The sequence below is a fragment of the Fundulus heteroclitus genome, chromosome 21 (genome assembly GCF_011125445.2).
Source record: "Fundulus heteroclitus isolate FHET01 chromosome 21, MU-UCD_Fhet_4.1, whole genome shotgun sequence".
Classification (NCBI taxonomy): domain Eukaryota; kingdom Metazoa; phylum Chordata; class Actinopteri; order Cyprinodontiformes; family Fundulidae; genus Fundulus; species Fundulus heteroclitus.
The window spans coordinates 101,168-245,346 of record NC_046381.1 but is presented as its reverse complement, the minus strand read 5'-3'; the positions used below and the strand labels follow the sequence as shown (position 1 = coordinate 245,346).

At 40.3% G+C, this 144,179-nt stretch overlaps 1 protein-coding gene across 1 annotated transcript; it reads right to left on the bottom strand.

Moving 5' to 3' along the window:
* Positions 1–44,155: 44,155 nt before the first annotated feature.
* Positions 44,156–110,105, bottom strand: rnf152 (ring finger protein 152). Its single transcript, XM_012882583.3, has 3 exons — positions 109,769–110,105; positions 62,154–62,238; positions 44,156–45,673 (listed from the first exon to the last, which is right to left on the bottom strand). Exon 3 carries the CDS (start codon positions 45,530–45,532, stop codon positions 44,882–44,884), a length of 651 nt encoding a protein of 216 aa, XP_012738037.2. The 5' UTR covers positions 45,533–45,673; positions 62,154–62,238; positions 109,769–110,105; the 3' UTR covers positions 44,156–44,881.
* Positions 110,106–144,179: the final 34,074 nt, after the last annotated feature.

Genomic DNA, 144,179 nt, shown 5'->3' with positions numbered 1-144,179 from the left:
ATAAGAAGCCTTGCAGCTCTAATCCTACTGAGGGTAAACCGCGGCAAACCCACTGAATCATCCCCTAATGCCGAGTAGGAAAAACACACTTTGCTCTGCTGGAAATTACAGAGCGGAAAGAAAAGAAAAGTCGCGGGCTCTGGAGGGGAGAGCAGGTCGAAGCCATCTGATATGCAGAGGTAGAGAGTGAAACAGAGAAATGGAGACACGTTTCCTCCAGGTTCCTCTGTTCCACTAGATTATTTTATTCATTTTTCCTCTTCTGGAGCTTTGTCATGTCCTGCTGATCCTCTTCTTTCCAGCAGCACATCGTCACGAACACCTGAAGCTGTGCAGCACGGTGGTGGACGGCTGATGACGTGGGCCTGTCTCGTAGGCAAAGGACCAGAGTTGAAAAATAGGAGCAAATAAAGTGGACAACATCCTCAGTTATGTGCTCAAAGTTCATTTTGACCATTTTGTAACTAATTTATTCCACAGTTCACCTTTGTCACAGTTGTAGGTGCAAATCTGTGGTGTATTTTTTCGGAATTTAAACCGCACCGAATTGTAAATATTCTAAATATTCTTCCCATGTGTGTAGCTGGACTACACTGCCCTGTTTCTAACATAAGGCCAAAATAAACGTAACTTTTATATTTAATTTACTTAATAGGTTTATTGTTGCTAGCGCGTACTCCAGGCTGCCTTACATGAATGCACTTCTAGTTTAGACATTACAGTCAGGCAGTCTGGTAGACAGCTCAGGGGTCCTATCAGGTAGTGACAGTTTACCGTAATGCTCAGAATATCCACTGAGCAGAGCGGCTTCATTGCTAACCAAAGTCGTACTTACACATTTTAACAGACTTTTGAGCGTATTGTACCGCCGTAAGCACAACGGTGATCATATATGACTTAGACTTAGACAGGGGCGGTTCTAGACAGGGGCCAACAGGGGCTCATGCCCCAGTAGAAATGGGCCTGGCCCCTGTTATGGCCCCTGTACTAAAGACATAACATTAAATACACTTCTTCTAATTATTTGCAATGGCAAAGAAACCATAACTGATTGGTCACTTTGACCAATTTTATTTTTTACCTATACAGTTTTACTCCAAGAAGAATTTAAAAATTAAGATGTTTCACGTTTAGCTTTATACACTGCAAAAAGGGAACTTAAAGTAAACACAATTTTCTTGAAACGAGTGTATTTTTCCTTGATTTGAATAGCTAAACAAGACTATTTGCCAATGGAATGTGTATTTTTACCCCTGGTATAAGATAATTAGATATGCTGCACTTAAAATAAGATGATGGAGATGAATTATTTTAAGATTTTAAGTGCAAAAATCTTGTTCCATTGGCAAATAGTCTTATTTACCTGCTCAAATCAAGGAAAATACACAAACTTTAAAATTTTTTACTTACTTTGTGTTCCCTTTTTGCAGTGTAGCCGTATTGAGCTGGGGGCAAAGTTTTCATCCGCTTGATCAGGGCTCTGAAAACTGCAGTTCCAGAGCCACAAGTGGCTCACTTAATATTATTACACAGTTAAATATTGCCATTTTATTGTTTAATTTTTTTGTTCTGTGCCCCTGTGAAAAAACACTGGCCCCACCTTGGCCCCCCTGGTAAATTTGGTCTAGAACCGCCACTGGACTTAGACTTAGACTTTCTTTATTATCATTTTGTATGCACAGAGTGCATACAGAACGAAATTTCGTTTTCATACAGCTCAGAAAAATTGCAGTAACTCTACAGGATACCTTGCTGTGAATTTACAGTACAGGATTAAATTGCAGTAATTTACAGGATAAATTCCAATTGATTTCGGGATAAAGTGCAGCCGTGATATTGGAGACAAAGACTGCTTCAGGTCTTGTCTCCAATATCTGTAGAGCAATGCAACCTCAGCATTGCTCTACAGTATACTGTCATATAAGTACCACGCGCTAACTGATTGCGCTCCTCTATAAGGAGCTCCAGTGGCGCTATAAGGGGCACCATACATTTTTGAGAAAATGTAAGGATTTTAAGTGAGCCTTATAGTCCGAAAAATATTAATTGACACACTATATATATATATATATATATATACAAGAGACGTGTCAGTAATCAACAATATTTTACTGGTAGAGACGACATAACAGGAGTGCTTGTGTTTATTTTACATAAAGTCTGTAAAATATTTAAAAAATCAGCACAAGCAGCATTTTTATTTTTGTACGTCATTCTGCTATAATAGCAATAAAATTTATTCTGATCCTATATAAAACGTAATAATTTTCGCCTTGTAATTTAACTAATCAAACCCCGGCCCAGTTACTAACATTTAAAAAAGAGCTGAACAACATGAAGCAGGCAGAAGAATCCCAAAATTAAGCTGATTTCTGTGATCTGTGCGTCTCCACGCTCTGCAAACATCCGCCATGTTTATGTGAACAAACATGGTAAAAAAAATGCTCTGCAGCCTCGCTGTCAAATCAAACAGGCTATGAACGTTTTAGGTTTTCAAACAGCAGAAACCCGGCGGCTTGGAGGCTTTGTAAGGTTTCTGATGTGAGCTGCCGTAGATAAAGAGATGAGGCCAGCAGCTTCTGATGAGCTGGCAGAAAACGTAAAGTTCTCTGTGAACTTCCTGTTCCACGGGGGAAAAAATTATTCAGGAACCCTTTTAGAACCACTGTTGGTTGAATAACTAACCCTACAGCTGTTAATTTGTTTGATTTGTGAAGCCAAACCAATGTGTTTAACTCCATTCTGTTTCAGTGCTGTGAATAATGTCAAAATCTAAATTAACCTTAAACTGAACATAGACAGTTGTGTTCTAGAGAGATGTTACGGTCTACAATAATTACTTTTAGATACATTTATAAATACAAGCCAAATGTCCAGCTATTTTCAAATTTATAGGTAGGTAAACATGGTAAACATGTACAAAGTATGCATATTTGTACTAGGGCTGGATAATTAACCGCATTGGCAATATAATTGCAATTTCAAAAAAACATAACCTGCAAATCGCAGAGGTCTGCGATTTTTGGCTACGTCACAATTAATGGATCAATCGCGTCCTTTAGGCGTTGATAAAATGTTCAAAGTGGGTTTTCTCCACATGGAATGGAAGAGTGATGCAGCAGTTAGATAATCTAATTGTATTACTTCTTTTGGAGTTGATATACTTATATATAAGTATATACTGTAAGTACTAAGATAATTATATACTTTTTTAGCAGAAACTTTCAGGAATCTCACTTGTTTGTTGGTTCCATGTTCAACAAGGATTGATGTTCAACTGAACAAGCAATTCTGCTGAATAATAATATTCTGATTAATAAAAAAAAAGTTCAAAAAAAAATTTGTGTCGCCAAACCAATGTGTTTAACTCCATTCTGTTTCAGTGCTGTGAATAATGTCAAAATCTAAATTAACCTTAAACTGAACATAGACAGTTGTGTTCTAGAGAGATGTTACAGTCTACAATAATTACTTTTAGATACATTTATAATTACAAGCCAAATGTCCAGCTATTTTCAAATTTATAGGTAGGTAAACATGGTAATCATGTACAAAGTATGGATATTTGTATCCATACATAAGCAGACTATTGTTTTAAATAGTCTGCTTGTGGTTAATGCAGAGAAAAGTCCAAATTAAATCGCAATTATGATTGAAATAAATCGCAATTTGGATTTTTGTCAAAATCCAACACATCCCTAATTTGTGATGTATAACATCTTTGTTTACATTTTATTTTTGGCGATATGCAATAAATGCAACAACTTATACAGAGAAAAAAAAACATCAGGATTGTGTTGATTATCAGCAAAAAGCTAGTTACTTAGTTAGCTAATTTAAAAACATTAATATTGATTGTTAGTGGAAGCCATCACTATAAACATAATGCTACTGCTATTTTTCATTTTCTATCCTCTGACTGGTCTTGTCAGTAGATAAACAGATATAGATTTCCTTCACACGGCTCCGTCCTTCACATTTCCTCGCTATCGTCCGTCCAATCTGAGCAACACGCCGAGACAGAAATAACCGTCTGACCAGGAGAACCTTAACTCGTGTGTTTTAAGTTTGTAAAAATAGGTTTATACGATTCTGGCGAGGCAGCGCCCTTCGGCTATTTCACAGAAATTAAAATCCCATTTCCTGTCATTACATGAGCGCTTGATTCTATTAGTTCCATGGGAAAAACATTTCCCCCGCCAGCAGAGGACAGATCTGAGGAGGATTTAGGGGGCGAGAAGTGACGAGGAAGCGCTTCGCAGGTCAGTCCTCCTCCTCGGTTGAAGGAGAGGGCACTGAAAGGTGAACGGAGGATTTGCCTGAGGCTACGCCGTCAAATAGGAGGATGGAGAGCAGGACCTGTCATCATCAGTCTGGGATTACAGGATTTCACGCGGGAACTGCCTCTGCATCCTCCAAACACTTCACTGGAGTCCAGCTCTGCCAGTCAGCTGATTCTGGGTTTCTCTGCTCAGACACTAGACCACAAGCATCTCTGTTCCGCTGCAAATGCCTTCCATTATAGACATTTATCGTGTCATTCAGGTTTATACTTCTGTTTCATAAAGTCTGTGTTTTACCTGGTTTTCATTACAGTTTCAAGAGGAGCACAAAATCTCCTGCATGCTGGGACCCAACTTGTCTCTAATGTAGGAGTTTATTCTCATTTCCTGCAACGTGGGGCACTAGTCTGCCTCTCTATCTAACTACAACTCAAATTTACTGTCCCCTATTTCTTATTTAGTCTTTTTTTTTTTGTTATTTCTTTGACTTGTTCCATGTTACCTGTTCAGGTAGAGTTAGGGTAGACCAGCGAGGAATAAACTTTGGCTTCAGCCTGTTTCAAACCGCATGGCTGAGAAATCCTCAGCCGTTTACCAGTGACACAAACTCAGGTTCGTCAGTCAGAAACTAAGAAAAAAAATAATGTAGTTGTGTATTCAAAACTATCAACTACAGCCCTGATGAGGTAGAAAGAAAAATAACTAAGACTCAGGTTAAATGATGTGCTGCTAGTCTACTTGTTAGCACAAGGTGGCTGTTTGCTGCATGTTAACTTTATGCTTTTCTTACATTAAGCTGTCGGTGTTGTGTTTCAATGTGAAATTTGTTGAACATGCTCTAAATTAGAGAAACAGGCTCACAGTAACTAAATCTAAGTCTGCTGACAGCAAATATTAGTTGAATATTTAGAAACAACGCTGAAAGCAGCTTTGGACGGCTGTTTCATGAAAGCTTTGTCAATCATTTTGGTTTTTTTTGTTTAGTTTTTTGTCACATTCCTGTTAAACATTTTATAATCAGAGGCATTATTTAATAGAAGCCTAGAAAATCCAATATTTAAAAGTTTTAACCTTTCTTTCTTGTGTTTTTTGTATTTATACAGTAAGTAGTCGCTACCACTTTACTGAATGAGGGTTTGAATCCTTTATTTCAGCAAACCCTACTTTAAACTAATCCTATATTGTGACACAAATAGTAAAGATATTGTTCCTCTACACTGTTCATTGTAAGCATTAACTAAAGTAAAACTATTATCCCAGGACTGAAGATTTATCACGTCTGCTGCTTGGATTAAACAGATCATCTTTTACTTAAACAGCGGTAAATGGATCATCCATTGTCTATTGCTCATTGTGCAGCCATATATGTGGAAATTAACTTTCCAGGCTTCTTGGAAGCAAGAAAATTGCCGTTTCTGATGTTTTATATTGTCCGAACAGAGCAGAGCTCCGTGGCTGGATGAACTGGACCGTCTGCTCTGGAGAACCATGCAAGCCACTGAAGTCTGGATAAAAGTGCATTTAGGGGGTGAGAAAGTGCTTGTCTAAGGAGAGCTGCATGACACCTACTCTCAGGATCACAGTTTTGTTTTGAGCTGAGCGTTGACTCCTATTTCATCTGTCCGGCCTCCATGGTGCAGAGAGGCGCGAACAGATCGATGGCTCGAGGAGAGGCTCAGACGGTGTCAGAAGACGTTGCTTCACAAATGGGAATCAGATGCTGCTGACATTGCTGAGACACTTCGGCACAAACAGGAACTATTGACAACATTAGGTACATCTGTCTTAGACGTGGAACGATGCAGCCGGCTCACAAGTCGATGCGACATAACTGGGTTCACGAGATCGAGAAAAGCTGAGATTTTACATATATTTGGGGGAATTTTAAGAATAATACCACAATAATTTTGTTTTGACTGGTCCATATAATTTAGGTTTTAAACTAAAGAGGATCAAATCTAGTTGTCCATGAGAAAAACAGCAATCATCCCTTTAATGTACTGTTTTCATCCTTTGACATTAACTTCAGCCTCATTGTCATCTGTTGCTTGCATTTTCTCTCAGGAAACTTTGTACCTTCTCTGACACTTCATCCCAATTTCTTTTTTCTACCGAGTGCCTAAAATGTTACCAGTCCAACAACCAAAGGGTGGTGGGGGCTTTCTAAACACTTTTGCAACCGTGCAAGAAGACTGTGTGAACAATACTTTGCAGCAAAGCAGGAAGAACGCATTAAACACATGATTACGGAAAAGAAAGGTATCATGGGAGCCTAAAGCACACATGTATGGTATGCTGTGAAAAACAGTACAAATCAGGAGTAGATTTTACAATTTTTAGATAATCAGACAGGATGTTTTAAGAATTATTTGCAATTTCAGGGTTTCCCCGGCTGTATTATAAGTAGGGCTGGACAATATAGAAAAAAACATAGATAAAATAAAAATCATATTGATCAATATCGATAATTGTCAACAAATTTAAAACATATATTTTAAGTGCAGCTCTGGCCATTCTATGTTGTTGATTAGCGACTTATTTTTAGATAAAGAACACAAACACTGAATTCAAACTCAACCCTTTATTCAACCAACTTTTTACCAAAACAAGTTTTTAAAAAAGCAAAAAAGAACGCTGGCTCTCTGAACTCTTTGAAGGGGGCGGAGCTTGGTGACAGAAATTTCCTGGGTCTGCGCTGTGATTGGTTGTGAGGATGTAATGATTGTAAAATGAACCTACATGGCTAAAATGTATAATTAAGGAAAATTGTTTTTCTATTGTACTTTTCATTGACCCTTTTTTTCTAGCAGTAAAGTGTCTGTATCTGAGACAGTTTAGCAGAAACCTCCTGGACAAAGTAAGCTAACGCTAGCTGTTATTAGCTTGACTGCTACTACTGCTAGGATTAGCCAGTCTTCTGGGGGAAACACTAACTAAGAACAGCATATTTATATTTCCATGTCCACATATTCCACTGATAGTGTTTACATGTGTCTACAAACACAAACTAGGAAACCTTTGTCACATTTTTATGAAAATCTGCTTTTGCAGCAGCAGATTTGAGTGAATCAACACAATCTGCTTTCCAAGAGACCAAAGCTTCACCTAGACGAGGCGATAAAACCAGAGCTGAGTAAATGTTGGCGGGACACTTGATGACGTCTTTGACGGCAGGGGATTTAGTGGAAACGCCTGGCCCAGCGTTAATTACCCCGTCTGATGAAAAATTAGCTAACGGTCGGATTTCAGCGTAACTTCGACAACGTTCAGCGTAAAGCTGAAATGCACCGCCAAGAACCTTGGGGTTGTCAAAATCATTGATGTTTGAGAGCAACAAAAAAAGTCAGTAAAGTGTCTGTATCTGCGGCAGTTTAGCAGAAACCTCCTGGACAACATAAGCTAACGCTAGCTGTTATTAGCTTCACTGCTACTACTGCTAAGATTAGCCAGTTTTCTGGGGGAAACACTGACTAAGTACAGCATATTTATATGTCCATGTCCACATTTTACACTGATAGTGTCTACATGTGTCTACAAACACAAACTAGCAAACCTTTGTCACATTTTTAGGAAAATCTGCAGATTTGAGTGAATCAACATAATCTTCTTTCCAAGAGACCAAAGCTTCACCAATATTACAAGGTGATAAAACCAGAGCTGAGTAAATGTTGGCGGGACACCTGATGACGTCTTTGACGGCAGGGAATTTAGTGGAAACGGCTGGTCCAGCGTTTCTTACCCCGTCTGATGGAAAATGAGCTAACGATCGGATTTTAGCGTAACTTTGACATTGTTCAGAGTAAAGCTGAAATGCACCACCAAGAATCCTGGGGTTGTCGAAATCATTGATGTTTGATGTTTGAGAGCAACAAAAAAAGTCAGTAAAGTGTCTGTATCTGCGGCAGTTTAGCAGAAACCGCCTGGACAACATAAGCTAACGCTAGCTGTTATTAGCTTGACTGCTACTACAGCTTGGATTAGCCACTTTTCTGGGGGAAACACTGACTAAGTACAGCATATTTATATTTCCATGTCCACATTTTACACTGATAGACTCTACATGTGTCTGCAAACACAAACTAGGAAACCTTTGTCACATCTTTAGGAAAATCTGCTTTTGCAGCGGCAGATTTGAGTGAATCAACACAATCTGCTTTCCAAGAGACCAAAGCATCACCTATACGAGGCGATAAAACCAGAGCTGAGTAAATGTTGGCGGGACACCTGATGACGTCTTTGACGGCAGGGGATTTAGTGGAAACGGCTGGCCCAGCGTTTCTTACCCCGTCTGATGGATTAGACGAGCCGGAGGGGGGGCTGTGTGCGTTAAAGCAGCCCGTCTCTCACAGAGCCAGCCTGACTCCACTCGACGCTTCATTTCAACAGGAAGGAAACAAGTGTGCCGTGTGAATCTGAGGGGTGGTGGTATGCAGGTGTGTGTGTTGGTGCATAATTCTGCTTGTCTGCTTTTATGATTGTGAGCATAAAATATGCAGCGCTTGCAGAAAACGGCTTGCAGGCCTGTGTGATGATAGCACAATAAAGGTTTCTACAGTCGATATTCCAGTGCGGGCCAATCATTTGTCTGCGGCCACGCATCGCTGGGAACCATCGGAATCAATATGGGCGTAAATAAATTGGGAGAGCTGGGGGTAAAAAAAGCATCGCCTAACGCTTAAAAGTGTCAGAGATACTGAGAAAGAGGGCACTTTGCTTCTCCACTGGAGCGGTGGAATTAATTTCTGTTTATGCTTTCTTTAAATTATTTAAACACTTTAGGCTGTTAAAACAACATGTGTGGCGGCGTTCCATGGGATAAAAATATGAATTTCTATCCAATCCTATCACGGCCGCATTAACTCTGCTTGTGTCACAGATAACAGCCAAAACATCGGATCTGACTGAGGCTTAACTTGATTAATAATGAAGCATTTTTGCATTAAGATCTGAGGCTCAATACTGTTTAGAGTCTGAGTCCAGCTCTAACTCTGACTGCAGAGAAATATGGTTGGATGGATAAAATCTGAAGAGAAAGAAATCAATAAGTGATGTCAGGTGTTGTTGTGAGAGGCTAAAAGTTTAAACTCAATACACATCAAGAAAAATAATCAATATTCAACACCATCTTCAATACCACAGCAACATTTTTTGAAGGCACAAGGTTCTTACTTAATTGAGAGTAGAACATATTATTTACATTATGACAACAATTTAATTGCATTAATTAGGGGAAAGGAAATAAATAGAAATTCAGTAACCATTTAAAAAGGATATAGAATTTTAAAGGGTTGTTTCTTTGGATTGCAAAACAGTAAATAACATCTTCTAAAGACTTTTTTCTGGTTAAAAGTTAAAGATATCATTAATTACAATATGACAAAACATTTTAACTTTCTTAAGTAGGCCAAAAGTATTAAGTAGCGGACATTTCTGCCCTCGTTAATTATAATTTCAGGGTCACTTCCCTCATGGCCACAACATGAGTACCAAGAGGTTTTACTCATGTGGAGCAAAACCAGTGGCAAAATGAATAAATAAAAATAAGCTTCACTCACCACTGACATTCTGCTGGGGTTGAGATTTCTCCACAACTTGTCCGTGCATCTTTACTTTCACCGCCGTCGTCTATAAAATGCTTACTGTGTTTTGGTATTTCAGTATTGCCTAAATTAAAAAGACAAAGAGTCATGGTTCTCTGGTCAGAGGCAAATCACTGTGTGTTAGATTATATTTCCAGCGTGACCCATTTAAAATTATTTCTTCCCAATCCAGACTGTCAAATAAAGACACTGGTATACAAAAACTGTACAGAAAATACACACAACTGCTGTATTAACTGTCTGACCCTGTTATTGTCATCATTCCAAGTTAGCTAGCAACATAAACACCTACTGCACGTGTCAAACTCAAGGCCTGCGGGCCGAATCCGGCCCATCAAGTCAATTTTTCTAGCCCTCAAGAGCCAAAAAAGGCATATCATGTCATAAAGTAGAGGCATAAATCCTTTTAATTTGTATAAAGTGTCTAAAATTTTGCCTCCCGTAGCAAATATTGATTTTTTTAAGTGTGTAGTTACAGCATCCTGCCACTAGATGTCTAGATGTTTTCCTACAACACATTAAAACAACCCAGAAATGCCCAAGTTTAAAGTGTACCTCACCCCAATATCAACTTATTTTACGGATAAACTGCATAAACTGGGCCTAAGGGTGCTACTTTTATGTTACCATGCATTGTGTTAGATTTCTATGTGAACTGAAATTATGAAATTAAAAGTATCATCTATTCTATACACATGCAAATGGCCCTTTTAATGACTTCATGATGCCGAAGTAGCCCCATATACAGTAGAAATGAGTTTGACACCCCGGTCCAATTGGGTTTGCCTCTTTAAACACTGACCTTCTTTTTTTTTAATCAAACATCGGTCCCAAAAGTCCACCGATAGTATCTCCACAAAGATATTTAATCCACCTGTTGATATTTTTTCATATTACTGAAAGTCACTATCAGTTAGCTTCGCCTCGTTGACCACGGCGCTAATGGAATATTGTAGAATCCTCTGAGAGGCAGGAGAATTTAAGGCCACGCCCATCAGCTGCAAATCCAGACGTGATTGATTAATCAAACTGCCTGCTCAGGAAAACCTCTATAATAATGTTTATTAATCTACATCAGTTCTCAGCCTTCTTGGGCCCAGTTGTCAGTTCAATAAATAGCAACACTTCCATGTAGCACTATACTGACAGACGTCTTCAATGAGTTTCAATACAGACTGGGTTTTTTCCACAAAGTAGGAACATTTTGTATTTACTGGGGGTATGTTTGTCTGATACTAAACGTTTAATGATCTGAAACATTTAAGTGCGACAAAAAAAGCAACAACAGAAAAAATCCATGTTGTTACATGTTTGATTTCAGCATCTCAAAGCAAAGATCCACTACAATCAGTGTTTGAGTTAAGTGAGACAGAATAACAACATCTTCACTGTTTAAACTGCTAATTCACATTTCTCCCTGTGAATTTGATAAGTATTGTTGACATCCCTTGTCTTCTTAATGAGGCAAAGATACGCATACACAAAAAACATCAAATTCTTTGCTATAAATATGGTCAGAGTCTGAAGTCAGTTGAATATTTTGGAAAAAACAGAGTTTAGAGGGTCCAGATGTATGGTTTAGATCTCCAGGAGTAAAGTAGGAGGAGGCTGGAAGGAGGGAAATGTCTTTGGGCTCCACTTTAACTGAGAACTGTGCTGAAGAGGCGAGGATTTGCCCCTGATGTACTGAACCATCTGTTGTTTACACCCCAGCGTTACCTCATGGGCATCCTCTGTGAAGAAAATGAGACAAAAAGCACAGGAGCCGACGAGGGCTTCAAATTAAAAGCATTGTTTTTCATTCATCTAACATCCCCTGATGAGTGCCTGAACTGTCCTCCCCATGAGGTCTTCAGGAACTTAGCAGAAGTCACAGTTTTGGGCAAAAGTTGCGTGCTGAAATAGAGAAAATCAAAGCTCACGATCTGAAGAGCATCCGTGGCAAACATTACCGCACAAAAGCATATTGAACCCATTGTGTAGCAACGGTTGTGTTTCGGATTTATTTCCTCAATAGGCAGAGGAAAAGGAACAGGGAAGAAGTTTAGATTGCTTCCTGAGCTGCATGGGTTTTCTGACAAACAGCAAAGTTCATATTGACAATTTTCCTTTTATGTTAGCTTGAGTTCTATGGACTAAGACAGATTAGCATGTAAAGAGTTTTAAACTGGTTTGCATGTCACCGAGTGGACTAGATGTTTGACCCTCAATCAAAACATGACTTAGATCTTGGTGGAGAAACTTAAATTACCTACCAAGCACAGCAGCAAGCTGTTTCTTGGAGCTGTTTGCACCAATCTTTGCAGGGATTCTATTAAAAATAAAGAAATCTAAATCTTTTAGGGTTCCTGGCAGTCTCTTGGCGAATCAAAGTGCCGTAGAAGATTTAAATCTCACAGGTCTATGCTGTAGAACACACATCTAAGGTTTTATCTTGATTTTGCCAGTAAACCACTACATGATTCAGAGAAGGTTGAGGTAAACATGCTGTTGTTGGATAAAACCAACATTTAGCTCTGTGACATCAACTTGACCGTCCATGTTTGGAGAGAAGAAGAGCTGAGATTGACTTGAAGGATATTATATACCCACAGTTTAGCACAGAGGTGGAACTGTTTCTAATAAGGGTACAGGATGACTTCATCACATTAAGTTACATTAATTCACCATAAAATCTTGGACGGGTGCCTTTTTTCCAGCTTATTGAGTTGTGGACGGATCTTCTTTCAGATTTACTGCTAAACCAACAAGAAAGTAGCTAAGCGTCGCATCAAGCTGTGGACGAAGCTGAGCGTTACCAATCACCTTTTTGAAGGTTGCTCCAACAACAACCTCTTCATCCCACCGAACAAGATCTTGATTCAGACTGATGGTGAGAGGCGGCCATTTTATTTATCATTTTCAGCAAGCTTTTATGCTTTTATGCGTTCGGGAGCTCTTTCAACCGTTTGCAGACCTGTATTCTGGTCCCTGACTTGTGACCATTTACGTGTTCTGGGTGGAAAGCAGTGCAGAAACAAGAGGAAGAGTAGCTGGACTGGTAAAATTGAAACCTCATGTCAAGAATCAGTCATGTAGCTCCCAATTAGAGTTAAAATAGCTTGAATGTTGGGAAAATGCTGCAGGTTTCATTAGCAGTGGGGATTTTAAACATCCTCAGTGACAAGAGTTGTTAAAAAAAACACATAAAAATTGTTGGCAGATCATCCGGGCAGGTGTTGGAAGGACTTGTTGTTTTCCTGCTACTGCTTGGGCCAGAGTTCAGTCATTTCCACCCACTCTGTTCTTATTGAAACATTTTAACATGTAAACTACTCCAGAAAGAGAAATAAAAATAAAACTCATGAGCAGAGATGCTGTCAACATGGAAATGAGGGTCGCATGTGAGCAAATACAAGAAGCTCACACCCTTTGAGACTACCTAAAGTCATTATAACCACACCTGACGCACTGAAATTGCTTTTTCACACGATCCCCCACATTTATCAGCTGTAGATATTGAAGGTTGTTTTTCAGTTTGTTTGATTGTGTCGCAGGAACGGCTGTGCGGGTGTAGTAGTAAAGTTGTTTATGGGGCGACACAGAGCTATCACGGCACAGTTTCTGCTATTTTGGCATTTTTGTACTTTCTCCTCGTCTAGGTCCTGATTGTTGGTTTGCTCCTCCCCGATACAATACTGGAGAACAAACCAAAAAACGTCAGAATGTGTTGCTTGATGAGAAACGGTGCTTTGTAGCTTTTGGCAGCGATCCACTGAATTGTTTATGAAATTTGAAGAAAAAAAAATCACAGGGATTTTTGAAGTGGAGAACTTTTGAGTGGAAACACCACTCAAAGTTTAAATTGGTTATACAAAGTAGGACCTAACATAGACATTACATACGTAGACCAATCTGTATAATATGATTGAACTTGATATTGTAAAGTGCCTTGAGATGACATGTTTCAGGATTTGGCGCTATATAAATAAAATTGAATTGAATTGAATTGAGTAGACGCGTCATTGGGCGGGTTCTGCCTATGCTGCGATGCGTCAGAGTGTCCGCCATCTTTAATGTGGCAAATCTGCAGTCACTTAAACAGTATCAGAGGGACTTTAATCTCTGAATATACTTCGTAGTATTTTTATTTTTGTAATATTACAAGTTTATTTTCGTATCCCTTTAGCTTCATTCTCCTGAATTTATTCTCCTAAAGCAGAGGTCACGGATTAGCGGACCGCGGTCCGGATCCGGACCCAGCTGCTACCTAATCCGGACCCAACCTGATTTAAAACATTTATATATTACTGCATGTTGTCCGACGACAGTGTCTAACTCAGGGGTTAAAGTTCTCCGTCGCTGCGACGGATTTCCGTCATTTGGAAACTGAGCGCAAATAGTCCCGTCTAGACTTTTTATTCAAGGTTTTAAACACAAACTGCTCTCAACCAATCAAACCTGGCCGAGCCGGGACATTAGCCAATCAGAATGAGAGCAGGGCGGGTCTTTCCAAAGCGGACATGGCCAGTCTGAGGTTTATCGGTGTTCATCATTTTAACCTTTGGGAGAGATTTTTAAACTGGCCACAGATGGTATGAATGAAAGTAGCGGTGGTCAAAGGTTTTCTTTGGATTTATGCAAACCAGCAGGTCAGAAAGTTCAGCAGCTGACAACAACTTCCCTCGGTAAGCGTCAATCTGCTCCGGCAGTTAATTAATGAATTATTTCCACCTGTGGCCTGTCAGCGTGTATTCCCTCGCTGATAAACGCGGCGACCAACCAGGGATCTCCTCATGATTCGCTGTTATGTTTTATTTAAACACAAAGAAGAGTAACGCGCTAGCGTGACCCTTGAAGAACAAGAGTCGGAAAGTGAAACGATGTCCCGCATTTGACTGGTTCCGATTCGGAAAAAGTAAAAAAAAAAAAAAAAAAAAAAAAAAAAACAACCCTGCGCTGTTCTGAAACAAAGAAGGCAGAGCTGTATCTGCTGTCAGTATGCAGCAGTGATCACCTGATGAGCAGCTGCGCTCCAGGACACTAAATAAAATGACAAGGATTTTGATGCTTACAGATTGTTAAGAAAACTACATCAAAAAGATAAAACAAATAAACTGCAGCTACAACATGGACTGGAGAACGGGTTCTAACTGGGTGAGGCCAGAGAAAGGAAATTCTCAGAGAGTTTTTTTTATGAAGTTAAAGTGGAGCGCGGACACAGGGTTCATCCTGGACAGGTCTCCAGTCACTGGGCTAAAATATAACCATTTTATTAAACTTCAAAAAAGGTAAATCATGCCTTTTTATAAACTGTAATGATTAATTGGTGAACAATAACGGCCAAAACAGAGACTGAATTATTGGTATGTGCAATCTGTGTCAAATTAAAATGTATTATGTCATGATAGTGTTGGTGATGTGTCCTGCATTTCCAAGGCTGTGTTTCCCTTGTATGATCATAAAATTGGTTTATATTGAATGTGACAGGGAGCCAGTGGAGTTGATGTACAGATGTGAAGTAGATGATGTAATAATGAAGCTGCTGTCTTTGTACTAGCTGGAGTTGATGGAGGGTTTCTGGAGGACAGGGAGCTGGGATTGTAAAGTGGACTGTGGACCAGTTTGTCAACAGTGTGAAGGAAGAACTTGATGCTGCAGAGATGAAAGTAACCCAGATGATGATGTGGATGTGGAAAGTGATGGAGAGGCTGTCCAGGATGACGCAAAGGCTCTAAAGCTGAAAGGTGGCCGAGATACAGGAATTTTCAATGGATATTTTAAAAGTACCAGATTTAGTTGACTTTGCACACTAAGTAAGTGAGCCAACTAATGCGGCATGATGTCCACGGCCCCAGGAATATATGGGCTGGCGAGAAAATGTTTTCAGTCAAACATTATTTTTGCTTCAACCCCTGTGCTAACTTCACTTGTTAATATGGCAAAGCCCTCCGGAGCGTCAGGCACGAGGATGCACGTGATGCAAATTAGCCAATGAGCTGTGTCAGTCAGGGTTGCTGCTGCTGGCTACTTTTTAGAAAAAAAAAAAAATCAAAAGCAAAAAGCACTTTGGATTTTAAAATAGAAAAACGTTCTATTTTTATGTTATTTTTTTGTTTAAAAAGTCAATGTAAAAGGTGGATGCATAAACATTTTATTTCAGTGTTAAATACTGTTTGAAGTAACGGATTGTAATTAAAAATGTGTCCGGACCTTTACTGGTTGTTGATTTTTGTTATTCGGACCCCACTGATTTTTAATTAGTGACCCCTGTCCTAAAGAATAAAAATATTTAAAATAATCTAACCTGGCCCTATTACTCCAGGAGTGAAATTATTCTGCAAACTGTGACTATTCTGGAAATGTTCCCTCTTAATTCTCATAATATGACATTTTTCTCATAACATTATCACTTTTCTGTTTGTTTGTTTGTTTTTTTGTTTATTTTTACTTTATTGACCTAGGACTTTTTTTCTCATATTATTCATTTTACCTCTATAATACTCTCCTAAAAAGTCTGTTCCTAAAGGTTCACATGTGACACGATTTTATGAAATAATGAAGACCACAATGTTTAGATTTAACAAATTGATCCTTATATTCATAACACATACACACACACACACACGACATTATATACACGTCTACGTATATGTCTATGGAACCTAGTGTTTAGGAACCTTTGATGTTTTTACATAATCAGTTATTTTTCTCGTTCAGGTTTTGATGAGTGTTTCTTTGAGGCTTTAATTATTGTCTGTGATTCGGTTTGCTCTTCTCAGAATAGTAGTGCTGTGGGCTCTCCCTCCCAATCACCATCACAACCTGTGGTAGCATTTTCTGATTGGCTCCATTCTAATACCCCCTAACAATAGCTCCTAGCTCCTATTCCTAGCTCCTGTTCCTTCACCTTTCACAGGGTCAACAGTAAGAACTCTATCGCAAGGAGGAAAGGAGCTTCGGACTGCTGTGCTGAATTTGGACGGCCTTTAACTCCGACGTTGTTACGTGACGGAAACAAACACGGATGATGCAAAGCAAATCCGGGCCTACAGCCTTCTGAGAATGAGCTGCAAAGCGCGCAATCTCTTCTCTCTGGACATTTTCGTTGCTTTCCATGAGGTGGATGTGCTGATATGACATGTCAAGCAACGACTGTGGGATACCTTCAGGCTCCTTAGCGCCTGTAAGGGACGTTGCAATGTTCCTAGGCTAAACTAGCCGTGGGCTCCTTTTCCTACCTCCTTCCTTACTGACTGCACTATTCAGACAGCACTTATCATGGCGACCGCTGAGGCACTTCTGCTTTGGCTATAGAGTCTAAAGCAGGGGTGTCAAACATATGGACACTACAACGGGAAAGTAGGAGAGGAAAGAAAGAATAAGAAAAAAAAGGAAAGGTGAAAGAAAGAGGAGATAAATGGAAGAGAATGATAAAAACAATTATTGACAAAAAACATGTACTTCGTTTAATTGAAAATCTGCAGTTCCTATATTGTCCACGAGGGGCGCTGTGTTTTAATCAGCAGAGCTTCAGATATGGAAAATTGATTTTAAATAATTTCTTAATTTTTATCTGTTTGATGTATTTTGTCATGCAGGACAGTGCTTTTAAGTTCCAAAAAATGTGAATAAATGTTTTTCAACATTGTTACAATCACTATGATCAGTTCTTATGCATAATGCACTTAAGTAAATGTTTAACTGAGTAAAAGTATTGTTGAAATTGCACATACTTTTCTTAAAAACGCTGAGGTTATTCATAATATATTGTGTAAAAGTGAAATTCATTTAATATAAAAATCAACAAGTCCACTTTTATTAGTTCTATTTAATCTTGCAATGAGTTTACTCGTGTGGCCCTCTTGAGATCAGATTAAGCTGAATGCGGCCCCTAAAACAAAATGAGTTTGACACCCCTGGTCTAAAGAGTCCTCGTTCTATAAGTGTATTCAGACTGAGCCAAAGTGTTTCTTATATTATTGAGTATATTCCTTTTTCTTATATCATTCTTCATGGCTGCCATGATAAGCACAGGCTCCAGGTAATTTCACAGATTATCCCATCTTTGATCAGAAAGTAATACACTGAGAATTAAGAGATAATTAAAACACACCAGGAATAACTTTCTGTTTGAACTTTCAAAATAAGGTTCTAAAGATACTCTTTCAAACAAGAGTCTTGCTCATTTGAACTATTTGAAAAGTTGGGTGCACACTCCTGTGGCAGAATTGACAGAAGCCCTGTTTGAACTCCAGCCTGAACCTAAAATCTCACCTTTAATAAACACGTTTTTGCTGCTAAAGTCGGTAACGGCGGTGACTCGAGCAGCTTAAGTCACAAGTTCACATTCCCTGCTGTCATGAAGATGGCTTCCTGCCCCAGCACGTCACAGTTTGAGCTCACATACAACGTTTCCCTCTAATCCCTTCAAATATTTAAGTTTTCAGTTGTCTGAAATACTGTGGGACTGTTCACTGAAAAATTGATATACCTTTTTATTCACTCTATTGCACCCTCCACCCTCCACTGCCTCCTACAAATAGGAACCATCACTGTTTTTAACTTTTTTCCCCCCCGGCTTCCACAGCACGAGGAAACAGTCTGATCTTCTGCCGGGCTTAACAGGATGACAACCTCTGCTCAGCTTATGTCGAAAATCCAGGATACATCCTCAACAGCGCCCATATAACACAGTGACAGAGGAAAACAGCTCCTCTGAAAAGCCTTTACAGTAATGCTGCGTGTCAGAGATATGGTGGGGAGAAAAAAACTGAATTTTACTGCTCTAATACAGAAGAAATGCAAATGATCTGCAGTGAAAGTGAGGGCTGGGGAGACTGCAGTGAATTACATTTAACTGTGAGGACGGGGCGGTGGAAAATAAATCAGAATAGTTGAAGGTAATATTACCTCCTCAGATTCTTTCAGCCTTTGTGTGGCAGTGCTTCTGATCTCAATTCAAGCTGATTTTTTTCAAGAGAAACGTTTAAAACTCAGCCACAGCTTATGTGAATCGCTAACAATGGATCGTTAATTGAGTATTCAATTCAGTTTATTTACACGGTGGCAAACAAAACTCAGCCAAGTTCAGTTTGTCAATGAAATTGCATCTGTATCAGACGATCTGACCCCCCCCAGGATGTTATCACAGCAAAACAGAACGCCAGGCCAGATGTAGCTACTATGAAGAGAGAAAAAAAAGAGAGAACAGGAAGTTAAAAGTGTAAATTATGCAAAATTGGAGAATAGTCTTGCTCAGGGAGCCATAGTGGCAGCTTTTAGGATTCAAATCGGGAGCCTTGCACCCTATTCTATAACCATTAAGCCACGACTCCCCCATTGTTGCTTTATTTATTTTTTTATATCATGAATGTGAAAATGTTTTTGAGTTTGCCAAACTCTAATCGGACTTTAACTGGAATAGCATCCGTTAGACAGACGAGTCTACAGTTAAGCTTTTAACAGGAGACTCCCTTTAGCTCTGTTTATAAATGGAGATATACATATTTTAAAGTTAAACATGGTAAACGACTACATTATCAAAGGATTGTGAAATCAATCAGGAAGTTACAGAAGAAGTAATTTTGTAAATAGTTTTTCTTTATTTATTTGTTCAGTTTTTATGTGTTTTTCCTTTCAGATTTCTCCTTCAGTTTGGGTGGGATGAGGTTTTATACACTGCAAAAATGGATCTAAAAATATGTAAAATGTTCTTAAAGATAGTGTATTTATCCTTGATTTGAGCAGGTAAATAAGATTATCTGCCAATGGGATGAGTATTTTGACCCCTAAAATAAGATAATTAGACATCCTGCACTTGAAATAAGATGATGGAGATGAATTGTTCCTATTTTAAGTACAAAAATCTCATTCCATTGGCAAATAGTGTTATTTACCTGCTCAAATCAAGGACAAATACACAAATTTTAAGAACATTTTACTTATTTCTAGTTCTATTTTTGCAGTCTATTTGTCTAAAACAAAGAACACAAAAACAAAAAAAAAAACAGTAAATATATTTTCAAAAACGATGTAAAATAGCACATTAACCCACAACAAATCAAAACCAAAGTTTTGCATCCTTTTAATTTTAAGGGACTATAAATATTAATCTGCAAGCAAATGACTAAAACAATTAAAACCCAAGATAACGAGGAGTTTTAAGAAATGTTGTTCTGCCTTCACGCTCTTAGGGACAAACCTGAGACTTCAATGACAATTAAAGTAAAAAAAATAAACACAGAGCGAGTGGAGCTTTTTTATTTACAGCTGCTGCGGCTGCTGCCTGTGGCTAAAGCTGGCTGCAATTGGCCCCTGGAGAACGTTAATTACCTCTGCGACGGCAAATCCATAAAGATTTGAGGGATAAAGTGATTCCTGAGGGCAGGCAAAGCAAGGCTGCGAGCCAGCGAGTTCAGTTAAATGCCAGCAATTGGATTTCTTTTTAAATAAAAACAAGAAACAACTGATTGACACTCATTAAGGTCCAGAATATCAGAGTATAGGGAGAGTTCCTAAAGAAATTAGAATCTCACCTGGAATATTATCTGATTGAAAACATCAAAGTGAATCAATAGAGGAAGTTTTAATATTTGATCAGGATGCCTCCATGGCGCCTTTCCTTGCTGAAGACATTATGTAGAGCAGATGTGCTTTACTTTGCCGCCATGTCCCACTTCCTGTCTGATTCAGAACTTTTTTCCTGTCAAATTGATACCTAGGGCCAACAAAAATAGGCCCCTGGTATGTCAGACAGTAGTGAGGAGTTTCAAGCGGTCTGTGTTGCCCCGTCCAGTACAACGCGTTCTAATTACTAGGGATTTCATACAAAGTCTGGATGTGTTTGAAGTGTTCTGCCCCCTCCTAATTAATAAACAATTTTATTTATTTATTTATTTATTTCCTGAGTGCTGTGGAGCTGGCAGCTTGTGACAGTGGCTCTTACTTTATCTTAATAAAGTCAATGTTTGGAGCAGACATCACAAAGTCGTGAACTCAGTCACATAGAAGATTTGTGGGTCTACAAACCCGACCCAGTTACATCAGTTCTGTTGGTTCTGTAGTATCATAAGAGTGATAGGAAGCACTATAAAAGGCAAGTCTGCCAAACAATAAGGGCATATGCTATGTAAACTTATTAATCTGAACAAATCAAAATCCTCCAGATATGACTGAATAAATATTGAGAGAGAAAAACTTTCATTTTCTGCAAAACCCAACTGACTATCAAAATCTATAACGACGTTTCACACATTGCATTCTTTTCTATTTTAAACTCCAAATTAAATCAAAGCATCCGAATTTATAAAATAACTGGGTGATTCTCTTTTTATGAATGATCTGTTTTGTACATCTGTCTTTCTTTAAAAAAAATTTGGAACATAAATTAAGAATAAGCCCTTTTAAAGTCACAGCAAATCCCATCGAGGGGACTTTAAGCACAACATGTTGCCCTTGTATGTCGGAAAATCAGCATGTTTTTAATAAAGTTACATGTAAATTAAACTAAAGCAGAAGTAAGCATAATAATAAACTTTTTCTACATGTTGGAGCCTGCATAAAATACTAAAGTATCATTTATCATCTCAAAATATGGCTGCAGTAGCTATGTAAAACTTTTTAGTTCATTTATATTGTATTATATTCCCATATTTATTTAAATTGTTTGGTAATTTGAGGAAATCAAATTGAAACAAACTGTTACTTATCTAAATGTTTTAAATACAAATAATATAAAATGTTTCCATGAGAAAACATTTAGGACAATGAAGTTTTGACTACCATAATAGCTATTATTGAATATAGGTTTATTAGGACAAAGTAGAAAAATATTATTTCTTCAAATTCTGTATTTTATTTGTCATTTCTTAATTATTTACTGACTTTAAAATAAAAATTTACAAAGTCAGTTGTTTTATTTTATGTACTATACTTATTTTATGATCACGATCAAATATGAATACTTCGTCATCATTACTTATTAAATAAAATAATAATAACAATGATAATAATACATATATGTAAAATGCATTTTCAGGGGGTTAAATGCACACATCCACAGTAAATGAAATAATATCTTGTTACCTATTTTACACAATTAGCATCCTCTGGTTTTCTTAATGTATTTCTAAAGTCTAACTCCTTCCTCTGTGTATTGTCTGTGTAATTACACTAAACTAGCATTAAGGTTATTGTTCAAAATGTTATTTAAATTGATAAATAAAAACATTTATTAAACAGATAAAATAAATCCAGAGTGTTAAGAAGACTTTAAACGCTCAGAAAAGTTCAGAATAGTGAGTTTAAAGCATGGATCTCCAAAAGGACAACCTACCATGTTTAACAGCATAAACGTTTTTCTAGAAGACAGACGCAGCAAAATCTCCTGAATTTTATAGAAAATGAGAAATTTATTAGAAATATCATGATGAAAAGAGGTCAATCTCTGTTACACCCAAGCAAAGATGAAAGACTTGTCGTCATTTTGGGAGCAAAATTTCTCATTAGAACTTGGCAAACCATGGTAGAATAAGGTATAATTTGTTTACAGAAATTTGGAAACGTCTTAACATGTTAAAGAGGCAAAACAATGAAAACAAAAGCGTCCATCTCTGCAGAAACACATAATTCAAACGCAGATGAGCAGCAGCCCAGTCCTGATCTGTCTACTGACCCATTACTCTCACAGTTGCTCAGTCGAGCCCCCCACAGCCAACAGTTTCTGTGTTAGGACGAGGAATCGATAACACGTGGGCTGCTGTGGGTCAAAGTGAGGCTAGAAGGTGAAGTAGATGTGAGGACCGCGGGTGAAAAGCAGAGCAAACTGTTATCTGTGGGGAAAACACCATTGATGCACAAAGTGTTATGAAAGCTCAACCGCACCTTTCTAGATGAATATCTGAGCACTTGATCATTGGCTTTCTGTGGAAAGTGAACACTTTTGATCAAAATCCCTCACATTTTCATGCCTTTACTTAAAAAAAAATAGAAACATGACTACAGTTAGCTCAGGATAACAGTTAGCTTTGGTCTTTAGACCAAAAACGTAGCAGAACTGTTTCTCTGTTTAGCTCCAACCATCCAAAATGTTTAATTACAATAGATTTTAGATTGATTTATGCTAAGATGGAGAAAAATAGAGATGTAAAAACACAATGTTTTTATTTAGCAAAACATGACATACACAATAAATCACAAAAAAACAGTAACAATCGAAAAAGCAGTAACTGACCAAAATATTACAATTGTCAGATTTTAAACCTGGTAAATGAATCTTACCCTTACAATATCTTATTTCTAACGAATGTGTATTTGTTAGGTTAGAAAAACATGAGAACATTAGCTTGCTAGCATAGCTAATAGCAAGCTAATGTATGCTAGCAAACTGTGGGCTAAATGATTGGAGCTACACAACAGGTTCTTTGAAATTTCATAAATTGAAAAAATGCATCCCACCTCAAACTAATACAGTAGATATAATGTAGTTTTTTTATATCTTGTTAAAAATTAAAAATGAATCAAATTTGTGATAACAGGGACTGGTGTACTTTGTAATACATAAAGCATAAACCAGTGGTGAATTAAACAAGACAAACACATTAATTTGTTGCTTTTAATATGTCTTCTGGTTTGCAAGCTGTGTATTTTGAGCAACACCAACCAGTGAGAAATCAGGGAGACATCTTTCTGTTTTGCCTTTCACTTTTTCACTTTGCCTAGCCCACATTTTAGAATAAGGTTGCCAGCTTTCAGAAAATTAAACAAGGAATGTTTTCTCTGTATTTTCTTCCTCATAATAACAGTCAGTGGCGAGAAACCAACATTAATACTTCATTTGGGGTAACAGAATGAAGAAATAAAAATATTCGCCAGACAGGAGAACCAGCCAAAACAGATTCATATTTTGAGGTGACAGGAATGTGCATTTGGATTATTTGTTTGATTTCTGGCTATGGAAAAATCCCTAGCAGGCCTGATTACTGTCAGAGCTATAGAAAAGAAAATCTATAGCAAATCACTTAAACTCAACCTGTCTGACATTATGAAATATGTTAAAAGATCTCAGAAAGCAACACACAATGCCTCGATCCATAGAAATTCAATAAAGGTCACTGAACTTGGCCCTTTGAAAAAGATTACAAAGAAATTCGTTAGGATTGGGAACGACAATAAATCACATTGAAAGACCATTTTAACCCAAAAAGAGAAGCTATGAGACTAAGCTAAACCTTTCCAGGAGTGGCAGACCTTCAGACTCAACCAGGAGGTCACAAACATACCCAGAATAAGTTGGCACAAAAAATAAAGGAAATTTGTGTTTGCTTATTTGCTTCTTGGCAATATTTCAATTCAATTCAATTCAATTCAATTTTATTTATATAGCGCCAAATCATGAAACATGTCATCTCAAGGCACTTTACAAAGTCAAGTTCAATCATATTATACAGATTGGGTCAGATTATACAGATTGGTCAAAAATGTCCTATATAAGGAAACCAGTTGATTGCATCAAAGTCCCGACAAGCAGCTTTCACTCCTGGGGAACCGTAGAGCCACAGGAAGAGTCATCTGCATTGTACATGGCTTTGCTGCAATCCCTCATACTGAGCAAGCATGAAGCGACAGTGGGAAGAAAAACCACCCATTAACGGGAAAAAAAACCTCCGGCAGAACCGGGCTCAGTATGAACGGTCATCTGCCTCGACCGACTGGGGTTACAGAAGACAGAACAGAGACACAACAAGAGAAACAAAAAGCACAGAAGCACACATTGATCTAGTAATCTGTTCTACATTAGATGGTAGTAGCGGGTGAGCCGTCTTCTCTGGATGATGTCACAGTTAACAGAACGCCAGACCAGGTGTACCTACTATGAAGAGAAAAGAGAGAGAACAGAAAGTTAAAGCAGAAATGACAACACATAATGCATAATTGAAGAACAGTAGAACTCAATATAGTGAGAAAATTAGATCCTGATATACTCCAGTAACCTAAGCCTATAGCAGTAAAACTATAAAGGTAGCTGAGAGTAACATGAGTCACTAGTTATAATTTTTGTCAAAAAGAAAAGTTTTAAGCCTAGTCTTAAAAGTAGACAGGGTGTCTGCCTCACGGACCAAAACTGGGAGTTGGTTCCACAGGAGAGGAGCCTGATAGCTAAAGGATCTGCCTCCCATTCTACTTTTAGAGACTCTAGGAACCACCAGCAGACCTGCAGTCTGAGAGCGAAGTGCTCTGTTAGGAACATACGGGGTAATCAGAGCTCTGATATATGATGGAGCTTGATTATGAAGGGCTTTATACGTTAGAAGAAGAATTTTAAATTCTATTCTTGATTTAACAGGAAGCCAATGAAGGGAAGCTAAAATTGGAGAAATATGATCCCTCTTGTTGATTTTCATCAGAACTCTTGCTGCAGCATTTTGGATCAGCTGAAGGCTTTGAACTGCATTTTGTGGAATTCCTGATAGTAAAGAATTACAATAGTCCAGCCTTGAAGTAACAAATGCATGGACCAGTTTTTCAGCATCACTCCTGGACAGAATGTTTCTAATTTTGGCGATATTCCGGAGGTGAAAAAAGGAAACTCTGGAAACCTGTTTAATATGGGATTTAAATGACATGTCTTGGTCAAAAATAACACCAAGATTTTTTACTTTATTACCAGAGGCCAGTTTAATGCCACCCAGATTAAGTGATTGGTTAAGAAGTTTATTTTTTGAGGACTCTGGCCCAAAGATTAAAACTTCGGTCTTGTCAGAATTTAGATGCAGGAAATTTAAAGTCATCCAGCTTTTGATGTCATCAAGACATGACTGCAGTCGAAGTAATTGATTGGATTCATCAGGATTTATGGATAAATATAACTGAGTATCATCAGCATAACAGTGGAAATTAATCCCATGCTGTCTGATAATTTTGCCTATCGGAAGCATATATATAGTAAAGAGAATTGGTCCAAGGACTGAACCCTGTGGTACTCCACAGGTGACCCTAGAGTTTGAGGAAGATTTATTATTAACATGAACAAATTGGAATCTGTCTGACAGATAAGATTTAAACCAGCCTAATGCTTTCCCCTTAATCCCTACAGTATGTTCAAGTCTTTGTAGGAGAATATTGTGATCAACTGTATCAAACGCAGCACTGAGATCTAACAGGACAAGTATAGACACAAGTCCATTATCTGAGGCCATGAGAATATCATTAGTGACCTTCACCAGAGCTGTTTCAGTGCTATGATGAGCTCTGAAGCCTGACTGAAACTCCTCAAGTAGGTCATTACTTTGTAAATGTTCACAAAGTTGATTAGCAACTACTTTCTCAAGAATTTTAGATAAGAAAAGAAGATTAGATATAGGTCTGTAATTTACTAACTCATCTTGATCAAGAGAAGGTTTCTTAAGTAAAGGTTTAATAACAGCTACTTTCAAAACCTGTGGTACATATCCATTTACTAAGGATAGATTAATCATGTCTAAAATAGTGCCACTGATCAAAGGGAATATGTCCTTAAACAACTTGGTTGGGATTGGGTCTAACATACAGGTAGAAGGTTTAGATGAAGCTAAAATTTTAGATAGCTCAGAAAGCTCTACTGCTTCTAAACAGTTCAAACACTGCGCAGATTCTAAAGATTCCTCCAATGCTGCCTCACTTACTGAGGACGAGGTAATCATGTTTGGGAGGATGCCAATTATTTTATTTTTAATGGCATCAATTTTATTTATGAAGAATCCCATAAAATCATTACTACTGAGAGCTAAGGGAATGGATGGATCAACAGAGCTGTGGCTCTGGGTAAGTTTGGCAACTGTACTAAAGAGAAATCTAGGATTACTTTTATTCTCTTCAATTAATGATGAAAAATATGCTGCTCTAACTCTGCGGAGGGTCTTGTTATACAACAATAGTCTGTCCCTCCAGATTAAGTAGGATTCCTCTTGGTGTGTAGAGCGCCATTTTCTCTCCAATTTCCTAACATTGTGCTTCAAGGAACGCAGCTCTGAATTAAACCAAGGAGCCAGCTTCCTGTGAATAATCACCTTCTTTTTCAAGGGAGCTACATTGTCTAATGCAGAACGCAATGAGGAAGTCACATTGTTAGCAAAGGTATCGATTTGTGAATGGGAAGAAACAGCAATGCTGCCATCTACAGGGCATTTCTGCAATACTGAGGATATTAAGAAGGGGACAGACTCTTTAAGTTTTGATACAGCATTATCCGATAAAAATCTACTATAATGGAACCCTCTTTTGGGGGTGGAGAATTCAGTTAGATTAAACTCAAATGTTATTAAAAAATGATCAGACAGGACAGGGTTGTGAGGAAATACTGTTAATTCTTCACAATCAATGCCATATGTCAGCACAAGGTCTAAAGTATGGAGCCGAGAGTGCGTCGGTTCATGCACATTTTGAGCAAAACCAATTGAATCTAGGATAGTTTTAAAGGCTACACTAAGGTTATCACATTCTGTGTCAACATGGATGTTAAAATCACCCACTATAATAACCTTATCAGTATTTAACACCAAATCAGATAAGAAATCTGACAACTCATCCAAAAACTGAGTGTAAGGGCCTGGTGGACGATACAAAACAACAAACAGAAGAGGTTTTATTGCTTTGCAGTTTGGATGAGGGAAACTGAGGGTTAAATGTTCAAAAGAACTGTAATTATTAGTTGGCCTGGGACTAATTAATAAATCAGACTGAAAGATAGTTGCCACTCCTCCTCCTCTTCCCACAGATCTGGGAATGTGGAAATTTGAATAACTGGAGGGGGTTGACTCATTTATACTAACGTAGTCCTCTTGTAGCCAGGTTTCTGTGAGACAAAACAAATCAATCTGATTATCAGAAATTAATTCATTAACTAACAAAGTCTTTGGAGGGAGAGACCTTATATTTAATAGACCACATTTTATTATTTTATTTTTAGGTTCAAGGTGAACCATATTGATTTTTATTAGGTTTTTATGATTTGTTCCTTTTAGATCAGTTTTTGATCTGTTAAGTTTTGGCCGTGGGAAAGACACCGTCTCAATAGGATAATGGGTGGGTAACAGTACAGAAGCTGCAGAGAGGTGTGTTAAACTACGGCTCTGCTTCCTGGTCTGGACCCTGGGTTGTCAGCATTTAGGAGAACTAATAAATCCGGCCAGATTCCTAGAAAGAAGAGCTGCACCATCCAAAGTAGGATGGATGCCGTCTCTCCGGATCAGACCAGGTTTTCCCCAGAAAGTTCTCCAGTTATCAATGTAGCCCACGTCGTTTTCTGGACACCACCTAGACAACCAGCGGTTGAATGATGACATGCGGCTAAACATGTCATCACTGGTCAGATCAGGCAGGGGACCAGAGAAAATTACGGAGTCCGACATAGTTTTAGCAAACTCACAAACCGAAGCAACACCAACTTTGGTGACCTCTGATCGGCGTGACCGGGTGTCATTACCGCCAGCGTGAATAACAATTTTGCGGTATTTACGCTTATCCTTAGCCAGTAGTTTTAGGTAGGATTCTATGTCGCCTGTTCTGGCCCCTGGTAGGCATTTAACTATGGTCCCTGGTTTCTTTAGTGCCACATTTCTTATTATGGAGCTGCCAATAATTAAGGTCGGCTCCTCGGCGAGATTGTCGCTCAGAGGGGAAAATTTATTAGAAACGCAGATGGGTTGGTGGTGATCTGGGGTCTGTAATCTAGAGCTATGCTTCCTACGAACCGTCACCCAGCCAGCCTGGTTACCAGGCTGCTCGGGTGCTACTGCTTTAGGTTCGCTACGTGAAGTTACTCTATGCGGCTCCGCGCTAGCAAAAGAGCGGCTATCAGCTGGTTTTTCAACAGCACGGAGCCGGGTCTCCAATTCTACGGTGGCCGACAGGTGCAAACGCCCTGCAACTTCAGCAAACGCGCTGCATATACTAAACGCGATTCAAAAAGAAAACCAACTTCATCAATTTGACAACACCTGTGCGGCATTCAGCAAACGCGCTGCATATACATAAACGCGATTCAAAAAGAAAACCAACTTCATCAATTTGACAACACCTGTGCGGCATTCAGCAAACGCGCTGCATATACATAAACGCGATTCAAAAAGAAAACCAACTTCATCAATTTGACAACACCTGTGCGGCATTCAGCAAACGCGCGGCATTCAGCAAACGCGCTGCATGTACATAAACTGGATTCAAAAAGAAAACCAACTCCACAACGGAAGTGCTCCAGGCCTCTAGGGGGAGCACTAAGTGGAACAGTTGATTTTCGACCCCACTGACGACAGAGAGAGAGAGAGCACATGGGAGGTTTGTTTTGAAACGGGACCAAAAGTGGAGATAGAGACGACATAACAAGGTTAGTATTCATTTTAACATTTGGCCCTCCACTTTTACAATATTTTAACAGAGCAACAGGTTTATGTAGTTTGCTTCTGTGTTGAGACTGACTTCTACAATAGTTTGCTAGTGACAACACTGTGTGCCTGATCTGTCATACAATTTAACTAACTACTTAACTGGGCACCTGAGTGTTTTGATTGCATTAACGTACGTGTCCTCTTCTCTGAATCGTATCTACAAATTATGGAATACTGTCTTGATCAGCGAGGTAACTTTGCATAAGAGGAAAGTGGAGAGAGTACAACTGGAAGTGAAGAAGGGGGACAAGGAGAGTATAGAAGGTATGTAAAAATAAATGTAAATTAATGTTGGTTTATGGGGCAAAAAGAGAACCAGAGAGTACTATAATTATCAGAGAGAGCGCAGGGATATGGGGATGAGAGAGAAGGGTTGAAGAAAACGGATAAAATGTGAAGCTGAAGGACGAAAGGAAGCAGAGAAAGGACATTAAGAAATAAATAGAAGGTAAATGTGACAAGGAAAGAAAGAGAGGTGACAGATTTAAACTGAACACAGGACAAGCATTCATATACAGAAGATCAGCAGACACTTTTTTGTATTAACAAATTTCTGATATTAACTTGCTGCACTTGCAAGCTTTTGTCTTTTTTTGCTGTTTTTTTTATCTCCCACAGATGTACTGTCCATATTGTGGATCTGCCTTGACAGCTTCCCCTGGGTTTTGTTGTGCGTGTGGCAAAAACATCAGATTTCTTAAAGATGTGGCAAACAAAGTCCCTGAGGACATGCCTAGTACAAGTGCACATGCTAATGCACAGCCTAGTGATGGTAAAGAGATTTTTATTTGTATTACTGAAATATCAGTAGTTAAAAGACTTAGGTTGAAATTTTAAATTTTGTTCTATTATTGAAATACTGCACACCTCTGCACTATGTGGCTTATCTTCTTTAACAACTAGCATATTAAATGTGTTCTGAAAAGCTCTGCAGGAAAGATTAATGATGAGAATCCATGTGAACATAATAATAAAAGCAATTAACATATTTGGTTGTAGGAGGAAGCTCAGGTGTAGAGTCCTTTATGAAATTTAGGGCAATAAAAGAGAGGGAAAGAAAGAGATTCTTTTCAAAGACACGTCCGAAGGAACAGAAGCAGAAATTAGCAAAGGTATGCAATGTTTAACATTGTTTCTATTATAATTAACTATACACACATCTAGTGACATTTTCCATTTCCTTTATTTTCTGCAGATTTCTGTAGGAGTTATGAAGATGAAAGGTGATTCCCTTAAACCTGTGAGAGGGAAGTCACTTCCCCTTGAAATTCAACCTCAATGGTCATCTGATCAACTGTTGGCTGCTGCTGTAAAGAAGCTGAAAGATTTTAACCAGGACATGGAAGATGGTGCACATGTTTTATTGTACCCTGATGCTCAGGAAGTTCGAAACATCCCAGGAACAGACACTCCTTTCACTGTGCAGAAATACAAGGAGGCAATTGGAAAGGCCTACCAAAAAATAACGATGTACATTTGCACTGTTGAAGACTTTGAAAACAGCTGTAAGTGCTTCTGACATATTTCCCACCTTATTCAAAGCTTCACTCTATATTATATTTTAATTTTAAATATCACTGTTTCTTCATCTACCTCTGGTGTTCTGTACAAGATAAATTCCACTTCCACTACACTTCCTGGTTTGAATTGTGTCATCAAATTGTCTAGTATAGTGGCAGATTTATATATCAAAAAGAGCATCCACTTTCTTTCTTTATAACTAAAATAGGAATTATGCCTTAGTCTTGTATTTCCAAAGCAATAACAATAATTGTTTTTCATAGGTTACAGTGGACAGCCTTCAAGTGAAGATGACAGTGAGGTCCAAGTTAATTTGCCATCTGGAGGCAGTCCACTTTCTGACACCGTGGTCAGTTTGCATCTGTCAACTCAATTCTTTTTAACCCTTTTGTTGTCTTTCCTTTTTTTTCACAGTTTGTTTTTGCTTTTTCCAACGTTTTTAATTGTAAAATTTTTCTGCTACACATTTTCAGCACTTATTTCTACATGTAATATTTTCTGATAGAACAATTGAAAATGGGTCAGTTTGGCTCAAAGTCAACACAAGGGTTTTAAGTCAAGTGAATTGATAATATATAGCTGCTTGTCTTCTGACTGGTACAAAGAAATGTGATGATATAACTCCACTACTCCTCTCTTTGTTGGCTTCCTGTCCGCTTTTGGGTTGCTTTTAAGATTATTTTATTTGTTTTTAAGACTTTAATGGGTTGGCCCCAACTTATTTATCTGAACTGCTTAATATTCACCATCCTTCAAAATCTCAGAGATCATACACACTGTCCACCTACAATTGAATATTTTATATCTTAGGTCAAGACCCTCCTTTTCTTGTTGCGGTTTAGCTTAGCATAGACACGTTAATTCATTATCTATTTTGTGCTGATTTGTTAATGTTGAAACCTATTTCTGTAGCATTTTGTTCAACTGAGGTTCTTTTAAATGTGCTATATAAATACATTTAACATTGACAATATATGCAGTTTTGGGACGGTCCAGATGAAGTGAGCACTCCAAGAATGGATAACATTTTGCATGGGTAAAATACCACATTATCAGTTTTGTTGCACAAGCACAATGCATCCACAGTACAGCAGTTGTATTAATTATTTTTTTTGGCATTTCCAGACACCCAAAACCAGCAGCTGATCAAGTAAGAGTTGAAAATGTATAATATGTAATATTTAATGTGTGGAAATTAAGTATCTGTAATTATTTTCATTAATGATGAAATGGTGATGTGTGTTGTCTTAGTTGCTAACTGCAGTAATTTCTTAAAAACTAGGATAGAAGAAAAAACGCAGTCCAGGAAGAGGTCAAATCAGCCCAAGGTCAGACAAACTTCTATAGGTAAGCGGCATTGGAATTTCTGGCTGAACACTGAATGCCTCTTTCATTATCTTTATTTTAAACTTGTTTTTTGGATTGTCTACCTTACTTTTCACATTTGTTTATATGTACACCCCCAATCACAATGGGAAACAACTTACACAAGGAAACACTCCTGCATTTTTGGATATTTAATCATTTTTAATCATGTTAGTCATTTGTTTATGAACAAATGAATATGCCAAACATGGTGGTATTGTCTGTTATATACTAAATGTTTTTCAAAAAAACAAAGATGATTGACATCCTTTGGTAGATATGAATTTAAACTGTATATTATGTTTTTAATTTTATTTACTTAACCATCCCCTCACTGCAGAAACTACACAAATGTGTATGCACCAATTGTTATTGATAGCGAGTCTGAGCCAGAAGAACACATGGAGCACACTGCAGAAGAACGGTATGAATTAATATTGTCTAGCATCTTCTCAAATGTTCTTTGTGGATTTATTATTTGAAATAATAATACACTACATCTTTTGCAGCACAGAGGATTTGACTGCTGCAGACATTGTATCAGAACTCTCAGCAAAGATAATAAAAACATCTTGCAGCAGGTTCAATATAAATAGAGCCAATGTGTGGGATGGAGCGGTCCGCGGCTTCAAACGTGCTTCATTTGACCCATCTTATGAGTTATTAGTGAAATTTACTGATGATGAGGGGCAAACTGAGGATGCATTGGACACTGGTGGTCCCAAGCGAGAGTTCCTGACCCTCCTAATGAACTGCCTGAGAACTCGAAGAATCTTTGATGGCCCAGAGGACAGCAAATATCTCATATTTGACAGTGCAGGTAATGTTATTTAGAGAGATGTTTCTGAATTTTAACTTCTGTTTTTCTTACTAGTCCACAATAAGTATATTAAGTTTATGCAAGCCCATCTTATACATATTGGAAATGCATTATCAGCTTATGGCTTCTGCAGCTTTATTTGAAAATGTAATGAGCTTCTTGTACATCTTCATGAGAACAATGGATAATGTGGTACTAATTGGACAACAATATTGACAGCTGCAAGAGATGATGAGTACTTTCTTGCTGGGAGGATGATAGCAACATCAATAGTTCATGGTGGTCCAGGTCCTCGCTTCCTGTCCGAGATTTTCTACCAGCACCTCACAGGAGGAACCATCACTGACATTGAAGCCAAGATTGAAGATGTTAGGGATGACACCATGAGAGCTGCCCTGCTTGAGGTAGGTTGGCATGTGCAGCTAACTTGTCACATTATATTGATATTTTTTCTTCTATTAGATTACTCCTCTCACCCTCTCTCCATAGACATCTTTTTCACACTTGATAACTATTATGATCAAATCAGGTTAAATCCCTTTCCTTCTCTCCTATTAGACACTATATATGAAAACTACAACCCACAACCTAGTGGGCGCCTGTGAAACCCTTTGGACTTGTAGGTCACTGTATTCTCATTATTAACAACTGTCTATCCCCAGCTACCGTTACATCCTGTCTAAACATCCAGTAATTAATCCACGTTAAAAAAAACTCAACCATGACCCCACAGTTCCACACCATTTTAAACCAATTTCTAAACTCACATTTATATCCAAAGTCCAAAGTTATTCTCTCTTAGCTGCTGTCCCATTTGAACCTTAACATGTATTCAATTTTCAAGTCTGGTTTTAGACCTATGCATAGCAAAGAATCGGCCCAACTGGAGAAAAGTATTCACGCTTTTATTTCCTGCTTTGTTTCATTATTTAATTTCCTTATACTCAGGTACCAGTCAGTCCTCTTTGTCCCGTCTGGAATAGTTCCATAATTCTTACTGGAAAAAGAAAGATAACCAATTTCACTTGGCCTCTCTTCAATGGTTTCCATTGCAATAGCAAATTGAGTTTTTATAGCTGTTCTGTTTGTTTTCAAGGTACTTAATAGGTTTGCACCCTCATTATCTCTAACATTATGTACAGTATAGTGTTGTCTCTTTAGATACAGACACAGTTTGCAGCATATTACTTTGTTTATGATGGTTGTTGTCTACCCTAGATATCCAACGCAGCTACATTGGATGAACTACATGCGTCAGTTGACAGACATTCCAGCTTGTTGCAAACTGCCGGTTGCTTTCAGTACCCTGATGGTGTGGATGAGAAAGACAAGATCATAAAGGATTTCATGCAGTGGTACATCATTTACCGCAACCATTTCTCAATACAAAGGTAATGTTTCTGCCTAATGTAACCTAAGTTTAAAATGTTATTTTAAATTCAAATGCATTAGAATTGACATGATAAAGCAATGTTAGTACAAAGAAAGAGCTGGTGTTTCTCTAAGGGTTCAGAAAATAACCTCATAAGGCCCGTTTACACTACACTTTTTTAACCGAGCCGAGACCAGTCCGAGCTCGGTAACCGAGATAACTGTAGTGTGTAAACGGTCAGCAGACTGAACTGAACCGCGCTAAACATAATCGGACCGCGCTAACTGCAGACCAGTTCCTGAGTAGGTCTCGGCCTGTTTTTTTTTTTTTTTTTTTTTCTGGCCCGGTTATCTGATAAAGAGCGCATGAGCAGACCGCGTCATGCCCTTACAGTCAGCTGACTGTCCGCGTTTTTTCCGGCGTGTCTGGCTGCACGTCCCGATTCACACTCCATTCAGAAAAATTTCAGACATTCATAAGGAAGCTAGTATTTTTATGAATGTCTGAAATTTGTCTGAATGGAGTGTGAATCGGGACGTGCAGCCAGACACGCCGGAAAAAACGCGGACAGTCAGCTGACTGTAAGGGCATGACGCGGTCTGCTCATGCGCTCTTTATCAGATAACCGGGATAAAAAAAAAAACAGTCCGAGACCTACCCAAGAACTGTCTGCATTTAGCGCGGTCCGGTTATGTTTAGCGCGGTCCAGTTAAGTCTGCTGACCATTTACACACAAGAGTTATCTCGGTTACCGAGCTCGGACTGGTCTCGGCTCGGTTAAAGGCATACAATGCAACATTTTTCAGTTAATTAATGTGTTCCATACCGTTTTGGATGATTAAATGAGTCATTTCAGGTCGAACAAAGGTTTTCTCGGCCGCCCTGGGGGTCTGTGGGGGAAATACCGTACTTGCAATTGCAAGAGCTCACGGCCCGCACACACAGAAGTCTCGCTTTACGGCGAGAACTTCATCTGTTTTTGCCCTGCCGTGGCTGCCGCCTCGCCAAGATAGCGCTGCGGGAAGCTTGATGTTCATACCTTCACTGTGTTAGTCATTGTACTGCCGTTTTTTCGACTTTTCGTTGCGTTCGCCTGTCTGCTAAGCTCAAAACAACCGCGCCTGGCTTGACGGAGAACCCAAAAGTGTAGTGTAAACGGGCCTTAGGCAAGCTTATTTGATGTAAAATGGGATTGGTAATTAAAAGATTGAAATTGTTGGATTGTCAATTTTGACATTTTACACTGATTGGATTAACAACTTAGACTCATGTGTGATTTGTGAGCTGCTTCAATATGCTGTCGTTAGCATCTTAGAGGTAATGATTGATCTAAATGTTTTTTAGATTCAAAGATGGGCTTTCCACACTAGATGTCAATCATGCTTTGGAGCAGCATGCATCTATATTTAGGGCCTTTATGTGCTCAAGTGTGGAACAGCTGACATCTACAACATTGGAGGAACTCTTTGAGGTTCAATTCAGTGAAAAAGGCAGCACAAGACGTCAGGAAGAAACCAGAGTAGTAGGATTCTGGAGAGACTATCTTCTGGAGACAGAAGGTTTATTTTTAATTACAACAATTGTTCTCTTCTTCATATCCCTTTCAAGGCAGTTCTATTGAAATATGATATTTTTTATTTTTTCAGATAAACGAACAGGACTCTTCCTCCATGATATCCTGATGTTTGCCACAGGATTAAACACATTGCCTCCCTCTGGAATTCAGCCACGACCCAAACTGATTTTTCAGTCGACTTCTCGCTTCCCAGTCAGCAGAACCTGTGCAAACACAATCGAAATTCCGATGTCCAAGACTTACGACCAGTTTCAAAATGACATGGATTTTGGAATACAAAACTCTCCTGGTTTTGGACTCCAGTAATTATTCATTTGAAAAATGGTATCAGAAAACACTTATGTGAAAGTTGGACTCACATTCCATTACATATCAGCCATGTTCTTGAGGCTGATATAATTTTCCACACAGGACTCCCAAGTCAAGGGATGCAGCAGACCACTCCGTCTCTGCAGATCTTCAAAGTGTGCCTGAAGATGGTCATCTCCACATTGACTGTAGGTTGACTCAAATGCAAACTGGCCCAATTCCTCCTGTGTGACTGGGAACCCACAGTTAGTTCCACCAAACCTGGAAGTAAAATATGCATATCAGTTCAGGTTTAGCATTTATGTTTTCAGTTTTCCAGCGGATTGTACTGGCATGTGGGCAGCAAAAGTTTTTTGTAGTTCATGAATAAGCATAAAGTTCTGCAAAAGTTATGTTTATCCTGTATGATGTACTTGTGGGAAGTGTTAGGAGGATCAACAAGCTCTAATGCAGAGATCTTCAACAAGGGGTCTGTGACCCTAAGGGGATCTTAAGAGTTTGTGCAGGTGGCCGCTAAATTATTTTAAACATATTTTATTAATATTAAAATGTCTGAAAAAATACATTACAGTAATTTGAATCCAACATATCAAAAGCAAAGATAAATTGGTCTATTTTTGAAAAAAAAAAAATAAAAGTTTACATATTGAAGATAGGCTTACTATCTAAAAGTAACCACTATGGTAGCAATAAAGTTAAGCTTAAAGATTCCCTGTGCCTTCCACATGTACATTTAACTTTAACAAATGATGTATAAATAATATCCATTTATGTATACAATATATGCTATAGGGGTCCCTACTCAGTCTCTTTTTCAGCTAAGGGGTCCCTGGACTAAAAAACGTTCAAGGTGACTGCTCTAATAGCATTATTGTACTTTAAGTTTTGTTTAGCAAATTTTGGAACAAATCTTTGAAAATAAAGTAACTTTTTGTCAAACCAAAAAAAAGATTATTATGATTATTATTATATGACAGATTAATTTTTAGAATCTTCATTTTTAGGGAAAATTATTTGTACTAAAAGCTATTCAATGTGCAACTGAATGTACTTGCTTTTCAGACAGTAACTAGAAGAAAATGTGATTAAAAAGGAAGAATCTGTTTTGATTGAAGAAAAAACAACAACCTGTGAGGCAGGTTGTACATGACATCCGGTTTACCAGATGGACAGCGAGACTGGTTAACAGGTCTGATGGAATGCGTGTTCCACTTTTCCCTGCATTCATCAAGGTCCCTCTGTAGCACACCTAGGAACACGAACCGGATAAGACATGTGTCCTCCCGACTGCCACTGAAGAGATGTCTCTCCCTCAAGTCATTCATGAGGTCAATCCAGAATTGAGACCTGAACACAGACATTAGAGATGTAGTTTAAGGTGATGCAGATCCATGTTATGGATTTAAAATTTCACATTTCAATGATCATTATAAAACTGTAAACCTGAAGTGCCATAGAAATAGTAAGTAAATGGGGTCTCTTAGTTTTAAGTGGTGAGAAAAAAAAGGAAAGTCTAAAGTTATACTTCTATGATGTATGCGTGAGAAGTGTTTAGAGTAACAACATGCATCACTTAAGATTTACAGAATTTTACATTTTGTTTTTGTTGAGTCCAGTCACAAGCAATTAGTTTCAGAAGTAATCAGAAATATTTAAATTCAATGACTACATAATATGTTCATTACTAGTGCTGTAAATACATTCAAAATGTTAAGGACCACACCTTTGTTTTCGGAAGTATGACCACCAGCTTTCGATCCGTTGGTTTGCGGTTGAGGAGCCATACATATGACTGGCAGCCCCAGCAAAACCATCAGTGTGTTTTGATCTTAAGGCACACTGGATTGCCACCATTGTTCCATTTTCTGTACCACAATCTGTGCGAAGCTGCATTGGTATGATACCACATTCTGAGACACAATGCAGATAGTTTTGTGCAATGACCCCAGGATCATTGTTGCTTGCTCCACACACCAACCACAGTACTTTGCGGGAGTAGCCATCTATACAGCCACTAATGGCCAAACCATATGGTTTTAATTTGTCATAACCATCAACATGCCAGACATGGTTTGGTCCACGGGAGCTGTAAACTCTTCTCACAAATCTTCGTCTTGCACGAAGTTGAACTCCTGAGGGATCAAGCTCTCTCGTCAATGCCATGACATCATCCCTTCTCACTGTGAGAGAGTACTTCTGGCGCAATGTCTGCCACATGGATCGGTAGCCATAATGCTGGCCTGGACCCTTGAGCTCTTCTTGTATGGCAGCACGGACAGTATTAAGAGGAGAGAAATGTATTTTCCTGGACAATGAAAAACTTTTCAATTTACTCTTTAGAGAGCGAAGGCTCATTTTAACATTATGAATTGTTGCCAGGAAATCCAAAATTTCATCGTAGCTGTAGCCATCATAGAAATACTTTCTAATCAGATCCTCTTCTGTGGGGCTGTCTGACGCTGACCCTGACAAACATAAAGGGAGAAAAAGATTAAAAAGTAAAATTCTCTATAAGGACAGTCTCCATAACATCATCTGGTTTACAGTGAAGATATTCAGATGCAGTCTGCCATCTCCTCGGGACTACAAATTCCAAAACCAGGAGTGCAGGAAAATTAGGGCAGATCCCTACCACCCTGGTCATCTGTTTTAAGCCCTTTCCTCTGGTAAAAGGTCGAGGTCTGCCATCAACCAAAACCTCATGCTATAAGAACTATTTCTTGCCCATGGCAGTGAGACTCAAACTCTCCTTGCCCCTAATTGGCACAAAATCTTATTCAGATTTAATTCTATGTACCAAGAACTACTACATTATTATCGAAGCTCTTAAAATGTTAAAATAAATCAGTCAAATATAATCATGACCTCTACATATTTTCAAACAAAATATGTATGAGCTATTGTATGTAGCTACTAATTAGTATTGAAAACAGTGTGGTGTGTTGAACCACAGGGTTCAGTCCTTGGACCAATTCTCTTTACTATATATATGCTTCCGATAGGCAAAATTATCAGACAGCATGGGATTAATTTCCACTGTTATGCTGATGATACTCAGCTATATTTATCCATAAATCCTGATGAATCCAATCAATTACTTCGACTGCAGTCATGTCTTGATGACATCAAAAGCTGGATGACTTTAAATTTCCTGCATCTAAATTCTGACAAGACCGAAGTTTTAATCTTTGGGCCAGAGTCCTCAAAAAATAAACTTCTTAACCAATCACTTAATCTGGGTGGCATTAAACTGGCCTCTGGTAATAAAGTAAAAAATCTTGGTGTTATTTTTGACCAAGACATGTCATTTAAATCCCATATTAAACAGGTTTCCAGAGTTTCCTTTTTTCACCTCCGGAATATCGCCAAAATTAGAAACATTCTGTCCAGGAGTGATGCTGAAAAACTGGTCCATGCATTTGTTACTTCAAGGCTGGACTATTGTAATTCTTTACTATCAGGAAGTCCACAACATGCAGTTCAAAGCCTTCAGCTGATCCAAAATGCTGCAGCAAGAGTTCTGATGAAAATCAACAAGAGGGATCATATTTCTCCAATTTTAGCTTCCCTTCATTGGCTTCCTGTTAAATCAAGAATAGAATTTAAAATTCTTCTTCTAACGTATAAAGCCCTTCATAATCAAACTCCATCATATATCAGAGCTCTGATTACCCCGTATGTTCCTAACAGAGCACTTCGCTCTCAGACCGCAGGTCTGCTGGTGGTTCCTAGAGTCTCTAAAAGTAGAATGGGAGGCAGATCCTTTAGCTATCAGGCTCCTCTCCTGTGGAACCAACTCCCAGTTTTGGTCCGTGAGGCAGACACCGTGTCTACTTTTAAGACTAGGCTTAAAACTTTTCTTTTTGACAAAAATTATAACTAGTGGCTCATGTTACTCTCAGCTACCTTTATAGTTTTACTGCTATAGGCTTAGGTTACTGGAGTATATCAGGATCTAATTTTCTCACTATATTGAGTTCTACTGTTCCTCAATTATGCATTATGTGTTGTCATTTCTGCTTTAACTTTCTGTTCTCTCTCTTTTCTCTTCATAGTAGGTACACCTGGTCTGGCGTTCTGTTAACTGTGACATCATCCAGAGAAGACGGCTCACCCGCTATTACCATCTAATGTAGAACAGATTACTAGATCAATGTGTGCTTCTGTGCTTTTTTGTTTCTCTTGTTGTGTCTCTGTTCTGTCTTCTGTAACCCCAGTCGGTCGAGGCAGATGACCGTTCATACTGAGCCCGGTTCTGCCGGAGGTTTTTTTTCCCGTTAATGGGTGGTTTTTCTTCCCACTGTCGCTTCATGCTTGCTCAGTATGAGGGATTGCAGCAAAGCCATGTACAATGCAGATGACTCTTCCTGTGGCTCTACGGTTCCCCAGGAGTGAATGCTGCTTGTCGGGACTTTGATGCAATCAACTGGTTTCCTTATATAGGACATTTTTGACCAATCTGTATAATCTGACCCAATCTGTATAATATGATTGAACTTGACTTTGTAAAGTGCCTTGAGATGACATGTTTCATGATTTGGCGCTATATAAATAAAATAGAATTGAATTGAATTGAATTGTTTTGCGAACAAAAATACATATAATCAATCTACTTACTGTTGTCTTCAGCTTGGGACAAAAACTGTACATTTTTGCCACATGAGCCACAAAACACTTGAACAGTGCTCTGGTGTTGGCCACAGAAGGGACAAAACATGGAAGTCTGAAATATTGACATTGATATGGTGAATTAAATTGGTCAACTAAATAACAAACAAATATTACATATAGCGATCATGACTAAATAAAGAGAAAGGTTACATCAGAGGAATGTGAAATGTTGTTTATTGTCTGCTGATCTTATATCTCTGTATATTAATGTTTACCCACTGTTTTGTTTAATTATTTCACCTCTCTCTCTTTCTTTCCTTGTCACCAGCTTCCCCTGAGCTTTATTTCTTCTTGAGCATATCTAATACTCCTTTCTCTTATGCAAAGTTACCTCGCTGATCAATACAGTATTCCATAATTTGTAGATACGATTCAGAGAAGAGGACACGTACGTTAATGCAATCAAAACACTCAGGTGCCCAGTTAAGTAGTTAGTTAAATTGTATGAAAGATCAGGCACACAGTGTTGTCACTAGCAAACTATTGTAGAAGTCAGTCTCAACACAGAAGCAAACTACATAAACCTGTTGCTCTGTTAAAATACTGTAAAAGTGGAGGGCCAAATATTAAAATGAATACTAACCTTGTTATGTCGTCTCTATCTCCACTTTTGGTCCCGTTTCAAAACAAACCTCCCATGTGCTCTCTCTCTCTCTGTCGTCAGTGGGGTCGAAAATCAACTGTTCCACTTAGTGCTCCCCCTAGAGGCCTGGAGCACTTCCGTTGTGGAGTTGGTTTTCTTTTTGAATCCAGTTTATGTACATGCAGCGCGTTTGCTGAATGCCGCGCGTTTGCTGAATGCCGCACAGGTGTTGTCAAATTGATGAAGTTGGTTTTCTTTTTGAATCGCGTTTATGTATATGCAGCGCGTTTGCTGAATGCCGCACAGGTGTTGTCAAATTGATGAAGTTGGTTTTCTTTTTGCATCGCGTTTATGTATATGCAGCGCGTTTGCTGAATGCCGCACAGGTGTTGTCAAATTGATGAAGTTGGTTTTCTTTTTGAATCGCGTTTATGTATATGCAGCGCGTTTGCTGAATGCCGCACAGGTGTTGTCAAATTGATGAAGTTGGTTTTCTTTTTGAATCGCGTTTTCTTTTTGAATCGCGTTTATGTATATGCAGCGCGTTTGCTGAAGTTGCAGGGCGTTTGCACCTGTCGGCCACCGTACAATTCTGACACCCTTGCCTCCAAAGCTACAAAAACACTACATTTATTACATGTACCATCATCACTAAAGGAGGCAGAGGAATAACTGAACATCTGACACAGAGAGCAGCAGATAGGAGACTTAGTCAGACACGGAGAAGCCATTATGAGGCTAAGGCTTGGCTAGCGCTAGGCTAACGCTAGGCTAAAGCTAGGCTAACGCCCTATTATCACGCCAAAGAACAAACCGTGTGAAACACGAGGAGTTCCCAAACGTGATGAGCAGCCACAGACAATGTTTTAAAAGTGCTTATGTTTGGAAACAGATGTTACAGCAAAGAGGTTTAAAGATAAAAAGCGAGAGAGCCTGGAGCAAAGCTCCGTCGTTCACACAGCAACAACAGGAAGTGACAGAATACGCCTTACCGCAAACAGGAAGTCCGTAACTTTCCTCATCAACGTTGCGACACTTGTTGAGAACATGCTTTTACATGTTGGGTAGCAGAGTGGACTGTGGGGTGTACCAGGTAAAAACTTGCAAGATGCTCTCTACCAGCTTTGGTTGGAGGCAGTGGGATGGTGTGGGACATCATCTCCCTCACTAGAAAATCGTTGGAGACAGTGTCAGTGCAGAGATACCAAAACTAAATTCTCTTCAACATTAGTTTGGGAATCCCCCCCCCCCCCCCCCCCAATCTCCACTTTAAGGGACCAAGCAGTCATCAAAGACGACAATTCTCGCACCCACAGAACAGGCCAGGGTTTATCAGAGACTCCAGATAGGATGCAATGGTCAAACAAGTTATGCTGTTCCTACCAGAGTGACCCACCCCCCCCCCCCCCCCCCCCCCCCCCCACACACACACACACACACACTGGCTGACTTGTGAAGAACGGGATGTCATTACACAGCGGTGTGACCAGGACGAAGAGGAGGAGGTGACAGGGTCTGTGTACCGTTCTCCCACACGCTACCTATCTCTTTGTAAAAATAATAAATTGTTAAATTGCCTAAAATGTCTAACTTCTTCCAACTTTAATCACTGAATCTAATGAACGCTAAGAACATGAGGCAATAGCAGGATAGGCTCTTTGGCATTGGTTATAGAGGATTTAGTTTTTATGGGCACAAGCCACATCCTCTACTTTGCTGCTCAAGACATTTCACTTATAGACGTGGTACCATTAAAGGAGGAATGGACGCTTTCCTACAGTATAAGATTTATGGCCAGGAGGCATTCTTACAACAGAACATTTTGTAGACACAATACACATTTTCTTCTTGCTCTGACTTTTGGTTTACCATGGCATCAGTGATGAGCTTTGTTTCTCATTGATAGTAAGCCATCGTAGCTTTGGTTAGAGTGAGGAGTGAGAGACGGATTCTCTTTTAGGAGTGATGTGAAATCTAACACACACTGACGGAGAGCAGGATTAATAATTTGAGTTGCCATTTTTATCATTTATCTACTTTAGAAATTTAAGAAAGTTAAGCTAGTACTAATGTTCTCTCTTGTGGTTCAGGGCAAGGTCTTTACAGACAAATTGAACACTTAAAATTGAAAAATGTTAAGTGCAACACAAATTATTTTGCTTTTATTAACTTTGCTTTTTGCTTGCACTTTAAGGTGAATTATAAATAGTACTACAACTGGGAACCACTATTCGCTAAATGAGGCGAAATACAGAAAGCTTGTCTAAGGAAGCTGTGTGTGACCCATGTCTAGTTCATGTTACTCAGTTATGAGATTTCATCCCCAAAAATTAGAATGTCTTTCAATATAATAAGTCATTTGAGCGAAACAAATATGAGAAAAAACTGTTTTTTTCCAGATCAAAAATAATTTAGAGATCCAATTTCCTCATTAAGACTAATTTTTCTTTATTGAAATACTGCATGTTTAGTTTTTTTGTAGGTGAAACAAACAAACTAACAAAGAAACATCATGTCCAAACTTCTGGCAAACATCGCAAAAAGGTTTGGACACCTCTGTTTCACCTGGAGGTAAAAAAAATGACTGCTCGCTTTGTCCAACCTAAAAGGCCAAAACTCACAAAACACACAAAATAGAAACAAAGAGATATGTGAGGCTTGAACAAACAAATGTTTTTACTTAAAATATAACTCAAACAACGAAGAATTTCCATCGGCTGATTCAAACAACAATATAAATTCACACTTTTACGATCCTAAAGCATCTCATGGCTGGCTGTGTGTATTTCAGCTGTACAATACACCGTTCATTATTTCAATTAAAACAGGGGTGAAAAAAAGGAAAATCAAGATGGAAAGACGCTTCGTTAATTCCCACAGAGTCCAGGTTCTGGATCTTTAGAACCAACAGGGGAGACGGCGCTTAAAGCCTAATTAAAAACACCAACAACTGAGAAACTTCTACAAACCACAGAGCTAACAGGCGGTCCAGTCACCTCAAGTGTGTCTACGGGACGCTAAGAAAAACACAATCAGTTGTCTAAAAACGATCCACAGTGACGTCCAGAACGTTCTTTAAGAGAACATGACCAAAACAGAAAGAGGTGGCAGTTTTTACAACCAACAGAGAGCTGGCGGAAAAAGTATATCCACTTTGAGTTTCCGTCATTGAAGAACAAAAACACACAGACAGACCAGTTTATGGATCTCCTTCTTGCCCTCTTTGTTCATCGGCATTACTCCCCTTTGCTCTGCTGTCGTCTGATTCGCCCGGGATGTTACGTTTAGTCTCCCCTCCTCAGACGTCTCCGTCCCTGAGGAGGAGCGGGGCCAGCGAGGACGGGGGAGGGGGGGAGGAGGAGGTCCGAGCGGCCTCCCTCAGCCGCAGGAGATAACAGTGAAGCGTTTGGAGATGCAGGACATATTGTGCAGGACGATTCCCAACAGGAACAGCAGCACACATGCCACCAAAATGACCGTGCAAACGCCGGACCACGTGGAACCCTTTCCTCCCCCCACGGGGCCGGGGCCCCTCCTCTCGCCTTCGCTCCCGTCTAGCCCAATGGCCTCCAGACCCACAGCCAGGCCCAGAGGCTGCTGCTCGGGCACCGTCACTACCGTCACCCCCTTCTGCTGGCCGCCGGGCAGGAAGCGGCACCCCAGGTCCCCCGGCAGGCCAAGGGCCCGCTCCTTGGTGACGGGCAGCGGCAGCATGTAGCAGCCGTTGCTGGGCAGGCGGATGAAGACGGGCGTGTGCTCCGAGGCGTGAGGGATGGCGATGACGGTAATGATGTCCGGGTCGTCCGGGAGCTGAGAGACGGACAGGCCGGGGGGCAGTTTGGTGACTCCCCGGCACCACGGGCAGCGGATCTCCTTCTGGGTGCTGCGCATCTGGGTCAGACACACCGAGCAGCAGGTGTGTCTGCAGTCCAGGAGTTTGGGCCGCCGCCGGGGGCTGTAGTAGTTAAAGCAGATCTGGCACTCCAGGATCGAGTCCTGGGAAAGAGTCTCCATTTTGGAAAGGTCCATTCAGGTACCGACAGCGCAGGAAAATGGAATTAGCCTTAAGAGAACAGAAACGACGTGGAGCAGGTTCTGATGCTCAGCAATCCACCGTGGTCCACAGCTCTAACGGGATGTCAACGCTTTTCAATTGGCTGTATGGCCCATCTGCAACAGAAGAACAACAAACACTGGTCTTGAGAAACTGGAAACTACTAAAGATCCACTTTTCACACTGAAGTAGTGGTTGACGACAGATAAAACTTGGACATTTTAGACACTGTTGGGATTAATGTTTATACTTCATTAACCGATTTATCTTGTTATGATGTAGTAATGTAAGTTTCTGATATAATCATATTACTCACATGATAGCTTAATCATGTCTGTGCAAAGAAACAGAAGATGCTCTGTTTCTTCCCTTCCTGAAACAAGAAGACTCCGCTACAAGATTATGTGCTGACTGAACGTGATTACTCAGCTGTGTATCTTTGTTGACAACTGAGTCATGTAACTAGGGAAACGCCCCAAACTTAATAAAACCGAGGAGAACGCTGAGACCGGCAGAGTGGGTTGGAGATTGTAACTGTACGGTCTCTTCCTACTCTCCTCGCGAACCAAAACAAACTAATTGTCTTTGTGTCTTTCTTTCCCTGTGTAGTATAATGTTCTAGGTGCTTAGACCTGACAGACACATTGAACCAAAAGACACAGTAAACCTTACTTTGGAAAGGATAATGCAGGCTGACATTCCGCTTCTAGATTAACCGGTCCATAAACCAGACCTAAACTCTACTGAACATATACTATACTTAAAGGTGACTTTGTCCCAGGTTTGTTTGACTATTTTGTTTCCTTGTAGAAAAATATTGATCCATTGACCACAGTGACAAGAATTATGCTCGGAGGAATCAAGGTGGGGCTTTCAAACCTAAAAACACTATACTGTGAATTCCAACAAAAGGTTAAAAAACAAAACAACTGGACTTTTTTCCGAAGTTTGAAGACGTTTCGCTTCCCATCCAGAAAGCTTTCTCAATTCAAACGACTCCCCGGTGCAAAGGGGGGGGACCAGTTTCGGTTTATTTGTATGTTACCTAAGCCATAACAAGGCCTTTCTGGGCAATAATATAAAGCTTGGAGCTCCACATTACTCAGACATTTTAATTGAGAAAGCTTTCTGGATGGGAATTGAAACGTCTTCTAACTCTAATGGAAAAAAGTCCAGTTGTTCATGACCTGGATGACAGATCCTTCACCAGCGCTATACTGTGAATTATGGTAACGGCAGTTTTAATGGTACACTGGGCAAAGTGGATGGTTCAACGAAGGAAACCTGCCCCCAAAATTATTCTGCTTCACCTGAAATGAAGAGCTAGACAGTTAAAACATAGATATTTACTTGGTTGATCACCCAGGTGGCAAGCAACAGCCAGCATTAAGTGTCTCAAAGCACCCTTTACAACAGCTGTGTACATGGAAGCAAAACAACAAATTTAAATTAACCCTGCTAAGAGATTAGGTCAAATATTCAGGCAGTTATACCAAAACTGGAGTGTTTCTCTGCAATTTTCTAATAGATTATTTAACCACAACATGAGTGGGGCTGTATGGACATATTTAAGCTGTTTTAATTTTGACCAATTTATTTTTACATAGCATCAAAGTTTCTGTGCTGTTATTTACTGTTGCAGGAAAATGACATTAAATGGTTCATTTTGGGCAGCACAGTAATGCAGGTGCTAGCACTGCTGCCTTGCAGCAAGAAGGTCCTGGGTTTGAATCCTTGGGTCTTTCTGTGTAGACTTTGCGTGTTCTCCCTGTACACAAGGAGGCTGTCTCTGGGTACTCTGGCTTCTTCTACCAGTTTAAAAACATGATTGTTGGGTTAGTTGGTCTCTCTAGATTGGCTTTAAGTTGTGCAGACACTGAACGCGAACCAGACGTTTGGAGCAAGGGATTTACATTTTAGGTATGTAAAGGAGCGTTCAGGAGCGAATTAACGATTCGCAAGCGATGCAAAAGGCACAAAATCGGTGCAGCAGATGCACAGACAGAGGGCAACGAGTTAAAAAATCTGAACTTTTCTGTCAACATGCGTCTATTTAAGGGGCTCCTCGTCCATTTATTGAAGCACAAAAGTTACATATTTAGGCAGTACAATTAGGCTTTATTTCTATTGAGAAGTAATTGATTTACTGACTGAAGACGCCTGTAGTTTGTGTTCAGGAGGGCGATGAGTCCCTCTGGCCCCGACGCACCGAACCGGGCGTGTCTCTGGAGGATCTGGTGGACCCACGGGACCTTCTCTGCCACGGTGAGTTGAACAGACAGGACCAGCAAGAGGATAGACGCTTCTCCTACTTGATGCAGTGGTGACTAGGGGGGTGAAATGGCTGCGTTGTCAGCGCTGATTGTTTGCAAGGGAGAGGTAAAATGTTTTTTTTGTTGCAAGAGGCAAATTGTTTGCGAGAGAGATGTGGAATGTGTCTGGTAGGTTGTCTGCCTGGTTCTGGTTCTGCTGGAGGTTTTCCTCTCTGTTAAAGGGGAGTTTTCCTCTCCACTGTCGCTTCATGCATGCTCAGTATGAGGGATTGCTGCAAAGCCATCAACAATGCAGACGACTGTCCACTGTGGCTCTACGCTCTTTCAGGAGGAGTGAATGCTGCTTGGAGAGACTTGATGCAACCTGCTGGGTTTCCTTAGAGAGGAAACTGGAGGATTTGACTGAATTTGCCTTTGTAAAGTGCCTTGAGATGACGTGTGTTATGAATTGGTGGTATATAAATGAAATGATTATTATTTGTTTCAGAGAGCCTGGCTAATAATTAAGGATGGTAAAAGAAGACTGAAGGAAATTATAAAAATGTTCATGATGAACACATTTTGTGCCAAGAGCAAAACTAAATCTGTCGTGTGTTGCCCCGTTATGGACTGGGGATTTGTCCAGGGGGCAGCCTGCCTTTTGGCTAATGACTGCTAGGGATTCACACCAGTCCCCAAACTACCCATAATCCTGCAGGGACAAGCAGGTACGGATGGTGTCTGGTTCATATTCTGCTCTGGAGCTCGAACCGCCTGAAAACCTTCTTTGAGATCTGTAACAAGGTGTCGCTCTCCAGAGCTTCCACCTGAGAAACAATTGGCTTCCTGGTGAACGATGAGGCGTAATTATCATGCATAGCAGACGATATATTTATCATCCAGCAGGTGACTGCAGCAGTGTTTTCATGAGATCCTATGCCTGCGTGTTTGTGTTGAGTACGGCTGATTCTTCTTTCTCCTTCAGGCTACAGACTCCATGAGCTCCTTCCACCTCCTCCTCCTCCTCTTCTTCTTGCATAATCACGTCCTTTCATGCGGAAGCGGTGATAGTTTGCTTTTACAGATGATTAAGCCCTGTCAAAATACCACCATGGAAACAATGAATACCAAATAGGGCCAAGCCGCCTTTACATTTTAGTTTTTTTTGCCCAAATTGTCAAGTGTGAAAACTGCTGAGGAGTTTTTCCTCCTCTCTCACTTTCTCCACGCGGCCGTCACGACTGAGACGCCGTCCCCTCAGGGGTAAAAAGCGGCTGAGGACGGAGAACGGTGGAGAGAAGAGGGGGATGATGACAGAGATAGAAAAAAAAAAAAAGGTGACCAATGATTGTCCTGCAAGCCGAGAATCTCTGTTCCTTATCAAAAAAACAAGATCTCAGGTAATTACAGCTCTCACGGCGCCCCGCGGGGAGACTGATGTGGCAGAGGAAAGATAAGAAGAGATTTCACATCAAACATGCTCACAGCGGCTCTTTCAGTCCTGCTGCTGCGTTTCATTTAAGCGCAGATCAAGCTCGACCTTGGATGGAAAAACATCACAAGGCCAGAGAAAGAAAAAACATCAGATATTTCCTCAAATTATCTTCCAATAAAGCCGTACTAGAATTAAATTTCTGCAAAATAAGAAAAAACACCCGGTTCCATTTCACAATAATTAGACAAAGATAAAAGAAAAGAAGCAGAAAAAATAAACACACCCCGTGATGCGGCGGCGGCTTCAGCAGCAAAAACCTCTCAGTAACAGTTTTCTGCTGTCTCTCATTGCTGTGGAGGAATTACAGCCCACTTTTCTTTCCAGCACTCCCCCAGCAGATCAAGAAGGTTTCAGCAAGGATCTCTGAAGGCCTGGACTTTGACTGGGACATTTCACCAGCTTAATTCTTCACTTCCTCCCCCATTCTGCAGCAAAGTGGCTGCTGTGTTTGATGTAGGGCTGGGCGATATGGATTAAAAAATAAATCTCCGATTTTACCATACCAAATCCGATGAATCGATTTTTTTTCCTCCTTTTTGTTTCATAAAAAGAAATTAAAGAAATTATTTTAAAACCTTGCTTTTATATCAAGCATTTCGTCAGGGAGTTGACCTGAATTCAAAGTGCAACTAAAAACAAGCTGTGAAACATGCTTGTAAAACAAGATGGCAGCCGTGCCATTATAAACAATGAAAATATAATAAAACATTTGCTGCTAGTGGTTTTACACATTGAGCTAAGAACAGGCTTCACTGCACTTGTGAACTTCAAACTAAGTTAAAAAAAAAAGTAAATAAGTAAATGAAGTACCTCGTATTATGGTAAAAAAAAAGTTTCCACTTAACAATATTTTGACAATACATTTGCCTAAACATATATTCAGCATCACATGCTGTTCTCTTCATGGAAACCCAATGAGTGTATTGGCAAAATAAAATCCAGATTTCCCAAAAATGAAATCTTAAAGAATAGTAAATTTGAATTAATCGATTAAATCGATTTATCGCCCAGCCCTAGTTTGATGATCCAGTTTGGGCCAAGATTGAAGTATTTGTGCTGATACGCGGTGCATTTTGGTCAACAATCTCTGCGTTTGGTATCCGTTCTCTCTAAGCAACATTGTTCTCCAAGGTTCCCGTTGTTTTTGAATTCAGATGCAGCTTTGCTAACTTGTTTTAGAGAAAAGAGGCTTTCTCCTTTGCCTGTAGAGTCTGTGATGAAGCTCCTGTGTGTGTTTTTTTTTTTTTTTTTGTCGTTGCTCTGAGCTCGGCACGCTGTGACCTCGGGAAGAGGTTTCTGGGTCATCCACTCTCAGGAGGATTTACAGCAATCTTAAAAGTTTTCCTCTTGCGAATCATCTTTTTCTCTGGAATGACAGAGAGCTGCACAGTTGGGAGCACAGTTGCATTGAGGATCCGTAATGACAGCTTGGGCTCGTTCTGCATGCAGTTCTGCTGCAGAAGCACCTCTGCAGGCTCTCCCAGCGTATGCAAGGATTCTCTCTGGGTACTCCAGCTTCCTCCCACAGTCCAAAAGCATGCATGTGAGCTTAACTGGTCTGTAAAAACAGCCCTTAGATGTGACTGCATGTTTCTATGTTGCCCTGTGATGCACTGGTGAACCGTGCAGGGTGGAAATAGGCATCAGCCTATCAGGAAGGTTTTATCAGATGCTTTTCCCAGGTTCCTGGATTAACTTTGATCTGCATAAACACTTTGTGGCCCAGTTTTTACCCTATGCTCTCTTCTTTTTCTTTTCTTTTTTTCCATTTTGACTGAGAATCCTTTCTTCCTCTACATCAATTTTTCATGCTTTCCATTTTTCAAGTGACTCATTTCCCTTTTCCACCCTCAGCCTTTTCCCTTCCACACATCTTCTCAAAGCTAAAATACCTGATTTCTGAACATCAGTTCCAGCGACACAAGATAAAATTACGTTACCATGAATCAAGATGCTCTAAAAACAGAAGATTCCATGTTCTTGCTCGTTTTTGTTAGAAAATAATAAATGCTACCATTGCAAATGGCTTATATTGTCACAATAACAAGTAAACCGAATTTAATCATGAACTGAGTTAGGACAAAGTCATTACACTGCTACAGCCAATAGAGCAGCTTCTGCAGCTTAGCTTTCTCCATCCAGTGAAATACTTTACAGACAATGAGAGGAGGTGTAGTCCCAACACATCAGGCTTTCATGATTTAAAGTTTCCAACTACTGACATGTCCTTTTGTGCAAAATTTTCTGTGTCTCTGCTCTGTCTTCTCTAAGCCCCAGTGGGTGGAGGCAGATGAGCGTTCACACTGAGCCTGGTTCTGGTTCTGCTGGAGGTTTTTCCTTCCCGTTAAAGGGGAGTTTTCCTCTCCACTGTCGCTTCATGCATGCTCAGTATGAGGGATTGCTGCAAAGCCATCAACAATGCAGACGACTGTCCACTGTGGCTCTACGCTCTTTCAGGAGGAGTGAATGCTGCTTGGAGAGACTTGATGCAACCTGCTGGGTTTCCTTAGAGAGGAAACTGTCTCACCAACCTGGATGATCTGATGGAGTCTGACTTTGGAAAGAGACTTGAAATGACGTGTTGTTAATTTGGCGCTATATAAATGAAATTATTATTATTTGTTTCAGAGAGCCTGGCTAATAATTAAGGATTATAAAAGAAAACTGAAGGAAATTATTACAATTTTCATGATCAAAACTGAATCTACAGCAGTAAAATGATCAGCTAGATCTGTTTAACAACTCCTTTACTTTTCAGTATGAAAGGTTTGACGATCATTACATCATTTATAGGACGTAAACATGTTTTTGTTGCACTGATTTTAGTGGATTTGAAAAAAGTTAGTGGATAAAAATGAAATTGGAAGAGCTCCACACCAAAGCAATGCAGAAACAGCTGTAATGAAGGCTTCTAGAGGCGGAGGACTCCCATCCATCCATCCATTTGCTGAGTATTACCCTATGAAAGCTTCTATATCCATCATATCCTCTAGGCTTTACATAATTATCTAAATGTATAGTACACTTAGTGCATTGGTGTCCAAACTGTGGCCATGAAGCCATTTGTGGCCCTAGAAATTATTATTAGTGGCCTTCGATCACGATTTAAAGAATTCCCTAAATGTGGTTTGCCCACTCAGGAGCTTGATGCACATGTAAAAAAATTTATTGTGCAATTTTTACTGGTTTTCAGGCTTTTCCAAAAACCCTTTTCAGTTAATCAAAAAGTACAACCGCAAACATCCAGTGACTTTTTGTTGCTGAAAAGACACAAAGAAATCTAAAAAACCAATGATAACAAATTAATTCATGTTTTTTGCCTTTATTTTAAACCCAACAAACCTACATGACCCTTTTATGTTTCAAATCTACAAGGATTTTCAGATGCGTTTCCTAAAGAAATCAGACTCCTTTGCTTATTTCGTTCAAATATTGTGTTTAGTGTACTTTTGAGCGAGTAAATATGAAAAAGTAAAGTAGTTTCTGCAATTAGAAAGAAAATATTTAAAAAAAGAAATGTTGCCATTTTTGCCCCCAATGGCAAAAAGTTTGAACACCACTGTCTTAGTGTCTTAGTGTATGCAAAGTTCAGAAGTAATACAAAACTCTCTCATTATGTTTACTTTAATAAGGTTATTAATCGTACCTGACCTGAAACAGGAAAGCTTTAGTCCCATATCATGTCAGGCAGTACGGACATATTGTGTCTTTTTATCCAGCGTGTGTACATATGATGCTTTACCTGTATTTGTTCATTTTGACAACACCATTTATTTACTGAGAACAGAATGTAGCCGCACATGATAAAAATGTTGGAGAAGAACCTCTTTCCTCTGCGTTTTTAGAAATAAATCTCAACGTTTCCGAGGTGGTGAAACAACAGAGAGGACCGACTATGTCTGCAGCGTAATGATATGATTTATCGGTTCAACTGAGCAGGAACCAGGGCGAGCCGGCTGACCCACTTTCTCTCAAACCCTCAAACTGTAGACGCAAAAAATAAAACCATCCGGAGGACGGCTCAGGAGAAACCAGACGGTTGTTGATGCGACTGAAACGAACGTCTGAGGGAAAGTTTTTTTTGCTGCAGTTTGTTTGAAAGGTGGTTGTTTTTGTAGTTAGAGGACGAAGAGTGACCGAGCTGCAGCCTCAACATGCCTGTGATCCTCCGGGGAACAGCCGCACACACCTGAGGACACGGATGGGAGTTAAAAATACCCACACAGTCTGACATAATAAAATAGCTGGAAGCAGCACGAAGCGGAGGATTGTTTTCATGTGGAAACCCTCAGGTGGTTTGGAGCGGTGAAATGTCAGCGCGGCGGTGACGCACAGCGGGATCCGGCTTCGCACTTCAAACACGCAGCTTCATTATGGATGTGTGTCTCCTAGAGCAGGTGTGAAGGAGCCGCACGAGCACATCCAAGAACATGTAGAATCATACTATTAAAGAGTCAGAATCAATGATAAACGTGTTGAGCTTGTAAGTTTTTATGTTTGCATAAAGATACCGGGTAGGACATGTTTTGCTTCCTTTTTGTGGTCAGGACAGGCATGAGTCGGTATGAGCTTCTCAAGGTCTGAAAACACCATCAAAAAAACATTTAAGGGCGTCTCTAATGCTAGAAAAATGATATGATACGCTGATTATCTCGGTTATAACGTTTATCTCTAGCAGGGGTCTGCAACCTGCGGCTCTTTGGACCTTCCACGATGGATCTTAATGAGTTTGGATAAATATTTTCAGAGAATAATTGCATTGAATTCCCAGAACAGAATAACCCTAAAAGTCCCAGTACCGTTTTTACATGGATTTTTATTCCATGTAACAAGTAACAAGAGTTAAATTTTTGTAATTTGTAACAAGAGTTACATTTTATTTAGCTGGACTAAGCGCTCTGTATTGATAAGGTTGCAGACCCCTGACCTATAACATGTATTTTATGGCTATTTTGATGGCTACATTTACACGGTTCTGGTCTTCTCAAACTAAAATCATTGGTGTAAAAAAGTATTTCCCCCTTTACAGATTTTGTTAGTTTTTTTGCTTTTTTCTTTAAACGTTTCATCTTAAACTAACTATAATATCAAATAAGGACAACTTTAATAAATAAATAAAATTAAAAAATTTAATTTTTCAAGGTTCCAAAAGCTAACCAAACCAGCCTGGCTTGATGCAAAAAACGAACCACATATCTGTTCGATCAGGAATTAACTGGGATTAATTACAGTTAATTAGTTCAGTTTAACTCACCAAACCCAGGCATTACTGCCTGAACCGAGAAATCTCCTGAATAGGACCTGTATGACAACATGAAGTAGGATCAATGATCTTAAAAAGCAGCACATCACATCCCGATATACAGAAATTCAAGACCTGGTCAATAACAAAGCAATGGAGGTAATTCATTCTGGAAAGGATTTTAAAGCCATTTTTAAGGCTTTGGGTCTCCAGAACCACACTGAGACCCATTATCCACAAATGGAGAAAACACAGAGCAGAAGTGAACCAAAAATATTACCAGAGCTCATTCATGATTCATCCAGGAGGTCCAAGAAGAACCCAGAACAACATCTACAGATAGATAGACAGAGTTCATGATTCAACAGTAAGACAGAGAGACTGGAACCACTGATGACCTAAAATAACCCCAAGAATGTTACTGAATATTATCCCAAACATCGAGATGTTTTGGTTCTTGCAGTATGTACCGGGCATATAAGATTAGGGGTATGTTGGGTTTAGGTTGGTCCCCCCCCCTATCCTGATGATGGGGTTCACCCCCCTAGCCTCGTGAGACCATCCTGATCTCGCGAGCTTTCAAGGTTTCACTCGCAGATCAGTCTGGCTACTCTCCGTTAAAGAAAATTTGGAGCCGTTCACCAAACGAACGTCCAATCAGCGTTGGCTTTAAGGCGGGTTGAGGTGTGACGCAACGAGAAGCGCGACAGTTCAGTCTAAAGAACATGGCGGCTTCAGCCGATGAAACTAGCGTTAGCGTGGCTATCGAGCAAGTTTTATCGGAATTACAGAGTATTTCTTTGCTGAGCTAACGAGCCTTTACCTGCAGCAGCAAGAGGAGCTTGGCTTGTAGTTGTGTTTTCGTCGTCGCTGTTAGTACGTCATATGCTTCGTGGGTCTGATTGGTTTATTTGGCCCGTCTATCACCAACATAGGCCAATCAGCTAACCAGTATTTTCGCCCCTTCCCAAAGTTACTTCAACGGAAGGTTTCCAGATAGATATGCGGAGCAAATCTATCTGGCGGAGTCAGGTAATCACCCCCCTGCTCCCGGGGGCTTCGCCACTGTGGCTGTTTGAGGGGTTTCCTGGTTTTCTTTTTATATCTCTCTTTGCAGGTATAGAAGCAGACTCCCAGGATGTTATTTTGTTTTTTTCTTTTTCCTCTCTTGTATTTTTGTAAACTTTTCTTCCTTTCTTTCACTTTTACCTTTCCTTTTATGTGTCCATTGAACTTAACATAATCCCAAAAATAAAATCTAATAGAACTTTGTGCATATATATCAAGCGGAGCACTGTAGCGAAAGCGGTAATACTCCACTTGTGAAGGTAAAATCTGTTGAGCTCTCTTTGCCATTAAGACAATTCTTATGCTACACTGCCAGACAGGACACATTAAGAAAAAAAAAAAAAAGGATGGAACTATGAAGGCGAATGTCCAGCCATTATTCACAATGTTTAGCTTAAGTTCTGCAGAGCAGCAGGACGGCGATGTGAAGCATACCAGCATGTCTATCTCTGAATGGCCCAAAAACACCTCTGGTCTTAGATCCGACGGAGATGTTTACAGGCTGTTCATGCTGGAAAACACTTCAGTGTGGCTGAATTAAAACTATTCTTCAAAGAAGAATGGGCCAAAACTCCTCGACAGCACTCAATGCACAGCAAACGATATCGGTGACCGGCCCATGCGTCAAAAGCAAGAAGCTCTCTACATATCCAGCAGTGGTAAAAGTCTTTTCTGTCCTACCGTCACAGATGTAAGCATACTGAGTTTTCTGAGTGTTACTGGGACGGTGAGCCAAAAGTCTCATTCATAAAACATTTCTGCTACACACCTAGATACGGCGATATCCCACCTGAGCCGTTACAATAAGAGCCAGCAGTGCAGGAAAGGTGATTTAAGAGCGGCACTCACATCAGTGCTGCGTATCAAATCTGGGGTTGTTAGTCTCCCAACATCATTCTTTTCAAAACAATGACAGCTGACTAAATCAGTGGCTGATCAAAGGGTTCAAATTTAAATTATAGGTCGCTCCTTCTCCCGCTTCTCATCAAATCATATCTCTCTTGTTTTCCCTTTTAAATCCCGCAGCTGGGTGAATGCACGGATCATCCCTATATCACTGCCTCGACCCGGGATGCTGCAGCAGGCCTGTGAATACCTCAACAGGCCGGCTGAATGCAGCGACTCTCAACGCATCATCCTTCCACAAAACACACCAAGACGGCAAAAGATGCCTTAATCCTGCATGGAAGGGTTTTGTGAGAGAGAGTGTAAGATTTAGTTTTTCAGCAACAATCGATTCAAATCAGTTTATTTATATATAGTATCAATTCACAACAAATATCGTCCCAAGGCAGTTTAATAAAAAGATCAAATCATTCGACTTCCACTTATTATGCAAATTCGTAAAAGGAAATATTGAGCTCCTGAAAGAGTGTAGAGCCACAGTGGACAGTCGTCTGCATTGTTGACAGTCGTCTTCATTGTTATTGTTTTTATCCGGGTTTTTCGCGCATGCGCGCCGGACTGGTAGGCAAAAGGCGAACACAATGGCGGACGCAAACAGAGAAACCGACGAGTTCTCCACGTATTTTTCTTCTTTAGATAACGTATCACAAGATCGTTTTAAGAGTAAGTTGATGGTTGATGGTATCAGATTGCCAGATCCACACAGCAAAAGCCTGAAGGGACGGAGCGAGTCTGTGAAATGCTGGCCAAGTGTTCCGTACCGCGACATACAGCTGCCTTATAAACACGGCAGGCCAGTACAGATGAGAGAGCATGAAAGACATGAAATCACTGGACGGCTACAATTATTTCATATCGGGAAAAAGGCTCCAGCAACGCCATGAGGGATTAAGCGGTCAGAAAATGGATGGATGGATGTTCAGACATGTTTGTTTAACAGCAGAAAGCGACGTCGGACACCGACCGCGTCTCAGCAGAGAGGAAGACTCGCCAGGTAGGTTAAAAAAAACATCATTCACTACGGATTATTTAGGTGTTTTTGTCTTGTTAAAATGGGTGGGGGTGTTGGCGACATTGCAGCGTAAACACAGAAGTACAAGCGCCCGTGAACCGGGGCGTAATGGAGCCGCCGGAGAAGCGGCTGCTACAGCAGCAGCAGCCGCTTCCCTGGCCCGTGTAGCGATCGCTACCTCCCCTCCGCCGCTATTTAAGTAGAACAATGACTAGAGCAGAATTAAGTTGTATTTACCGGAGATGAAGTGTAGACTGCAAATTCTGTCGTAATATGATCGCTCCCCCAGTCCATTGGGAGGGTCTGCCTGCGCTCTTTTCATTGAAAATATCCATTTCTTTCTTCGTCCTTCCTCCTTCGGTAAACGACAGAAACGTACATCCAACGATTTGGAATGCCTCTCCGTGCAACCGGGAGCACAACAAGTCGTAGGCATTGCTTAGATTCCAAAAATAAACGAAGTAAAAGTACGCTTTAAATCACCCGTTTTGTCATGTTGTAGACGAGAGCAGCTCTGTTTTTTGCCAACCACAGTGCCCGGATGTAGCGCTGACGTCACGCGTGAACTACCCTATACTGAGCATGCATGAAGCGACAGTGGAGAGGAAAACTCCCCTTTAACAGGGAGGAAAAACCTCCAGCAGAACCAGAACCAGGCTCAGTGTGAACGCTCATCTGCCTCGACCCACTGGGGCTTAGAGAAGACAGAGCAGAGACACAGAAAGCACAGAAGCTCACATTGACCCAGGAGTACTTTCTATTTTAGAACCCCTCCAGCTGGGTTTTAAACATAGGATATGTGGAAAATAACGCCATGCCCACTTTTGCCCAAGGTGGAGGATCTGTGATGCTGAGGATCTATTTCTCTTTCAAACTCTCCAGGAACGTTGTTTGGTCCCTTGGATCATGAACTTATTTTTATTTATTTTTTAAATCTGGAGTCCTTAACCAGAATACTGCAAATGGTTCATCTTTGGGTCTTTCATGTTCCAAACCATAAGGTCAGATCAACACAGAAATGGATCAAGGCTGCACAATATAACGTAAACTTATCGTCATCACAATATCATGAATTGCAATATGCATATTGCAAAGAATTGCCCAGAGTGTTAGCTAATTATTTAAGCACACTGGAGTCAGGCTCTAACATGTTTGGTGACATTAGTTGTTCAATGCAACATAAGAAGGTTGAGAAGATAAAGTTGATCAGAAATACAACAAAGGTGTTTTATTGCCAAAACATCACAAATCGGAACCTTTTTATTAAAACCGTGTGTTTAAGACGGAAATGATGAATGTGTTTCTCTTTTAGTAGCTGAATAGACTGCTGGTTAACTGGGGTCTGTGTTTGGTGTGATAATAAAACAGAAAGTCATTTAACACTTACATTTCTTCTGTAATTATCGCAACCCATATTGTTATTGCAACAATTACTAATAATATCGTGTATCGCAACATTTTCTAATATCGTGCAGCCCGAAAATGGATCATCAGACCCAAAATCAACCATTTCGACCATTTCAGTTTTCCCACCAAGATCCTGTGGAAAACCTGTGGAGACCTTGTGAAACATTGCAAAAGAAGACTAAGAGCTGTTTTACTGGTTGTCCAACAGCAGTAATGACAACAAGTGTCCCAGCAGTGAATTTAAACCAATACGTGAATAAAAATCACAATGAATGGCAGAATTTTCCAACATTTTCTAGTGAGAGATTATTTTTACAGGATTTAAGATGCAATTATTTCAAAGCCTTTGTACGCATCTCCACAGGGTTACCAATAAACATGGCTGCCTATGTATAAAGAAGCACACGTTTTACAGTGAATGGTTGAACGGTTCACACATGGAGGACTCTGCAGACCCCCTGCATAAACAATCACCCCAGAGTTTTCATGGTGGATGGATGGGTGGCAGAAGCTGGGAGGATAAAATATATTTTCTCTTCTCTCTGAGAAAATGGCATATGTGTCGCCACTGCCAACATAAATATTGATAAATGCCAGCCGCGATAAGCCGATTTCATCCACTTCTACATTATCTGACCAGCTGATTTATCGGCTCTGAGTCCGGATTTGCATTCACAAACAGAAGCTGGGATGGAGCGAGCAGCCAAACTCATTTCTTTCCTCACCTCAGTCGTCCTTTGGAGCCCGAGATTCTCACCTGAACGCCAGCGGAGGAAACACACTATTTCACCAAATGAAATCATAAACCACAACAGCTGAGAGTGATTTACAGCGGCTCAAGCACACATGACAGCTGGATGGATCTTTACTGCCGTGTGAGTGGATTTTAGTGCCTAATTAATCTTTGCGTGCTTTTACATCCTTTTTATTTTGCCCATCTCCTGCTGATGTGGTGGAACTTGTGGGATTTCTGCAGGAGGATAAACGGGTCAGAGAGGAAGCAAACATGTTTTCCTCCGCTGTCTGAGGAGTCTGTGGGTACGGTGCTGAGGCAGCATTGGCACTAAGCTGGCGTGGAGACCTGTTCACCCACACATACCCAAGTTTGGACCGCAGATAAAACTCCTTCAGAGCGCGTCTAACAGCGGAAACAAGCAGTTGCTGCTGGGTTAAGAGAAGGCAACCAAACAGGATGTCCTTCTGCAAGGACAAGTGTCCTCTGCAAAAACAGACTAAACTAAACTAAAAATAAGTTAAAATTTTCTTGAAATGAGTGTATTTGTACTTTATTTAAGTGGGTAAATAAGATAATCTTGCCAATTGAATAAGATTTTTCCACTTAAAATAGGAAGAACTCATCTCCATCAACTTATTTCAAGTGCATTATATCTAATTATCTTATTGTAGGGGTAAAATTACTCATTCCATTGGCAGATAATCTTATTTACCTACTCAAATCAAGGACAAATACACACATTTCAAGACGATTTTACATATTTTTAGTTCTGTTTTTGCAGTGCTACAACCTGATCAATTAACTCCCACTGGAGCCAGGCAAATTAACGAGGTGCCTTTTTCTTATATGCATTTAAAAATATACAACTTTATGCTGTTCAAAGTTATTTTTCAGCAGAAAGTGACAATTAAGAGCGGCAAAGTCAAAGAGTCTGTGGTTTGTTTGGTTCTCGCCAGAACTAAAGCTAACCTGTGGATAATAGATTTCAAAGGAGATAATTGTTTTTCAAAGCAAGTGACGCTAAAGTCTAAAAACATCTGAGCAGAACCGAGGTTTCCTCAGCTGTTACCCTGAGAGTCTGCAGTTAAAAAACGCTGTGGGTCCTTCAGCCAGAGGCTCCATCTCTATCTCCAGGTCCTAAAGTGGCCCTCAGCCATCAAGCTCGACTGAGACTCGACGGATAACAGTGGAGATTAGGATCACTGAAACGCTCAGGAAGTGACACTTTCAACAATTCAGCACCTCAAGCTAGAGAATGAAACTCTTCAATCAAACCCAAATGCTATCGCAGCCTCTCTTCCGGTGATATCAGAACATTTCTACACCAGCAAGCTGCCCAGCAGGACAACCAGAGCACTGCAGAACTCAGCAGGTAACCCTTCCAGGCTGGGGTGAATAAATAAAGCACAACCTGTTGGATGCATTGGCTTCTGTTTAACCTCCACCTTGAAGGACGCGTACGTCACGCTCCTGATGGAGTATCAGACGCCCTGCAGGGGGGGGGGGCACATCACCGCTGGTTTGTCAAAGCTTCGAGGCGAGGTTGTTGGGGAAAAAAACCTGAGGTGGTGATGAGGTGATGACACGTTTTAAGAGCCGCCTTCAAAACGTTTCTTCCAGGTTCCCATTAGCACCTTGAAGTCTTCGCCGACAGTTTGACACGAAGCATGCATGAGGAATATCTTTCAATTTAAAAAGCAATTTTATACTATTTTATGATTTCCTTCAACCTGATTTGGTTTACAGAGATGCTTTTTCAACCAAGGACATAGAAACATGAGTTACTGCTGTAGAGTTTCAGTTTATCACAGGATGATGAACTCAAAGTAACAGAAAAAACACTAGTTTCTTTATTTGAACTAACATTTTTTGGTCTTAATAAGTTGTTATCAAGGGGAAAAACTTTGTTTTCTTTATATCAAGCGTTCACTATGTTGCATCACCAAATAAAAATGAACAGTTATGGAGAATTTTTTGTACGGAAGTTAGTTTTAGAAACGCTAAATTGTACCACAATTCTGATGGTTATTGCTTTAAGAAATAGAAAACCCAAAAATATTACATAGGATCATTAAAAAACAATATTTTAAACATAAATGCCAGGCTTCAATTGAATTGAATTCAGTTTATTTATACACTATCAATTCACAACACACGTCTCCTGAGATTTTGTGAAAAGTAAGTTAAATTTTTATTCACCAAATACTGGGTTGGGCCTCCTTTTTCATAAATTAATCAATGCACCTATAAACTCTTGAATGGGTCTGGCTTGACAATCATCTCAAGGCTGCTGGAGCACTTTTTCCTGCTAAATGTTTTCCTTCCAATCAACTTTCCATGAATGCACTGTAACTTCCATCTGAGCCGTTCTTGTATACTTTCTGATTTTACGTCATAAAATCATCATCAAGACGCAAACTGCTGAGATATTTTTATTTGACAAAGTATGTTTATTCAACATAATCCAAAGTAACTCACCAAGACCGTAAAGATGTCGCTCCGGTTTCCTCAGAGATGATGATCCAGTCGTAAACACAATCAATCCCAAAAGGAGGGAAACTTTCTGTTAAGAGAGGAAAACAACAACAGAGACCCAGTTAAGTTATTTTTGACGTCAACGCATTCAATTGTTTGATTTATACATGATAAATGCTGTGAAATGATCCTATTTTTGTTTGAATTGTTAGTTTCTGATTCCTGAGTTATTTCCACAAATGATGTTTTGTTTAACTCAGGATTTGCATTATGAATGGGTTATAATAAATAAAATGTCGTTCTAAATTATCAATGCTAGTTTGATCTTATTCCACATTCTTTAAGATGAACTTTGGTTCTCTAACTTGGATCTGCAGTGAACCAGGATTCACTGAATCATTCTGATTATAGTTTTCAACCATTTTATTTGTCCTTTTTCTTTCTTTTGCATGTACACTGCAAAAAGGGAACTCAAAGTAAGTAAAATTCTCTTGAAATGTGTGTATTTTTGAGAAGGTAAATAAGACTATTTGTCAATGAAATAAGATTTTTGCACTTAAAATAAGAACAACTCATCTCCATCATCTTATTTCAGGTGCAGTATGTCTAATTATCTTATTTTAGGGGTAAAAATGCTCATACCATTGGCAAATGATCTTATTTAACTGCTCAAATCAAGAAAAAAAATACACTAATTTCAAGAAAACTGTACTTACTTGTAGTTCCCTTTTTGCATGTAAATAGTTCCTTAGCTTCTTTTTATCTTCATTTTGCTTAGTAGTTTAGTTAAGCTTCACTAGCCTAGTAGAGAGGATTTATTGATTGAAATATAGTGTTAATTCAGATAAACAGCATTATATTATCATGTTCTCTGGATGTTCATTTTATTTCTGTTAATAAATTCTTGAACTTGAAGAGAAGTTGTCACTCCTTTATTCTACACTGCAAAAACGGATCTAAAAATAAGTAAAATGTTCTTAAACATAGTGTATTTGTCCTTGATTTGAGCAGGTAAATAAGATTGTCTGCCAATGGAATGAGTATTTTGACCCCTAAAATAAGATAATTAGATATACTGCACTTGAAATAAGATAATGGAGGTGAGTTGTTCCTATTTTAAGTGCAAAAATATTATTCCATTGGCAAATCATCTTATTTACCTGCTCTAATCAAGGACAAATACACTCATTTTAAAGAACATTTTACTTATTTCTAGTTCCGTTTTTGCAGCGTATATGTGTGTGCAGAGTTTGTTAGTGCTCAAATTCATTCCTTTCAACTATTGTCCTGATTTTCAGCTGTTTGGGCTGATATTCATCAGACAATACCCAACAGACAGAGAGTTATTTATTAAACATTAAATAACTTTCGTAATGGCACAACAACATCAAGACAAGGAAAATTTACTTGAGCAGAAATGTTTGGGAGGAACCTAAACAAAATCCATTGGGTCCAAAAGAATAACATAAAAATGTGACACAAAGAGAGTGTTGGACCTCATAAACAGCTGAATAAATGGAAAGCTGCTTCAGGAAAACACGTCAACATCAACCACGTACAAGAACAAATTGACATTTTCAGAGAACACGGCTCTAAAAGACAAAAAACCTGCATGCAAGATAATCTTTACACATGTCCAGGATATGCATCTCATAATGTAATCCCAACCCTACAGCGCGTAAGAAGCCCTTGACAGCTTCTGTATAATTCAGCAACCACTTTAACCTTCATGCATTCATTTCCTCTCAGCTGTGAGTTACATTTAAATAATGTGGGACAGCTTTCTGCTGACGTTCCAGCCGTTAACCGCCATCCTGCTGAAGTCCTGCTAAACCTAATGGAGAACAGCTATTTTCTAGTTAATGCAATCACGACCTAAAACGCCAATTAAAGGAGAAGCACAGTGCTCTGACTGACATGAACGTATTCAAGGAGGGTCAAGTACCACCGAACGAGTGTGTGCTGTTGCCTGGTGATATTAAGAGTCCAGACACTAAACATTTAAACGGGATCTTAGAGATCTAAGCAGTGGCACACTACATTCTGCATTAGGGACAGGATCAGTAATCCATACTGAGCAAACAGTCCGCCTCCTGTTGGTGAAACCAACGGGGAAGACGGCAAACAGCTGGAGCAGAAAACACACATCAGGTTAGGAAGACGAGTGAAGAGATGGAGAAACGAAGGTTTGAAGGATGGATAAATGGATAAATGTTGATCCTACATCTCAAGATTTACAGTTGGTGAACTTTTTATTGTTGGAATATATTTTCTTCACTTTTTTTCTTTGTTTTAAATAAAAACTAATTTGTGTTTTCTTTTATCTCACTGACGGTTCTACTTGCACTTTGAGGTCTCGTTGAATAATCTTGCTCTACTTTATGGAACTCATTGATTGATTTCGTGATTATTTAGGATCACTGTGATATTCCGCCATCTCTGAAGTTCCGTTCGATCTTTACTGTCGTTTCTTCAAAAGGTTGTCTTTTGTGGGTTTTTTTTTTTTTGTAATTTTCCTCCGTGTCCTTGCTTCCCCCTTGTGACTGCCATTAATTTCCATTCCCCATCTTCCTTTTTAAATCAATGGCAATTTCACAGAGAAGCTGCGGCTGTTTCAGAGAGTCACGTGCAAAGGAAATGGATTAAAAGAAATCTATAGGAATAAACTAACATTCCTCTGACACCTGGAAACACAGTGATTATTAAACTGAGACTTCGGCCTGAGAATTCAAGAGTTTAGAACAACAAACAATTAAAATTATACATATTAAAGGGTCCGTTTACATTTAGTATGCCAGTGGATTAAATTAGCTTCTTCTCTTTGTTCTCCATCAGAGCATTTGCTCCTTTGCCTCCTAAGGAGTTCAAGTCAAAGAGGCTTCATGCAACTGATCAGGATTCTCCAGTACAGCTCACTTTAAAGGTTTTGACACTTCAGGGACTATATATATATATATATATATATATATATATATATATATATATATATATATATATATATATATATATATATATATATATATATATATATATATATATATATATATATATATATATATATATATGTTTTGGCCTGGAATCACCTTGGGACACACCTAAAGGAGTTAGAGAGTCTCCCTGAGGGAAAAGGGTGTTTGTTTTCCTCCTGAAACCATTCCTGAGACCTGATTGATTGATTGATTGATTGATTGATTGATTGATTGATTGATTGGCAAGATGGATGTGAATGGATTGATGGTTGGTTAGGTTGGTGGATGAAGAGATGAATGGATGGATTGTGTGACCATACAAAATGGTAACTACCCTCTACTTGTATAGCGGCTTAAAACAACATTCACCCATTCACACACTGATAGTGGTGAGCGTGTGAATCATCTATACCCTGGCCTACCAGGGCACGGATGATTGGATAGGTGAAAATGGTGGATCATGGATGGATGGGGAGGGTTACGGCTGTAGGTTTCTCACCCAGTGGTGCAGACTGGACTCTATATCAATCATGCAAAACTGGCTGTGGCAGCAAGTGCCTATGATTGGCTGTAAGGACGTTAGACCCGCCTCCAGCATGCTGGGCTTCTGATTGGACCATCTCCAGAAGCTGTGGACCAATTCAGACCTTTAGACTCTCAAAGCACTGTTGTGTTGAGAACCTTGTGATTGCTCTACCCTCTGCTATTTTGTCTGCTTGTTAGTTTACGGCTCGTTAAATTTGAAAAGACCCAACTTAGAGAACTACTTGTTTGTGTTTCTTGTTGGGTTTGTTTAGCTTAGAAACTGTTTTATTTAATTGCCGTTTATTTATGTTCATCTGGTTAAACGACGTGTTGGAGATTTTTTTTGTTTGTTATAGTAATAATTCCCTCAATTAGACTCTTTAATTATGTTACCCCAGTCTTCCAGCCAAATGTTGGCGTAACAGGGAGTGTGAATGAATGAATGACCGACTGACTGACTGACTGACTGACTGACTGACTGAATGAATGAATAAATAAATAAATAAATAGAGGGATGAGCTGGTTAATAGGTTTTGTAGGATGGATGGATGGATTAAATACCTTAATCTTACAGTAAATCCTTTCCGACTTTCCTAAAGTTTTGGAATAAACCAAACTCCCCATCTGAGATAATTTGAACCTAAATAATATCTTAGAAATAGAAATCTTTCAAATACTTGTTTCACAATCCTGATTCCTTTGAATGTAAACCAGTTAACAACATTGAATCATCCTAAGCAAACTGAAATCCTACAACACAGCGGCGGTCGTGAAGATAGCAGAAACCATCTGGTAACAGCTGCAGAGCAAACTCTAGTCAGCTTAGCTGCAACATACGCTTTAAAAAAAAATGAACAATAAACAACTCCAGCACATCTTATAGAACATCCCCAGAATAAAGAGACGAAAAGCAGGAAAGCAACAAAAAGCAAAAGCCTGTGAATACGGGACCGGCTGCTGATTGAGTCCAGACGTTGACAAATGGCTGTCATGTTTTCTGTCAGTTGTTTTCACGCCATCACTCCCTCCCTGTTTGTCTCTGCTGGTGCGAGCGACAGCTCCGAGGCACAGCGCGAGTCTGGCCATCACCCAAACACAGGAATATTTCACGGGGCACGGATGGTGACGGCGACCCGCGTGGCTGGATGAAAACACAAACCGGGTCGATAGACTGACTGACACGAAGCTCCGACTCATGACTCACGTCTTACTCTGACAAATCTATCAGGACTCGCCACAGACTGAAACTGGAGGTCAGAGTGCTAATTTACATCTCTGCAGCGGAGACCTGAAGGTGTCTCCAAGGCAGCAGGACATCTATCCATGTGCTGGACTAATAAACAACAGGAGACCAGCAACTATCATGAAGATCCAGCTTTACTTGCCAGATTTTCCTCCATATCAGGTGTATCTCATCCATCCATCCGTTTTATAACACGTCTATCCCTTGTGGGGTTGTGAGGGGTGTGTATCTCATTATCATCATAATAATCATCATCATCGTAACCAGGTTGATGCCCAATAAGTAGGTTAAAAAGAGATTAATTACAAGACATTGAGGATGGCAACCATTTTCCCAGGAGTGGACGTCCCAGCAGACTCACCCCAAGGTCAGCGTGTGCGATCCTCAGAAAAAGTGCAAAAACAACCCGAGAGCTCCGCCTCAAACTCTGCAAGTTCATTACAAGACGACTGGATAGAGACTGACCCAGTGTGGCTCTTTTGGAAGGGCTAAAGGAGGGGAAATAAATCTTGAATATGGGAGCAACTTAAGTTTGCAGAGCTGTACCTCTCCTTTTTTTTTTTTCAAAGAGCAGACTCAGCTGGACCGGTCTGGCACTTGCTGCTTGTTGCTATATGCCAGGGGTGTCAAACATACGGCCCGCGGGCCGGATCCGGCAGCAATTTAGTCCAGCCCGGTGGCTAAATGCATTATCATTATTAAACAAAAATAAATAAGTAATTTTTTTTTTTTATCCAGTGTCCTGTCTGGCAATGTGGCAATAAGAATTATTGTCTTAATGCCAAAAAGAGTTCATCAGATTTGACTTTCACAAGTGGAGCAGTACTGCTTTTGCCATAGTGCTCCGCTTGATTTATGAATGTGAATAGTTTTATTATGATTCATGCGGGGAATATCTCAAATGATATGGACACTACAATGGGAAAGTAGGAGAGGAAAGGAAGAACAAGAAGAAAAAAAACAAAAGGTGAAAGAAAGAGGCGATAAAAGGAAGAGAATGATAAAATTATTGAAAAAAACATGTACTTAGTTTAATTGAAAATCTGCAGTTCCTATATTGTCCACGAGGGGCGCTGTGTTTTAATCAGCAGATGGTAGAATTGAGCTTCAGATGTGGAAAATTGATTTTAAATCATTTATTTTTTATCTGTTTGATGTATTTTGTCATGCAGGACAGTGTTTTTAAGTTCCCAAAAATGTTAATAAATGTTTTTCAACATTGTATAATCACTGTGATCAGTTCTTATGCATAATGCACAAGTAAATGTTTAACTGAGTAAAAGTATTGTTGAAATTGCACATACTTTTCTTAAAAACGCTGAGGTTATTCATAATATATTGTGTAAAAGTGAAATTCATTTAATATAAAAATCAACAACAATTCCACATTTATTAGTTCTATTTAATCTTGCAATGAGTTTACTCATGTGGCCCTCTTGAGATCACATTAAGCTGAATGTGGCCCCTAAACCAAAATGAGTTTGACACCCCTGCTCTGTGTGTTTTCTCATCGTTGGCTGCTGTGCGTGATGACATGACCGGTGTTGCAAACACAGAATTGAGGTGATTAGATCTCTGTAACTGTATTGTCGTGTGTGATATTGATTAAAAAAAAGAAAGGACCGGATCGGCATCGTTCATCCGACATCCGATCCAGCTAATTAGTCAATATCAGAACCGATATCCAATCCGGGTATCGGATCTGTGCATCTTGAGACTGAGGTGGATACATTTGGCCAAAAAGCACAAAAGGAGAAGATAATACAGCTTAATAACACAAAGACAACTGTTAAGAACCGTGCAAACGGTCAAAACTAAGTCAACTCTGAACTTCTTGGAGCTTGGCCCAAAATGCTTCATCAGCAGGACAGTGAGCCTGAAAACGGCAGCAGATCTACAAGAGAATGTCTCAGAAATACACAAACTAAAATGTTTTAACGGCCCAGTCAAAGCCCAGATCCCAACCAGAGCGAAATGCTGTGGGGGACAATAACAGAGAGAGAGAGAGAGCTGTGTGGGAGCAAATGTCTGCAAGCCTCAATGAGCTGAAACACAATCACCCCCAGAGAGTGATAAAGTCATCCAGACGCAGATTACTGGGAGTCATTGGTGCTAGAATCTGTCGACTGGACATCGGTACGCCGAGCGGCTGCAGCGTGCCGTAGCTCCGCTCTGATCTCATCACATCAGGGCTTTCAGAGCTCCGACATTGTTATTCTCACCGTATCTTCTCAGCTTCACACACAAACATCCAGCGGAGGGGGAAAACGCTCGGTGGTTGTGCACAGTGTTGTATAGTAACAAAGTAAAAATACTTCACTACTGTACTTAAGTATATTTTGGAGTACTTTTCTCGAGTATAACATTTTTTGATAACTTTTACTTTTACTTCACTATATTTCTGAACCTAATTGCATACTTTTACTCCAATACATTTTTAATGTTTGGTTTAGTTACTCGTTACAAAAAGAGAGAGAGAGACTCACGCAGGCAAGTGTTTTGACCCCACCTACTGATTGACTGCGACAAAGTCGGGATTTGCCTGGCCTTGTTCATCACCACCAACAGGATAAGAAGCTGGTTCAGTAGTAAAGCAGGTTAAATTAACCTTGTGGTATAGGTAGAGCATCTAATAGCAGAGAGTCCTAATTTTCTTAACTATAGATACACCTGCAGGTGTATCTATTAGCAGGTTTACCACTTCCTGTAGGTTAACTGGACCTGGTTTATCACTTAATCATGTTCTTAGTATACACCCCCTGGTCTAAATTTTGCCTGCACTTGGTTGTGTACAATTTTAAAGTGCATAGCACTGACCTTACTTGAAGAAGGAAAACTGAAAGCTTACAAAAAGGTTGTATTTTCTGTCTAAACTTGGTCTAAATTTCTCCTGCACTTGGTTGTTTATATTATTTCAAGTGAATTTGACTTTCAAAGTTTACCAAAATCTAAAAAATGTCATTCAAACTGCATTTGCTTTGTTTTACTTTTTACCTTTACGTTTTATTACATTACTTGAGTGCATCTATTTTTACAGTAATTTTCATACTTAAGTACAAGACATTTCAGATACTTTTACTCAAGTAACATTTCAGTCAGTTACTTGGACTTTTACCAAAGTCATATTTTGGAGAGGTACTTATACTTTTACCTGACTCTGAGATTTCAGTACTTTATACAACACTGGTTGTGCAGCAAGAACGAGTCCTCTGTGACATAAAAAAGGACTCCAAACCATCTTTGGGAGCTCTTTATGGGCATTTCTCTGAGGAGCGAGCTAATTTCCCTCATCTCAATGGCCCCTCTTTCAGATAATGTCCTCAAATGTTGCCACTAGGGCTGAACGATTTTGGAAAATAATCTAATTGCGATTTTTTTTCTTAATATTGCGATTTAATACGATTTTTTTTTCCAGTTTAATTTATCATGTCTTTTTAAACATATACAAAACAACAAATCAATTTGTTTCCTCGCTGTGCAGATTAGTTGCTAAAAGACCCGCAGCGTCTAAACTCAGAGCAGTAATTATTGCGTTCTGCCTACAATATATTTCAACCAAAATTGCAATTTTGACTTTTCTCTGCGTTAACCACAAGCAACAAAAATGACCTCTAAATAAAGACGTTTGTAAACAAGGACTATTTAAAACAAGAACTTTTAATGTTTCTATTAATCAGAATATTATTCAAGAGAACAGCTTTTAGTTGATTTGGACGTCAATCCTTGTTGGACATAAAGTGCAACCAACAAACAAGTCTATGTATTAAACTGATTGACCAGTACTTAATGCTATGTATGATTATATAAACTCTAAAACAAGTAATTAAATTAGATTATCTCACTGCTGCAACTGTCTTCCCTTCCATGTGGAGGCAAACCCACTTTAAACATTTTACCAACACCTAATGGACGTGTCTAATTCCCTGATTGTTACATAGCCAATAATTGCAGACCTCTGCGATTTGGAAATTGCGTTTTTTTAAATCGCAATTATGTTGAAAATGCGATTAATTGTTCAGCCCTAGTTGCCACAACAATATGCTTTGATATTTCTGCATGCCTGCTCCCCTGCTGGCAGGTTTTGCTGTCTTCAGAGGCAGCCTGGTGTCTGACAGCTGTGACAGAACAACAGAAGCTCCTCCAGACGTACCTGAACACCTCAACAAGAAGCAAAGATGTTCACTCACACTCGCTTGAACCGGGTTACACGAAAAAAAAAAAAAAACCCGCCCCGGCATTCCTCCTGCCGCTCGTTTGTTCACGCAGAGGTGAGACTGAGCACTTCTCTGCATCCTATCGACGCTCACTTAAGATAATGAGCCCTGCTGGGGGGAGCGTATAGATTGCAGAGCAGAGTCTCGGCGCTTTTTTACCACGCCAGAGAATTTGCAGGCGAGGCAGATAAAAAAGGGATTTAGCAAAGGACCCGGGGTGGCAATTTGTCAGGATTAAAGCCGGACGGTGAGTCGACGCCGCGGCATCAGGTGTTGTTCATTATTGCAGAAGGTTGCCAGGGAGCCGGCGCTCTGTCCTGCAAACATGTCCAGGTCATCCGCGCCTTTAATCCTGCGTTAATCCCCCCCCCCTCAGCGGGAAGGACGGGCCTGATAAATGCTGCGGCGTTTTGCATCCATCACCGAGAAATATGACAGAAAACTGTAGGAATGAGTGACAGGACAAAGGAGGAGAAAATGATTGGCTCTCAGCGCTTAAAGCCTCAGACTGGAAACCCCAACTATCAATTATATCCGATTAATTTGCACAAACACGGCGCCGTCCCCAGCTTGCGGACAACAGAATAATAGAAACTTGCTGAAATATTTCCGCCTGAATAAAGCTTATCTACTTACACTGACAGAGTTTTTCCTAACGACGCGTTTAATCAGAGTTAAATGTAAGCGGTGGCTTCAGACCGCAGCAGAAACAAAGCCATTAATTAGCGGCTTCCAAGAGAGAAATCAGTAATTATTCAGAAAAGGATGGCGGACAGTAGCGGCTTCCAGTGTGATGATTTTAACTTTTCTGTTGGATATATTCTTGATTTTCTTTGTGCCGACGTCTTTGTCACAGATGAAAAACGGTTTGAATCGCTGTTAAAAAAGAGATATATCTGAAAACAAACATCCAGCTAATTCACAATGAGCATCTGAGCACACGTTCTCCTCCCCTCAGAGTCATAAAAGGTTTAGGTGTAGAAAAATAATAATCTGTTACACTTTTCAATTAACCTCCACTTCTGTTTTTATAATTTTCGTATAATTTCCTTCCATAGACTGAGCCCACAGGGCCTATATTACTGTTCTTATTGCTCTTGCTTTTTCTAAAATGAAAGTTCATAACATGCTAGTTGAAAGATTGTGTGAAACTGTGACCGTATATTGTATCCATAATCCATTTAAAATGCTTTGTTGAGTTCTCTTGAGTAAAACTCAAAAAATTTTACTCCGTAGTTTTAATTTATAAGTTTAAAAGGACCAATAAGTAATAATGACAGTGTTTCAAATCAGAACAACACACACACACACAACAGCCTCCCACTGACAACAGACAACAGATGCTTCAACGGTCTGTTGCTGCTGTGAAACTCCAATAATTTTTTATTTCCACAGGACATGAAAATGATGTTGCATTTTCTTCTATTTCTGGTCCGCCTCTCTTCCTGGCTTCCATGTTTGCAGGCTGATCCTCTTCTGCCAAGATAAAATACCAAATACTGCGCTCTGTGTTGGAAACCCTGGGAACTCTCATATGATTGGCTGAGGAACCAGGAAGTAACCACAGGCTACACCTTGCACTGAAGTAGTTTCAGACCGTATGTCTCGGTTTTAAAGGGAAAAAAACGTGACTAAGACATTGTTGATGGAGCGGATTGATTATTTATAGGGAATGTTACTTCCATCCTGGGTAACAAATAAGAATGATTTAGGTTGACTTTACAGTAAACATCTTACTTACTGGTCCTTTAAAGATGACATAATTTAGGTAAAGTGCATTCTCACTACGTTTGACAACAATCAGGTAATTGTGAGCACGTTTCATGCTAGCAACCATTCTGCGTTCCATCCATACTGAGAAGAAAGGTCAAATATCCAGACAGAAGGATGCCAGATCCTCTATGACAGCTGTAAAGCGTGTGCGGTCGTCTACCAACTTGCTAAAACATATTATACACTGCGAAAAGGGAGCTAAAAGTAAGAAAAATCTTCTTAAAATTAGTATATTTTTACTTGATTTGAGCAGCTAAATAAGACTATTTGCCAATGTAATGAGAATTTCTACCCCTAAAACAAGATAATTAGACATCCTGTACTTGAAATAAGATGATAGAGATGAATTATTCTTATTTTAAGTGCAAAAATCTTATTCAATTGGCAAACAGTCTGATTTACCAGCTCAAATCAATGAAAAGACACTAATTTCAAGAGGATTTTACCTACTTATAGTTCCCTTTTTGCAGTGTACCAAATATTGTAGTACTGCACCCATAATGAGCCTGCATTTTTAATTTGGACTCATTATGGGTTAAGAGAAAATGCATGAGAACTTTTAAATAAATTATTTTTAAAGATCACTGATGTAGCATCCTGTATGATCATTCTGGCCCTAACGTGTCGATGTAAACTTCCTCACCAGAAGTTAAATAAGATATTAACAAACGATAAAGTGCACATTTTTTGCAGAATACAGGATTGTTTGTTGGTGCATTTTTCTCCTGCATTCCCGGCTTGCAGAAAACAGAAGAGCCTGTGTGATTGCCTCCACTTCCACCTGAGCAAACACAACAGCGATGGCATCCCCATCAAACCTGTGATTACCCCCCTCCCCCCCCCCCCCCCCCCCCCCCCCACCACCTCTTTGAAGCTCCTCGCACATGAGACAGGAGCCATGCCGCTAACAGCACCGGACAAAGAAAGAAAATGTCTGAAATTAAACACAAACACAGCTGACACGTCTGACCTTCAGAAACATGCTTTCACGGTATCTAGAATGGTGCCGCCTCACAATGCGGCCCGTCTGCGATCCATCAGCAGCCGCTGGATGGCTGCAGGAAAACGACCGGTTCCCTGAAAGGCGTCAGAGCCGCGGCTGACGGTACCAGAGAGGACGCCTTGCCCTTCAGCCTGCAGATGTTAGGGGATAAGCCAACGCAACACAAAAAGATTCCCAGAGTTTCATTCCCCCTCGTCCCTAAATCACCAGCTCTGTGGTTCACTGAAGAAAAACAAACTGATCCTCTGTGGTTGTTTGTTCTCTGCAGGGAATTTAGTTTGGTCATCCTGAAATGTTCGTGTCAGCATCTGCTCTTTACTGTCATACAAAACCAAATACAGTTTTCATTTAACAATAATCTAATTATTAAACCCATAAGTCAGGATTTTAATACCTATATGAGATGTTAAGCATAAAACACAATGCCACAATGATAGAGAAACATGACTTATGACGATAGTATTGTTTAATATTTAATGCTGATGACTACTAATGAGAGGCGCACAGTATATTGAAACGATTGTCATTGAAACATCAATGTCGCAATTTCAAGGAACAGTCCTAAATTATTCATACCTCTGGCAGGTTTAGATCATTTTCATTCAGCCAAGCAGTTTGTTTCTGGTTGGAAATGAAACAGGCAGTCTCTATAAAAAGATAATGAAACATGCAGAAGGATTATCACTTCCGGACAAAAAATATTTTCTGCTTTAATTTTCATTTTATTAGGAAAAATCATGTTGAAAATTATTTCTAAACAGTCGGTGGAAATAAATCTATATTTGCATCACAGCAATCAAGCCCTCGTTTTCTCTGAAGGTTTCCACCGGTATTTTTCAGGATTTATCTTCTGTGATGAATCCAAAGTCTTTAAGATCAGACGGCCTCATGACCATCACCCTAATCTTTAGCTCCCTCCACAGATCCTGCATCAGATTTAAGTCAGGACTCCGAAACATCAATATTACTCCCAGTCAGAAGAGTCATGCTGGTCAACCTATGAAGGTTACGTTACACTTAAAGCTGTCTGGGGTGTGGATAACTTCTTGATTGTTGTTTTGGCATAAAGTCCACCCTGAAGCTGCAGCTCAGTGTTAGAATCTGAAAGCTAAAATGACATCTTGTAAAGAAATCATTGATTGTGTGTGGGCCTGTCCCCAAAAAACCAACCTCGCTCTGACCCCCGTCATCATGATGAGCTTCCAGAGGATCCTCCTAAATTACATCAGGGACGCCATCCCTGCTGGCCTGGACAGCCTGCAGTTTGTCTACAGGGAGATTCGCTCCACAGAGGACGCTGTCTCGTAACCCAACTATGTTAAGAAGCTCTTCATGGACTTCAGCTCAGCATTCAACACTTTGCTACCAGACATGCTGGCTCTGAAGCTCCACAACATGAGATTATCCACACCGCTCTGCTCCTGGATCAGTGACTTTCTCCCCAACAGAGCCTAGCTGGTGAGGATAGGGAATATCCACTGAGCTATATAATACACTGGAGTGCTGATTTTGCCGAAAAACTGAAGTCACTGGCCGCCATCTTGCTACTCCCTACTCTCACAGAATCCCACAGGATTTGGTTGCAACAACAAGCAGTTTTCTGGCTGAGTGAAAACGTTTCACAGGTAATTCTACAGTCAGTGGATGTACTAACACTATCAACTACTAGGAAATTAGGTGCTGAAATATTTTACATGTTATTCATATTAGATATATATATATGTATATATAAGTATGTGTATGTATATATATGTATACACATATGTAAATATATGTTTTTGTATATTGTTATTTATATATTTATAAATGTTAAACATATATATTTAAATAAATAAAATGCAAAATATTTCAGCACATGACTTTCTCAGTACTTGATATTTTTAGAACATAACATAAAACTATATGGCATTTGACATTTTAAAAGTTTTAAGCCCCCCCTGAACATGAGAAAATCCTCATTATTCGATGCTGTAGCGCACATATTCCTTAGTTACTGTGTGAAAATAGGGAGTACCAATATGGCGGCTGGTGGCTTCAAAGCGACTCGTTCTAACAGACGGCGATTAGCACTCCAGTGAATAATATAGCTCAGTGGGAATATCTACTTCACAGATCCTCTACACAGGAACACCACAGGGCTCTCATCTACTTTTTTCACCCTTTTCACCCAGGTCTGTTCTGCTGTCCACCCCACAAACACAGCAGCACGCTGCTCTAACCACTCGGCCACGACCCCCCATTATGACAATAAATAGTTTTTTACTCTCGAGTAACTGCTCAGATGGGTACTTTTTACTTTTACTTGAGTAAAAATATGTTGAAGCAGTGCTAATTCTTAGTTGAGTACAACTTTCTGGGTCCTCCACCCGCCTCGGCGTAATAATGAAGCCGTCTATGAGAACGGACAGAGCAGACTGTCAGATGCTGCATGTCTTATATCAGTCTGTTGTGGAGAGCGTGATCTCTCCTGCCATCATCTCCTGGGGTAGCAGCATCAGAGCCCGTGAAGCTCAACAACCAAACAAAGACTGGTTCTGTTCTCTAGAACCTCTGGAGATGATGGTGCAAAGAAGGATTCTTCATAAAACGAAGAACGTTACGGAGAACCCAGGCAGAGGCGTCTCCAGATCCACTTTAAGACGGACCTGCCCACAGCCATCAGCATCAACAACAAAAAAAAAAAAACTGGACTTTTTTCTGAAGTTTGAAGACGTTTCGCTTCTCATCCAGAAAGCTTCCTCTATTCAAAATGAACGCTTTCTGGATGAGAAGCGAAACGTCTTCAAACTTTGGAAAAAAGTCCAGCTGTTTTGTTTTTTAAACTTTTTTTTGGAATGATCATGACCTGGATTACCGAGAATCTTCACCGGCAAAGTCCTTGAAGAAACCTGTATGAGTTACATCGACGTTTAATTTTCATTTGGGATTAATAAAGAATTTTTCAACTGAATTTGATTTTCTTAGCCATCATCACAACGTCCACAGCTCTGTAGGATCTCTGCCGCAAAGATCTCCATCATACATCATCCAATACACTAAATACACTATTGGAGAGCAACATTTTTAATGCATTTCCCCTTTAAATAACACACCAGGGGTCACCAACCTTTTTGAAACAGAGAGCTACTTCATCGGTACTGTGGCACATGAATCATAGACATCATATACGTAGACGCGTCATAGGGCGCAGGTTCGCACGTCAACGTCACCGCCATATTGTATGTGGCAGAAAAAAGTCGAGTTCTGTTATTGTGAACGTGAATCAGAAAAGATGCCTCATTCCTGTGCTGCAATAAATACACACACACACACGCATATATATATATATATATATATATATATATATATATATATATATATATATATATATATATATATATATATATATATGTGTGTGTGTGTGTGTGTTTATGTGTTATGAATATAAGGATAAATTTGTTAAATCTAAACATTGTGGTCTTCATTATTTCATAAACCCGTGTCACAGGAGAACCTTTAGGAACAGACTTTTTGGGTGAGTATTAAAGAGGTAAAATTAATAATATGAGGAAAAAAAAGTCCTAAAGTAAAAATAAACTAACAAACACAAAAGTGATAATGTTATGATAAAAACATCATATTATGAGAATTAAGGGGAAACATTTCCAGAATAATCACAGTTTGCAGAATTATTTCACTCCTGGAGTAATAGGGCCAGGTTAGATTATTTTAATTATTTTTATTCTTTAGGAGAATAAATTCAGGAGAATGAAGCTAAAGGGATACGGAAATAAACTTGTAATATTACGAAAACAAAAATACTACGAATACAAAGTATATTCAGAGATTAAAGTCCCTCTGATACTGTTTAAGTGACTGAGTAACTGCCGACTTGCCACATTTAAGATGGCGGACGCTCTGACGCATCACAGCTTAGGCAGAACCCGCCCAATGACGCGTCTACTCATATATTATGTCTATGACATGAATGGCTACCAGCTCTGACCTTTGAACTATGAAGAATCACCAATAAACACATTGGCAATGCTTTTTGTTTTAGATTTTTAAATCTATATAAATGCAAGCGTGATGATAAAAGTAGAGTAACAGACTAAAATAACATTTTAAATGCATTTTAGATGCAGCTCAATGTTTTCTGAGAGTTTTAGAAGAGGATTGAGGGCACCGCATGTGGTCCATGGGGGCTGCCATGTTGGTAATACACCATCTTAAATGTTGTATCCAATTTTTAGATATTGATGATGTAGGGATGATGCATTATCTTTTCCACACCTTCTGCTGTAGATAGCAATAATGTTTTAGCCACACATCATTCAAACATGTGGGTATAATTTACTAAATGTAATTTTAAAAGTGGGAGCTTCACCACCGACAGCTGCACAGGACCTATGGTAGTTTTTTTTTTTTTTTTTTTTACAAAATCTTTCCGTCACTCTTCCATATCTGACAGCAGCACAGGTGTGCAGAGAAAAATGAGATGCAGTAACACCTGCTGAGGCATTTTTGCACAGTAACCTAAATGTTAATGACTTCAGCAGTTGGTGAAAAATCAAAAAATTGACAGGATAACAAGCTCCGACGATGCGCGCAGAGCTAATCAATGCCAGTGACACCCGGATGAGACGGCTGTAGCGGACCAGACAAACACGCGGAGCTGCAGTGAATGAAGAGCACAACGCCGACTCAGCACGCGAGGGGCGAACAGCCTCCAGCCACGGGGAAATAAGCTGTTTTACAGGGGTCCATGTTGTCTGAAACGCTGCAAATCATCCGTGCACATAAAAAAAAAAAAACTCAAATACAAGCAGATGGGAGAGCCGGTGTGCCACAGAGGTCATAAATCAGCTGCTTGGCATCCAGTGTCAAGACCTGCGGGCGTGTTTCAGTCAACAGGGCGGCGATAAGGCTGACAGCAACAAAGCTACAGACGAAACACATGCATCAAGCCTTTAGGTGGAGGAAACACATAAACAAGCCAGTCACAGAGACGTAAGGAATGCCCGTCTTATAGATGTTAATGCATTTACACGCTGTGGTGTAAAAAGAACACTGGAGGCTGTTTGTTGCACCGACAGGCTTTTCTGCTCATTTCAAAACAGTGTGACCATAAAAACGGTGACAGGAAAAAATAAATCTTCTAAAACATCGTGTTGTCGTATTTTACACAGCTGACTGACGGCTCGACCCAACAGGTGAGAGCATAAGGCAAGGGAAGGCAAATTTATTTATATAGCACAATTCAGTACAAGGACAATGCAAAGTGCTTTACCTGATTAAAATATAGCAAAATAAAACAGAATAAAAGCAAGTAGGAATAAAATGTAGATAGAAAATAGAACAAAAAAGTGGTGATTCAGTTAACTAGAACAGTTGAAGGCAATCCTAAACAAATTAGTTTTAATCTTGATTTAAACAAGGAACTCAGGCTTTCCGCACCTTTACAATTTTCTGGAAGTTTGTTCCAGATCAGTGGAGCATAGGAACTAAATGCTGCTTCTCCTTGTTTAGTTCTGGTTCTGGTTCTGCAGAGCAGGCTGGAGCCAGAAGACCTGAGTGGTCTGGAGGGTTGATGCTCCGATAACAAGTCTGTGATGTATTTAGGTGCTAATTCAGGGATTTATAGACTAACAGAAGGATTTTAAAGTCTATTCTCTGAGATCCAGGGAGCCATGTAAGGACTTTAGAACTGGGGTCCATGTTCTCTACGTTCTTAGTCTTAGTGAGGACCCTCACTAAGCTGTCATATGTGCATAAGATGCACATATGACAACAAATAACCTCACACTGTCTCTGATGTCTCGTTAGGAGATAAATGACAATTTGCCGGTCTAACTCAAAATCAACGTTTGAAAAGAGATGACCAACCAAACAGGAAGGATAAAACTTGCAAGCATCATACTACTAAAAAAGGTACATTAAGAAAATAATCTAGGTGTGCAATGAAGGTCTGATATTATTCGTTCAAACTACTTTGAAAATAGAATCTAGATTCAAAATAGAGCCAAGAAACAAATCCATCTGATTTAGTGAGCGCCGCTCTCGTGTTTTCCTCTCCTTTTAACAGTTTGATGTTGAGTTTGATCTAATTGGTCCGGGAGCGAGCGATCGGCCCGACATTAGATTACCACATCTACGGGAAGCTCTGACATTTATTTTGGAGACAGGAAGACGTCCTTCCATTCGATCAGCGTTGCCAATAGCCTATCAGGTGAATGTCAGGGCCTGGAGATGTGTTTGTAGTCTCCCGACCAGAAGGAGCATCAAGACCCTCCTGGTGCTGGGGCTGCTGTCAATTGCCTGATCTCTTCAGAAGGCCGTCCGGCAGATGCAGGAGGGAGAATACCGCCGTGTTATACAAATTCACTGTGCAAACAATAAGTGTTTGGAGTTTAAAGCTTTTTTTAATAAAACGCCGCTGCCATAAAGCCGCGAAGGTCGACTAGAGACATGAAGTTTGCCGGTAAAAACGAGGAGGTAAAATACTGTTATCCATGGTTGGAGTGTTTAAAAAGGCCTGTGTAACAATAAGCCATTAAGACAACTGGACGTTTCACTCACTTACGCAGGAATTAGTGACGTCAAAACACGTGGAGGTGGGGGGAAACGGAGGAAAGTTTAATGTAAGAGAGACCTCTGAGATGGCCAGTGTTTTTCATTTCTTTAAACAATTGTCATATGATGCGTAAGTTTACTTGGCATGAAGCCTTTTTTAAAAATCCCAAATGATAAAATATTATTTATACAACATAACAAAGCAGGTTACTTATAAAATATGAAACAACTAGTTGTTGTGCCATTTGTTAAACAACACTGGTAAAACCAAACTTTTATTACCAATTACCAATTGTTCATTTCAGTGTTTTTAGCAGCTCTTTAGTTACCTGAAAGAATTGACATAGAAGACAATGGGGGGATGAGTTTTATTCAATGAAATACGCTGCCTGGCCAAAAAACAAACCACATGGATTTAACTAAGGATAATTACTGCATGGGCGGTTATGTTTCAGCTGGCAGCAAGTTATTTAACCCCAACTGGTGCAACGAGTTGCTTCTTATTCCTTAAACAACCATGTTGAACGACAGATCACCCGCTACTACCATCTAATGTAGAACAGATTACTAGATCAATGTGTGCTTCTGTGCTTTTTTGTCTGTCTTGTTGTGTCTCTGCTCTGTCTTCTGTAACCCCCAGTCGGTCGAGGCAGATGACCGTTCATACTGAGCCCGGTTCTGCTGGAGGTTTTTCCTTCCCGCTAATGGGTGGTTTTTCTTTCCACTGTCGCTTCATGCTTGCTCAGTATGAGGGATTGCTGCAAAGCCATGGACAATGCAGACGACTCTTCCTGTAGCTCTACGCTTCTCCAGGAGTGAATGCTGCCTGTCGGACTTTGATGCAATCAACTGGTTCCCTTATATAGGAAATTTTTGACCAATCTGTATAATCTGAACCAATCTGTATAATCTGATTGATTTTGACTTTGTAAAGTGCCTTGAAATGACATGTTTCATGAATTGGCGCTATATAAATAAAATTTAATTGAATTGAATCCCGTGGTCGTGGAGAAGAAGTCAGTCTGTGTCAGAAGGGTGAAATCATTGGCATGCATCAAGCAGAGAAAACATCTAAGGAGATTGCAGAAATGACCAAAATTGGGCAAAAAAAACTGTCCAACGCATTAATAAAAACTGGAGGGATAGTGGGGACCCATCGTCGTTGAGGAAAATAAATGTGGCCGGAGGAAAATCCTGAATGATTGTGATTGGTAAACGCTTGGTGAAATCAAAGCGAAGAAAAACTAATGTAAACACTGGGTTATGTTTAATAGTGAAAGTAAGAGCATTTCCACAAGCATGATGTGAAGGGAACTCAAGTGATTGGGACTGAACAGCTGTGTAGCCTTAAGAAAAACACTAATCAGTGAAGCTAACTGGGAAAAAAGGCTCCAGTTTGCTAGGGAGCATAAAGATGGACTCTGGAGAAACGTAGAAGGTCTTATGGCCTGATGAGTCCAGATTTGCCCTGTTCCAGAGTGATGGTAACCTGACTCTATTTCGCTCCGCCTAGCTCCACTAACATACATCTGGGACCTCTCCATAGGAATTGCCTTTATTGAAGGCTGGGCCTTATCAAAAATCCTTGCATATGATTGGATAAGCCACTTGTCTGTCATCTTTATCGACGTGCTATTACAACCACTCACACCGAAGCTAACCCGTGACGCTGATGAGAGCGACGCAGAAAAAAACTAAACTTTTTTTTTTTTTAAATGTGTTTACAGCTCTAGGGGCACGCGTTTTATTGACAGTGAGCTGACAGGAAGAGGGGGGAAGACAGGCGGCAAAGCGCCGCGGGTCGGAGTCGATCCCGGGCCGACCGCGTCGAGGACTAAAGGCCTCCTAATGTGGTTTGCGCTAACCGCTAACCGCTAACCCTTCCGGGGCGCGTCCGCTGCAGACGCGGACGCGCCCCGGAAAACAAAACTTGCCAAATCCGGTCGGGAGAAGGGCGAAAACATGGTTTCCACCAACAAAAGCCTTCAGAGGCGTTCTCTGATGTTCTTTTAATGAAACAATATCAGATAGATTGGACAACACGGAAGAAATAGCAGCATCAATGTTAAAGCTTGATTCCTCGATGCGAGCCGCCATTGTTGTCTGAATCAAAACAGTCTCACGTCACGGTCGCTTCTCCACTACATCGCATCTATGAAACTCCAGCCCTGCGTCCTGATTGGCTGGACAATAAAATTGGTTGGAGAAATCACTTTCTATGGGAGATGTCCCAGATGGATGTGAGTGAAGCTAGGCGGAGCGACATACGTCTGGCTAGGGTCAGGTTAGAGTGATGGCGCATCAGGGTGAAAATCATGAACTCATGAACAAGACACCAAGATATTTAAACTCCGCTTAGCGTTATAGTTGGTAACTATAGAGACACGTTTCGTTATACCGGGTGAAATCGTCCTTCCATCCTGAGGGTAGTGAATGGATCATGTATTCAGAAAAAGGAGGTTAAAAAATTAGACCTCAGAGAACTGCAGGCCTGTAAAAACTCACTCTAGTCAACATGTAAACATGCACACACTAATCCAGACAAACGAATGAGCACCCAGGAGGTGTAATCCTGAAAAAAACGCTAATGAAAAATATATAGATGAAGAGATTCTAAAATCTGTGGCTTAAAGGGGAAATCTCCACCTGTCCCGGTTATCAGCTGGTCACCATCTGGGCTTTCTTATTCTAGGCATCAAAGCGGAACAACATTTATGTTTTCAGCAAAGTGAGAATAGAAGAAAGGAGGGGGGGGGGGGGGCTTTGTTCTGATCTAACAGCCAGCTCCGGCGTTCAGTCAGGCCACCCGAAGAGCGGAGATTATCACCGGCCGTCCGGATGCAAGCGGAGCTGCAGGATCGGTCCCCGACACGCCGAGCTTTGGCCTCTGGATGCAGTTAAAGCTTCGCTTCTTATCGAGCAGCACGCAGAGAAAACCAATCCCAAAAGCAGCGGTCTGACACAGCAGAGCTGCCAGACTGCTGCAAAGTGGGTAAATTATAGGAGAAGTTATTTCCAAAGCCCACTTTAAATATACATTGCATGGCCCGGGTTCAGGAAGAGAGGAGATTGTCTTCCAGTCTGTCTTCCAGACCGATGTGGCTCGTTGTTTGATGCTGAATCCCTCCGTATCTTTCAGTAAAACTTCGGCTTTACCGCTAAAGATCTGAATAAAAATCTGCAGCATGAAAAGGCAGCGGGGGGGAGGAACACGCTGTTAAGACCTACAGAGTAAATTAGGTCAAAAGGCAGCGGAGTAGCTTCAGCTTTTGTCACGACATTTCACATTGTTGTTTTTTTTTTGTTAACTGAGCTGAGTAATCACAGGCTTGTTAATTCAATCCAAACAGCTTTAATGGAATAAAAAAAACACAAATTTACAAAAACAACACACTGGAGATGTGCTAAGAGATCAGCTTAGTTTCAATCAGCCAATTATCAGCTTGATTGGCTAAGACTGATGATCATTCCTCAGAAATTCAATCATTTTTTCCATGAATGAACCCGTTATACCTTGAAGCTTATAGACTGAAATTCTTCTTCTTGTGTTATTGATGGTAACTTCCGAAAAGAAGCGTGCATCTATCAACGCTTTGCATTAAATGAAGCTGAAGCCTTTTTTCCCCCTCTAGCATCAATAACCTCGGTGTGATTCAGCAGTGCAGGGGACTTCAGGACATCTTGTAAGCTTCAGTGATGAGTGACAGAACCCCGCTGCCGCCAGTGCAGAACTCGGTCAACACTGGCAGCAGGTGGGTGGGAGTCCATCTGCACGCTCAGGGGAAGAAGCAGCTTCTGTCGAGGAAAAACCTCAAGGACGGACTGAAATTCTGCCGGAAGGACTGGAAGTTTTCTAAGAACAGTTGAATGAACCAGGTGGAGAAACGGAAGCAAAAAAAAAAAAATAAAATAAAAATAAAAACTACCATTATCTCCAGCCACTGCAAAGACATGAATGTGACATCATTGAGGATTTAAACAGTTTACTGACCATAAGATACAACTTATGCACTTCATATCTATTTTTAACTTTCAAATATTTCAACTATCTTGTTTGTCTATTTTACTGTTTTTAACCATCTTGTTTGTCTATTTTAACATTGTTGTCTATTTTGACGTTGTTATTTGTCTATTTTACTGTTTTAACTATCTTGTTTGTCTATTCTACCATTGTTGTCTATTTTAACATTGTTGTCTATTTTAACATTGTTTTCTATTTTGACATTGTTGTTTGTCTATTTTAACCATTTTACTGTTTTTAACTATCTTGTTTGTCTATTTTAACATTGTTGTCTATTTTAACGTTGTTGTTTGTCCATTTTAACCAATTTACTGTTTTTAACTATCTTGTTTGTCTATTTTAACGTTATTTGTCTATTTTACTGTTTTTAACTATCTTGTTTGTCTATTTTAATGTTGTTGTTGTTGTTGTTGGTGTTGTTTGTCTATTTTAACTATTTTACTGTTTTTAACTATCTTGTTTGTCTATTTTAATGTTGTTGGTGTTGGTCTATTTTAACCATTTAACTGTTTTTAACCATCTTGTTTGTCTATTTTAACGTTGTTGTTGTTGTTGTTGTTTGTCTATTTTAACTATTTTACTGTTTTTAACTATCTTGTTTGTCTATTTTAACGTTGTTTGTCTATTTTACTATTTTTAACTATCTTGTTTGTCTATTTTAATGTTGTTGGTGTTGGTCTATTTTAACCATTTAACTGTTTTTAACTATCTCGTTTGTCTCTTTTAATGTCGTTGTTGTTGACTTACAGTCAAAATCAGATGTTTACATACATTTTACATAACCAATATTTTTTCCTGTTGTAGGGCAGTGAGAATAGCAAAAACAATTCTATTGTTTAATAGACGATGTTGTGGCTTAGTAAGGCATGGACAGATGGATGAAGGATAGATTGAAGTATTTTGAGTTGGATGGATGGACAGATAGATGGATAAATGGACGAATAATGGTTGGACATAGGACCGAATAATATAGAGGAAAAAAAACATATTTATAAAATAGAAATCATATTGATCGATAGTGATAATTATCAAAAAATTCAGAAGATATATTTTATGTGGAGCCCTGGCCATTTTATGCTGTTGCTTAATTGCCTATTAATAGATGAAGAACTCAAACACTGAATTTAAACTCAACCCTTTATTCAACCAACTTTTTACCAAAATGCCAGTTTTTTTCATAAAGAGGGCGGAGCTTAGTGACTGAGCATTCCTGGTCTGTGTTTGTGATTGGCTGGGAGGACGTAGCGACTGTAGTATTTACCTGCGTGATAGGCTAGAATGCAAAAAGGAAGAAAAACTGTTGCTCTACTGAACTTTACTGACCTTTTTTCCTATCACACCACATAACTATCGATTGATTTATATTGTTATTGAATTATTGTCCAGCCCAAGTTGAACTCCGTTGATCATCCATCCCAATGGATGATCAACGGAGACAGACAGACAGAACTAAGCCTGAAAATACAATTCTCCACTTTCTTTTTTCCATTTATTCACACCTGGACAACACTAAAACTTTTTCCTAGACTTTTTCCGTAACAGTGTAGCAAATCTGTAAGACACGGCAACAGCTTAAAATAAAAAGGCAGAGAAGGTTCTGCAGGGTCTCCACGCAGCTGGTCGTCCCGGTGGACGGCAGGCGGTAAAGGTCAGCTACATTCTTCATCTCCAGAGCGGTAATTTAAAACGAATGCCTGCCCGCCCGGAGCAGGAAGACACCTGCTGCAAACAGCCTTTTGTTCCCACAAGGAGCCTCCTGACGTCTCGGAGAATCCAGCAGGTGGACGTCCTTTTCCGCTGTGTGGATAAACAGCACCTGGTGCAAAGTGCTGAATATAAATGTGGATCACTCCAGGAGCAGCTAGCTCCGCTCAGATATTAATACGGACACCTGTGGGCCCCTCCTGTTGCCATGGCCACCGGCAACAGCTGCAGCCGAGGCGGATTCAGCACTTCCTAAACAAATTAGTCCGGAGAAAACTGCTGAGGCCGTAACCCTTTAATTACATCAACCCAAACTGAATTATTCGCCGAGGCCCTACCGGCTAATGCGCGTCAGAGCAGCCCCACCTTCCTGCCTCTTCCTCCTCCCGTCCCGCTCCATCATCAGTCTGGAACATTTATATCGGGGTTTTCATTCTCAGGGGAGACAGAGAGAAATGTCAAGACAACAGAGGCACGGCGGCTTATCCTCCTACCGTGGCCTTTTCACATCCCCTTCCATTCTTTTCTGCCTCTTCATTCATTCTTCGCCCCTCTCCTTCTCTCTTTATCCTGTCATCTACATTGTGGGGAGCGTCCGCGGCTCCTCCGAGCCTCCGCCGTGTAAGCACGGCGGGCGAGACGAGAAGAATAGAGATGCACAATGGGGAGAGCAGAATTCGGATGGATGACATTTAAAATTCTGTCAGAGCGAATCCAGACGTGTCCCGGGCCTGGAAATGTATCACTGCGACGAAATTAAAGGGATATCAGCTGCCTCAAAGAGAAACAGGAAAGCTCCCGGAAAACCTATTCTCCAAGCGTCAGATCGGAGAGAGAAACTATGCCAGCATGAAACAAACTTTTAGCTGCAAGTAAATCAAAGATCATCTGAATACTAGGATAGAGTAATCTCAACCTCGATTTTTTAGAATATGTAGAAACCCGGCAAGAGGCGCTGGTCGGCTGTCAAACTCATTTAAATATGTTCAAACAAATTCAGAATACCAGTCAAAGATAACCCGAGTGCGTACAAAAACTTGTTTTTGATTCAATTAAAAAAAAAGGTAAAAAACAAAGCAACTGGACTTGTTTTCCGTAGTTAAAGACGTTACGCTTTCTCTCCAGGAAGCTTTCTCAAATCAAAAAGTCTGGAGTAATGTGGAGTAACAAGCTTTATACTACTGCCAAACAAAGGCCTTGTAATGGCTTAGATAACATGCAGATTGAACAGAAACTGGTCCACTCCTCTGTAACGAGGAGTCGTTAGGGTCGTTATTGGCTTGGCTTAAAGGAACAATGTTTTGATCACCCGAATGAGGGTGAGAGTTAAGGTGATGATTGGCCGGAATTAATCCTATAGCTGTGTTGTAAGTTTTTGAGTTGAAACCTAAGGCCTCCTCCTCTGTTCAAAGTTGTTTTTTCCCTCTTAACATAGATGGCTTCCATGCGTAGCGTAATGGCTTTAATGACCGCCCATTACTAAGGGGTGGACCTGTTTCTGTTGAATTTGCATGTTATCTAAGCCATTATAAGGCCTTTGTTTGCCAATGGTATAAAGCTTGGTACTCCACATTACTCCAGACTTTTTGAATTGAGAAAGCTTCCTGGAGAGGAAGCGAAACGTCTTCAACTACGGAAAACAAGTCCATTTGCTTTGTTTTTTACTTTTTTTGGAATGACCATGACCTGGATGACTGAGAATCTTCACCAGCTTTTTGATTCAACGTTAAAACACCCAAACTCAGGCCTGATGGGAGCCAGAGCTGTAGAAGAGAAAGTCGCTAAACAGAACCTGTTTGACGACATGAAGTTGGTTAAATTATCTCAAAAGGCAACGCATCGTGGCCCAATCAAAAGTAATCAAAGTTGTTGACATCTGTCAGTCTGGAAATGACTATAAAACCATTTATAAGGCTTTGGGACTCCAGAGAACCTGAAACCACTGACCCTTTTACCTCTAGACTCCAGACTTCACAGGAAAACATTTGCCTACGTTTTAATAAGCAGTAGACCGTATTTCCTCGTCACAGGCAGCCATCACACTTTTTAAACGTCTAAGACTACTGGAAACGTATGTGCTTCACTAATATTAATCAGGGGCGGTTCTAGACAGGGGCCAACAGGGGCCCATGCCCCTGTAGAAATAATCCTGGCCCCTGTTATGGCCTCTGTACTAAAGACATGATATTAAATACACTTCTCAATTATTTGCAATGGCAAAGAAACCATAACTGATTGGTCACTTTAAAAATTATTTTTTACCTATACAGTTTTACTCTAAAAAGAATTTAAAACTTAAGATGTTTCACGTTTAGCTTTAGCTGTATTGATCTCGGGGAAAAGTTTTCAACTGCTAGATCAGGGGTCAAAAACCTGCAGTTCCAGAGCCACAAGTGGCTCACTTAATATTATTACAGTTAAATATTGCCATTTTATTGTTTTTTTTTTGTTTTTTTTTGTACCCCTGTGAAAAAACACTGGCCCCACCTTGGCCCCCCTGGTAAATTTGGCCTAGAACCGCCACTGATATTAATACTAACAAATAACATTTTGTTGTCACTTCCTTACATACCCTGTGTACCAGGTTAAACACCCCTTCTGCCTTCAGTAATGCTTTATCTCTTCATGGCATAGATTCAACAGGGGGTCAGAAACATCACAGTGTTGCGTAGTTAGTGTTGATTGTACAGCTGCACAATCACAATGTCAATCACTATTGAGTTGAGATCTGGTAACTGTGGAAGCCACTGAAGTAAAGTGAGCTCATGTCTTGTTCAAAAAAACTAGTTTGAGATGATGAGCTCTGTAACCTGCTGCATTACAGATACTGAAGTAGCCATGAGAAGATGGGTACGCTGGGTTCATAAAGGGACGGACATGGTCAGCAACAATACTCATAGGAGGTAGGCTTTAGTGTTTAAAAGATACTCAGATGGTACTAAGAGATCCAAGAAAATATACCCCCATACCACTATACCCCCCCCCCCAATCACAGGCCTGAACCACTGACACAACCCTGGATGGATCTATGCTTTCATCTTCCACCCATCCATTCATTGTCTTCTGCTTATCTGAGATCAGATAAGCAGAAGACAATGACCAAGGGCAGATGGATTTATAGCCTCTCCAGTGAGTTCTGGGTCTCCTCCCAGTGGGATGCACCTGGAAAAAAACCCAAAGGCCCAGGAGGCACCGCTGGGATGCGGAGGAGCAGCGGCTCTACTCTGAACCCCCCACCCCACCCTGGTGTGGTCTTCTGCAGCCTTTTGATCACCTTGAATCAGTCCATAGCCTCAGGCATAAACAAGGCGTCTTTCATCCACACTCACAGGAAATGTTTATATTTTTTTCTGATTCTCTGTAAAAATCTGAGAGATGCTAAAAATCCAAGTAGCAAGTCTATACCATCTCGCACCGACAACCATGCCACATTTAAATGGTAAATTATCTAACATTTCCTAGTCATACTCACCACTAAAAGCACTTTCCTCTAGAGTCACATTCACCCAATCGAACTCACTAATGTGCAAACATTAATACACCAATACGCCGATCGGTAGGGAACCTGGGGTTAGGCGCCTTGCCCAGAGGCACATCCCTTAAATTGTCTTTCTTCCCCAGTCTGACGCGTTGTTTAAATTTCACATGCTGCCATTTATTTGCTAATTAGTTATGTGTGTTTACAAGACGCGCAACACGTGTACCTGATGAAGCTCCTGATGGTTGTAGCTAACGGCAGCTTAGTTAAAATTTAAGGTAAAAGTAAGAACCGGTCAATAATGCAAATACCCTTTGGGCTCATATTCAGACAGTGGTTTATTCCAAACTGAATTTGTCTTTTTAGGAGCCTGGCCTGCAGCTTTTATGCTCTTATTACAAAAATATTTGTTTTTTTCCCCCACCCTCCTCTTTTCCTTTTTGGTTCGGAAAGCTTCACATAGAACCGGTACCGGCAGGTCACATTATTTATCCTCAAACCATTACAGCGCCATCCAGGCACTAAGGCAATTAATTACTGAATTATACCATGCTGGCGCACAATGAGTGCAACAGGCCCGTGGGGCTCTTTTCTCATTACCAGGTACACACTGCCCTACACAGAGGAAGCAGTGGAGGCTTTTAATAACATTTAGTATTCAGATTAAACTGCTGTATGCAGGCAACGCCCCGGCTTCCAGGGTCTGAGCTCCAAAGTGGGATCAATTTACAATCCAATTAATTCAAATTGTGTGGAAACATGCTCATGAGGAGGAAAACACACCGCTGTCCCGTTAGGACAAAGACAAATGAGGAAGTGGAAGAACCCCCCCAATGAGATTGACAGGACCGAGTTTATAATAAAGAAACAAGACGTCAATGAAACGTTTCTGATGCAATAAAGCAACAATTATCATCGTCACTGTGGCCTAAAGAACAACTGAAGAGCTGCTGCTGCTGCTGCTGCAGGGTTTTTCAGGATTTGAAATGTGCTTCAAATGCAGATTTGAGGATTACGCTCCACGCGGATTCATTAGAGATCAGCAAACGGCTGAAAAGTCCGTCAAAACAAACGGTGGGTTTTGATAAAAGCTGCAATGCAAGAACGCAGAGGGGCCAAGCATAAAATACCAAAGATAAACACTAAACTATGACTCATGTGGATTAAAACGCACGGATGTGTTTATACGAATGAAAATGTTTTGCTTTACTTTTTATTCAATGAGAGTGGAGGAGTAACTTCACACTAAAAATCATAGTTCTGTACTTCGGTCCAGGATAATAAGCCAGTGGATGGATGGATGGATGGATGGATGGATGGATGGATGGATGGATGGACCGATGGAAGGATGGATGGATGGATGGATGGATGGATGGATGGATGGATGGACCGATGGAAGGATGGATGGATGGATGGATGGATGGATGGATGGATGGATGGACCGATGGAAGGATGGATGGATGGATGGATGGATGGATGGATGGATGGATGGATGGATGGATGGACCGATGGATGGATGGATGGATGGACGGATGGATGGATGGATGGATGGACGGATGGATGGACCGATGGATGGATGGATGGATGGATGGATGGACCGATGGATGGATGGACCGATGGATGGATGGACGGATGGATGGATGGACCGATGGAAGGATGGATGGATGGATGGATGGATGGATGGATGGATGGACCGATGGAAGGATGGATGGATGGATGGATGGATGGATGGATGGATGGATGGATGGATGGATGGATGGATGGATGGACCGATGGATGGATGGATGGATGGACGGACGGATGGATGGATGGATGGACGGATGGATGGATGGATGGATGGATGGACGGACGGACGGATGGATGGATGGATGGACCGATGGATGGATGGATGGATGGATGGATGGATGGATGGATGGATGGATCGATGGACCGATGGACGGATTGATGGATGGATGGATGGATGGATGGATGGATGGATGGATGGATGGATGGATGGATGGATGGAAGGAAGGATGGATGGATGGATGGATGGATGGATGGATGGATGGATGGATATTAGAACAATAAAACCAGCTGAAAATGGACCGACATCGATACGATATTGAACAAAAACATTGACCAACAATGAAACTTGGCTGATATCAACAACTGATGTGTTTCCATCTTGTTGCTGTTTGTGTTTCGGGAGGCGGAGGTAGAGGGGGTGGCCATGTTGTAATTATTTGGTCATGTGACGCAGAGCAAGACTGGGGAGTGTTCAACTGAAGCAGAGAAGTAATGTCCACAGTGTGGTCATTACTTTCACGGTGTACCGTATTTTTCGGACCATAGGGCGCACTAAATATTCGTCCCAAGAGTGTAATGTCACTCCACCCCTCCCCTGTACAAAGCTCTCTATCGTCTCTGTCAGGAGGACAGATTAGCTGGACTACACTGTCCTGTTTTTAAAATAAGGCCAAAATAAACGTAACTTTTATATTCAATTAACTTACTAGGTTTATTGTTGCTAGCGCGTACTCCAGGCTGCCTTACATGAATGCACTTCTAGTTTAGACATTACAGTCAGGCTTGTAGACAGCTCAGGGGTCCTATCAGGTAGAGACACAGTGTACCGTAATGCTCCGAATATCCATTGAGCGGAGCGGCTTCATTGCTAACCAAAGTCGTACTTACACATTTTAACAGATTTTTGAGCACATTGTACCACATAAAATCAGTCAGTAAACACAATGGTGATCATAGATAAGGCGCATCATAAATTTTTGAGAAAATCTAAGGATTTTAAGTGTGCCTTATAGTCTGAAAAATACGGTATTAAAGGGAGGGACACATCTATAATATTGGTAAAGAAGTGGCCACAATATTAATCTTAGGTATGGATACTGGCCCAAATTTCCATGTCGTGCATCCCTATTTAAAAAAAAAAAAAAAAGTATAACGTTTCTTCTCTCCAACCCAAATGTCAGCTAATCTCATTGTTTCTCTTGGTGTGTGGGTTAATTAAAGCGTCTCAAAGGGGTCAACTCGCGCCACACGCTGCTGTCGACCTCCCCACCGGCAAGGTGCTCGGCGAGACAGCGCCGGCCTCCATGGAAATCCACGGCCACCGAGGTGCCTAATGTAGCAGAAGGGAAAGCAGCACGGCCACGTTTAAAACAGGCGCAGCAAAAATAAACAAGTATGCTGGCTGGAGGGGTCATTGAGAGCCCGTTCCTGCAGAAAAAGACACATTGGGAGAACAAGTGAAGGATTCCTGCTGAACCAAATGAGACGCTGCTGCCTGATGGCCACAATGAAGCCCTTTAGACCTCAATAAAAGCAAAGCATCAGCTTAGAAAAAAAAAGCTTTTAAATCTGTTATGACACACGCAACAAACTGCCGTAAGATCATCAGAGACAATTACATGTGACACGTCTGACTCCTAAAACGTCTCTGAGCCGTTTCTGTTCTGGATGAAAATGTAAGAAATAAAAATTATTCATCTTGACGCCCTCTGCTCTTACATTCTCGCTACCCGTGGCTTGTTTTATGTCCAACCATGATCTGTGGAACGAATGCCAAGTATATAAATCTGGCAGCGGGGGACAGAATCACTGGCAGCGCTGAGCGGTGGTAAATCCAGAGACACTACATCTTTATTATCGCGTAAATGGATGGAGCTCAGAAAGACCCGCCTGCAAATATGAAGTGGTGAGATAAAAGATAAGAGACGGGACGGCAGAGAACAGCGGCGCTGAGGCAGAAGATCTAACTGTGCAGACAAAGACTACATTTAGAATGATCCCAATTTTAAAAAAAATACATACACCTTCATTTTAAAAAAATTTAATAAATACAAAAAAAATCATGAGGGACAATAAAATGACAACTACTCAATCCTCAAAGACAAAAAGGGGGTAAAATTATTCAACACATTTTTCAAAAACCTGAACAACAACAATAAAAAGCAGAAACATCCCCAAAAGTAATATCTTCAGCAAATAAAAATAGATATATTGGGAGCGGAAAAAAAGATATTGAAACTATGTGCACAGAAATAAAATCCTGAAAACATTAAAAGATAAAAAATTCGCCATGAAAGATCATATTTCCAAAAAAAAAAAAAAAACACACAACTAACACAAAAACATGCCAAATCTCAGAATATAGGATTATATTAAAGCAGTTTAACTCAGATAATTAGACTTTAAGCTGTGCCTCATATATAATTAAATAAAAGTCAAACAGCTCAGCTACCTTTCATTTGCCCTTCGTCCAAACTTTCCCTGATTACTCATCCTCACTCCCGGCTTGCTGCGGCTCACCGCCGTGACACCACACCCCTCTGGGTCCCCGCTCTCCGTAACACTGAGAATAAACCAGCGTCATTTGAGGTCGTCCAGAAATTATATATATACACTTTACCAAAGATTTTTGTTCCCCCACTCTTATTATTAGGATACAACCAGTTTGACTTTTAATTTAATGGAAATTCTCCTTACAGGTGCATGATGTGCAGTTTTGAACGGGGGAAATGAGATGGTATAGCTATAATAGAGTTGGGGTTGTTCCAATTCGCTATTGTTATCAGGGGGGTTATTACAGGGATTGGATTCCCCAGTCTAAACTTTATAGTCACATATTTTTACTGAAAATAATTGGGTCAATTTTGTAATGGATTCACAGGCTGGCCGCCAAAAGGTTTTGGAAGAACACATAAAAACTACAGAGTAAAAACTACAGGTGTATTTTAGAAGGCGGGGCTCTTCATGCAACCATGTTTCCACATAGACAGCTAAAATGTTTGGATTTGAGCATAGATGCAAATAACGAGAGGGTGGGGTGGTGGCTTTGGGGCGCCCGGACCCCTATGAGCACCAAATAGAAGGTGCCTTCCTCAAACTCAAGGTCCGCGGGCCGAATCCGGCCCGTCAAGGCAATATCTCTAGCCCACAAGAGCCAAAAAAGGCATATTGTGTAATAAAGTAGAAGCATTTATCCTTTTAAAGTCTATAAAGTAGCAAAAACTGTGCCTCCTGTAGCGAATGTTGATTTTTTGTAACTGTGTAGTAACAGCATCCTGCCACTAGAGGTCAGTTTTCCTACAACACGTTAAAACAACCCATAAATGTCCAGAAAGAGTTAAATGTGATGCAGAACGATGAGTTTAAAGTGTAACTCACCCCAATATCAACTTATTTTGCAGATAAACTGTGTAAACTGAGCCTAAGGGTGCTACTTTTATGTTACTGTGCATTTTAATATACATATGTGAACTGAAATGAGATTATGAAATCAAAAGGTATCATCTATACACGTCCCACCGGACCTTTTAATGACTTCATGATGCAAAAGTGGGCCAATGTAGAAATAAGTTTGACACTCCTGCTCTAGTTGATGATCTGTTGAGAGAGGAAAGGCAGACAGGTCAGTAAAAATGGATGCATCCCATCAATCTGCAGCGTCAACAAGGTGACTTATACCACCTTGTGCCCGAACTGAGACTCGACTTCTGGGATACTTTTGGACACGAACTTTGACAATCATGTTGTTTTCCCATTTATTCCCTACCAAACAGGAGTGTATATGCGTCTGAAATTTAAGCTTCGATCTAATTTAGGTGTCGCTCAGCATAAATACGCGCGTTGTACGTACATATTTACGCTTCTAGTGTACATTTATTAACTGATTAAAAAGAAAAAACAACCACAGCGTATGACGTGCGTATAATACTTTGCTGCTCTTATGCGCCACAACACGCCCGGTGTATTTCCTCCTTAAACACGGAGAAGCAGCATTTAGTTCCTATGCTCCACTTATCTGGAACAAACTTCCAGAAAACTGTAAAAGTGCGGAAAGCCTGAGTTCCTTTAAATCGAGATTAAAAACACATTTGTTTAGAATTGCCTTTGAATGTTCAAGTTAAAATGTTTTACTGTTTTCAAATGTTCTTTTTTGTTTCTACACTATCCTTACTTGCTTTTATTCTGTTTTATTTTCCTATATTTTAATCATGTAAAGCACTTTGCATTGTCTCTGTACTGAATTGTGCTATATAAATAAATTTGCCTTGCCTTGCCTTGCCTTAAAACTTCAGAACCATAACGGCACCCAACAAACTCTATACATGTTTATCATCTCTCCTGTTTGTTTGCTTTTTTTTAAGTAATTTTTTCCCCAGTCTGTTGTAAAACGTCTGTTTTCGATGCATAAATATGCATGTACTTGTTATAGTGTTTTTTAAACCAAATTACTGTGCATCTCTTTAACCTGAGCATGCCATTTTTAATAGCTCTACATTATTTACTGTCCTTACTGTACGTCTCTTACTCTCAGTTTTGGTTTTTTATATATTCTACCTTTGTGTGTGAGTCTGCATGCTTCCATTTGTCTGTCCCTTTGCTGTTGGTCCACCTGAATCCCCCCTCCGACGGAGAATAAACCACATTTCTTCGGCGCTGCGGCAGCCATTTTTCTCCTGGTGATTTCATAAATAGCAGCTGTAGCCGACTGTGAGATACCGTTATAAATAATGAAGGCATTTGTGAGATGGCGAAGCGAGGCAGACAGCTCCAGATGTTGGAATAAAACACAAGTGGGTCAGGCGTCCAAGCCGACGCCTCTGCTAAGATGAACTTTCATTTAAAGCGCAGAACAGATGGCTACGATTTGTCCGACTGCAATCTATACGCCCTACCTGATGGCCTTCGGTGACAGCTAAGCCGAGTGGTGCGTAAATCCATCGCATGATGAGCCTTAAACTGCAGTTTATTAAAGATCAAGAGGTCAAGACTCAGGCTTTGTTGCTGAATTAATGACTCTCGCACAGGATTGTTGCATGATGTAGACCTTCACAGCTCCTCTCCACGCCGTCATCCGTCGGCGACGCCAAACATCCATCAAGCTTCACACCTCAGACGTCTACGGCGGATCCAGCTGGCATGGATCATCACCCTGATCCCGGTGTTTAACGACACACACCTTAAAGGCGATCATTAACGGTCCGGCTCGTCAATCATAGCCGGATCATTAGACTGTTACTCTGACAGCCTCTGCTCAGTCAGACATTTCAGGACACGTTTATTAATGCCTTATTAAATCACTCCATGGCGACGCAAATGTGTGATTCTATGATTTGTGACGCACTGTTGGCCTCCCAGGATGCGGCCAAGCAGGGGGGGAAAAGAATCAATTTCATCATTTTAAAAAGCAATAGGTGAAAAAAAATGTCCAAGAAGTGGTTTTTCATAACTTTGTATGGTCTTTATAACTACATAATAGGGGTGCAAAAGTCCCAGTTTGGTATGTTTCTTTAATTAAAGGATAAACTGTGTCGCCACTAAGTGGAAAAGAACCAGAGAGATCCAGAGCCGGATTCAGGAGGATGCAGGACCCTGGGCTTCAGCTAAACTATGGGTAGGGCTGGACAAGTAATCACATTTGTAATATAATTGCAAAAAAAAAAAAAAAAACCCCGCAATTTAAAAATCTCAGAGGTCAACAGTTATTGCCTATGTAACAATTAATAGATCAGACACGTCCATTAGGTGTCGGTAAAATGTTTAAAGCAGGTTTGTCCACATGGAAGGGAAGAGAGTTGCAGCAGAAAGATAATATAGTTTTATAACTTGTTTTAGAGTTTATATAATACTTTTTTAATCAGAATTTTTCAGGAATCTCATCATAGCATTAACTTCTGGTCAAACTGTTTAATACATAGACTTACGTTTGTTGGTTTCACTTTATATTCAACAAGGACTGATGTCCAACTCAAATAAAATCTGTTCTCTTGAATAATAATATTCTGATGAATAAAAACAGTTACATTTCTTGTTTTAAATAGTCCTTTTTTACAAACATCTACACCTACCTACAGAACATTTTTGTTGCTTGTGGTCAATGAGAAAAGTCTAAATTAAATCATAATTATGGTTAAAATAAATCACAATTTGGATTTTTGCCAAAATCATAAAGCCCTAATTATGGGCCATATCTTTATATGTGCAAAAATAACCTAGCCTAACATTAAAAGTCCCTTAAAAGGGGAAATAAAGTCTTATTATAAAGTCTAACGACTTATTAGGAAGAAAATAAACCATTCTCAGTTCTCGGCTAATCGGACAGAGGATGGATATAAACTAATATAGTGAAACAAATAAGTTTAAAATGAATAATCTAACCAATAACACCAAAGCCTTTCACTATTGAGTCAAAGGGTGAGCATAGGGAAAGCATTTGCTCTAAAGGAATCTTAAAAACATGCCTGGTTTTCTGGATTTTAGGCAGCAAAGTTCTTGATAAGATCGCTGAAGTCCAGCTTTCTCACTACAGATTGAGTATTTCCTGTCCCATCATGCATCTGACTCTATTCCTAACTATTTTAAGCTTAGTGAATGATTGCTCACCGCTTGCATTTTTGACAGGGATTGTCAGGTGAAGTCCACATTTGGGAAGAATGCCTAAGCCCTCTTTTCTCTAACGAACTGCAAAAGCAATGGAGGAGGTGTGACGCCATTACCACGAATGAAATCTTTAGAGCAGACAATCACTTCCACGTCCAGGTCAGCTGAATATGTCTTATATCAAAACAGCAGTTATTACTATTGACTCCAATTAAATTCAGGGTATATGCGGGACATGGAACCCATTAAACAGGAGTATTAATTTCCTCTATACGTGCTTGTAATCCTTTCTATGCTCCAGACATGCTGGCCCCCAGACACCGGCCCCTGCAGTTTTGCAATGTTAACCTTCGTCTCCTGCAGGAACTTGTCTCACATAAAGCCTCCTTTGTACGGCTTTTAATCGGTAGAAACTTTAGAAAGCGCTCCTGAGGGCGTGCTTCAAGGTGACGCATATCTTAGGACAAATGTAAGCTGATCAACATCTGGGGTGGAGTCAGCCGTCAGTATTATTTTTGTTATTTTTACTGTTTCAGATTAAACACAATCACCTAACAGCTAAACTAACTCCTTTGGGAGAAAATATGAAGGTGTCCCTTTACCTGCATTTCCACTTTTCTCTATGTGAGGTTTCAGAAAGGGGTCAAAGTCGCTGATTAACTCAAGAATACTCAAGCAATTCTCACCATGACCAAAAACATAACTGGAGCATCTACCAGCCAGTTCTGTCATTCTGCAATCAGCCTCATGCCTCACACCTGTGACCTGCTCTACTTAAACGCTCTCCTGCCTGCAGGTCTGTGCCAGATTATTGAAAGCCCCAGCCAGTAGATGTCCAGCGTTCTTTTCATTTCCTTGCCTGATCTGATGAAGTGAAAGCAAAAACACAGCCCTGCTGGATGGAGAGTAAACAGCTGCTGTCTTGATCTGTATTCACCATTTGCAAGCTTGCATTCAAAGTTGGAGAAGAGCCTTTCACTCTTGTTCGTAAATTTGCTCCGATGCTTTAAAATTAACAGCCGTATTATGACAGCTGTCCGGTCTGTGCTCAGACTCATCAATTTATCTCCAGTGGACAGGATCAGCATGATAAAGTTGCAGTGGCTAAACACTAGAATTACCAGAGAAGGGTCATTTAACATTTCTACCTTTGGAGCCCAGAGACGGGTCGACTGACCTGAAGGATTTTAATTAGCATCCTATAAGCAGTTGTGAACCGGCGCTTTTGTTCTGTAAATAAGGCCATTACTGGTGCACCAAAGGAAGGGGGAAGCTTAACTCCCTACTAACTGCCAGGTACAGCTGGGAGCAATGACCAGAAGTATTTGTTTCTAAGTCAAGAGGACTGAAATTCCAGCATGAGAAATATACAAAGGTATAAGAGGCAATGGCAATTTGGACAATTTGGTATTCGTACTACTTGAACTGTTATGCATTTTGTTAAATTATGATTACAAACATCAGTGTATTTCATTGGTATTTTATGACATTGACTCGTACAAATTAGTGCATAATTGTAATGTGAATAGAAAAGGATCTGTGGTTTAAAAAGTGGTTTTCAAAGGCAAATCTGAAAAAGTGTGGACTGCATTTGTATTCAGGGCCTGACAATCCTAGATTTAAAAAAATTGCTTAATTACTAAATTCTAGTCAACACAAAACTTACTGTTCGATTGAAACAATAAGCTTGTTATTGTTCGATTGAAATCGGAAAGAGAGGGGCATACTTAGACATGACCAGGACATGGTCATCAGCCTAAACTGACAGGGTATCACTCAGACAAACATCTCCTTCTTTAAAATAATTTTCAGAACTACCTTGTTTGTGATGGTAGCACAGAGTAGGCTTTTTTTCCTACCCTGACTCCCAAGCAGCTAGTTGATTACATACATACATACATAATAAACCATACACGATGGTTTTAGAGATTTTGTATCCCAAAAATGCTGCACTTTGCTAATAACAAACAGTTGTTTGTTATTATAGTATTTAGTTTTATCCACACTGCAGGGTAATAGTTGTAAAGTGATAGTGTTGATTGCTTTTATTCTTTGGGGGATGCTATATTCACTAGATACAGGGAAACTGGTCAGAGTAAAAAAAGGGGACCTTGTTAAATGCAGTGCAATTATAATCTAATGAAATAAAAGTTGTTTTCTTGGGTGTTCTGATGTATGAAATCAGCAAACAGCTCCTTAATTTTCAAGGAAAACTTGTAAGGAAAACACGGGTTGCCTACAGTAAAATGTGTCTTTTTTTTATTATTATTATTTAACCCCATCCAATGATAGCCCTGCAGTAACTTTGAACGCCAACCCGTGTTGCTAATTTAGTTAGTTTTCTACTGTAGAGCTGCCTCCATCATAGATCGCACCCACCCCCAACATGGACTATTCATACGTACCTTCTGGCCTGACAGTACAGAAGAATGCTTTTGTGAGTTCGGCTCTCCTCCCCCCTTGCTGATTCCTCAGGCAATGGCCCTATTTACAATTGAACAAGGGATGCTAATTTGAGCCACCAGAGTCGTCAGTTTGGACTCAGGGTCTTTTGACCCTCTTTCGGGACTTCAGGGGGGAGGTCTAAAACCCTGGTAATGCTAGTGTAAAAGAAAGTGCGCCTCCATCGCCTCGGTTTCTGCACGCACCGGATCAGCATCAGTTTCAAGCTCTGGCAGAATTGCGGCGCCGGTGTTAACGAGGTTAACGTTCTGAGAAGGCTAAAGGGACGATGGTTCTGTACCATCTCTTCTAAGTGGTGTTTTTGTTTTTTTATGTCCGCCATTATGAGAAACTAAACTTAGGTGACGTAAGATGTATCAAACTTTGATCCGTAATCATGCGTGAAAACCCTCCAATGTGTCCAAGTACAGAAAGATCAGTTATAAGTTCAGAGTAGATTATTGAGGACTGCTGATTAAGAAAACCTTTAGATGTAATTTATGATAAAAACTGTATTCAGTTCTTTCTTCTTGTTCAAACATAGAGGCTGCAATTGAACAACTAACACCGAAGCTAACTTCTAAGCTAACTGCTAAGCTAACTGCTAAGCTAACCGGATACATAAACACTAGAAATACGCAATCCTTGCCATTCGGACCGAACGGCAGGGATTGGCCAGAATTTTTTACATCCCTGCAGCTTTCACTAAGATTGATTTTTTTAACCTCCTTTTTCTGAACACATGATGCATTGGCTACTTACAGGATAGAAGGACCATTTTATCCAGTATAACAAAAAGTTTTTTCTGAGCAGGATTTCCAACTATAGCTTTAATCTGTGGCCTTAAAGAAGAGTCTAAAGACCTGCTGAGATCCTGCATACACCATGCAGCTTTTATTCCGTCAGAACCGGACCAGAAATACCTCTTCATGCCCGAATTCTTTCTTCTCATCCAAGTAATGGATTGTGAAAGCAAGGTAAATGATTTGCCTCTGACAATACACGATGCATTAGCCCTCGCCATTCGTCACTGTTTACAATCCACCCAGCAAGCGGAAAATAGCAGCATCAATCATCAACAGAGGCACCTCGCTCTGAACAACGGGAACACCGGAAGAGACGGTGATGGATTCAGATTGCATCCTTTTCAGGAATTTTGCTCATCACAGGTTCCCTGCGTTCATCAAAAACAGAGTCGTTAAGGCTCGATAGATGAGGCTTTCTACGTGCAAGCGGGTCATTTAAGATTAGAGGGGCTCAAAGAAGTGTTGGGGAGCAGGAAACAGCAGCATTACCTCTCAGATGTACAAATCCTCGAAATGAAGAGGCTGAAAATGGTAACGGCCTTTCATGTACTGTAATGTGCAATTCCAGAAAGTGTCTCAATTTTTGAGAGTCCCTTCTGTCATCGACCCGTGATTGCCACTATAAGCCTCCTCTTTTACTGTTTATCTGTTCTTTTCTCTTTTATATGGGAAATTTAATTTATCTAAGCAATGCAGCGCTGAGCTTGAGTCGGCCTGCCCACCAGCTCCAGGCTGTAAGGGGACCATACAAGGTCAGTAGTACAGTAACTCTCTAAAAGACGTTTAAATTGGTTCTGGGCTCAAATAAAATCTTTTTTGTCCATGTTTTTATGTTTTTGAGCATAAAGATAATGCTGATTATGGGTCTGATCCAAGCACATGACAGAGACAAATAATGAAATGTAATATTTTGCTTTATCTATTTGTTTTTTCCCCAGTATTCTTCAATGTATAGTGCTTTTTCTTAAGTGGGATTGTGTAAAGCAGTTCTGATCAGTGAGCATCCAGCCTGCAGTAGCCTGAGTTTTATCAGTTTGGAGAGTTCTGATGGAGAAACCGGGCCAGGAGCCATTCAGAGCTCCTCTAAACAAAGAATGGGCTCAAAGAGTCATGATAGGGCATCTTCTTCCAAAAACCCCAGGAACAATCTGGTAAAGATCTCTGGATCTGCCAGCAGAATGGACCACCGTGTCACAAGGTGAAATAATAAAGTTGCTCATAGTTCAGGATGCTGAAGTTCTGGACCTGCCATCTCCCCCTGATCACAGTCCTACTGAGAACCTGTGACCTGTTCCCAAAGAGCAAGGGGAGAGACACGGAACCCAACACACTGATCAGCTCCAAGTAATAACACAAGAAATTTGGTCTCATGTTTGCTGCGTTTCTACCTGGCTTCTGAGGAACTTTAAAGGAGATTTCTTCCTGCTTTTTTCAACGATGCCTTTCTTCTTGCCACTTTTCCCATAGGACCAGCTTTGTGGAGTTGTTTTTTTATGATCTGAGCTAGGGGGAGCATGTAGATATTGAAGAGGAGGGGACCCAGGATGGACCCTTGGGGAACCCCACATGTGATTTTTGTCATCTGGGATGTAAAGTTACCTACTGACACAACTACTGTCCTTTAAGTAGTTTTAAACCAGTGGAGAGCTGTACCAGAGAGGCCGACCCAGTTCTCCAGACGTTCTAACAGAATGGAGTGATCGACAGTATCAAATGCTGCACTGAGGTCCAACAGTACCAGCACGGTGGTTCTTCCACAGTCTGTATTTATATGGATGTCATTAAACACCTTGATAAGGGCGGTCTCTGTACTGTGGTGAGCACACTGCAAAAATAGAACTAAAAATAAGAAAATTTTTCTTGAAATGAAAGTATTTTTCCTTGATTTGAGCAGGTAAATAAGACTATTTGCCAATGGAATAAGATTTTTTTGCACTTAGAACTGGAACAACTAATTTCCATCATCTCATTTCAAGTGCAGTATATCTAATAATCTTATTTTAGGGGTAAAAATACTCATTCCATTGGCAAATAATCTTATTTACCTGCTCAAATCAAGGGCATATACACTCACTTCAAGGCAATTTTACTTGTTTTTCTTTCTCTTTTTGCAGTGCAAGGAAACCAGACTGGAAAACGTCAAAGCGGCTGGTCGTTGTTAAAAAGGTATTTAATTGTTGAAATACAGCTTTTTCCTGTAGTTGGGCCTGTAGTTCTGGAGTAGTAGTTTGTCTAAATTGTTCTTTTTCAGCAGTGGTTTGATAATTGCTGGTTTTAGGGACTGGGGGAAAACTCCTGACAGAAGAGACATGTTTATTATCTGAGTCAAATCAGACGCTATGACAGGCAAAACTTTCTTAAAGAAAGCTGTAGGTAGAACATCAGGAGGAAGAACTCCTGTACAGTTTATTCCGCTCTCTTGACCCATTGCTTTTTTTGTTTGAACAATCTGATCAATCTCAAAGTCCTACCCCCAGACCAGCACCTTTTATCTGGGAAAGTGTGGGCCAGGGATTTTGAACTTACTTGGGTAAAATGGTTTCAAAACACCGGGGATGGGCTTTCAAAATCCCAGGTAACTGCTGTAAGTCCCTCCAATGAAAAAAGAGGCTATAGATGAACTCTAATTACACAATAGGGGACTTCTGAAGGCAGTTTGTTGCACTGGAGTGTATTTAGGGATAAAAGGGCCACAACAAACTCTTTTTCCTCCCACTCTACTACATTGAGGGGTCTATCACATAAAATTGCAATAAAATACCCAGATGTTTGTGGTTGTAATGGGAGTAAACATGAATAAATTCAACGTGCATTAATAGTTATGCGAGGCACAGCATGCAGAGAGTCAACACTGTAAATATTGACTTTCTCATATAATTTCCCTCGTGAGAATTTCTCTGAAATCATTCTGACTGCTGTCTGGTGCACGCATACCAACTCGGTGTTTCCTGCCACTTCCTGTTTTGGTCTGTTGGCTTTGAGCAAGACTAAACAACTTCCTTCTTTCAAACTTATCTTTACGCAGAGAAAAAAAAAGTCTTGCTGCAGATAAGGGTTGTGAAATTATTAAAACACAGGAGGAAGGAAGGTTTTTGTCCCCGCCAGCTCAAAGCAGCCATGAAGCAACCGTTTAGATTAGGGCGCAAAAGACTTAAAGATGCAAAGAAATGTCAAAAACTTTAAATAAAACGGTAAAAAAAATAAAAGATAAATACCCCAGGCAGAAACGGGGTTTAAGTCTGGGCAGAGAGGAAACAAACTAATCAACATGCTAAAACTCTTGACAGAAATCACCCGAGAAACCATAAAGGCCGTTTTCTCCCAACAGATGGGAGCCAATTAGCCACCTGACTCCCCGAAAAACACTTGGGCAGCCGTGTGGAGCAAAGATGCAAATGAATCACAAGAGGAAGGTGGAAGTGGACCTGCCAGCATCCTGGGAGAGGAGAAATTAATGAAGGAGACTGAGGAGGCGTACTTCTGCAAAGCAGGGCGAGGATGAAGCAGGAAATGATGTATGGAGAGCACAGAGGAGCCGACTGAAGGGCCCAGAAAGGTTAACGCAGGAAACAGAGGGTAGGAATATAGACCTACAGACCAATTCCTAACATGTCCAGACTTATTTATTCATCATCATGTTATATTTGGATGTGGGGCTGCACGGTTGGTAGTGGTTAACGCTGATGCCTTGCTGCAAGAAGATCACAGGTTTGAATCCCGGCCTTGAGTTTGCAGGTCAGACCCACAGTGTACGTGGATGCTCTGGCTTCCTCCCACAGTCCAAAAACAATACGGGTCTCTCTAGATCAAGGGTTCTCCAACTCGTCACCAAGAACGACTTTCTGGCAACATTTAGATGCGTTGCTGTTCCAACACACCTAAATGAAAGAAACGGCTCGTTACTGCAGACCGTGAAGCGATGCTGAGGAAGTTTGTTGGAAGAGGAATGCAGCCTAGAGCTGCAGGACAGCATCTGTGGAAGACTGGAGCTGTCTACTTTTAAGACTAATCTTTTAACTTTCCTTTGTGAAAAAGCTTATAGTTAGAGTGGCTTAGCAGGGCGAGCCACTCTAACTATAGGCTTAGGCTGCTGGAGGACATCAGGGTCTATTTCTCTCTCTCTACTGATTTCTACTGTTCTCCAGTTTTGCATTGCACTGAAATGACTGCTGTCATTTCAGCTTTTAACTTTTTGTTCTCTGTCTTTTTTCTCTTCATAGAAGGTACACCTGGTCTGGCGTTCTGTTAGCTGTGACATCATCCAGGGAAGACAGATCACCCGCTACTACCATCTAATGTAGAACAGATTACTGGATCAATGTGTGCTTCTGTGCTTTTTTGTCTCTCTTGTTGTGTCTTTGCTCTGTCTTCTGTAACCTCCAGTCGGTCGAGGCAGATGAGCGTTCACACTGAGCCTGGTTCTGCCGGAGGTTTTCCTTCCTGTTAATGGGTGGTTTTTCTTCCCACTGTCGCTTCATGCTTGCTCAGTATGAGGGATTGCAGCAAAGCCATGTACAATGCAGATGACTCTCCCTGTGGCTCTACGCTTCCCCAGGAGTGAATGCTGCTTGGAGAGACTTTGATGCAATCAACTGGTTTCCTTATATAGGACATTTTTGACCAATCTGTATAATCTGACCCAATCTGTATAATCTGACTGATTTTGACTTTGTAAAGTGCCTTGAGATGACATGTTTCATGAATTGGCGCTATATAAATAAAATTAATTGAATTGAAACCATTGCTCTAATTTTCCCAGAGGCACACGGTTGGATATTTGTATCAAACGATTCACATCCAACAGGCACTTTATTAGCTACACCTGCTCACTAGTTTTAAACAAAGAGCAGGAAAGCCGATGACATCACGCCAACCCAGAGCATTTAGAAATCTAGACGTGAGGAAGAAGGCTTGTGACTTGAAACGTGGCATGGTTGTTGAAATCAGACACTATTTTAGAAACTTCTAATGGGATTTTTTTTTTTACAAACCAAACTTATATTGCCTAGTATACGTATTCATTAATATTCTCTTAAAGCTTTTATACATTTTCTAAAACTAATCCTTCCGGCTTGCTGATCTGCAGCTGGAACGCCGTTAAGAACATAACACCTTTTAACAACAACAAAAATGGTAAACACTATTCTATATGGTTCATTTTAGTTAGATTCACCTAAAAGTAACAACCCAGAGAGCTTTGTTTGGCTTATTTTTTAATTTCTTGCCCTTTTCAAGAACACTACCTGAGGCTGAATTCCAATGATGAACGCTGTCTCCATGAACCTTTGTGCTATTTAACTATTAATAGCAATATAAGCCAGTTGATTTCCATAATTTAGGGCATTAATCTTCAAGTTCAAATGGATTTTATTGAGGCTTAAAGTAAAATTTAATTAGTAATACGGTGATTTGTGCAATAATAATTACATCTAATACTTAAACGTTAGTGTAATACACTTTTCTACATGCATAAAAACAGTTGCCACAAAAATATCTTCTTTTTTTTTTTATGCCACAGTAAGGCTTCATTTTCCTCAATATGCAACAGAAAAAACAGAAACAGAAGCGATAACATGCCAGTACAGGTTAACCTCTAGGAGTTTATTTCAAAGCAGAGAGCACATCTTCAGCTCGGCTGCTTAACAAATTTAAAGGCGATGTTTGCCTTTATCTCCTCTGGCTCTTCACACAAGGCAGGCAGCAGCAGGATAAAGCAAATACCTTTAAGTGTGGGCAATATTAAGTGACATATTCCTCCTGAGGGTTTGGGCGCACCGGTTCAGAACCCTATAGAGCTGCATAATCAGGAGCGATTCCGAGACTAGCATAAAAATAAAAAGTGGAGCTTGGATGTGGTTTGCAAAAAAAAAAAAAAAATCTGCATGCATCTGCATTGCCAGATGTGTTTCCTTGCAGAATAATGATGCAAATGAAAAAAAAGTTAATTTGGAAACAAAGACTCTGACTGTAAAAAGCAGATTTCTCCTGCAGGTTATCCGCCGGATGAAGCAGTCACACGGTGTTCCTCAGCAGAGTTCACGTGAAGTGGATCCTATCAGGTCTAAACGGCAGCAACGCAACAAAGAGCCAGACTGCAGATCATTGAGTTAAGCCTCAAAACAGCCAATGTATGCCTGCCGTTAGAGCTAAAACCATCCATTATGTGCATTAATGCCAAACCAATCATAGCATAGAGCAATAGTATTCATACCCCTTAGAGTTTTGCACATTTTGCACTTTATCCTATTTTCACCGTTTGCTACAAACAAAAGTGTAAGAATCTACTCCGCTACCCAGGGCCACTATTAAAGTGGCCTAAAAGTCCACCTGCATTTAATTTAATCTCAGTATAAATCCAGATGTTTTTGTGAAGTGCTCAGACGTTTGTTAGAGAACAACCAGCATCACGAAAACTAAGGAACCCAGCAGACATGTCAGGGAGGAGGTTCTGGAGAAGTTTTAAAGCTGGGCTAGGTTCTAAAACATCCTTGTTAATAAAAATAAAATAAAAAAAAATAGAAATCCATGGCCGTCCACCTAAACTTACAGGCTGGGCAAGGAGAGCGTTACTCAGAGAGGCCAGTGGTGACCATGGAGGAGCTGCAGAGATCCACAGCTCAGGTGGAAGAATCTGTCAACATGACAGGTATGAACAACGTACGTTAAAACGTTTTTAATAATGGAAACTGTTTAAAGGTTTACCATTAGCCACGTAGAAGACGGTGCTCTGGCCTACATGCAGACCTAATACTGCCTCTCACCCTGAGCACAGCATCCCCACAGGGAGGCACGGCGGTGGCAGCATCATGCTGAGCTACATGACTTTCCTTGAAGAACACCTGTTAGAGGCTGCAGAGAACCTGAGACCAGGACGGAGGTTCACCTTCCAGCTGGGTAACCTGCCTAAACATTCACCCAGAGCTACAGAGGACGGTTTAGGTAAGGGGACACCAACAGGGTCACCAGCCCCCCAGGACCAAAGCCTGTTCAAAAAATAGCACAAGCCTGCAGTAAGCTGCATCTAAAATGTTATTTTATTTAGTTGCTCTTCCTTTTTAATCATAAATTGTATTTACATGGCTTTAAAACGATAAATGCATTAAACACAAGTTTATATTACATAAAGTTAAGGTGAGCTCTGACTCTTCTAGTTCAAAAGCTCAGTGCAGGCAGCCCTTTGTATGACGCAGTAGCAATAAAGTAGCTCTGAACTTCTGAAATGTTCCCTGGTTTAGATCAAAGCACATTCATGTGCTGGAATGGTCTAGTCAAAGTCTTAAATCCAACAGAGAAGCTGCGTAAACATTTTAAAATTGATGTTGATCTCCATCTAACCGGATTAAGAGTTTGAGCTATTTGGCAGAACATTGTTCCAAATGTTTCAGGTGCGCTCATGTGCAAAGATTGACTGATTGTGTGTGTTTGTAGCATGAAAAGAAATAGAAAATGAAAGCTAAAATAGCGAGAATAGCCTCCCCACCACCGCTTACTGTAGCTGAGGTCTGAGAGATGGACAGATATCTGGGGAGAAGCAGACGCTGAATTTGTGCCAGCAGCCCGGGTTGACCAGAGTGTGACCGCGATCCTTCACATCCCAACAACACAACACCATTACTCCATGTGACACAGGGGACAAAGAGCCCCCCCCCCCCCGCTGACTGCCATCTCCTCAGAGGGACACCAAGAAGATCCAGGGAATCATTTCACACACAGGGCGAGAGGAGAAGTGCTCAGCAAGCAGAAAAAAAAAAAGGTTCACCTCTTGTAGAACAGAGACTGACATGGTCCCAAGCTCTCATTCAGAACACAGTAATCATGCAGCCGATTACTCTGACTCAAGTAAAGTGTCTTAAATATTGGATGGAGTGTGGCAGCTCTTCAGCTGGAGGGGGGGTTCTAAAGGATAACAGACAGGAGGAAGAACCAGAAACCAACTGTTTCCACCTTAAATATTATTCTATCTCCTTAGATATGCATCCCACCACAGCGCCTGTGGCACCAACTTCAGCGCTTATCTCCAAAACAGAGAAGAAAGCCACTTATTCTCCAATGGCATATCCACTTCCAGTCCAGGGGTGGCTGAAAATCAATTTTACACTGAAGGAGCGGATTGTTACAGACAGAAGGGGAAGAAGGCGGCGGAGCGGAGGGGCAAGAGAGCGCAGACCTTATCTGACGGAGGCTTATCAGAGCCAACAATCAAGGTGAAAACCTGGTCAAAAAGGAGCAGGAAGAGAGTGAAAACAGCAGTCCACGTGACAGAGGAACAAAGAGATGCAGCCCTACTCATCAGAACCGCACAGGAGCCTTCCGCGTGCATCAGATCTGGACCCGGAATGAAGTTAGAACCGCGCGCTGCGCCTCGGTAACGCAGAAGTGTGCAGAGAAATGCTGCTCTCACGTTTTAACGCATTAAAAACAATGAGCAGCCAGCACAGCAGACTCAACCATGTGGTGTGGCACACAGATCATTACGCGGACACATCCGAGCAGAGTCGGCACTCACCGTCCTCCGGTCCCGCTGTCCGGCCGTGTGTCGGTGCTGCGCGGCGGGGAAGTGTTGGTGCGCGTTCGGTGGGGCGGCGTGTCTCCTCAGCGGCGCCTTCCGCCCATCAGGGGAGAGAGGTGTGGAGAAACACGCACAACAACACGGGAGAAAGCCCTCCCACACCTTCCCACTCCCCCCCCCCCTTCACGCTACTGCCGGCTTTAAAGGCGTTCCAACGGGGCTGCGGAGGGAGACAGGAAGCAGGCGGAGCTGTGGGCAGCTCCAGCGGGCAGCCTGGACTCCTGCTCCACCGGTGCGCTCCGGAGGCTGGCAGGCTGGCTGTGGTGCGGTGGTTCTGCTGGGAGGAGAGGGGGGGGGGGGGGGGGGGGATGTGCATCCTGATGGGGCGTTGTGGTACTGCATGCTTAAAAGTGGCTTTTATTTCCCCCTGACGGCTCATTTTAATGTTTACATCTGAAAGGAGCGACTTTATGCCCCTCCACTAAAATGATGGTTGACCCACTTTCACTGATTTAAATGCATTCAAATAAATTAGAATATATTCAAAAAGTGTAGATATAAGTAAATGGTCTATCAGCCTCCCACTTCTCTAATAAATAAGAGTTGGCCCTTCCTACCTTGCTGCGGTTCTCTAAACTTTAATTTTCCTCTTATAAAGTCATTGCTATGCTGATTAGGACTTAAAGGGATGCTGGGAAATAAAATAGCGAAAGGACTTGTGTCAAAACTTACTGGCATTTAAAAATCTACAGTTTCATCAGAATCAGACTAGGCCCACAGCATGATGCTGCCACCACCACAGTTCTTCACTGTGATAATGTTCTGTGTTGTTTAGCTGCCAGAAGCTGCCCAATAGGATCAAACTTGGTTCCATTGTACCCAACACTTTCTCATCCAGGGGGTTTTAGGACATTTTATCCATGCCTGGATGTTTTCCATGAAAGAATGACCTCTGTCTCGAACCCAAAGATATAAAACGATACAAAACTCCCTGTTCTGTTAGGTGAGTTTTCAGTTCTTTTAAATAAATGAACAAATAAAACCAAATAAAAACTTGACATAACTTTTCATCAACAACAAAAACTTGCTGCAATAACTCGTTATTAGCATTGACAGGGTGGACGGACGGGGTGATAAAACAACAACAAAAACTCTTACTAATGGTTAATGTTGTTTAGGAATTTAGTCAAGCCTGTGTCTGTGTGTGGGAATAAAACAGTTGTGAATAACCCTGGAGTTGTTTTGATATTTAAATAATCCTGTGTACCAGATGTACTCGAAGACACCATAAAAGCCCAGCTGCAGGGAAATCCCCCCCTTTAGAGGGACTCATCAGAAGACTACCAGTGTGTTGTTGCATCTCATTGGCTGTGCAGCATTTCTGGACTGGTTGAAAGCTGCAGACGGCTGGATTTGGACTAGAGCTGATTTTTATCCAGCGTTTACATCCAGCTTGTATTTTTATTCAGGCGGCTCGGCTATCAACGCCAACGCCAGCAGGAACAGTTCCTTTAAATCAAGGTTAAAAACCTGTTTAGAGTTACCTTTAAACCTTAATGTTTAAATTAAACTGTTGTAGTTAACTGAAACTCCATCAGGTTAAGTTTGTGGTCCGACTTATCTTGACCTATTGATACTATTCCATTGCAACACTTTCTCCTGTATCTTTTGTTCATGTGCAGCACTTTGAATTGTCTCGTTACTGAAATGTGCCACAAATAAACCTGATAAACTGATTTGCATGAACTCTTTCTTGACTTCCATTACAATTAGCGTTAGAATTGATTCCTTTCAGCCACATTGGAGATGTTTCAAGGATGAACATCCTGTTTATGATTTATTGTCATTGCATACTCGCCTTCAGGGTTGGTCCGTCTTACGCTTGTGCTTTGGACCATTGCCCTGCTGAAGTAGTTTAGCTGAATTTAAGAACTGATTCAGTCATTTCCTGCTATGGAGCAAAATTCAACAATCCTGAAGCGGTAAAGCAGCCCCAGACCTTCACACTACTGCCACCATTTTTCAGAATGATGTTCTTTCTCTAAAATGTTGTAAAGTTTTATGCCAGATGTACAGCAGCTCACACCTTCCAGAAAGTTTCTTTTTTGTCTTGTCAGTTAACAGAATATTTCCTCAAAAGTTTAGGAGATCACCCTGTTACTTTTTAAATAAATCTGCAACAGATATTGTGTTGATTTTGGTAAGCAATCGATTTGGGCCAGTAACTTCACCTTGGAGGCCACTTTTTCCAATTTCTTTCTTGTGCTGAATCGTGAACTCTGACCTTAACCGAGGCAGTGAGGCCTGCAGTCCTCCTGGTTCTTTGGGACCTTTTGGATGAGTCTTCAGTTTGCTCTTAGATTCATTTTAGTAGGCCAGATGATTCTGCAAAGGATCGTCTAGACTTTGTTTCTCCTTTTTTTTTATCTTAAATCTATTTAAATTTGGGAACGATGTTTTCTTTTTCAAGCCTTCAGATCTACTTCACGTTGTTTCATGTTGATTCTGCATGACTGGCCTCGGTGTAATTCATGAGAATAAACATCCGGTTTAATGGTCACATTTAGGTGTGACAGAAAAGCAAAACAAAAAAAAATGAGCTAATTCTTTATTCCCAGTTTATACCCTTTTTGTTGAAGAAAAATTATATGTTTTTGCATATAATTGCAAATCCAAAGTAGATTTTAAATGTAGATGAGTGAGAAAAAGCAGGGGTGGTAATTAGAAAACTAGAACAAGGGGTGAGAGGAGAGCGACTTTGTGGAATATGACAGAATAAAACACAAAAAATAATAAGAATCAACAAGAATCCACATTATCACAAGTAAAACTTTAAAAAAAATCCAAAAACTCTACTCTGCTTATTATAACAAGAAGTCTTGGTATGAAAATGATTACTGTTAAATCCCTACAAGGAGATTAAAACTATAGCAGTCTCTGTTGTGTTCCCCTGAGTGTTACTGCGGGAGGTTTTGATTTGCTCCGTTTCACCACCATCCCATTAAACGATTGAATTACATGTTGTGATTGAAGAGTAATTAAAAATGGTGGCAATTATACTTAATAAGAAAGCAGCAGCAACACACGGCAGGATTTTTGTGAGTGAAAATCGATGTGCTTGAATGTTTTAGGGGCTTGGCCGAGCTCGCCGGCTGTATCGTAGCAACGTACGCACACTTTGAAATACTAGCTTTAACTAAGGAGAATAATGGATTTAAATTTCTGATGCATCATGCTTCAAATATGGCAACCCTCCCCAGGAGTCTGTAAATGTCTGATATTGCTTTAGGCTGCAGGACACTTTGGGAAATCTTCTCCGAGAGCGAGTTAATGAAAACGGATAAGCCTCTGAAATGCTAATGTTGACTTTTGGTGCCTAAATCTGGCGGCAGCTCATGGGACTCTGCGCTTCAAAATACGCCCGGGTGTTTGTTAAAGAGGCTTTTCATCCGAGAGCAAAGGCAGTCTTTACCTTGCTGTCGCGCTTCTTCTGCCTCATCCACAGACAAATTGATTTGCAGGAACCAACAAGTTGCACCTTTGAGATCAGAATGAAAAAACAAAGATTTAACTGTTTCTGTCAGGAGTCATCTCTCTGCCCTAATTTCTCTCCTTTTTGCATCCCAAATAAAAAAACAAGTGTGCTCAAACTTTATACGCCCACGTATAGCTGAGCCGCTGGTAATTAATTAACGGGAGCACACACACCGCCTGTCGGTCATCGGCACAGCATGACAATGATCTGACCATCAACGCCTTAATTGGCATTTAGAGGACAGACACCTTTTCCCTGATCACCGTAGGCTGAATTCCTGCTTCTTACCTCATCTCTCTCAGTGGATAACCCTTTCCAAACTCATCTCATGCTTCTGTTTTGTATCTAATCCACGTCTTCTGGTGGAGCTGTTTTCAGTTTAAGTTGACCGAAATGAATAACTTCAAATAGAACTGCCAACTCCAATTGAAACCTTGCCAGGGGGGCAAAGAAGGTGATTTGTAAACGCAGGGTTTGTTAGTATTTTCAGCAGGTTTGAGACTAGTTGTTGGCGTATAACACCACCAATCAGAGATTTATACCTGTCATGACTTGTTTCATCACAGCACAGCTTCTCATGCATTAACTTTCTGGATGGTGTCTAGTTTTCCGTATAATGACATCTGTTGTGATAAAGGGCATCAGTCCCTCCTGCAGCAAAACACACAGAATGACCATTTTCTGTCTCCAAATTGTTACAATGGTCATTATGGGAAAAACAATTGTACTCTAAAAGAAGAATAAAAAAGAATTTGAGTATCTTGGTAAAAATAAACAATCATTGTGGGATACCAAGAGGAATGATGATGATGATGATGATGATGATGATGATGATGATGATGATGATGATGATGATGATGATGATGATGATGATGATGATGATGGTGGAGGTTAAAAATGTATTCAGCCAAAAACAAACCTTGTTTTTCCAAGTGCTAGACCAGCGACTCCTCAACATCTAAATGGAAATATAAATCTACACAGATATTCTGTGCAGATGGTTTTATGCAAGAAAGCTGAAAAATTCCCGAGAACATATACTGTATATATATATATTTATTTATCTGTTTTTTTTTTACATACAGTGTGTAGGGTAAGAATCCCTACTTTGATTCTTTCATTGAGTATCTCTGAGTTGAGCACTCTATAGAAGAAGCTCACATTAACCACTTCTGCCCAGGATTTTGTTCTTTCAGCGATGATCTACATCTTTTGTTCTAAAAAAAAGTTAAAATTTGAGAACCTGACTCTCATCCAGATGGATTTCATTCAGAACGAAATCCATCTGCCTTTAAAGATCTGCATCTCATTAACGTTAAGATGCGGATAGGCCAGTAAACTGAGAGCTTTGCTGCCCAGTTCAGCTCCATCATCACCACAGCAGACCAAAGCAGACAAATCCTGATCTATCTATTTATCTTCTGCTCTATTCTACCATCACTGAACTAAGAAACCAAGACATTGGAGGCAGAAAGTTCTTTCACAAACCGGCTCCATTATAATCCAACAATGACCCTAAGATGCTTGTCGGCATTTGAAAATCAAAAATCAGGATGGTGATATCCAACACATATGTGAGCTTTTTGCATTGCAGAACCAGAGCAAGTGTAGAGTGGAACATAACAAAACTGACAAATTGCATTAAACATAAATGCCAGAAGATATTTAGTAAATGTGCTTTAAATCCCCGGTTAGCTGCTAGTGCAGACCATCTGTAAATGCTGCATGACAGGCTTGATTCAAACCTACAACACGGATTTAACCTTTACACAACTGGGCAGCAGGATGTCTTCAACCCCACTTGGTGCCTCAGTTCTTGTACAAAAGACAAGGAGATGCCACAAAAAGGCATCTGAGTCCAGTCTTGAAGTGCTCAAAGAAACAAGCTGGAGATTCACCCGCATCCTGATAGAAGAATTCACCTTTTTCAGGGTGAAAAGCATCGTCTCAGATGAGCTCACCTTCATCCTGGGCACTTCATGCTCAGGTGCAATTTATACAAGTAGTCACCAAGGGTCCTAGCGGAAACACTCAAACATAACAACATCATCTGCAAAAAAAAAGAAAATATGACCAAAATATTCCCACAAGTACACTTTGAGTTAATGTTCTGAAACACCACAAATATGTTTTGGATGAATAAGAAGTTGCAGTACACTGACGGAGAGCATGACTTTGTGTTAAAAATGTGGTTTAAAATGTTCCGTTTTATTTGGAACGTACAGAAATTGGACGGCCTGTAAAAGTGTCATAAATCCATATTACTACTAACCTGACTCTAGCCAGACGTATGTCGCTCCGCCTAGCTCCACTCATACATCTGGGACCTCTCCATAGGAATTGCCTTTATTGAAGACTGGGCCTTATCAAAAATCCTTGCATATGATTGGATAAGCCACTTGTCTGTCATCTTTATCGACGTGCTATTTCAACCACTCACACCGAAGCTAACCCGTGATGCTGATGAGACCGACGCAGGAAAAAACAAAACTTTTTTTAAATGTGTTTGCGGCTCTAGAGGCACACGTTTTATTGACAGTGAGCTGACAGGAAGAGGGGGGGAGACAGGCGGCAAAGCGTTGAGGACTAAAGGCCTCCTAATATGGTTCGTGCTAACCGCTAACTGTTAGCGGCTAACCGCTCGTTAGCGGCTAACCGCTTGCCAAATCCGGTCGGGAGAAGGGCGAAAACATGGTTTCCACCAACAAAAGCCTTCAGAGCCGTTCTCTGATGTTCTTTTAATGAAACAATATCAGGTAGATTGGACAACACGGAAGAAATAGCAGCAATCAATGTTAACGCTTGCTTCCTCGATGCGAGCCGCCATTGTTGTCTGAATCAAAACAGTCTCACGTCACGGTCGCTTCTCCTCTACGTCGCATCTATGAAACTCCAGCCCTGCGTCCTGATTGGCTGGACAATAAAATTGGTTGAAGAAATCACTTTCTATGGGAGAGGTCCCAGATGGATGTGAGTGAAGCTAGGCGGAGCGACATACAGCTGGCGAGAGTCAGGTTATATTACTACAGCACATGGCAGCAAAATACCTCAGGAGTCTCTCCAAAAAACACGTGTAGATTAGGCAATCAGAAATCGAGCCGCCGACATCCAAAGCTGCTCCACCACCAAACTTCAAAGACTAAACTTTCCTAGGAAGGCGAAGAACTGTTATCCATCCATCCATCCATCCATCCGCTAGCTAATCTTCTTCACCCTTTTCCTCCTACTTACATCTGGTTAAAGGATGGTGCCATGGGCAAGAAGCAGGGTGCGCCCTAATCAGGTTGGCAGTACATCACAGGACCAATGAGATGAACAACCATCCATGCACAGACTCACCAAAGGGCAGTTTAGAGGCTATCAGAGATGTTTTTGGACTTTGAGAAGAGACTGGAGTACTTTTCATGGGTCACCTGTCGAATCCTCCCACTGGAGGACTTTATTTTTTACTGACCGAGTTGCAGTCTGAGTAAACCTCACGTCGCTCTCTCTGTCTCTGCTTGTGTAACTGAGCGATCACAACACAGATCCTCCGCCGTCGCCCGAAATCAGGTCAGCCTCAGAAGAAATGGGACGAGGGGCTGAGATCAAAGCTGGCGCTCGTCTGCGGCTCTCCTACTTTCCTGACTTTTGCATCACAAAAGCGTCAGCCACCTGGAAGCGTTTCAGGCAGAACAAGCGACTGAATGAGGGTAGTCTCTCCTCGACGTGATTTGGGTTAGCAGAGCCGGGGCGCGCCTGCTAATTACGCTCACAAGTCGGCTTCAGACGCTTTGAAAGGGCGCTCCTCCTCTTCCAGGCTGCGTCTCCTGGCGTCTTCCATAAACTTTGAATTGCCTATTGTGCTTTGCAGCTCGGCAATCTGAGTGATTTGCTGTGACAATCCTCAGAATGGTGATAGTCACTTCTGAGCTTTTGGATCCGAGCGTGATTTTCCTCCCACGCCCACCCACCACCTCCCTCCGTTTTTTTCTTCTTGTTATGTAAAGTTTGTGTTAAGTGTTAGTCTCATGTACGTCGAGTGGAAAGCGTGTGTGTGTGTTCGTCTTGTTCCCAAGACAACTTCAGGAGACAGAAAAGTTGCTGTTACTTTTCACTGATGGAAGTTTGTTTAAAGCTTCTTTTTTTTATTCCTTTTCAGGGGCCGTGAGTCATCCTCTGGTTCCTTTAAGATAGGAAGTCTGGGAGGGAGCGACTCTGTGGGAGGTGCCTTTTTATTGTCTCAGAGAAAGGGTGTCAATGATTCAGCAATAATTCAGACTGTAAAACGGATAATAGGAGCTGCAACGTCTGAATTCACCGAACCTTGTCTTAAAATAAGAGAGAGATTTTCATTTCACAAGATTACCTTCTGTTTGAGGGTGCAACTCAATTTATTTCCACATGTTGGATGGTTAGGAAAAAAAATTACTTGCATCAAAGCAGCTCTTCCTCAAAGTTGGGATTTATTGTTTTTTTTCCCATTTAACTCAAGATGCCACATATACAATCAAATATATAAAAGTACATTAGAACATAGAACATTACAACATCAGAATATAATTTCACAGTGAAACTCATTCAATCTATAGATAGATAGACAGACAGACAGACAGACAGACAGACAGACAGACAGACAGATAGATAGATAGATAGATAGATAGATAGATTTTCCGTGAGTTATATATATATATACACAGTATATATATATATATATATATATATATATATATATATATATATATAATATCTATATATTACACATACAGGTATAATATATATATATATATATATATATATCTATATATATATATATATATATATATATATATATATATACTATATTACACACCACGTCTGCTCTCTCTCTCTCTCTCTCTCTCTCTCTCTATCTCTCTCTCTCTCTCTCTCTCTCTCCCCCGTCCTCTCTCTCTCGCATCTCTCTCTCTCTTCTCTCACGTGTCTCTCTTCTCTCTCCTCTCTATATCTCTCTCTCTATCTATCTCTCTATTCTCTCTCTCTCTCTCTCTCTCTAGAGAGATCTCTCTCTCTCTCTCTCTCTAGACCTCCCCAGTCTCTCTCTCTCTCTATCTCTCTCTCTCTCTCTCTCTCTCTCTAGACTACCCCGTCTCTCTCTCTCTCTCTCTCTCTCTCTCTATCTCTCCCTCCCCAGTCTATCTCTCTATCTATATACCAGTCTCTATCTATATATAGATATATCTATATACCCAGTCTCTATCTCTATATCTCTCTCTCTCTATCTCTCTATATATCTCTCTATATATATCTATCTCTATATATCTATCTATACATATACATATTGATGCAATATTTAAACTCCTTTTAGACTACATTTGTGAATCTGATTTAAATTGGTTGGCTTCCTGCAGAGCTTAACTCAAATTCAATTGGTCTTTTTATCAAAATTGGTAAAAAGTCCCCTTTTTAAGGAATCCCAGGCCAAGCACGTGGCAACAGGGGAGAGGAATAATGCCCTTTAAACAGGAATAAATCTCCAGCAGAACAAAAATCCGTATGTAGCTCCAGAAATGGCTCTTATTTTGGTCAGAAAATGCTGAATGCAGAGGCACTGAGCCAGGAGTACTGTCAATGGGACAGAACATCCAGGAAAGTGAACAAAGTTGAAAGACATGATAGCTCAATAAAAGGGCTGTAAAAAGGTAGGGCACACAACTAAATATAGAAGCAGTGGGCAAGGTGTACTTTCTACAGAAAAAAAATAACCAAAAGTAAAATACAGTTAATGGAAACAATAGTTGTGTGAGGCGCTTTTCCAAGGAAAGGGATACTTTCTATAGTAGAGGAAAAAAAAGAAGAAAGTAAAGAGTTGATGGTAGCAATTGTTCTGTCAGTTGTATTGTCCAGGAAAAAAACTGAGCTAAACACAGAGACAGTGGGGAATACTTTCAATCCACAAGAAAAGCAAAGAATACATAGTGGTACACTAGTTTGCAGCAGCTACCGTTGTGTCCCTCCAGAAAAAAGACCAGGGATACCTTCTATGGGAAAAGAGTCGACAGAATAAGGTAGCAATCACTCTGTCAGTGGTTCTGACCAAGAAAAGAATCAGAAAAGGAGAAATAAAAAAAAAACAGAAAGCGAATGCAAAGTTAAAAGCTGAAATACTTTCAATTTCAGCATAAATGGAGAGTAAATTGAGGAAAGAGCTCCACTGTGTCCTCCAGCAGCCAGCCTCTCTTTCTAAAATCTCTTCAACAAATAATGAACGGCTGTCCACAGGATTTCCCGTAAAGGGTGAAAGGACTTGAAAAATAATTTTATTTCCTAAAATGAGGAGTCTTTGTATGAATTCTGGGTCTATGAGACGTATTGCAGCCCTCCTTTATTAGGGTCCTACTTTGTGATAGATGCTGATTTCACAGGATAGATCGCCTCCGGCACCGTGAAGATTTAGTTAAGGGTGCCGGAGACGAGCCTCAGATAAGAGGAAGTGCAGTTCTCTGCTGCTCTCAGTCTTCAAGATGGTGCAAAGCCTTATTAAATAGTTTTATTATATTCAGTGCCGAAGCGGAGCAGAAATGAAATGGCACACGGCAAATAAGACTCTGTTTATATGCCGGGTCGAGTCTTTATTTCCTGGGCCACTGGTTCCACATGGCGACCTCTTGTTTAGTGATCTTATCGCCTTTTCCCGCTATCTCGTCGGAACAGAGGATTATTGCTGCTGCCACCTGGAAATGCCATTTCACTATCTCACCGTAGCGCTTTGCAAAAGTATTCAGCCCCTTTGACCTTTTTTTTTCCTGTTTTAAATGTTATGTTATTTTATTGAGATTTTATGTGATAGCCCAAAACAATCAAGTGAATAATTAGGAGGCGGAAAGAAGATGATGAATAAGTAAAAAAATGTTGTACTAAAAGAAACTTCACATTTTTTTTAAATAAATTATTTTTTTTGGTTGCTGCTACTATAGCTCTAAATGTATCATTTTTGATACAAATATTTCTGAGAACTCAATTTACAACATACAAATGAATATATTTTATGCAAAAAAAACATTAGAAAAATTTATTTTGTGTCTAATGTATCAATTCAATACAAAGAAAATTAGAAAGCTTGACGTTTTATTTTTTAACCCTGTAAAGCCTGATACAAGTCATTATGAGAAGACATCACATTTTTTAAAAAGAAAATCCTTTTATTTAAAAAATACAAAATTTTTAAATTATCTTTGTATTATAATTGATAATTTAGACTGAAAAATACATTTTCCTCATGTTTTCTGCATTTTCATATAGGGCGTGTGAAATATATTCATTCTTATTTTCAGAAGAATCCTGACTTTGTTGAAGAGGTAGAGGTAAATATTTGTATCAAAAATTATACATTCGGAGTTATATTCAATTCAACTCAATTTTATTCATATTTACCAAGACATGGAGGTCCACCTAAACGAAGTGAACATTAATAAGGGAAGCAGCCGGGAGCAGGAACTGTAACTCTGGAGGAGATGCAGAAATCAACAGCTCAGGTGGAAGAAGAGGCCAACCATTGGTTGAGCGCTTCATAAATCTGGCCTTTATGCAGGAGTGGCAGGAAGAAAGCTGTTGTTGAAAGAAAGCTCTGTTTGCAAAATGCCACAAGACATGTAGGGGATACAGCATGTGTGGTAAGAGATGCTCATGACAGGTGTGTTATAAAAGCAAATTTTAGCCAAAAATCCAGAACATTGTGCGTGTCGTGGGAAGACTACGCCACACATCACCCTAAACATGTGCCAATGCTAGCTTCTGTGCTTTCTGTGTCTCTGCTCTGTCTTCTGTAACCCCAGTGGGTCGAGGCAGATGACCGTTCATACTGAGCCTGGTTCTGGTCCTGCTGGAGGTTTTCCTTCCCGTTAATGGGTGGTTTTTCTTCCCACTGTCGCTTCATGCTTGCTCAGTATGAGGGATTGCTGCAAAGCCATCAACAATGCAGACGACTCTCCCTGTGGCTCTACGCTTCTCCAGGAGTGAATGCTGCTTGGAGAGACTTTGAAGCAATCAACTGGTTCCCTTATATTGGAAATTCTTGACCAATCTGTATAATCTGATTGATTTTGACTTTGTAAAGTGCCTCGAGATGACATGTTTCATGAATTGGTGCTATATAAATAAAATTGAATTGAATTGAGTTGAACTGAAACACACCATCAAACATGAAGGTGACAACATTATACTTTAGGGTTGCTTTACCAGAGACGGGGAAGCCGGTCAGAGTTAATATGAAGATGGACGGAGCTAAATCCAGGAGAATCCTGGAGGACAACCTGCAGAAGACCTGAGCCTGGAGTGGAGGTTCATCTTTCAGCAGGACAGCCACCCTGAACCTACAGCTATAGATGCATGTGCTGGAGTGGCTCAGTCAAAGTCTAGACCTAAATCTAATCCAGAATCTGTGACAAGACTTGAAAATTGATGTTCACACACACACAAACATCAAATCTGGTTGAATTTAATATGGGTAAAAATCTCAGTGTCTAGATGTACAAAGCTGGCAGAGACATGCATAAAGAAAACCTGAAGCTGTAACCACACAAAGATTTTGACTCAGGTGGCCTGAATACTCATGCAAGCCACATTTTTGTAGTTTCTGTTTGTTTTAATTCTACATCATGATTATGAACTACTTTGTGTTGGCCTATCGCATGAAATCCCAATCAAATACACTGAGTATGGGTTTATAACAATAAAAATGTCTAATGGTAGTTTATGGGGTATAAATGCTTTGGCAAGGGACTGTAACTCTTGAAGATTTAACTGTATTTTTATTTGTTAAAGCACGGCAGCCTTATCTGATGATGTTTCAGGAGGCAACCGCCAGGCTTTAAATCCGTATCTCTTGTTGTTTAGTAGCTGATAAAGAATTAAGTGGGCTAAATGTTTTGCTTGGTGAACAGGAAGTTGAGAGGTAAGATCTATAAAAAAAAAAAAAAAGCGTGGCTGATTTATTTCACGCTCCAGACGCTCAAGTTTCTTGCTATCTGCTGCAACACTACAATGACTATGGACCAAGATCAAGAGATGTCCGTACCCTGAGATCAAGCCCATCTGCTAAATTGGTGTAACAAGTAAAACTCCCCGAGTGGCTCATCGAGTGGCGATCTGCTTCATCTCCTGTCTGCTCCTTTCCAGCAGCACTGGCACCGAGCTGCCTGGACCCTGCAGGCCCGGCACCATGCATGCTCAGAACATTTAGACTGTAAACAATGGGATGGAGTGATTGATAGTGGCCAGGACAGAACGTAGAGGCAGACCTTGTCCTCTTTGTTTTGGGGTCCTATCTGTGCTCATTCACGCTGCGTTCTCTTATCAGGACTCAGGAGAGGCGAACAAGGTTTTCTTGTTACGACACGCATTTCCCACAGTTTGCATCAGCCTTGGAGCGAAGTGCTAACACAATGAAATATGTTGCTGAGTCTACATACCAACGCGCTTATTGTTCAAAGTGTTGCTGCTATCGTCAGGTTCGCGGTAGATTAAAGATAGATGGGCACATTGTTTCTGTAAACTGTTTTTGCAAACATACGACGCATTTCAACACGATGACGAGCAGGAATGACATCAGCAATGACCTTAGCGAGAAGAAAAGTGCAGTCTGTCAGTCTTGCAAAGTTTCTAAGGTCCGGTCCAAACTGTCTGAACTGTTCCTACAGAGATTAAGATTATTTAGTGATAAACATTTAAGACACCTGCTGATCTGTCCATGAGTGAACATCCCTGCACATTTACCCAAACATCAGAGCGTACAATAATCAGAGAAAAGCTGAAGATCCCAAGAACTCCTTCCCAGACTCTACATGCCTTTTACCTGACTCCGCCAGATAGATTTGCTCCGCATATCCATCTGGAAACCTTCCGTTGAAGTAATTTTGGGAAGGGGCGAAAATACTGGTTAGCTGATTGGCCTATGTTGGTGATAGACGGGCCAAATGAACCAATCAGATTCGTCGTCGCTCTGTTACGAGCGACGACGAAAACACAACCACAAGCCAAGCTACTCTTGCTGCCGCAGGTAAAGGCTCGTTAGCGCAGCAAAGAAATACTCTGTAATTCTGATAAAACTTGCTCGATAGCCACGCTAACGCTAGTTTCATCGGCTGAAGCCGCCATGTTGTTTAGACTGAACTGTCGCACTTCCCGTTGCGTCACACCTCAACCCGCCTCAAAGCCAACGCTGATTGGACGTTCGTTTGGTGAACGGCTCCAAATTTTCTTCAACGGAGAGTATCCAGACTGATCTGCGAGTGAAACCTTGAAAACTCGCGAGATCAGGATGGTCTCACGAGGCTAACATGCCTTCAGTTAGCATGTTAAAATAAAAAATTCTTAACAGAACGGCCTCTGTTCTGAAAACATAAAAAAAAAAACATAGCAGCATTCAGGTTTGCAACATTGCATCGGATAGAACCACAACATTTCTGAAACAACGACGTTCAGACAGATTGGACCAAAATCAAGATAATTGACTACAATTTACAGCAACCTAACAACAAAGCTTGTCAACATAATGATCTCATCTGTAATGCAGTCCAGAGTTAAATGTGAGGCCTTTTGTTCGGCAGCTAAATCTTGGCCCAAACTGGATCATCAACACATTTGTTTAAGATTGCCTTTGTTTAAGTTAAACTGTCTGTGTAACATCATTAGTTTAAGTTTGTAGTCCAACGGTTTTTAAAATAATTTGCTTTTAGCTTCAATTTTCCGACGTTTAATTTTGTATACATTTTCCTACATTTTATTCCAACTTTTTTTTTTTTACTTGCTCTATTCTGCTTTTATTTTCCTTTGTTTTAATCATGTAAAGCACTTTGCGTTGTCCTTGTACTGAAATGCGTAACACAAATACATTTGCCCTGCCTTGCCTTGGAGCAAAGTTGGATAAAAAGTGCAGATTTGAAACCAGAATAAAATTAAACTCTGTGTTCTTTTCATTAAAGGAGTTATAAGTAAGACATTTACTTTAAAATCGATCTAAATCATTCACATTTCAATTCAATTCAATTATATTTATATAGCAGCAATTCACAACACGTCATCTCAAAGCATTTTACAAAATAAAATTCAATACCTTTTTGACATGTTGGTCAGAAAGTTTCCTCTCTAAGGAAACCCAGCAGGTTGCATCAACTCTCTCCAAGCAGCATTCACTCCTCCTGAAAGAGCGTAGAGCCACAGTGGACATTTGTCACCCAGGATGGAAGTAACATTCCCTGTAAACAATCAGTCCTCTCCATCAACAAAGGTCTTAGTCACATTTTTCTCCTTTAAAACCTAAAGGTTGGTCCGGAACTACTTCGGTTCAGAGTGTAGTCTGTGTTTACTTCCTGGTTCCTGAGCCAATCATATGAGAGTTCCCAGGGTTCCCAAAACAGAGTGCAGCATTTGGTATTTTTGGCAAAAGAGCAGCAGCTTGGAAACATGGATGCCAGTAAGAGAGATGAACCAGAGATAGAACAGAATACAACATCGTATGTCTGTCCTGTGGAAATAAAAATTCAGTTGAGCTTCACACCAACTTTGGACCGTTAAGTAAATGGTGGGTTTCTGTGAAAGGCACTGTGTATGTGTTGTTCCAGTTTTAACTACTAGGGTTTCAATATTACTTATTGTTCCTTTAAAGCTCATAAAATGTATTGCCATCCATGCTTTGAAGTTGTCAAAGCACTTTAAGAGAGGTTGGATGGCGCATAGACAGTTAGATTTTTAAGGGAGGTAAATCTGACAGTCATCTGCATAACACTGAAAAGAGATGTCATGATTTCACAATTTAAACATGGAGAACTCTGCAGGAAAGGTGTTGAAATGACCTTAAAATTGTCTGTATGAACATAAAAACTTCTGTTCTGCAGGTATGAACCAAAAATACGTTGGCCAACAGCATTAAATGTCGCTGTTTGATCCAAATGTGTGGGGTTAATTTCCTGGCAAAAGTTTGGACACAATCATAAAACCTCCAGACATCATCAAGTCTCAACAATGCTTTTTCAGAGCTGTGTAGATGTTTAAAATTAGCCTAAAAATCTCCAAAATCCCATTACTGTCCAGAAAAATAATTTAATAAAACACATTTTATTTGAAAAATAGAACCTGGTGAAAACCAAATTATCTTAATTTCCTAAATTTGAAAAAGGATGTATTTCCTTTGAGTAAGTCTTAGGGTTTGCATGACACAAAAACTTAATTAATCTTAATTTATCATGTTGCAAAGATGAAACAATGCACAGAAAATAACTGAACAGCGACAGATCTGCTGAATCCAGCCTCAGACGACTGCTGGCTTTGACTTCTGGCCTTTTAGTCCATCCTGGAGCCCCACCACCACACGCGTTAAACGATATCTCCCAATCAAATTTCCCTTTCAGTCCCCCGTCGATGAGGAGGAGATAGGAGTTAAGGTGACCTCGTTCCGAATGAGCCTGCCGGGGCTGTATAATTGGATACACTCGGATGCGAGATTGAGTTTATCCCAGGTTCTTAAAAAAAAAAAAAAAAAAAGAGGACGAGTGATCCGCTCTCCTGGAGGCTCAGCTCGGAGACGGATGGTTGTGAATGAGAGTAATCACTTTACAGAGCCAGAGATGGGGCTGCTGCTCCTCCTGCCTCCAAAATAACAATCAGTTTAACCTGCAGCTGCTGTGGGAAAACCCACTGAGAGGTAAACACCCAGCAGAGGTCCACTTCATTTACCCCACACTGCTGTGAAGGAATTGTTTACAGGTAGAGCTGTTCCACTGTCAAACGCCCAGAGATGGGAGTCAGCCACTTTGGAAGGATTTACACTCTTTAAAGTTGACAAATCAGTTAAAAAAAACACAGTAATACTTTATTAGTGTTCTATAATTCACTTTTAATTTTTTTTTCGTATTTAATGGTGTTCTTGCCTCTTGAATAATGACTTCTTGTCTTTAGTACCAATAAAATACTATTTACCAGTGATAAATTACATAACAATAGAAAATAATTTTTAATAATAATTTCTAAAAAGACAAAATAATTTATAAACTTTAAAAAAAATGGAAAATACAAATACCTGAAGATCAAATTTTCTTTTTACTAAATTAAACATTTGTTACATTTAAGAACTCTTTTCCTGCAACTTTCTGTTTTAATCCTTTGACAGAAAGATTAAAAGTTCATGTAATATTTTGTGTCGTTCCGCCTGCTCCGCTGTAATCAGCCTCACGACTCACCTGGGATCTGGTTCAACGCTCCGCTGCCTTGCACCCGTTTCCTGCCTTGCTCAAGGACTCCACAGCCACTGGTTCAGTGCCAGATTTTTGAAAGCTGTTGCTATTCTAGCATGTTTCCATGGCTGATCTTTATCTTTAGAGCCTTGTTTCTGTTCCTTGGGTTTCCCTGCCTTGCCTTGCCCTTATTGGACTCATACCAAGCTTTTGATATCTGGACCAAGACCCATTTCCTGTTTGAATGTTTGTCCCTAAGTCTAGTTTTCTCTGACAGTTCAAAGCATTTTTTCAAAACAAATATTTATTTATTTATTCATTTTTGCTTGAATGTATTGTTATGTATTGCACTCAGGTTACTTTTGTTGAATATTTAATTTTCCTGACCAGGATAGATCCTAGGTTTGATCTATATCCAGAAATGTACAATTTGAAGCATAACATATAAGGAGCACAAATTTGAATTAGGTAATCAGTCTGGAGGATCTCTGCAGAATTATTGCAGTGCTAAATCTACTGCTGCAGCTATGCACGGCACATTATGACTCTGGTCCGGCTCTAACCAAAACAATGTAAAGACTTAAAAAGGTAAATGCCAGACCATACCCAGACCTATATCATATAGGAACAGAATGTTCTGGACTCGCTCTTAGAGAAAGTTTTCCAGCGCAGACTAAGCACCCACACCTCTAACATGCATGTAAGGCCCAGTTGTGCCAAAGAGGCTTTTGTTTGAATGTAAAAAGTACCTGGATCTGCAGGTTTCCTGTTTGCATATGTAGTTGCTGACTCAGTCACTGCTGTGGTAAGTTAAGTCAACATTAAAGAGCTTAGTTCTGTACTCTGACTTTTCCCATATCTATGCCAATACATTGAAAGGTTGAAAGTACAATATTGAGCCTGCGCGCAATGAGTGAACAAGGAGGAGCAACATCCTGCAAAGGTGTGAAAAGAAAGAGGTAAAGTACCCCTGAACCTGTAGATCTGGTTGGTTTTTGACCGCGTTGAGCTGTGGCTTTACTGTGAGGAATCACAGGAGGGTCCGCCGGCTCTTACAGTAGCTACGTCCATCATTATGAGTTCCTCGGTACCGGCAGCTGGCAGACTGCACAACAATGTGTCTGCAGATCGCACCAGGATCAAAGAGGACTAAATGAACACAATGAGGATGAATACCTGGTGTATTTTGTTTATTTGAAGATTAATTTATGGTCTTTTCTGTTTTCTTTCAACGGTCAAAATATTTGACTAGGTCCCTTTAAGAGTCACTAATCCAATTCGCGTTTTATTTCTAATTTAGCAAATAATTTTTTAAACAATATTTCATTAAAACACTTTCAGCCTGTTGTTTTAACACCTGGCAAATGTTATTTGTTAGCTAATCTGTTAAATCGGTGCGAAAATTTGTTCTTTCAAAGCTAATTTAGCCTCGCTCCTAATCTTCTTCATTCTTTTCATTTTTACTTAGCAGTTTATTTAAATGCGACAGGCCAAGTTAGAGCTTCCTAACAAAGGTATTTTAACTGGAAATTTAAGTATTTTGTCGCTAAATTCTTGTATTTTGGAGAGAAGCTGCTTCTGTTTATTCTGTATTATGTGTGCAGTGCTGGTTTTTTGTGTGCCAGCGTGAAAACCTATTTTCCTATAATATCACACCACACCAGTCATAAAACAGAACCGACAGACAGAGATATGTTCTGGCAGCATCTCATGGCAAATATAAATGAATGAAAAACAATCCTGATGATTTTTGTCCTTTACATAAAAGCTGAAACTGGTGGTTAGGGCGCAGAAACCTCCGATATGTACATATTATTACACGGTCAACTAAAAACCTACTTTAAAACCAATACTTGGAGCGCAGCATCTCCCTAATTAACGTCACACTGAAGGAGGTTTTCTAAATTAGCTTTGATCCAGCCATGGTTGTAGTTTCCTCTTCATCTGACGCGAGGAGTCCTGACTAAACTAAAACACACGCTGTCCTTCACACGTTGGCCAACTTCTAAATAAAAGACGAGTTTTAATTAGTTTAAACCATCATCCCTCTCTGATCACAGCTTCTGCAGGACTCTCCAGATAATACGCTTCACAAGTAGCAGATCTCACGCTCTGACACTTAAAGGACGACTCGACTAACAGCAGGAGCGACTCTCTCTCACTTTGTCTCTCGGCCAAATATTTCTCACATTTTTCTTTTTCGCACTCTCTGATCTGTCCAATTAATTCCCCCCTCTTTCTCAGGCCGTGGGTGATCAATGATCTCTCACTAATTCAGTTGGCAGGACTCACGGCTCCCCTTGGACGCGGCGTTTCGACTGTGGGCGGTGGTTACATGTCGGCGGTCGTGTGTAAAACGAACCGACTGCATTAACATCTGTGTCGCCGCCTGGAAATGAGGCAGAAATTAAATTTTGAGGTTGACCGCTTCGTATTTCGGAGAGCTGACCTTCACTTCTAATACTAAGTGGAGATGGATGAATGCGCAGAGGCCGGGCCGCCAAGCCGCGCCCACCTCTGCAGGGGATTTTAGAGGTTACTGCACCACCTCCCCTTTACCTCCATCAGTCCTCATGAACCACTCAGAAGGGCTCAAAACCATAACATCCGAGGTCAAGCCGGAGGAAACAACAAAAGAGCCAAGAAGGAGTTTTTAACACACACCGGAATCCACAAAAAAACAAGATAGAAATAAAAAAAAATGCTGGATAATTTTCTGGATGTAAAGTCATGTTGCAAGCAACAATAACAGAAAAAGTAGATATAAACAGATATAAAAAGGCCTCCAAAACTGAAACATAAGGGCTTCAAACCAGTTGCATGCATTGAAAATTATAAATAAATAATAATAATGATAATAATACTGTATATTCTTCAGTGAGAGAATCAAGGCTTTGGTTGGTTGTATCTTTAATACTTTATCAGCTGGTTGTGCTTTTCTTTTTACATCTCTCTTTGCAAGCAGACTGAGGATGTATCGTTCTCTCCCTTTTCTTCTCTATTATAATATTCCCTGCATACATTATAATAAAGCTTCCTGTATATATAAAGCAAGCGGAGCACTACGGCAAAAGCCGTAATGCTCCGCTTGTGAAAGTAAAATCTGTTGGACTCTTTGTGGCATTAAGACAACAATTCTTAATGCCACATTGTCAGACAGGACACTATTAAAAAATAGAAAGTAAAAGAAAATTATAAATAAAAAACAAAGAGGTACAAATTTGTCAGAAAACTTCTGTGATGCACTAATAAATGAGTAGAATACATATGTGAGGTAAAAATAATGAATAAAAACCCCAAAAACATTGATTAAACAGCAACAAATCAACAAAAATATGTAAAAGCTCATCAAAAAAGGATTGAGGCAAAAAAGGCTGCAAATTAATACAATGTAAGCCATCTTAACTAAAAGGGTTAAAAACAAACAGCACAAAATGACCACAAGGTCATTTAATGCAAATTTAAAATGATTATAAAAAGCAGAAAAAAATTTTGGCTATCATAGAAACAAATCACCAACCATAGACAAGACAAATCAATGATCTACAAATCGATTACAGTCGAGAGTAAAATGCAGATTTATAGTTAGACTCAAAAAGACTGATGAACAACATAATAGCAAAAGTTAAAATGCAAATGGTTTGTAAAAGACAACAAAGGTCCAACAAACAAAATACAGCTGTAAAAAAACATTTACAATTGTGTGGCACAGGCAGCTAAGTCCAGGAGGAAAACAAAGACCTTTTGGGTTTTGGAAAGAAAAAACACAAAATGATGAAGTCCTGCGAAGACACTACAAGGTGAAATACAACAACAGAAACATTAACGCACAATGAGTACAAGCAAAAACACTAAATCCAAAAACAAATCACAGACGGTTTAAAAACAACCATTTAAACAGTGTCAGGATTCGGTTGCCGTGCTCTATTTTCTCTGTTTCACAGGTGATTCCAGCTGATGGGTGGGCGTGGTCCACACCTGCAGCACGTTAGACACTCTCTTGGCTGGCATTTAAGGAAGACGCGGCAAGCAGGGGGACGCCAGAGTGTTACCCTGTCGTGGTATGCCTAGGCCAGAACCCGTTTCCTGAAACCTCGTACCTGTGAGTCTTTGAAACCCTGTCTTGGATCTAATTTTTGTCTCCTGTTTTCTTCAGTTTCTGTGTTGGATTACTCACCCGAGTGCTGCCCGTGATTCGAAGACCAGCTCTGTATTCAGTTTAGCTCAGATTCTGCTCTGGCGTCTCCCCTCTTACTCGTTTTCGCTCTGTACGCACTCTGTGCATACAAAATGACAAAGTTGTCTAAGTCTAAGTCTTACTCCCTTGGTGTTACCAAACCAGACTAGAGTTCCTGTTCCCCTTGATACATCTGGTCACTTGGACTTCTCTGGTTCCTTCTGCCGCTCCTCCTGCCTGCCACAAAGGTGGCATTGCTCGGATCCTCCATCAGTGCTGCTGCTGCCAGTCACCCATCACTCAGTCACCTTGTTCCACCTCGGAGCCACGCTAACCGTTCACCTGACTACTCATCCTCCCCGGATAGGTTGTCTTGGCCAAGCGGTAAGCGGTGCAGCTTCTGGTATTTTTCACTGGTTCGACCCTCTCTATTTATTCTCCCCTTTTCTGCAGAGCTTCCAGCTTCGGCGTTCCGACCTCCCATGTTGTACAGTCTGCTACTTGTTTGAGCCTTTAAATAAACATCTTTAAATCGTTCCTGTGTCTCCGTTAGTGTCTGCATGTGGGCCAAGACCTTGAAAACCATGACAAACAGGAAATCCTTTTTTGAGGAAGACTTTTGTTGCAAGAAACAAGCTTATGACGGACGTTTAAATTCACTATGAGAAGATGTTTATGTACAAGAAGACATTTCTATATTCACTGATGACTATCAATCACCAACAGCAACATCACTACTTTTAGATAAAGAGAAGTGACTATTGGGTTTCAGTTCTGTAATATTTTTTTAATCTGACCTTTTTTTGTCGCAGTGGTGGAGCTGAAAATACTTTTTTGTTTTAGTCAGAGCTGCACTGCAAAAAGGGAAATAAAAGTAAGTAAAATCTTCTTAAAATGTGCATCTTTTTCCTTGATTTGAGCAGCTAAATAAGATTATTTGCCAATGGAATGAGAATTTCTAACCCTAAAATAAGATAATTACCTAAACTGCACTTGAAATAAGATGATAGAGATGAATTGTTTTTTTAAGTACAAAAATTACAAAAATCTTATTCCATTGGCAAATTTACCAGCTCAAATCAAAGAAAAATACATTAATTTCAAGAGGATTTTACCTACTTTTAGTTCCCTTTTTGCAGTGTGAGTATAGTAGCTAGAAGTTTTACTGAAGTAAGCGTAGCGATATTTCATCATGTTTTCACTCAAGTCAAAATACTTTTTCACTCTTACTCAAGTGAGAGTTAAAAAACTATTTTGTAAGGAAACTCAAGTGAGGTAAATATTTACAAAGACTTAAAATGCTATAATCATAAAGATGAAAGCAGGCCTTGCAGAACAATAAGAATGACTTTGTCCACAATGACCCTGAAAATGCCCTTAAAAACGGTGGTGAGGTCTTTATTGGTTCCACATCAGCAGCCGCTGGTGTGCAGAACTTATTAATGTCTGTGACGAAGCCTGGAAATGAAGCAGAAATCACATTTTGAGGCCGAGCGCTTCTCATTTCAGAAAGCTGACCTTCAGCTGGGATGCTAAGCGCAGATGGCTGAATATATTATTTACGTTTGATATTTTGTGTACAGGAGCGGCCGCTGCTGCAGAGGCCTTTTCTGCTGCGTCCACCCGGCTAATGACCTCATTAGGGCTCCGGCTCCGGGGGAGGAAATTTCATGCATTCTGAGTCGAAGCAAACCATGAAAGTAAATGTGCGTCTCTTCACACCTGGACGGCTCCCCGGCACATCGCCCCGCATCGTTTTCTCCCCACTTTTGATTTCAATTCAGCTCTGCTAATCCATGATGGAGGCACAGCGGGGTCTCCGGAAATCACTGGCTGGGTCAGATATTTTCTCTACGCCAGGGATTATCTCAGCCTGCCTCCGGAAAGTTAAACACTTAAAGGAAAAAAAAAAACGCTATCTTGTCTTAGCAGCCAAGAGAAGGAGGCCGGGGATCAACTTCTTCCTTGTTTATTCATCACAGTTAAAGGGATGAACTAGTTTGGGGAGGAAAATGGCACCAAGGTAGCAGGAAAGCAGCTCCTCCTTGAGTCGTTCTGCGTTTCTGTATCGCAGCTTTAATTGGGTCAGGAGAAGCGACCGTGTGCCGTTCTGCTTCGGTTCTTCCCCGTTTGGAGCTGTCAGAACACGAGGACGGAGTCCACAGGAGGAGTTTCGGCTCGGTTCCCCCGGCAAACCGCGCGGCCTGCGCTTTCATCCCATCTGCGCCTCCGTTTGGTTGGAAAAAGCGACGCGGCTTATCGCCGGAGACGCACAAACGGAGCACAGCTGAAAGAGGCGTTTTGGTGTCTGTCAGAGCTCGTTTAGAGCCGCTGTGTGGGTCTGGGCTGCAGCATCTTTTCAACGACGCTCCAGATACCAAAGAGTTAACTCATTCTTTCTTTATAAATAAATGGATTTGCTTTATTTTTGTCTGCTGGGCTCCAGTTGATTCGTTTCTGTCAAATCACTGAAAGACACAGGCTCTGCTCTGCACCTCTTACATTATAGCAAGGGGAAAAAAAACATTCAATGTGTTGTGAAAGTATTCATACCCCCCTGTAGTTTACAACCGCACACTTCCAGCTGATCTGGTGGGACCAGACCACATTTTAACGTTTCGTTCCTACATGGGGGGGCAAACAGGCTGACGTTGAACATTCCTCTCCCCAACAGTAGAGCATGATGGTGGCAGCATCATGCTGGGGGATACTTCTCTTTTTTTTTTTAGTCTCTCTTATTGTGTCTCTGCTCTGTCTTCTCTAAGCCCCAGTGGGTGGAGGCAGATGAGCGTTCACACTGAGCCTGGTTCTGGTTCTGCTGGAGGTTCTCCTCCCTATTAAAGGGGAGTTTTCCTCTCCACTGTCGCTTCATGCATGCTCAGTATGAGGGATTGCTGCAAAGCCATCAACAATCCAGACGACTGTCCACTGTGGCTCTACGCTCTTTCAGGAGGAGTGAATGCTGCTTGGAGAGACTTGATGCAACCTGATGGGCTTCCTTAGAGAGGAAACTTTCTCACCAACCGGGAGGATCTGATGGAGTCTGACTTTGTAAAGAGCCTTGAGATGACATGTTGTGAATTGGCGCTGTATAAATAACATTGAATATTTTGAAGTAACTCCTGCTCAAGTACAGTTTGCGGCTATTTTACCCACCTGAGGTATGTGTACTTAATATAAAACAACCATGTTTTAGCTGAAAATGCACCAGATGCTACAGAGTTTATGGTCAAGTAGACTCCTTATTGTCTGCTGAGCCCAGTGAATATATTGTGTGTGCATATATATATATATATATATATATATATATATATATATATATATATATATATATATATATATATATATATATATACACAATTATCTTCACTGGGGTTACTTTTTCCTGTTCTAACATCTATGTATTAGTTATTGGAAGTCCTGATGTAAAAAGCCTTATGTTGCAAAGAAAATACATTTGGAAATGTGTTTTTTTTTTATCCACCTGAATTTGCTGTTTTTAAAATTGTGTTATTCCTTTTTACTCCGTTTTTATTGTATTCTTTGAAAGAACAGACTTTGGACATAACTTTATCTACCATCCATTGTCGTCTGCTCATCAGAAATCAGGTTGCGGGTGCAACATGTCCAGGAGGGAACCCCAGACATCCCTCTCCTCAGCGACATCCTCCGGCTCATCCTGGCGGATCCCACGGCGTTCCCAGATCAGATATTTAGTCCCTCCAGTGACTTCTGGGTCTTCTTACAGTAGGACATCCCCAGAAAGTCTCCAAAAGGAGGCATCCTGATCAGTAGAAGTAGAAAAGAGCCAAAAAATATAGAGTTATCCTCTCTCATCAGGACATACCTTTATATTTTTGTTAACTTTTTACTTCTACTTCAGTAAAAAGGTAGTAAAGTAGCTTCAGAGTTGATTGGAAGATAAATGCAGGGCAATCCAGACTCTTAGCTGAGACTCATAATGAGAAAGAGGGAAGTTAATTTGCTGAATTTCAAATGGATCTGACTGTAAAGGAATGTTAACTGGCTGGAAAACCCGACGAATGTTGTAAACGGTGGAAACATGTCCGTGCACATTTGATGTTTTTATCATTTGCATCATTTTGGGCCTTTTCAGCAAAACCAACCGGTCCTTCAGAAACAAATCTCCTGTTGTATTTTAGGAGGGGAAGCGAAAACAGCTGGTGTAATTCAAACCAAGCAAAGACCTCTTTTGTAAATAACAACTTCATGATTGTGCAGCTGAGTTTCTGAAAGGAGCCTCTGCAGCTTCCCCGGTGGACTCAGTGGTGGTTCCTCTTTGCAGGTTACATAAGGAGGAGAATCGGCTCACTCCTCCATCCTGCCCGTCTTTGTTTGTTTGCTTCCTGTAATCATCTTTTCTGCAAACAGGCAGCCTCTGCTCGCCACATCTGCTGCGTGTTTCCGTCAAATTAGATTGTTCTTGCGGAGGAACGAGGCATTCCTCCCAGGTCTCTGCGGGCTGCTCGCTACACATGTTTGCAATCTCCCTCTTCCTGAATTGGCATTGCCCCTGCTGAGTCTGTTTGGGAAAAACGTTGTGTTAAAAAGCCCAGAATGCGGCGCTGATTACCTCTGGGTGTGGCGGCGGTGCTGGCAGCAGCCGAGCTCGGTTATTTACAGCGCTCGAACGTTGAACGTGCAAATATTAGGATGGTAATCATGTGGCTAATTATTCCCACGGCAAAGCGCCTGTTCAGCAGCTAAACCTGTCACTTTATCCAATTACTGCCGCTGAATATTCACTTGGTGTCTGGGAGCAGGTACAGTCTGCACCGCAGTGGCTGAGTCAGAGGAAAGGTCCTGCTTCCTTTCTGAGCTGAAAACCAGTTTTTAATCTGTATTTTTATCCAGAAAACATGACTGATCCTGTACTGGAAGGAAACGTGATGATGCTAGATTGTGTTGGGCGGTGCAAACAGAGACAACGTTTGCTTTTACTCCATCTCTATCCTCAGAGCCTCCTAACCCTGGTCCTCCGGGTTTTAGACGGTCCAGTGGACCTGATTCAAGGTTCTGCAGAGTTCTGCATCCATTCATGTGAGGCAGGTGTGAGGCAGCAAGGAGACGCCTAAAACACACAGGGACATGGACCCCTGAGGACCAGGGCTGGGGACCACCTGGATCCTCCCTGAGGCGCTCATCTCTACAGGTTCTCTATGGGATATATGTCGTGGATGAAGGTTGAACCCTGGGGAAGCCCCAGCTGTTGCAGGACTGACTATCCACATCTGGCATGAGAACAAAAATGGAGCTAAAAGTAACATTTTATGGAAATTAGTGTATTTGTCCTTGATTTAAGCAGGTAAATAAGATTATAGAAGGGTCTTTATACATTTTTTATTTTTATTTATTTATTGTAAATGTAATGCAACATTCTTCTTTTTTGTATTTTTTATTTTGTAATGGAATTTCTATAGTAGTGTTTTTATGTGTGAATGTAGTGTGACACATAGCTTGGACTATGTAGCAGACAGAGTCTGTACATAAGATAAGATAAGATAAGATAAGATAAGATAAGATAAGATAAGATAAGATAGGCTTTATTGATCTCACGTTGGAGAAATTCACTTGCCACATCAGCTCAATAGTCAAAAGAAGGTGCCAAAAGTAGGAAAAGGTGCATCAATTATATACAGTGTATCTTCATATATACAGTGGATCAAAAAGAAAATGAGAAAAAATAAGAATAAAAATACAAAAGAAATCGGAGTAGGCAGATGATCTCATATGTACATTCACGTTTATATATATATATATATATATATATATATATATATATATATATATATATATATTTATATATGTATGTATTGACATATATTCACTTTGTGACAATATTTCCTTTGTGACAATAAAGTTCATCATCGTCATCATCATCTGCCAGAATAAGATTTTTTCCACCTAAAATAGGAACAACTAATCTCCATCGTTTTATTTCAAGTGCAGTAATTATCTTATTTTAAAAAATACTCATTCTATTAGCTAATAATCTTATTTACCTGCTCAAATCAAGGACAAATACACTGATTTTAAGACAATGTTACCTATTTTTAGTTCTGTTGTTGCAGTTAAAGTCTGAAAGGCTGGAGAGAGCCACTGGGGAGAAAGATGTTTACCTGCTGGACCTTAAAACATTTTTAAGAGATTTTTACCACTGGCTAAAATCTCTGATGGGCGGAGGAATGGCCATAAGGTCCATGGCGATCCGTCGTTTTAGCATCTTTCTCTTTTTATATCCCCTTAACTCGATATTCTGTATGAAATTATGGAGACATCCGTGAATGCATGACGACTTATTATCTGAAACCACCAGAGCTGCTTGAAGACGACCAGCGGTTAAAATGTGTGGTTGAAAAGTTGCCTAATGATCCTTCATGTCCTCAGAGGCGAGGTGTAATCGTGACTACAACTATCGCGCAACAAGCCATCAGAGTGTCAGCAACGCTCTGACCTTCTGGCCTTGCCAGCAAACCGTCTACACGGTTCTGTTTTATTAAACTCTGTGAAACTGGGTCTGTTCTGCTACGGTTTGTCCGACGAGGCCCGCTTCATAAACACAACAAGTCATTTGTCAGCTGAGGGAGCCTAAAGTGAAAGAGCCCCGGGTGTTACCGTGGCGGAAGTGGTTTCGATCTGTCTGCCATCAGCTCTACGGTGGAGAAACGCTGCGTGAAACATGTGGTATCCACTGAAATCTGCTGCTGCTCCCCTTCGGCTGAACGTTACGACCTTAGAGCACATCGTTGTCACAGCGCGCTGACTGAACGTGCAGCGAGGCGGCGTCGTGTCATGTCAGGCGTGTAGAGAAAGATTGTTGTCTGGGCTTTGGTGTCGTGGCCTCAGGAACTACAAGCAACGTGACGGCGTAATTTATCCCCAACAGGATTAAAGGACAGAAACCCTTTGCACTGATTTTCTTGCATTACCCTTAATATATGATATAATAAACCTTAAAATAACACGTGGAAATACATTTTTCCCTTCGTTTTCTAACCAAAACGTTTGCAAAGATGCTTCATGCTTGAACACACAATGAATAAATTAAATAAATTCAGACATAGGTATGGTAGGGTGGAGGTGAATATATGGATATGATTGGGCTTCCTCTGCTCTAATGAAGGTTTGTTTGTTTGTTTTTGTTGAAAAAGAAGCTGAAATGAAAAGAGAAACTCTATGTCTCAATCTATTTACACTGCAAAAAGGGAACTAAAAGTAAATTACTCTTGAAATTATGTATTTTTCCTTGATTTGAGCAGCTAAATAAGACTCTTTGTCAATGGTATTAGTAGTTTTACCCCTAAAATAAGATAATTAGATATCCTGCACTTGAAATAAGATGATGGAGATTATTTGTTCTTATCTTAAGTGCAAAAAATCTTATTCCATTGGCAAATAGTCTTATTTAGCTGTTCAAATCAAGGAAAAATACACTAATTTCAAGAAAATCTTACTTATTTTTTGTTCGTTTTTGCAGTGTATGCTCCAACTTTGCGTTGGATGATTTAATTTGAACCTGTTCATCCATTAAAAGATTGGAGTTAAATTCAGATTCATGTACTACTTTTGGTTTCTTTGTGAATTATTTATGATGAGATTAAATAATAAAGACTAGTTTAATCCTAGTTGACGTCGCTACACTTTGGTTGTGTGATAGAGTAGCTTGTAATTGTATATTTCTGTGCTGCTTTTTTTCCTGAATTTACAATAAATCTGCTTTCATTGACAAAACGTAGACGTTCAGACAGCACAAAACATTGTTCAGGAGAATAAGCAGATATTTTACCTGCAGAACCCTGACCTTTTTCTGTTTTTTTTTTTACAAATAGGACAGAAGATTAATAATTTAATAATTCAAGCCAGGCTTGACTTCTATCAGGTTTTCAAGACATAAACCATCTAAGATTGTCCTAATGCCAAAATAATGGAGAAGTCATTAATTTTAGTTTTACGCCTTGCTTTGTTTTATTATCATTAGATAACTGCTGTACTCCAAAGAAAGATTAATAAATCCTCAGCCACCTCTCAAGTAAGAATTCTAAATATATTTTGAGGAATTATTTAAATGTGGAGGGATTGATTACTTCACTGCAAAAAAGGGAACTAAAAGTATATAAAATGTTCTTCAAATTAATGTATTTGCCTTTGATTTGAGCAGGTAAATAAGATACTCTGCCAATGCATTGAATATTTTTACCCCTGAAATAATATAATTAGATATATTCCTTTGAAATAAGATGATGGAGATTAGTTTTTCCTATTTTAAATGCAAAATACTCATTCCACTGGCACAATTAAAGACATTAAATATGTAGATATACTGTGTTTTTACAAAAAAAAAAGAAAACAAGGTTGAATTGCTGCTAATTATTAAGCACTTTTGTGGTTAAGTGTTCATCAGAGAGACAGTCTGGCTCCATCCGAATACCTTTTTAGGGTCAGGACTCTTTAGTCAAAGAGGAAGTGCATCAGTGGTCGCCATGATAAGTGCTGTCCGAATATTGCAGTCAGTAAGGAAGGAGGTAGGAAAAGGAGCCTGTACGCTTCCTCTCCTGTCTCCTTTTGCATAGGAACCTTGCAATGTTCCTTAAAGGCGCCAAGGAGCTACAATAATCCCACAATCCTTTGCGTGGCTTGACGTATAAGCACAGCCACGCTCACGTAAATTAACATAAATGTCAGGAGAGAAGAGACCATGCACATTGTAGATTTGTCAAGAATCATCAATGTGTGTTTCCGTCACGTAATGACGTTGGAGTTAAAGGCTGTCAGGAGCTACAATTAGACATTTTCAGATTGAACCCCAGTCTCTGTGGCAGCTGGTTCTAGTGAACAGCGCTCTGTAGCACCAACCTGAAGATAAAGTCTAAAGTAAGTTTGTGTCCAGGATGTGTGGTCTGCAGTGATGTTGGCTGCTATTTTCCTGACCCTGGATCTATAAAAGAACTGGATCGAGGTCAGCCGTGATGAGCCTCTCTGCAGAAGTAATTGGTACACTGCAAAAACGGAACTTAAAATAAGTAAAATGTTCTTAAAATGAATGCATTTGTCCTTGATTTGCCAATGGAATAAGATTTTTGCACTTAAAATAGGAACAACTCGTCTCCATCATCTTATTTCAAGTGCAGGATGTCTAATTATCTTATTTTAGGGGCAAAGATACTCATTCCATTGGCAGATAATCTTATTTACCTGCTCAAATCAAGGACAAATACACTAACTTTAAGAATATTTTACTTATTTTTAGATCTGTTTTTGCAGTGTAGTTGCTGTTTGGATCTGTCCAGTTTTGCGGATGAGCCGAACCACAAAGTGATGGACAAATACAGAATAGACAATAATGACCTTAAAGAAGATGACCTGTAGAGCTCCTGTAGAAGGTTGTATGTCTTGAATCGCTGCAGGAAGTACAGTCTCTGCTGGGTGTCTTTGTATGAGGACTAGGTTCAGGCCTAAAGAAAGAGTGGTTCCTAGAAACCGGAAGCCATCCACAGTAGACACACTGTTGTTGAGGATGGTGAGCAAGTTAAGCTCCAGGTGGTTCTAAACGCACCAGTGACCCAACCTCCTATCTGTATGCATCATCTGCAAACTTTAGGAGTTTCATAGTTGGGTCTGCTAGGAGACAGTGATGTGTGTTCATAGAGAAGAGTAGTGGGGCGAGAACACATCCCTGGGGGACGCCAAACTTGATGTTTCCAGTGCAGGAGATGCTCTGCAGCCTCACCTGCTGCTGCTGGTCAGTAAGCAGAGAGGATCATTGAGCCAGACATCCTGGACACAAACGTTTACCTTCAGATAAGCATGACAGCAAACGTTTCTTCCCCCTGGGCTGAAATACTGAGCGCTCAACAAGTACCCAGGTCAATGTTAATTTGCCCCAATCCAACCGAATACTGTTTTGAAGCATGGCCCCCATCTAAGGTGGTCTTTATCATAAATATAGCAGTCAAATCACCTGGTTTTGTTTACACAGACAATGTTTCACAATTACTCTTTGTTTAAATTAGTCTCTGTCCAATTTAAAATATGAAAATTGACCCATACAGGTATTTTACATTTTGAACTATGAATGGGGAAGCTGTGAACGTCGACGTTGTCTCCTGGTGACCTTTTGCGCAGCTATACTTTCTCACAGTGTCTGGAAAACACTCCGGTGTTTTATTTCACTGTTTTCTGATTTCTATTGTTGAATGTTTCACCACTCATCGAGCACGGGTGCAGTGGCAAAATGTTTACGTGAGATCGGGTTCCTTTTCTACACAAGAACGCTGTTGGTTTTCAGCGTGTGCTTATTTTTTGTGCCGTGTAAGCAAAACAGACCCTGTTTCAGCTACAATGACGGACAGAGCAGTTACACGAGGCGTGCTCTGGAACTTTGGTTCTTTTCCAAATAAACCATCTCCGGATAAACTGTCAAACTCATTTGCTGTCTCACCGAGCAACAACAACAGCAGCAAAAATTCACACCTAATCGTGTGTGTGCGTTTGGAGCTGCTTGGTAAATGCAGCCAGTGTTGTGTGTGGAAGCAATAACACAGTCGCTGTCTTGTTTCACTGCTACATTTACCTCCAGATGCAGCTCGCCGCTGCCAACATCCACGACCTTCACGGCCGTTCCTGCTTAACTGAGCGCGCACACCTGAATGTCGGCGGCCCCGGTGGAAATCAAACCCTCAAACAAGGAGGCGATGACGGAGCCGCACCTCCACAAAAGGAAAAATAAAAAGAGCAGAGGGGTCCTTCAGTTGGGAGTGGCTTGTTTCCAGTTCTCAAAGCTCAGAGATGGGGAAATGTGCGTCTCACCTGAGAGAGGTCAGCGGCCAGCTTCAAGCTGCTGCTGCTGTTGTTGCTGCGTCAGATGACTGATGGATCAAACCGGCAAAAAAGTCACTGTGGTCTGCTGAGTGACTGATGCCGGCCTCCTGCCTCTGGGCGCGGGCCGGCCAGCCGTGGCCAGGCCCTCTAATTGGGCGTCTGGATGACAGAAGGGATCTTTCAACGAAGCATCCATCATGTCGGTCAGGGAGCCGCAGAGACCAGACGGCCCAGTCAGGAGACCAGCTTTGTCTTCAGCTGAGGAAGCAGTCGGGATGTGATGATGTAGAGGCGTTGGGTTACAGAGAGAGAGCCAGTGGTGAAACACAAGCAGACACATGCCCATTTACAGCGGATTCTAACTCCTTCTAGTGTTTCTCCTGGTTTCAGCAACTTTAGAGATGTTTTTTTCCACTTTGTTATACTGTAAATATTGGCTGGGATAGAAACAAAGTGTTGACTCAGGTGGGCTGAAGACACACTTTTGTTAATTTGTCTTCATTTTCTTCGTCGCTTGACAGTGTTTGGCAAGACTGTCTCAGAAAATTAGAATATTGTGATAAAGTTCTTTATTTTCTGTAATGCAACTAAAAAACATGAAATGTCATACATTCTGGATTCATTACAAATCAACTGAAATATCGCAAGCCTTTTATTGTTTTAACATCGCTGATTATGGCGTACAGCTGAAGAAAACTCAAAAATCCTATCTCAAAATATTAGAATATTTCCTCAGACCAAGTAAAAAATAAATAATTATAACAGCAAAACAAAATCAAACATTTGAAAATGTCCATTAATGCACTCAGTACTTGGTTGGGAATCCTTTTGCACAGATTACTGCATCAGTGCGGCGTGGCATGGAGGCAATCAGCCTGTGGCATTGCTGAGGTGCTTCAATAGCGGCCTTTAGCTCATTTGCATTGTTGGGTCTGGTGTCTTTCAGCTTCTTCTTCACAATAGCCCACAAATTCTCTATGGGGTTCAGGTCAGGGGAATTGGCAGGCCAATCAAGGACAGTAATGCCATGGTCAGTACACCAGTTACTGTGAGAATCTGATGTCGTCTCTTAACCACTACCATACTTGTGATTTAGTTTACTGAACCAAGCTGAGTGTTTTTCAAGGCTCAGGAAACCCTGCAGTGTTTCCAGTTAATTAGACGATTCAAGTGATTAGTTGAATAGCCTACTAGTGTACTTTTTCATGATATTCTAATATTTTGAGATAGGATTTTTGAGTTTTCTTCAGCTGTACGCCATAATCAGCGATATTAAAACAATAAAAGGCTTGCGATATTTCAGTTGATTTGTAATGAATCCAGAATGTATGACATTTCATGTTTTTTAATTGCATTACAGAAAATAAAGAACTTTATCACAATATTCTAATTTTCTGAGACAGTCCTGTAATGGTAATTTTCTACAGAGCTACCATGGAGTCTCTACTAGGATGTGGCATCAGCAGCTGGTTTGGTAATTTGACGGTAAAAACAAAGACCCAGATCTTAAAGTTAGCAAAGAGAGCAAGTGAAATAATGGGAATGGCTCCTCCTCTGTCTCCACAGGAACGTTTTGAGCTGTCCATCACGTGTTTCACTCTGAATTTGTGCTGCTGAACTCCAGAAGAAGGTCCAGGACCCCTTTATGCAAGCATAACAGATTTAAACATTCGTTCATTCCATTATCCATACAACTTGTTAATGAGCGCATGGTGTGGGAGGAGAAGATTAAAAGGGGAAGAGCTAACACACGCAGGTAGCAGTGGTTTTTCAAATTATTCTATTTTAAAGGTTGATTTAGATGGTTTTAATGATTGTTTTAGTCAAACTGTGATTTATGAACTGTTGTTACTATTTTATATTGATTATTTTTACTAAGACTTCTTTTATTAGTGACTGAATATGTAGTGCATTGCAGCTGATCCTTGTATCTGAGGCCAATTTCTCTCAAGGGAGACTAACAAAGATACTTTTGACTTTTTGACTTTATTTAAGCAGGTAGTACAGCCTACATCCTCCAACAGCTAAATTCATTAAAGTAACCCAAACCAAGCATAATTTAGTTTTACCTGCACGCCTTTTAATTCTGAAGTAATAGACAGCTGATGAAATGACGATAATGTTCTGCATTCCCGATCAGACGCTAACACGAGTCACCTTCTCATTTCCAGCTGCCAACCTATCATTAGCCAGCGCTGGCTTTAGCACCTATAACACAGGCAGTTGCCCCTTAGCAAGGACTCAGACCCAACCTGATAATCCTTTCCAATCCTTTTAATTTTTCTGTCCTTTTAGCTGCACTACGGGAAGTTTACCTGCACTGCTCCCAGTCTGCTCAGCTGACCAGAAGACTTTTTAGAGCTTAATCCATGTTGTGTTTTAAGCTTTGAATGAAATCTCTGGATTCTCTAAAAGATCAGGAGGGAATCGGACTTTACAATTCCATAAAAACTTTAAACCACTTCAATGTTCCTTTTTTTCCCATTAAATGTTCATGAGGCTTTCAGCAGCTGGTTGTTTCCTTGAACTCCAGTATGTAAAACTGTCAGTACTGACTGAGTCGTCAGGCTGTGTTTCGGTTTACCAAAGTAATAATCCTGCAGGGTTAAAAAAAAAAAAAGGCAGAAGCCTTTTTATTTAAGTGTAAAAGAAGGCAGAGAGCCCTTGAAG

Coding starts and splice junctions, on each gene's coding strand:
- rnf152 (XM_012882583.3), bottom strand. CDS start 45,532: ATGGACCTTTCCAAAATGGAGACTCTTTCCCAGGACTCGATCCTGGAG.